Below are 142,996 nucleotides of genomic sequence, written 5' to 3'. Positions count from 1 at the left end.
GGGTATTACACGTGGAAGCTGCAACACTAAATAAATTTTAAATGGAGATAGACAGTTTCCTAGCAGATAAGGGAATTAGGGGTTACGGGGAGAGGGCAGGGAAGTGGACGTGAGTCTAGATTCGGATCAGCCATGATCCTATTGAATGGCGGAGCAGGCCCGAGGGGCCGTATGGTCTGCTGCTGCTCCTACTTCTTATGTAATTCCTTTGGTTTCCACCACTTTGGCAGACGTCACTAGAGCTTTCATCTCCTGTTGGGTTGCTCGTTTCGGGGTACCGGCGGACATCTCTTCTGATCGTGGGCCACAATTTTCCTCGGAGCTCTGGAACGCTGTAGCTCAGGGGCTCGACACCAAACTTCATCGCACCACCGCCTATCATCCACAGGCGAACGGCCTTTGCGAGCAATTCCACAGGTCATTTAAAGCCGCCCTACGGGCCAGTCTTCAAGGTGCGGGATGTGTGGACAGACTCCCATGGGTCCTTTTGGGTCTTCGTACGGCGCCCAAAGAAGACCTGCAATCATGCTCGGCCGAACTCGTTTATGGCCAGCTGCTCCGAGTACCAGGGGATTTCCTCCCTTCTCCCACAGAGCCATGGTCCGCCTCCCAGCAACTCGTCAGCCACCAGGAAGTGGCCAGATGCTTCACTCCGGTGCCTACATCAAATCACAGCTTACAGAGCTCCCACGTGCCAGCGGAGCTGAAGAACGCCGAGTACGTATTTATCCACCACGACGCTCACCGGGATCCGCTCAAGCCCTCTTACACTGGTCCTTTCCGCATCATCGAATCAGGAGACAAGTCCTTTTCGGTCGACATCGGAGGAATGCTGGATCACATTTTGGTGGACCGGTTGAAGCCGGCTCACCTGGACCTGGACAGCCCAGTCGTCGTCGCTCAACTGCCGAAACTTGGCCGACCGCCTGCAGCCGCTGTGCCAGATCAACCACAGCCGCCCGCCAGCTCGACCACACTCGACGCGCCAGCTCAACCACAACCGCCCGCCAGCTCAACCACCGTCCATCAGCTTCCTCTGCAGGGTTACCAAAGTTGCTCGGACAGACTTGTCAGGCCTCCTCGATGTCTTACTTTTGCTGTTAAAGACAATTCTGGGGGGGCGCATGTGGCGGAGCCACCAAAGGACTCAGATCGTTTGTATATAATTCCTTTAACAACATGTTAGCTACAGTCTGAGTCTGTGGGCTAAAAATTCGGTATCGCCGCGCCAGGTCTTTAGTGCCCGAAATTTTGCGCTCGCCCGGATTCCCGTAGCGCCCGCCTGAAATTCAGTTGCGCCGCCCCAAGATGGAGGCGGGCGCTATTGCAGGGTTTGGCCGCCTCGTTTGGGGCGATGAAAGTCAGTTTCAGGCGTCCAGCTGCCGCTGCGGCACCCGATGCGGTGCGGCAGGCTGGGGTACTGCAGGCCTCCTCCTTCTCTTAAGGAGGAGCTGCCTGCAGCCGTGAGATCGCCGCTGGATTCCCCCGGCAAATGAGCCCGGCACCACGGAGAAGTGCCGGGCTCGCGGGAGTCAGACACCAATGCCGCGGGGGGGTGGTGCAGGAGTCCGGGGAGGGAGGTGTGGCCAGGCGGCCACCGGGAAAGCGGCCGGCTGCTCCTCCACCTTTATGCGCCGGCCTCTCGGAGCTGCAAGGCACCGTTTTTCAAACGCTGTTTGCGGCCGCTACGGGCGAGGCGGCCGCAACTGAATTTGGCCATCGGCACGGAATAGCATTTGAACCGGGGCGCTGCGCACACCGATGGCGTCATCGGTGCCGGCGCAGCGCTACCGGCTAACGCTGATGTTAGGGACCAACTGAATTTCGGGCGCTAAAAAACTTCCGGCGCAAACCACTCTATAGCCAATAAGTGGGCGCAAACGCGACTGAATTTCTAGGCCCTCTTTATTTATGCTGTTTAACTGTACAGAGTGTGGTTACTTTAACAGCGCGGCTAAAACGTGATGACGTCACGCCGTTCATCACGTGATCCCCCACTGGCGGGAAAACGTGATGACGTGATGACGTCAGCCACGGGACTGCAGAGGCAGTCCTCGTGGAGCCTCCAGAGAGAGCAGACCTACATTCGATGTTATCCTGCAGTTTCTTGTTAAAGCCTGTTTGTTTCATTAAAGTTCGTTTTGTTTGATCGCCTGAGTAGAACTCAGTCTTTTAGTTAGGAACCCACATTCCTACACCACCACCATTCACGGCTGGATGTGGCAGAACTGCAGAGCTTTGATCTGATCCGTTGATTGTGGGATTGCTTAGCTCTGGCTATAACATGCTGCTTCTCCTGTTTAGCATGCATGTAGTCCTGTGTTGCAGCTTCACCAGTATTTTTAGGTATGCCTAGTGCTGCTCCTGGCATGCTCTTCTACACTCCTCATTGAACCATGGTTGGTCCCCTGGCTTGGTAATGGTAGAGTGAGGGATATGCCGGGCTATGAGGTTACAGATTGTGGTGGATTACAATCCTGCTGCTGCTGATGGCCCACAGTGTCTTGTGGATGCCCAGTTTTGAGCTGCTAGATCTGTTCTGAATCTATCCCATTTAGCATGGTGGTAGTGCCACACAACATGATGGAGGGTGTTCTCAGTGTGAAGATGGGATTTTGTCTCCACAATATGAACATAAGAACATAAGAAATAGGAGCAGGAGTAGGCCATTTGGCCCTTCGAGCCTGCTCCACCATTCAATAAGATCATGGCTGATCTTCTGCCTCATCTCCACTTTCCTGCACTATCCCCATATCCTTTGGTTCCCTTAATATCCAAAAATCTATCGATCTCTGTCTTGAATATACTCAACGACTGAGCCACCACTGCCCTCTCGGGTAGAGAATTCCAAAGATTCACCACCTTCAGAGTGAAGACGTTTCTCCTCATCTCAGTCAGCAGGAATAAAAACGGAGACTATTTCAGCTGCAGCACGGAACACTCTCGGCAGTATTGTAGAGAGCTTCTAATGTCAAGACTTACTTTGTGTTGTGGAGGCAGCAACTGTCCTTATTTCCTTTGGTCCCTCATTGCATCATTCCCTCTTTCCTCACACACCACTCACGGCTATTCGGCCATTTTAAGTGTCCCTGAGAAAAAGTAAAGTTGCATGTAACCTCAGTGCCAACGTCAAGTCTGACCACTTCCTGCCACTTTACTCCAATCAAAGGTTCCCATTATTCGCAACACTACCGGCTTTCTCCAAATCCTTGCTCTAGTTTGATGAGCCTTCTAGTGCAGACGTACACCAGACCCGAGCACTGCTCATCTATTCTGTAAACTCCCTGCTTGAATCCTTGCTGTTACCCTCCTTTCCCCCTCCATCCAGCTCCCTCCCTCTCCCCCTCTCACTCACTATCCTTCTCCCTCCCTCTCTCTCTCCCTCTCTCTCTCCCTCTCTCTCTCTCCCTCCCTCTCTCACCCACTCCTCTCCCTCCCTCCCTCTCCTACCATTCCTCTCTCTCCCAACCTCTCTCTCCCACTTACCCCTCCTTCCCTCCTCCTCCCTCTCTCTCCCCCTCCCTCCCTCTCTCTCTCCTTCTCCCGCCATCCCTCTCTCTCCCAACCTCTCTTTCCCAGCCTCTCTTTCCCTCCCTCGCTGTCTCCTTCTCTCACTTACCCCTCCTTCCTTCCTCTTCCCTCTCTCCCTGCCTGTCCTCTCTCTCTTACCCTCCCCACCCCTCTCTCTCTGCCTCCCTCTCTCCTCCTCTCCTCCTCTCCATCCCTACCTCCAACCCTCTCCTCCCCCTACCCATCTCCCCCACCCCCTCACTGTCTACCCTCCCCTCTCACTCCCTTTCTCCCTCTCCCCCTCCTCTCTCTCCCCTCCCTCTCCTCTCTCTACCCTCCCGCTCCTCTCTCTCCCCTTCCCTCTCCTCTCTCTCCCCCGCTCCTCTCTCTCTCCCCTTCCCTCTCCACTCCCTCTCCCTCACTCCCTCTCCTCCCCCTCCCTCCCTCTCTTGCCCCCCTCCCTCCCTCTCTTCCCCTCCTCCCCCTCCCTCCCTCTTTTCCCCCTCCCCCTCCCTCCCTCTTTTCCCCTACCCCTTCCCACTCTCGCCCTCCCTTACTCACTCCCCTTCCCTCTACCCTCTCCCCCTCCCTCTCCTCCCTCACTCACTCCCTCTCCTCCCTCACTCTCTCCCCCCTCACCCCACTCTCCTCTCCCCTCCCTCACTCACTCCCCCCTCCTCTTCCTCCTCCTCATTCTCTCCTGCCCCTCTCTCTCCCTCCCTCCCTCTCCTCCCTCACTCACTCCCCTCCTCCCTCACTCACTCCCCTCCTCCTCCTCACTCTCTCTCTCCCTCCCTCTCCCCCACCCTCTCCTCCTCACTCACTCCCCTCTCCCTCTCCTCTCCCTCTCCTCTCTCCCTCACTCACTCCCCCTCCTCCTCTCCCTCCACCTCACTCTCTCTCCCTCCCTCTCCCCCACCCTCTCCTCCTCACTCACTCCCCTCCCCCTCCATCTCCCTCTCCTCTCCCTCTCCTCTCTCCCTCACTCACTCCCCCTCCTCCTCTCCCTCCACCTCACTCTCTCTTCCTCTCCCCCTCCCGTTGGCACACGACCTTTACACCTCGCTGACCCGGGTTCGAGACTGGCCCTCCTTCCACAATTCCAATCCCATTAAGATTCTCTTTCCTTGGTACAATTCCCCTCCCATTTTTAGTTGCTTTATTCACTTCCTTTCTGGATCTGTTGACCCAGTTAAATATTAACTGCAGCTACTATCATTTGACATCAATCATGAAAAAAAAACCTCCTCGACTCTCGCAGAAGCAATGCTTTAATGTGCTGCAGTATTCTGCAGTCTGGAGCGATGAAACACCTTCCTGTAAACTGTGTAAGAAAGCATGGGGGCCCAGTATGAGTAATAATAGTAATAAAAGGGGCCATTGCATCACCGCCATACGCCTGTATCATCTGATAGATTCAAACAAAACCAACGCTCTTCTACAACCTTGATGTGCCACAGACAGCACGGTGATGTTATCACACAAGTGCTCGATGCCTCCATCACGCTAAATCTCTGTCTGCTATTTTAGTGCTGGTGTTAACCCATTTAAAATAACACCTCCATCAAAATTGCAGCTTGCGATCACAGCAAACCTTCCTACAATAACGTCATTCCTACCAGTGCACACACTGCAGCAACAAACCACAGTTAGAGGTCTTGCCATCCAGCTTCTTAACCGACTTGGTAGCACGAGGGGTCAGCAAGTCACAATCTAACCTCGGGGTCAAAGGGTCGTGGGTTCATGCCCAAACTCAAGTCACTTGAGCACATAATCCAGGCTGACGCTCTCAATGCCAGTACTGAGGGAGCACTGCACTGTTGGAGGGGCAGTACTGAGGGAGTGCAGCACTGTTGGAGGGGCAGTGCTGAGGGAGAGCTGCACTGCTGGAGGGGCGGTACTGAGGGAGTGCAGCACTGCTGGAGGGGCAGTACTGAGGGAGTGCAGCACTGTTGGAGGGGCAGTACTGAGGGAGTGCAGCACTGTTGGAGGGGCAGTACTGAAGGAGTGCTGCACTGCTGGAGGGGCAGTACTGAGGGAGTGCAGCACTGTTGGAGGGGCAGTACTGAGGGAGTGCAGCACTGTTGGAGGGGCAGTACTGAGGGAGTGCTGCACTGTTGGAGGGGCAGTACTGAAGGAGTGCTGCACTGTTGGAGGGGCAGTACTGAGGGAGTGCAGCACTGTTGGAGGGGCAGTACTGAAGGAGTGCTGCACTGCTGGAGGGGCAGTACTGAGGGAGAGCTGCACTGCTGGAGGGGCAGTACTGAGGGGGTGCAGCACTGCTGGAGGGGCAGTACTGAGGGAGTGCAGCACTGCTGGAGGGGCAGTACTGAGGGAGTGCAGCACTGCTGGAGGGGCAGTACTGAGGGAGTGCAGCACTGTTGGAGGGGCAGTACTGAGGAAGCGCTGCACTGCTGGAGGGGCAGTACTGAGGGAGTGCAGCACTGCTGGAGGGGCAGAACTGAGGGAGTGCAGCACTGTTGTAGGGGCAGTACTGAGGGTGCGCTGCACTGTTGGAGGGGCAGTACTGAGGGAGGGCTGCACTGTCAGAGGGGAAGTATTGAGGGAGCGCTGCACTGTCAGAGGAGCAGTACTGAGGGAGCACTGCACTGTCGGAGGGGCAGTACTGAGGGAGGGCTGCACTGTCGGAGGGGCAGTACTGAGGGAGGGCTGCACTAGCGGAGGGGCAGTACTGAAGGAGCGCTGCACTGCCGGAGGGGCCATACTAAGGGAGGGCTGCACTGTTGGAGGGATAGTAATGAAGGAGGGCAGCACTGTCAGAGGGGCAGTACTGAAGGAGCACTGCACTGGCAGATGGGCCGTACTAAGGGAGGGCTGCACTAAGGGAGGGCTGCACTGTCGGAGGGGAAGTATTGAGGGAACACTGCGCTGTCAGAGCAGCAGTACTGAGGGAGCGCTGCACTGTCAGAGGGGTAGTATTGAGGGAGGGCTTACTGTCAGAGGGGTAGTACTGCAGGAACGCCGCACTGTCGGAGGGGCAGTGCTGAGGGAGCACTGCGCTGTCGGAGGGGCAGTACTGAGGGAGCGCTGCACTGTCGGAGGGGCAGTACTGAGGGAGTGTTGCACTGTCGGAGGGGCAGTACTGAGGAAGCGCAGCACTGTCGGAGGGGCAGTACTGAAGGAGCACTGCACTGTCAGATGGGTAGTACTGAAGGAGATCTGCATTGTCGGAGGAGCAGTAACAAGAGGGAGCTCTGCACTGTTGGTGGGGCAGTACTAAGGGAGTGCTGCACTCTCGGAGGGGGAGTACTGAGGGAGGACAGCACTGTTGGAGGGGAGGTACTGAGGGAGTGCTGCGCAGTCGGAGTGGCAGTATTGAGTGAGCACTGCACTGTCGGAGGGGCAGTACTAAGGGAGTGCCGCACTGTCAAAGGGGCAGTACTGAAGGAGCGCTGCACTGTTGGAGAGGCAGTGCTGAGGGAGTGCTGCACTTTTGGAGGGGCAGTATTGAGGGAGCGCTGGACTGTTGGAGGGTCGGTACTGTGGGAGTGCTGCATTGTTGGAGGGGCAGTAGTGAGGGAAGGCTGCACTGTCAGAGGGGCAGTACTGAGGGAGCTGTACACTGTTGGAGGGGCAGTCCTGAGGGAGCGCAGCACTGTTGGAGGGGCTGTACTGAGGGAGGGCTGCACTGTCAGAGGGGCAGTACTGAGGGAGTGCTGCACTGTTGAAGGGTCAGAATGAGGGAGTGCCACACTTTCAGAGGGGCAGTCCTGAGGGAGCACAGCACTGTCAGATGGGCAATATTGAGGGAGCGCTGCACTGTCAGAGGATCAGTACTGAGGGAGTGCTGCACTGTTGGAGGGGCAGTACTGAAGGAGCGCTGCACTGTCGGGGGGGGGGCGGTGCTGAGGAAGCACTGTAGTGTCGGAGGTTCAGTCCTGAGGGAGCACTGCACTGTCGGAGAGGCCATACTGAGGGAGAGCTGCACTCTCGGAGAAGCAGTGCTGAGGGAACGCTGCACTGTTGGAGGGGCCATACTGAGGTGGCACTGCACTGTCAGAGGGGCAGAATGAGGGAGCGCTACACTGTTGTAGGGGCAGTATTGAGGGAGTGATTCATTGTCGGAGTGGCAGAACTGAGGGAGCGCTGCACTGTTGTAGGGGCATTAATGAGGGAGCACTGCACTGTTGGAGAAGCTGTAACATAGAAACATAGAAACATAGAGATAGGAACAGGAGTAGGCCATTCGGCCCTTCGAGCCTGCTCCGCCATTCAATGAGATCATGGCTGATCTTCGTCTGAGATCTTAGCTGATCTTATCAGTTCAGTACCCCGTCCCCGCCTTTTCTCCGTAACCCTTAATCCCCTTAGCCTTCAGAAATATATCCAATTCTCTCTTGAAAATATTTATTGAATTAGCCTTCACAGCCCTCTGTGGCAGGGAATTCCACAGGCTCACCACTCTTTGAGTGAAGAAATTCTTCCTCATCTCTGTTTTAAATGATTTGCCCGCTATTTTTAGACTGTGGCCCCTGGTTCTGTGCTCCCCTGCCATTGGAAACATTCTCTCTGAATTCAGCCTGTCCAGGCCTGCCATAATTTTATATGTTTCGATGAGATCCCCTCTCAATCTTCTAAACTCCAGTGAGTACAAGCCCAAACTATTCAATCTCTCCTCGTAGGTCATTCCCGCCATTCCAGGTATCAGCCTGGTGAATCGCCGCTGCACTCTTTCCATGGCAAGAACATCCTTCCGCAGATGGGGCGACCAAAACTGTACACAATACTCCAGATGCGGTCTCACCAGCACCTTGTACAGCTGTAGTAAGGTATCCCTATTCCTATACTCGAACCCCCTTGATATGAAGGCCAACATACCATTTGCCTTCTTAATCGCCTGTTGCACCTGCATGCTCTCCTTCAGTGACTGGTGCACAAGAACACCCAGGTCCCTCTGCACTTCCCCATCTCCCAATCTATTGCCATTTAGATAATAATCTACCCTCCTGTTTTTACCCCCAAAGTGGATAACCTCGCATTTATCCACATTATAGTGCATCTGCCACGTATCCGCCCATTCCCCCAACCTGTCCAAATCGCACTGTAGCCTCCTGACATCCTCATCAGAGCCCACCCCTCCTCCTAGTTTAGTGTCGTCAGCGAATTTGGAAATATTGCATCCAATTCCCTGATCCAGATCATTTATATATATTGTGAACAGCTGGGGTCCCAGGACAGATCCTTGCGGCACCCCGCTGGTCACTGCCTGCCACTCCGAAAATGAGCCGTTTATTCCAACTCTCTGTTTTCTATCCGCCAGCCAGTTCTCTATCCACGTTAATACTTTGCCCCCAATCCCATGAGCCTTAATTTTGCATGATAATCTTTTGTGTGGAACCTTATCGAAGGCTTTCTGGAAGTCAAGGTACACCACATCCACTGGCTCTCCCCCATCTATTTTACCAGTTACTTCCTCAAAAAATTCCAGCAGATTAGTCAAACACGATTTACCCTTTGTAAATCCATGTTGACTCTGTCCGATCCTTTCCCCATTTGTCAAGTGCTCCGCTATTTTATCCTTAATAATGGACTCTAGCATTTTGCCCACAACCGATGTAAGGCTTACTGGTCTATAATTCCCTGCTTTCTCTCTACCCCCCTTTTTAAATATTGGGGTAACATTAGCTACCCTCCAATCCACGGGTACTGTTCCCGAGTCAATGGAGTTCCGGAAGATGATCCTTAGAGCATCTGCTATCTCCAGGGCCACCTCCTTAAGTACCCTAGGATGTAGTTTATCAGGCCCCGGGGATTTGTCGGCCTTCAGTCCCCTCAACTTACCCAACACCATATCCCTAGAGATACTAATTTCTGTCAGCTCCTCCCTCTCATTAGTCCCTATGTTTGCCGATATTCCTGGGAGGTTATTTGTGTCCTCCTTTGTGAATACAGAACCAAAGTATGAGTTTAATTGGTCTGCCATTTCCTTATTCTCCATTATATATTCTCCCGAATCGGACTGCAAGGGACCGACTTGGGATTTTACCAGTCTTTTCCTCCTGATATACCGATAAAAGCTTTTGCAGTCTGTCTTTATGTTTGCTGCAAGTTTACTTTCGTATTCTATATTCCCCTTCCTGATTAATCCCTTTGTCCTCTTTTGCTGTATCCTGTACTGCCCCCAATCTTCCGGTCTGGTGCTTTTTTTTGCCAGTTGATATGCCCTTTTTTTTTATTTTATGCTGTCCCTAATTTCCCTCGTTATCCACGGTTGAGCCACCTTTTTAGGTTTATTTTTATGCCAAACCGGTATAAACATGTTCTGGAATTCTTCCATTCTATCTTTGAATGCTTGCCATTGTCTATCCACTGTCAATCCCCCCAGAAACACCACCCAATCAATCTTACCCAGTTCCCGTCTCATACCCTCGTAATTCCCTTTATTTAAGTTCTGGACCTTAGTCTCTGATTCAATTCCCTCACTCTCCATCTCGACTGAGAGCTCGATCATATTATGATCGCTCTGACCCAAGGGGCCTCGTACAAGAAGATTGTTGATAAGTCCCTTCTCATTGCACAATACACAGTCTAAAATGGCCTGATCTCGAGTCGGCTCCTCGACATATTGGTCCAGATAACCGTCCCGAAAACATTCCAGGAATTCCTCCTCCTCAGAATTTTTACTAATTTGGGTAGTCCAATCAATATGTAAATTAAAGTCACCCATGATGACAGCTGTGCTCTTATCGCACGCTTCTCTGAGGGAGCGTCGCACTGTTGGAGTGGCTGTACTGAGGGAGGGCTGCACTGTCAGAGGGGCAGTACTGAGGGAGCGCTGCACTGTCGGAGGGGCAGTACTGAGGGATTGCGCCGCTGTCAGAGGGGCAGTATTGAGGGAGTGCTGCACTGGCGGAGGGGCAGTACTGAGCGAGTGCTGCACTATTGGAGGAGCAGTATTGAGGAAACGCTGCACTGTCGGAGGGGCAGTAATAAAGGAGCACTACGCTGCCGGATGGGCAGTACTGAGGGAGGGCTGCACTGTCAGATTGGCAGTGTTGTGGTAGCGCTGCAATGTTGGAGTGTCAGAATGAGGGAGCACTGCACTGTTGGAGGGGCCGTACCGGGCGAGAGCCGCACTGTCAGAGGGGCAGTACTGAGGGAGCGCTGCACTGTCGGAGGGGCAGTACTGAAGGAGCGCTGCACTGTCAGATGGGTAGTACTGAGGGAGGGCTGCACAGTTGGAGTGGCAGTATTGACGGAGCACTGCACTGTCAGGGGGGAAGTACTGAGGGAAAGGTGCACTATCAGAGAGGCAGTACTGAAGGAGCGCTGCACTGCCAGAGGGGCCGTATTAAGGGAGTGCCGCACTGTCAGAGGCGCAGTACTGTAGGGGCGCTGTACTGTCGGAGGGGCCGTACTGTGGGATCACTGCACTGTCGGACGAGCAGTATGAAGGGAGCGCTGCACTGTTGGAGCGGCAGTGCCGAGGGAGCGCTGGACTGTTGGAGGGTCGGTAGTGTGGGGGTGCTGCACTGTAGGATGGGTAGTATTGAGGAAGCGCTGCACTGTCGCTGGAGCAGAGCTGAGGGATCGCTGCATTGTTGAAGGGGTATTACTGAGGGAGGGCTGCACTGTCAGAAGGGCAGTACCAAGGGAGCGTTACACTGTTGGAGGGGCAGCACTGAGGGGCAGCTGCACTGTCGGAGGGGCAGTACCAAGAGGGAGCTCTGCACTGCTGGTGGGGCAGTACTGAGGGACTGCTGCACTATCGGAGGGGGAGTACTGAGCGAGGGCTGCACTGTTGGAGGGGAGGTACTGAGGGAGTGCCGCACTGTCGGAGTGGCAGTACTGAGGGAGCGCCGCACTGTAGGAGGGGCAGTACTGAGGGAGCGCAGCACTGTCAGAAGGGCAGTACTGAGGACGCGCTGCTCTGTCGGAGGGGCAGTGCTGAGGGAGGGCTGCACTTTCGGAGGGGCAGTACCAAGAGGGAGCTGTGCACTGCTGGTGGAACAGTACTTAGGGAGGGCTGCACTGTTGTAGGGGCAGTAATGAGGGAGCACTACGCTGCGGAAGGGCTGTCGTGAAGGAGTGCTGCACTGCCGGAGGGGCCGTACTAAGGGAGTGCCGCACTGTCAGAGGGGCAGTACTGAAGGAGCGCTGCACTGTTGGAGGGGCAGTACTGAGGGAGCGCAGCACTGTCGGAAGGGCAGTACTGAGGATGCGCTGCTCTGTCGGAGGGGCAGTACTGAGGGAGGGCTGCACTGTCGGAGGGGCAGTACCAAGAGGGAGCTGTGCACTGCTGGTGGAGCAGTACTGAGGGAGGGCTGCACTGTTGGAGGGGCAGTAATGAGGGAGCACTACGCTGCGGAGGGGCAGTACTGAAGGAGCGCTGCACTGCCGGAGGGGCCGTACTAAGGGAGTGCCGCACTGTCAGAGGGGCAGTACTGAAGGAGCGCTGCACTGTTGGAGGGGCAGTATTGAGGGAGCGCTGGACTGTTGGAGGGTCGGTACTGTGGGAGTGCTGCACTGTAGGAGGGGCAGTATTGAAGGAGCAAAGCACTGTCAGAGGAGCAGTACCGAGGGAGGGCTGCACTGTCAGAGGGGCAGTACTGAGGGAGCTCTACACTGTTGGAGAGGCAGTCCTGAGGGAGCGCAGCACTGTCGGAGGGGCAGTACTGAGGGAGTGCTGTACTGGCGGAGCGGCAGTACTGTGCGAGTGCTGCACTATTGGAGGGGCAGTATTGAGGAAGCACTGCACTGTCCGAGGGGCAGTAATAAGGGAGCACTACGCTGCCGGAGGGGCAGTACTGAGGGAGGGCTGCACTGTCAGAGGTGCAGTGTTGTGGTAGCGCTGCACTGTTGGAGTGTCAGAATGAGAGAGCACTGCACTGTTGGAGGTGCCATACTGAGGGAGAGCCGCACTGTCGGGGGGGCAGTACTGAGGGAGGGCTGCACTTTCGGAGGAGCAGTGCTGAGGGAGCGCTGCACTGTCGGAGGGCAGTATTGAGGGAGTGCTGCACTGTCGGAGGGGCAGTACTGAGGGAGCTCTGCTCTATCGGAGGGGCAGTACTGAAGGAGGGCTACACTGTTGGAGGGGCAGTACTGAGGAAGCGCTGCAATGTCAGAGGGGCAGTAGTGAAGGAGCTCTGCATTGTTGGAGGGGCAGTACTGAGGGAGCGCTGCATTGTTGGAGGGGCAGTACTGAGGGAGCGCCACACTGTCGGATTGGCAATAGTGAGGGAGTGCTGCACTGTCAGAGGGGCAGTACTGAGGGAGCGCGACACCTTCGGAGTGGCAGTACTGAGGGAGCGCTGCACTGTCGGAGGGGCAGTCCAGAGGGACCGCTGCACTGTCAGAGGGGCAGTACTAAATGACGGCAGCACTGTTGGAGGGTCAGTACTGAGGCATCGCTGCACTGTTGGAGGGGCAGTATTGAGGGAGCACTACACTGTTGGAGGGGCAGTGCTGAGGAAGCGTGGCACTGTCGGAGGGGCAGTGCTTAGGGTTGCTGCTCTGTCAGAGGGGCAGTATTGCGAGAGTGCTGCACTGTCAGACGGGCAGTGCTGAGGGAACACTGCATTGTCGGAGGGGCAGTACTGAGGGAGCACTGCACTGTCGCAGTTTCGGTACTGAGGGAGCGCTGCACTATCGGAGGGACAGTACTGAGGGAGGGCTGCACTCTCGGAGGAGCAGTGCTGAGAGTGCGCTGCACAGTGGGAGGGGCAGTATTGAGGGAGTGCTGCACTGTCGGAGGGGCAGTACTGAGGGAGCGCTGCACTGTCGGAGGAGCAGTATTGAGGGAGCGTTGCACTGTCGGAGGGGCAGTAATGAGGGTGAACTGCACTGTCGGAAGGGCAGTAATAAGGGAGGGCTGCTCAGTCGGAGGGGCATTATTGAGGGAGCCCTGCACCATCGGATGTGCTGCACTGAGGGAGCTCTGCACTGTCAGAGTGGCAGTCCTGATGGAGGGCTGCACTGTTGGAGTGTCGGTACTGAGGGAGCTCTGCACTGTCGCAGGAGCAGCACTGAGGGAGCGCTGCACTGTTGGAGGGTCAGAATGAGGGAGCGCTGCACTGTTGGATGGGCAGTATTGAGGGAGCGACGCACTTTTGGAGGGGCATTGCTGAGGAAGTGCTGCACTTTTGGAGGGTCAGTAATGAGGGATCACTGCACTGTCAGAGGGGCAGCATTGAGGGTGCTCTGAACTGGCAGAGGAGCAGTGCTGAGGGATCGCAATACTGTCGGAGGGGCTGTACTGAGGGATGGCTGCTCTGTCAGATGGGCAGTGCTGAGGGAGCGCTGCACTGTCAGAAGGGCAGTACTGAAGGAGCGCTCCACTGTCGGAGGGGCCGTACTGGGGGGTGCCGCATTGTCGGAGGAGCAGTACTGAGGGAGCACAGCACTGTTAGAGGGACAGTACTGAGGGAGTGCAGCACTGTTGTAGGGGCAGTACTGAGGGTGCGCTGCACTGTTGGAGGGGCAGTACTGAGGGAGGGCTGCACTGTCAGAGGGGAAGTATTGAGGGAGCACTGCACTGTCAAAGGAGCAGTACTGAGGGAGTGCTGCACTGTCGGAGGGGCAGTACTGAGGGAGGGCTGCACTATCGGAGGGGCAGTACTGAAGGAGCGCTGCACTGCCGGAGGGGCCGTACTAAGGGAGTGCCACACTGTTGGAGGGATAGTATTGAAGGAGCGCAGCACTGTCGGAGGGGCAGTACTGAAGGAGCACTGCACTGGCAGAGGGGCCGTACTAAGGTAGGGCTGCACTTTCGGAGGGGAAGTATTGAGGGAGTGCTTACTGTCAGAGGGGCAGTACTGCGGGAACGCCGCACTGTTGGAGGGGCAGTTCTGAGGGAGCGCCGCACTATCATAGGGGCAGTGCTGAGGGAGCACTGTGCTGTCGGAGGGGCAGTACTGAGGAAGCGCAGCACTGTCAGAGGGGCAGTACTGAGGGAGCGCTGCACTGTCGGAGGGGCAGTACTGAAGGAGCGCTGCACTGTCAGATGGGTAGTACTGAGGGAGGTCTGCATTGTCGGAGGAGCAGTACCAAGAGGGAGCTCTGCACTGTTGGTTGGGCAGTACTGAGGGAGTGCTGCACTATCGGAGGGGGAGTACTGAGGGAGGACAGCACTGTTGGAGGGGAGGTACTGAGGGAGTGCTGCCCAGTCGGAGTGGCAGTATTGAGGGAGCACTGTGTAGTGTATGTACCTTTAAGAACCCCTGTGTACTGTAATACCGGTAGTGACCACTCGGGTATATAAGCCTGTATAGCGTCTTGTATCTTTTAGTTCACCTCCAGACTTTGTTCAGTAAACACCTGTTAAACCAACTCCTGCATTCCGTGTCTCCATTAACACACGGATACAACAGTGGTGACGAATTGGAAACGGACTTACCTGCAATTCGGCAGCACCTCAAGGAGAACGATTCCTCAGACGAAGGTCAAAGAAAAAAAACAACAAAAAAAACTGTGGTTTCACCAGCTAGCCGGGCTGATGGCAGATACTGCACTAATCCTTCCTGGGCGGCGGGCTGGGGCTCGATCGGGTGGCTCTGCAGCGGGGCCGAGCAGCGAGTCGGAAGGCGGAGGCAAACAGAGACGGAGGGTGGAGCACTCGGGAGACGGCCGGCGCTGCAAAGCAGGTCGGCATTCGGACCAAGCAGAGGGAGGGAAAAGTCCCAGAGAGTCCGGTGGGAACGAGTCTCCAACTATTAAAAATATCTGTGCAAATAAAAAACCGCGGAGAACAGCGTTGTCAGCAGCGGCAGTGGTGGGAAAGCGCGGGAGGCGCCATTTTTTCTCGGCAGGGAAGAAAGGAAAGCGCGGGAGGCGCCATTTTTGATTTTCAGGATGCCTAAGACTGGCAATATTACTGCTTTCGATAGTGATATAGAGGATTGGACCACATATGTGGAAAGAGTGGAGGTATATTGCACAGCGAATGAAGTAGAGGATGATAAAAAGGCATCGGTACTTCTAAATCTGATGGGCGCAAGGACATACGGGCTGTTACGAAACTTAATCACTCCAGCCAAACCGATGGACAAGAATTTTAATGAGATTGTTGATACCCTACAGGAGCACTTAAACCCAACACCGCTGCTGATAGCGGAATGATTCAAATTCTTCAGGAGGAATCAGCACAAGAATGAAAGTAACGCTGATTACCTCACCGAATTAAGAAAGCTGTCAAAGCACTGCCAATTCGGGGCAGGACTGGCAGATTCTCTGTGAGACAAATTCATCTGCGGTCTCCTAAGTGAAGGAACACAGAAAAGGCTACTTTCTGAGAAAGATTTGACACTGGACAAGGCTTTCAGTGTGGCTGTATCATACGAAGCAGCAGCAAGAGGAGCTGCAGAGATACAGCAAAAGCCACAGGACTTCGGCACCCATGAAATGACACAGGGTTTCGAGAGATGTTATCGCTGCGGCAGATCCACCCATGACCAGAGGGACTGCTGGTTCAAGGACAAAGCATGCAGGCAATGCGGAAAGATGGGACACATTGCACGTGTATGCCGATCTGGAAACAAAAAATCCACTGACAGAAAAAAAATCAATAAGGAAAAGTACAGAAAGATACAAATGATGACGGACAGTAGCTCCGAAGACCAGAAGAGCGATAGCGACTCCGTAAACAAGAGACTAAGCTGTCTCAAATTACATAATGTAATTGCCAAAGAAGATTACCAGACCATTTGGGTTACCCTCACGATAGCGGTGTCCCCAATTAAAATGGAGCTAGATACAGGATCAGCTCTGACCGTCATAAGTCGACGGGATTACGAGCGGCTATTTCCGCATATACCTTTGAAAGACACATCCATTATCTTGAAGACATATACGGGGCAGAAAGTATACCCCAGAGGGAAAATAAAGGTGCCTGTTGTATACAACGGCAAGGAAATACAGAAGTTGTATTTATACGTTCTGCAAGATGGTGGTCCACCGTTGTTGGGACGTGAATGGATCAGGAAGATACGTTTAGACTGGCACTCCATTCAGGCACTGACGGTGACCAGTAAGAAAAAAAATGATGATGATGTCATACCTGAACGATTAAAAGACATCTTGGCTAACGTCAAAGAAGTGTTTCAACAGGAACTAGGAACCTTGAAAGGCGTCACCGCCTCAATAAAAGTGGAAGATGCGGCAATTCCCAAGTTTTTTAAGGCAAGACCGGTGCCATACGCAATTCGTCCAGCAGTCGAGGCAGAGCTGGAGAATTTGGAAAAAGCAGGCGTGTTATCCAAGGTAGATTGGAGCGAGTGGGCAACACCCATCATCCCGGTCATGAAGAAAACGTTGAATAATGATAAATCTGAAGAACAGAGAAAAATTCGTATCTGTGGGGACTTCAAGGTGACTGTAAACCCGGTCCTTCACACAATACAGTATCCTCTTCCAAGGACAGAAGATATTTTCGCTCACTATCCGGAGGGAAACGTTTCACCAAAATTGACTTGGCACAGGCATATCTACAGATGGAGGTTGAGGAGGCCTCTAAAAAGTATCTCACGATAAACACACACAAAGGCCTGTACCAGTACAATCGACTGGTTTTCAGAGTAGCATCAGCTCCAGCTATCTGGCAAAGAGCTATGGAGCAAGTCCTGCAAGGGATTCCGGGGACTCAATGCTACCTAGACGACATCCTTGTAACAGGAGAAAACGTCAATGAGCACCTTGCCAATTTGGAGCAGGTGCTCACTAGGCTGAGAGAACGGGGCCTACGAGCAAATCGCCCCAAGTGTGAATTTTTCCAGAAACAAATATCATATTGTGGCCATATAATTAACGAAGAAGGCTTGCATAAATCACCTGAAAAAATTGAAGCGGTCATAAAAGCCCCAGCACCTGAAAATGTCTCACAATTAAGGTTGTTCCTGGGATTGATAAATTACTATCATAAATTTTTACCGAACTTGTCAACTGTTCTGCACCCTCTTAACGCACTGCTACAAACGGGAGTAATTTAGAAATGGAGCGAAGACTGTAAACGTGCCTTCCATAAATGCAAAGGCTTGATCACGTCCAAGGAAGTGTTGGCTCATTACAACCCATCACTGCCAATCAGACTGGCGTGCGATGCAGCCCCTTACGGCGTCGGAGCAGTATTATTGCATAGATTCCCTGATGGCTCGGAGAGGCCGATAGCTTTTGCGTCACGCTCATTGAACTCAACGTAATTGAGCGTAACTATGCCCAGATCGACAGGGAAGCACTCAGCCTGGTGTGGGGAGTGAAGAAATTCAACCATTACCTACACGGACAAAAATTTACCTTGTTGACTGACCATCAACCCCTCATCTCCATATTCAACCCTAAAAAGGGCGTTCCCATTATGACAGCGCAAAGGCTACAGAGGTGGTCCCTTTTCCTAGGGGCACACCAATATGACATAGAATACAAAGGATCAAAACAGCATGGGAATGCTGACGGTTTATCGCGCCTACCATTGCCAACGGTAGAAGAGGCATCTACAGTGGACCCAGTAGAGATGTTCCACTCAACCATGGTAGAATGTCTACCAGTAACAAATTCTACCATTGAAAAGGAAATGAGAAATGACCCGACTCTCTCAAGAGTCTACGATTTAACGGTGAAGGGATGGCCAGCACATGGCGAACCACTGTTGCCAGCATTCTTGCAAAGAAGAGAACAGCTGTCAGTGTGCCGAGGAACCTTGATGTGTGGATCCAGAGTGGTGATTCCACCCAAACTCCAGGATAAAGTGCTAAAGGAGCTTCACGAGGGGCATCTGGGTGGAGTGAAAATGAAGAACCTAGCCAGAGCGTTTGTGTGGTGGCCAGGTATCGATGGAGACATCGAAGAAATGACCAAGAGCTGTCTAGGATGCCAGAAGGTCCAAAACGCCCCACCACAAGCCCCTCTACATCCATGGGAGTGGCCCTCATCTCCATGGCAAAGGGTACATGTCGACTTTGCTGGTCCATTTATGGACTCAATGTTCTTAATCGCGGTTGATGCACACTCCAAGTGGCCGGAGGTAATAAAGATGTCCTCCACCACCACGGAAAAAACCATCACAGTATTAAGGACCATATTTGCCAGGAATGGGCTGCCTGAACAGATCTGTTCTGATAATGGACTGCAATTTGTGTCCGAAGAATTCAGGAAGTTCTTAAAAAACAATGGGGTTAAGCACTACACGTCCACCCCATACCATCCCGCCACCAATGGATTAGCTGAAAGGTTTGTCCAGACCTTCAAGAAGGCCATAAAGGCCATGGGTAATGAAGACATAAATCTACAACATAAGGTCGATAACTTCTTGTTTGCATACAGGAATGCAACACATGTGGTTACAAACCAAACTCCCGCCATGATGTTTTTCAATAGAAGACTAAGATGCCGGCTGGATTTGATCAAGCCAAACGTCAGAAGGGACGTAGAGAACCGGCAATTTCAAGGCATGAATGAAAGGTCAACTAGAACCTTCCAGATAGGTCAACAAGTTTTGGCCCGGGACTACCGTACCGAGAAATGGCAGCCTGGAACTATTTGCACACGACTAGGACCGCTGATGTATACCGTGGACATTGGTGAAAGCATAATAAGGCGCCATGCTGACCAGATCATAGAGTCATCCGAAAAGGGACAACCTACACCACAACTCTATACGCCTAATGATGAAGCAGAGATACCCATATTATCTACCTCCGATCCGGTGATACTGGAACCAGATGAACCCAACACTGGCATTCAAGCCGAATTGACCTTGCCAAAAGAACCTACAACACCACCGAAAACTACTACACCACCGAAACGTTATCCGGACCGAGTCAGGAAGCCTCCAGAGAGACTGACTTATAATTGATTAACTGCAGCAAATGTGTAGATTATTGTTCTTGTAAACATGTTAATTAATGATTACTTAAAATGTTATGTACTAATTATCTAAAAGGGGAGGAATTGTAGTGTATGTACATTTAAGAGCCCCTGTGTACTGTAATACCGGTAGTGGCCACTCGGGTATATAAGCCTGTATAGCGTCTTGTATCTTTTAGTTCACCTCCAGACTTTGTTCAGTAAACACCTGTTAAACCAACTCCTGCATTCCGTGTCTCCATTAACACACGGATACAACACACTGCACTGTCGGAGGGGCAGTACTGAGGGAAAGGTGCACTATCAGAGGGGCAGTACTGAAGGAGCGCTGCACTGCCAGAGGGGCCGTACTAAGGGAGTGCCGCACTGTCAGATGGGTAGTACTGAAGGGGCGCTGTACTGTCGGAGGGGCCGTACTGTGGGATCACCGCACTGTCGGACGAGCAGTATTAAGGGAGCGCTGCACTGTTGGAGAGGCAGTGCTGAGGGAGTGCTGCACTTTTGGAGGGGCAGTATTGAGAGAGTGCTGGACTGTTGGATGGTCGGTACTGTGGGAGTGCTGCATTGTTGGAGGGGCAGTACTGAGGGAGCGCTGCACTGTCGCTGGGGCAGAACTGAGGGAACGCTGCATTGTTGAAGAGGTATTACTGAGGGTGGGCTGCACTGTCAGAAAGGCAGTACTGAGGGAGCGTTGCACTGTCAGAAGGGGCAGTACTGAGGGGCAGCTGCACTGTCGGAGGGGCAGTACTGAGGGAGGGCTGCACTGTCGGAGGGGCAGTACCAAGAGGGAGCTCTGCACTGCTGGTGGGGCAGTACTGAGGGAGAGCTGCATTATCGGAGCGAGAGCACTGAGCGAGGGCTGCACTGTTGGAGGGGAGGTACTGAGGGAGCGCCGCACTGTCAGTGTGGCAGTACTGAGGGAGCGCCGCACTGTCGGAGGGGCAGTACTGAGGGAGCGCAGCACTGTCGGAGGGGCAGTACTGAAGGAGTGCTGCACTATCAGATGGGTAGTACTACGGGAGGGCTGTACTCTCGGAATAGCAGTACTGAGGGAGCGCTGCACTGTCGGAGGGCCAGTACTGAGGGAGAGCTGCACTGTCGGAGGGGCAGTACTGAAGGAGCGCTGCACTGTCAGATGGGTAATACTGCGGGAGGGCTGTACTCTCGGTATAGCAGTACTGTGGGGGTGCTGCACTGTCGGAGGGGCAGTACCAAGAGGAAGCTCTGCACTGCTGGTGGGGCAGTACTGAGGGAGTGCTGCACTATCGGAAGGGGAGTACTGAGGGAGTGCTGCGCAGTCGGAGTGGCATTATTGAGGGAGCACTGCACTGTCGGTGGTGCAGTACTGAGGGAGGCCTGCACTATCGGAGGGGAAGTACTGAGACTACTAAGGGACGGAGTGAATACACATGCTGAAGATGGGCTGCTGAGATTTTAGTGTTTTTAGTGTCTAAAGTGGGGAAAAAAAGTTTCATTTCATTTCAATTTTTAAAAAGGTTTTAAAATTAAATTTAGTTCGAGTTAAGTTAGTTTAGTTTAGTTTAGTTTAAGTTTAGATTAGTCTAGACAAAGTAGAGAAGGAAAAGACCGCCAGAAAGACTACCAAAGAAAAAAAAACCCAGAGGAAAGTAGAGGGAAAAAAAAAGCCAAAGCAAAAAAAAAAAAGCCAAAGCAAAAAAAAAAAGAAACAAGAGAAGAACTACACAAACCAGTGAACGGCAGCCACACGGGGCTTCAGCAGCGGTGGTTGAGTCAGCGGCATCGGGACCGAGTTCGAGGAGGCGAGGTGACTCGGGCCGCAGCCCAGCGGTCCAGCAACCGGCACAGCCGAGGGGACTCGGGCCGCATCCTAGAAATCGGAACGCAGCCCGGCAACGGGCACAGCGGAGAGGACTCGGGCCGCATCCCAGAAATCGGCACAGCCGAGGAGATCCGGAACGCAGCCCGGCAATCGGCACAGCGGAGAGGACTCGGGCCGCATCGCAGAAATCGGCACAGCCGAGGAGATTCGGAACGCAGCCCGGAAATCCAGCAATCGGCACAGCCGAGGGGACTCGGGCCACAGCCCAACAATCCAGCACGGGAAAGGCCCGAGGAGCCAGGCCAGCAGGCACAGAGACCTCTGAGGAGAAGGAGAGCAACCAGAAGGCTCGCAACCAAGACCGTGAGTACAGGGCCCAGGGAGGGAGGCCCAGGGAAAGGCCCGAGGAGCCAGGCCGAAACAGAGGCCCAGAGACCTCTGAGGGGGAGGGGAACAGCCCGAAGGCACCGGGAAACAGCGGCTCACAGACTCAGACCTGAGAAGGGTGAACCCAGGAGCCGAGGCCCAGGGACCACGGGGTCGGAGAGGGGGACCGGGAAAGTTCGCGAACAGGGAGAGGGTAACACCAAACCCGGGGCCCCAGAAAAGCTTATTCTAAGATCAACAATACTTTACCAAAAATGAGCGAATCAGAAGATCCACAACAGCCCCGCTTCCAGATTCCCCCCAACACCACAAAAAAAGCTATAAAAACGATCAAGCATGCTCAGATGAGAGAAAAACCAGAAACTCTCTTTACTGACCGTTACAACAATGGGACAAAAAGTAACCTCATATTCTACTCAGATCAGCCAGCGGCTTGGATCAGAGCAATAAAATCACACTATACCAGTGTTAAGCTAAAAAATACCGCAAATGGGTCCATAATGAAAATTAACACACCAGGAGACAGTTCAATCACGACTGTCAACGCGTACAATACCGGAACAATATTAGTGCAAGGCAACCTCGACAAATTTGCAACGGCCTTCAGGACACTGAAAAGATCAACTACGAGGGGAATGAACAGCCCCAGAGTGGCCCGCACTCCCCCCAACATTGACAACTTACCAGGAGAAAATCTGCATGGTCAAGGGATGAACGAGCCACACAGTTCAAACCAGACACTAACCCCGGGGAACCACAGCCACACGATACAACTGACAAACCCCAGCATAACTACCACGGAGGTAGCCACACATAGTTCCCCTACCATTCCCAGCCCACCAAGAGAAGAGCAGCATAGCCAGGAAGTGAGTGAGCCTTCCAGGGCCGACCAGCCTAGCCAGGAAGTGAGTGAGCCTTCCAGGGCCGACCAGACACATACCCCGGGATCACACAGCCAGATACAACCAAAAGATAAATTTAATCAATTAGAGATAGAGATGGTTAAACTTAGAGAGGAGGTCCTCAAATTGAATGACAAACAAAAGCAGGAGAGGGAGAGACACAAGAGAGAGCTGAATAGACTTGATAACCAGGTGAATCTACTTAAGAATCAGGTGAAAGAGCTGCAGGAAAAAGAAGAGAGCCATAGAGGAGAGAAAACACCATTAGACCAGCAACCAGAGACTAGAGATAAGACAAGACAGAGCCGGACGGAACGGCTGCACTCCCACACGGAACAAAAGCAACAGACACACAATACAAGGGGTGCCACACAGACCGACCAGCATGCTGACTCGCAATCTTCCCCCACCACCATGGAACCACAAGCGAGCCGCTCACAAGAGGTACGCACACACCAGACACCCCAGCCCAGCACACACACTATGAGTCCAGGCGAAAGCCACCAGACAGTAAACACAAACAAGGCTGACGTCGTAATACTCATAGACTCAAATGGGAAATTTCTATGGGAGAAAAAGCTCTTCCCTAGAAGTAAAGTAGAAAAGATTTGGTGCCCAACAACAGACAGAGCCATGGGATGGCTGACCAAAGCCAGATTAGGCTCCCCCCAACACATAATAATACACACGGGCACAAATGACCTAAAGACCAAACAGAAAGAGGTAGCAACATCGCTCAGAGCAATGATTAGGAAGGCAAGCAGTACATTTCCAAACACTAGAATCACTGTTTCCACAATATTGCCGCGAACAGACTTCAACAACAACACAATTCATGAGATAAATGCCAGCATAGCAACAGAATGCGAATCAAACCACAATGTACACCTGGCCCAACACCCCACCCTCGATGAAGAATGTCTTTACGACCACGTCCACATCCAAAGGCAAAAAATATCGATCTTTGCTAAAGCCCTGAAGGACGTCGCTTTTAACCGGGTCCATACCCAGACTCCAAGAGGACCCCCCCCCGACCACCAGAGATCAGCGGGGTACATATCAGGAACACTACAAAGACCACCACCACACCAACCGAGACCGGAGAGGATCCCCATGCAAAACAACATTATCAGACCTGCACCACTCCTGTCCCACAGGGGAATAGGACCGCTACCAGCCAGACAGAGGGAGAGATGCACAGGACGTACGCAATACCTCAGACAGAAACAATCCATTAAGAGACAATAAGCAGATGTGCAGCAGCATCTACTTCCACCTTATGGATCAAGGACTAATTAATAGAAAGAACTGTAACCAAATTGTATTAACTTTTGTAGACAACTGGGGTGATCTTTTTTTTTTCCCCACACTTAGACACGACAAACACGTACCACTCTTTAACCTATCATAGAAAAAGATAAAACTTAACATGAAATCCTTATATATTTCGACCTGGAATATCCAAGGTCTACGCTCTTCAGTGCGAGAAGTGAAGAGTAGGACCCCAGAGTTCATAGAGGAAACTAAAGATCTAGATATTATCATTTTACAGGAAACTTGGTATAAAGGAAAAGGGCACACCGGCTGTCCCCAAGGGTACACTGAGCTAGTGGTCCCCTCCAATAAATTACCAAGTGTAACCCAAGGCAGAGACTCCGGAGGCATACTGATCTGGTTTAAAACAGAACTTAAGAATTACATCAAATTTATAAAAAAGGGCGAAAACCATATGTGGCTCAAACTTGAGAGGGAGATTATCTCAAACACCCAAGATGTTTACATTTGCGCACTTTATATCCCTCCAATCGATTCCCCGTACTACAAAGAGGACACCTTCTCCAACATGGAGGGGGAAATTATCCAATACCAGGCCCAGGGGAACGTGTTGATCTGTGGGGACCTCAATTCAAGAACGGGTGAAGAACCAGACTTCACCAATAATCAGGGAAACAATTACGTATTCGGGAATAACCACTTTGACATCCCTTCCCTTCCATACAGGCATAACTGCGACAAGCAGTCAAATACCAACGGTAAGCAGCTACTACAGCTCTGTCGAAACCTGGGTCTGTACATTGTCAATGGTAGGTTCATAGGAGACCTCCTAGGAAGATCGACCTACTGCTCACCTCTTGGCTGCAGCACAGTAGACTATATGATTACAGACTTGGACCCATCCTCTTTCAGAGCATTCACAGTCAAACCACAAACAACACTGTCAGATCACAGCCAAATTACTATGTTTCTCAAAAAGACAGAAACAAACAACATAGAAACACAACCCAGTAAACTGTACAACACCAAAAAGTCGTACAGATGGGCCAAAAACGACACGGAAAAATACCAGAAAACAATTAGCAATGCATCAACTCAAGCTCTCTTAGACACCTTTCTGGATAACATATACACTCACAATAAAGAAGGCGTAAACCGGGCAGTTAGTAAACTAAACAATATTTTTGATAATTTGGCAACAAATGCAAACTTGAAAGCTCGCAAGAACAAACCCAAAACAAAAAACTATGAAAAATGGTTTGACCATGATTGCCATAACATGAGGAAAAAACTTAGAAAACTATCAAACCAAAAACACAGACATCCAGAAAACGAGGAATTACGCCTTACTTATTGTCAGACGCGAACACAATACAGAAACACACTCAGGACCAAAAAAGAGCAATTTATTAAGAATACACTCAGCTCCATGGAGGAATCCATTGAGTCGAATTGTTTCTGGGACAACTTGAAAACACTACACAAAAAACAACACGACGATTTGTCCATTCAAAATGGGGACACATGGGTAAACCACTTTGAAAAATTATACCAGAAAAACACACTAAGACCAGAGCAACACCAAATACGCAAAAAACTGGAAAAGCTTGAAATGGCCATAAAAGATAACCAAAACCCGCTAGACGCCATAATAACAGAAAAAGAACTTCTTGAAAAACTCAAGGACCTGCGACCAGGAAAAGCTTGCGGGACAGATGGCATACTAAACGAGATGATTAAACACGCAGACGACAAACTGAAACTGGCTATCCTAAAACTCTTCAACTTGGTTCTGAGTGTCGGTTATTTCCCTGACATCTGGAACAAAGGACTCATAACACCCATATACAAAAGTGGGGACAAAATCGACCCAAACAACTATCGAGGCATCTGTGTAAACAGTAACCTGGGGAAGGTATTCTGTAGCATCATAAACAAAAGACTTATAAACTTCCTTGAAGAGCACAATGTCTTGAGTAAAAGCCAAATTGGATTCCTGCCAAACTATAGAACATCCGATCACATCTTCACCCTACAGACCCTAATTGACAAACACGTTCACCATAACAAAAGCAAAATCTACGCATGCTTTGTAGATTTCCAGAAGGCTTTCGACTCCATCTGGCATGACGGTTTATTCCTGAAACTTATCGAAAGCGGGGTAGGAGGTAAAACATATGATGTAATTAAATCAATGTATACAAACAATAAATGTGCAGTTAAAATTGGAGACAAACAAACAAAATACTTCCCACAGGGGCGGGGGGTGACGCAGGGCTCGCCAATCTCACCGACACTCTTTAATATTTACATAAATGGATTGGCAAAACTACTTGAACAATCTACAGCACCCGGCCTCACCCTATATGAATCCAAGGTTAAATTCCTCCTCTATGCCGACGACCTGGTTCTGCTGTCACCAACTAAGGAGGGTCTACAGCAGAACCTGGACCTGCTGGAGTCGTACTGCCAGACTTGGGCCCTGACAATAAATCCCCAAAAAACCAAAGTCCTTGTGTTCCAGCAAAGATCCAAACAACATGGACCCACAATAAATTTCACAGTAGGAACAACCAAAATTGAACAAACCACTCACTACACATACTTGGGCTCAAAAATCAGTTCTACGGGAAACTTCAAACTGGCTGTGAATGAACTGAAAGAGAAAGCAAGAAGGGCTTTCTATGCCATCAAAAAATCAATCCAAATAGAAATCCCAATTAGCATTTGGCTCAAAATTTTCAAATCAGTAATTGAACCAATTACACTCTATGGCAGTGAGGTCTGGGGACCACTAACACAACAAGATTTTGCAAAATGGGACAAACACCCAATTGAGATCCTACATGCGGAATTCTGTAAAAGTATCCTCCGGACTCAAAGGAAAACAGTAAACAACGCATGCAGGGCGGAACTAGGCCAATACCCATTAATAATCACTATCCAAAAAAGAGCCACCAAATTTTGGAATCACCTACAAATGAGCAACCCCCAATGCTATCACTACGACGCCCTGAAATGCCAAGAGCTGACCATAAAGAAGAATACCCTCAGTCAACTAGTCCTGGGACTCAATAAAGTAACTAATAACAATACTAACAATAACCAGTCCCAGGACAGTGACAGGGTAACACAAAGAATTCGACCCAACACAATCGTCGCTAAGCAAAAGGAAAAATATCTGTCATATTGGGCAGAAACAACAAAAACCCAAAGCAAACTCAATTGCTACTTGGCCCTAAACAGACAATACAACATAGCTGATTACCTGACCATGGTAAAGGATAACAAACTGAGAAGAACCTTGACAAGGTACAGACTTAGCGAACATAGCCTAGCGATCGAAAAAGGCAGACACAGGCAGACCAGGCTGCCAAGAGAAGACAGGATATGCTCTCACTGCAGTCAGGGAGTAGTTGAGACAGAGATGCACTTCCTCACAGCCTGTGGAAAATATCAGGGCATCAGAGAGAATTTCTATCAAAAATTCTCACAAATATGCCCTGAATTCAGAAATCTGACTGACAACCAAAAACTCCCATTCCTACTGGGGGAGGAGAGAAGCTGTGTAACACTGGCGGCACACTATGTTACAGCTTGCCATGAACAGAGGGACAACCAGTAAACTAAGACAAGAGTATATATAAACAAGGCGAAAATATATTTATAAACTCAGGGATATACCTGTTTATACACTGTATGAATGGAACCGCGTTTATGTGTTCAACCATAAATGTATTTTGATGCTTTGGCAACATAAGATGTACCTTATCATGCCAATAAAGCGATTTGTATTGTATTGTATTGTACTGAGGGAGGGCTGCACTGTTGTAGGGGCACTAATGAGGGAACACTACGCTGTCGGAGGGGCAGTACTGAGGGAAAGGTGCACTATCGGAGGGGCAGTACTGAATGAGCGCTGCACTGCCAGATGGGCTGTACTAAGGGAGTGCCGCACTGTCAGAGGGGCAGTACTGAAGGAGCGCTGCACTGTTGGAGAGGCAGTGCTGAGGGAGTGCTGCACTTTTGGAGGGGCAGTGCTGAGGGAGTGCTGCACTTTTGGAGGGGCAGTATTGAGGGAGCGCTGGACTGTTGGAGGGTCGGTACTGTGGGAGTGCTGCACTGTAGGAGGGGCAGCATTGAAGGACCAAAGCACTGTCGTAGGACCAGTACAGAGGGAGGGCTGCACTGTCAGAGGGGCAGTACTGAGGGAGGGCTGCACTGTCAGAGGGGCAGTAGTGAGGGAAGGCTGCACTGTCAGAGGGGCAGTACTGAGGGAAGGCTGCACTGTCAGGGGGGCAGTACTGAGGGAGCTCTACACTGTTGGAGGGGCAGTCCTGAAGGAGCGCAGCACTGTTGGAGGGGCTGTACTGAGGGAGGGCTGCACTGTCAGAGGGGCAGTACTGAGGGAGTGCTGCACTGTTGAAGGGTCATAATGAGGGAGTGCCACACTTTCGGAGGGGCAGTCCTGAGGGAGCACAGCACTGTCAGATGGGCAATATTGAGGGAGCGCTGCACTGTCGGAGGATCAGTACTGAGGGAGTGCTGCACTGTTGGAGGGGCAGTACTGAAGGAGCGCTGCAATGTTGGAGGGGCGGTACTGAGGGAACGCTGTACTGTCGGTGGTTCAGTCCTGAGGGAGCACTGCACTGTCGGAGAGGCCATACTGAGGGAGAGCTGTGCTCTCGGAGAAGCAGTGCTGAGGGAACGCTGCACTGTTGGAGGGGCCATAATGAGGTGGCACTGCACTGTCGGAGGGGCAGAATGAGGGAGCGCTGCACTGTTGTAGGGGCAGTATTGAGGGAGTGATTCATTGTTGGAGTGGCAGAACTGAGGGAGCGCTGCACTGTTGTAGGGGCATTAATGAGGGAGCACTGCACTGTCGGAGGGTCAGAATGAGGGAGCGCTGCACTGTTGGAGAAGCTGTACTGAGGGAGCGCCGCACTATTGGAGTGGCTGTACTGAGGGAGCGCTGCACTGTTGGAGGGGTATTACTGAGGGAGGGCTGCACTGTCTGAGGGGCAGTACTGAGGGATTGCGGCACTGTTGGAGGGGTAGTATTGAGGGAGTGCTGCACTATTGGAGGGGCAGTATTGAGGAAACGCTGCACTGTAGGAGGGGCTGTAATAAGGGAGCACTGCGCTGCCGGAGGGGCAGTACTGAGGGAGGGCTGCACTGTCAGAGGGGCAGTGTTGTGGTAGCGCTGCACTGTTGGAGTGTCAGAATGAGGGAGCACTGCACTGTTGGAGGGGCCGTACTGAGGGAGAGCCGCACTGTCAGAGGGGCAGTACTGAGGGAGCGCTGCACTGTCGGAGGGGCAGTACTGAAGGAGCGCTGCACTGTCAGATGGGTAGTACTGAGGGAGGGCTGCACAGTCGGAGTGCAAGTATTGACGGAGCACTGCACTGGCAGAGGGGAAGTACTGAGGGAAAGGTGCACAATCAGAGGGGCAGTACTGAAGGGGTGTGTGGGATCACTGCACTGTCGGACGAGCAGTATGAAGGGAGCGCTGCACTGTTGGAGGGGCAGTATTGATGGAGCGCTGGACTGTTGGAGGGTTGGTACTGTGGGGGTGCTGCACTGTAGGATGGGCAGTATTGAGGAAGCGCTGCACTGTTGCTGGAACAGAACTGAGGGATCGCTACATTGTTGAAGGTGTGGCGACATGCCACCACTGGACATAATCCGCTCACGGCGGCACGGACAGTTTAAGCAGACGCCCCCAGCCGGGGGCCCTTTCCTCCAGCAACTTGTTTCCCGCAGGGACAGGCTGCCGGGAGCACTTCCTGTCTGGGAAGTATTTAAGTGGATGCGCGGGCTTTTCCAGTTCTTTGTGCCATGAGGTAGAATAAAAGCAGTTGTGTTTTACTAGCTCTGGTCTCGACTCCCACGTTTGCCGCGGTATCTCAACACTGGTGACCCCGACGCTCAGGACGAATCCTAAGCTAGCATGGCGGATACAAACACAGTCACGGTTAAATTACCAGACTTTTGGGAGAACCTGGCCGAAGCCTGGTTCGTTCAAGCTGAGTCCAGATTCCGGCTGAAACACATTACAGTCGACGCCACAAAGTATGACTACCTCGTCTCCGCTCTCACCTACGCCACAGTCCCCAAGCTTTGGGCAGCGCTGCAGAATCCACCACCGGACGGCAAGTACGAACATCTGAAGGCTGCGCTCCTTAAAAAATTTCAAACGTCCTCTTACCAGCGCCACTGCCAACTCCTTGACCTCCCCGGCCTTGGTGACGCTTCACCATCAGACCTGCTTTCCCACATGCTGTCCCTCTCGGACAACAAAAACCCCGGCGCCCTCTTTCGCACGCTTTTCATTCGGCAGCTCCCCGCCAGCATCCGCCCGCTCATTGTGGAGTCTGGCTCCACGGACCTGAATGACATAGCCGAAAAGGCCGACCGGCTGCTCTCTGCACATTCCGCTCGCGACGTCGCACCCGAACTCACGGCAACGACCACGCGGTCTTCCCGGCCCACTAGGCCCGACCGCCCTACCACTCCGGGTCACTGCTACTACCACACCCGTTTTGGCGCTAAGGCCCAATGCTGCACGCCACTGTGTACTTTCAAACCCCACCCCCGCACCGGCCCCCGCGATGGCCGCGGGGCAAAAGGGGCCTCTACTGTACGTCACCGACGACAGAACCAACCGCCGATTTCTGTGCGACACAGGGGCCCAGCACAGCATCACCCCCGCCTCCGCCCTCGAAATCCAACGCGGCACATGGGGTATCACGCTGGCCGCAGCCAATGGCTCTGACATCCGCACATATGGCACCCGCATGGTCACGCTCGACCTCGTGGGCCGCCGCTACCGCTGGGAGTTCCTCACAGCCAAGGTCCTCTGCCCACTCATCGGCGCAGACTTCCTACGCGCCCACGGCCTCCTTGTCGACATTCCGAGGCACCGCCTCATCGACATCAACACTCTGGCCCCCATCCCCGGCGAATTCACCCCGGCCCGTTTGGCCAGCCTGACGACCTACTGCCTCGCCAGAGCCACGGACGACTACTCGGCACTCCTAGCCGAGTTTCCCGCCCTCACTAACCCGACCTTTTCAGCCAAAGCCGCCAAACACGGTGTGGAGCACTATATCCCCACCACCGGCCCCCCAGTTTCTGCCCACGCCCGCAGACTCAACCCGGCCAAGCCCAACACGGGCTCATCCTCAGCCCGGCGAAGTGCCAATTTGGCCTAACCGAGATCGATTTTCTCGGTCACCACATCACCCCTGCTGGGGCCGTCCCCCTGCCCAACAAGGTGCAGGCCATCCAGCAATTCCCCCGCCCCACAACCATCAAGGGCCTCCAGGAGTTCCTCGGGATGGTGAACTTCTACAACAGGCTCATCCCCAGAGCGGCAGCCCTCATGAAGCCCCTATACGACTCCCTCCGAGGTAAATCCGGCAAGATGGACGTAGCCTGGACCACTGACACGTCAGCCGCCTTCGATGCCACCAAAAACGCGCTCGCCGACACCACCCTGCTCGTGCACCCGAGGGCCGATGCCTGGGTCGCGCTCACCACCGACGCCTCCGACCACGCGGTCGGCGCCGTGTTCGAGCAGTGGGTCAATGGCGCATGGCAGCCCCTTGCCTTCTATAGCCGCCAACTGCGCCACCCGGAGGTCAAATACTCCACTTTCGACCGCGAGCTTCTCGCGCTCGACCTGTCGGTCCGCCATTTCAGGTTCCTCCTGGAAGGCCGCCCCTTCACCACGTGCGTGGACCACAAGCCGCTCACATACGCGATGGCCAAGCACACCGAACCCTGGTCCGCTAGGCAGCAACGCCAGCTCGCGGCCATGTCCGAGTTTACTACGGACATCCAGCACGTCTCCGGTAGAGACAACATTGTCGCCGACTGCCTTTCCCGTCCCGCCATCTGCGCAAATCACCTCGCGGTCGACTACACGCAACTAGCAGCGGCCCAGCTCACGGACCCAGACCTCCTCTCGGCGGCTACCAGCCTGCCAGGGCTACGCCTAGTCAAGGTCGCGCACGGGCCCGAAGCCGCGGCAGTCACTTGCGATGTCTCACTCGGTCAACCCAGGCCGGTCGTCCCTGAAACCTGGCGCCGCCGCATCTTCGACGCGCTCCACGGGCTCTCCCACCCGGGTTCCCGCGCATCCGTCAAACTCCTCTCCCAGCATTTCATCTGGCGTGGCCTCAGCAGAGATGTTCGGACTTGGGCCACCTCCTGCCTCGCCTGCCAACAGGCTAAGGTACAGCTGCACACAAAAGCACCCCTGGGAGACTTCGAGGTACCCAGCCGCCGCTTCGACCACGTACACGTCGACATCGTCGGTCCCCTGCCGCCATCGCAAGTACAAACTTATCTCATCACGATGGTCGACCGCTACACACGCTGGCCTGAGGCAGTGCCGCTGACCTCCACCACCACAGCCAACATCGCCAGGGCGTTCATTAACACCTGGGTTGCGAGGTTCGGCGTACCGACCGACATAACCTCCGACAGAGGCGCCCAGTTCACCTCCGAACTCTGGACGGCCACAGCACGCAACCTCGGGGTGACGCTCCGCCGAACCACGGTGTACCACCCACAGGCCAACGGGCTTTGTGAACGCTTCCACAGGTCACTCAAGGCCTCACTCCGCGCCGGCCTGCAGGACAGTACCTGGACTGACCGCCTACCATGGGTGCTACTAGGCCTACGCACCGCGGTCAAGGAAGACCTCCAGTCCTCGGCAGCGGAGTTAGTCTACGGACAACCGCTGCGCGTCCCAGGCGAATTCCTTCCGGAGCCTACCAAGCCTTGGTCGGCCGAACAGCAGCGGCTCAACTCTTTCTCTTCCGCTCAGCAGTTCGCCCCACTTCTGGTCAACCGACACGGCGAACTCGCACCTCACGTCCCGCCAAATTTACAGCAGGCGCGCTTCGCCTTTGTGCGACACGGCGCGCACCACGGGCCCCTGCGACCCCCGTACGACGGACCGTACGAGGTGCTACAAACCGGGGACAAGGTCTTCAAGCTACGAATCGGCGACAGGGTCGACACAGTCTCCATCGACCGACTCAAACCAGCACACACGCAACCAGGGGAACAGGTCCCCGTGGCCCGACCTCCAACTAGAGGCCGTCCCGCCAGCAAGCCAGCACAGCCGGCGGCGAACCGCCCGGCCCCACCAACTAGACCAGCGACCACTCAGAGCCGCTGTGGCAGAACCATCAGACCACCGTCACGACTCGTCCACTCCTCCTAAGCGGATTCTGAGGGGAGCTCTGTGGCGACATGCCACCACTGGACATAATCCGCTCACGGCGGCACGGACAGTTTAAGCAGACGCCCCCAGCCGGGGGCCCTTTCATCCAGCAACTTGTTTCCCGCAGGGACAGGCTGCCGGGAGCACTTCCTGTCTGGGAAGTATTTAAGTGGATGCGCGGGCTTTTCCAGTTCTCTGTGCCATGAGGTAGAATAAAAGCAGTTGTGTTTTACTAGCTCTGGCCTCGACTCCCACGTTTGCCGCGGTATCTCAACAAAGGGGTATTACTGAGGGAGGGCTGCACTGTCAGAAGGGCAGTGCCGAGGGAGCGTTACACTATTGGAGGGGCAGCACTGAGGGGCAGCTGCACTGTCAGAGGGGCAGTACCAAGAGGGAGCTCTGCACTGCTGGTGGGGCAGTACTGAGGGAGTGCTGCACTATCGGAGGGGGAGTACTGAGTGAGGGCTGCACTGTTGGAGGGGAGGTACTGAGGGAGCGCCGCACTGTCGGAGTGGCAGTACTGAGGGAGCGCTGCACTGTAGGAGGGGCAGTACTGAGGGAGCGCAGCACTGTTGGAAGGGCAGTACTGAGGGAGCGCTGCTCTGTCGGAGGGACAGTACTGAGGAAGGGCTGCACTGCCGGAGGGGCAGTACCAAGAGGGAGCTGTGCACTGCTGGTGGAGCAGTACTGAGGGAGGGCTGCACTGTTGTAGGGGCAGTAATGAGGGAGCACTGTGCTGCGGAGGGGCAGTACTGAAGGAGCGCTGCACTGCCGGAGGGGCCGTACTAAGGGAGTGCCGCACTGTCAGAGGGGCAGTACTGAAGGAGCGCTGCACTGTTGGAGGGGCTGTATTGAGGGAGCGCTGGACTGTTGGAGGGTTGGTACTGTGGGAGTGCTGCACTGTAGGAGGGGCAGTATTGAAGGAGGAAAGCACTGTCAGAGGGGCAGTACCGAGGGAGGGCTGCACTGTCAGAGGGGCAGTACTAAGGGAGCTCTACACTGTTGGAGAGGCAGTCCTGAGGGAGTGCAGCACTGTCGGAGGGGCAGTACTGAGGGAGGGCTGCACTGTCGGAGGGGCAGCATTGAGGGATTGCGGCACTGTCGGAGGGGCAGTATTGAGGGAGTGCTGTACTGGTGGAGCGGCAGTACTGTGCGAGTGCTGCACTATTGGAGAGGCAGTATTGAGGAAGCGCTGCACTGTCGGAGGGGCAGTAATAAGGGAGCACTACGCTGCCGGAGGGGCAGTACTGAGGGAGGGCTGCACTGTCGGAGGTGCAGTGTTGTGGTAGCGCTGCACTGTTGGAGTGTCAGAATGAGAGAGTACTGCACTGTTGGAGGGGCCATACTGAGGGAGAGCCGCACTGTCGGGGGGGCAGTACTGAGGGATGGCTGCACTTTCAGAGGAGCAGTGCTGAGGGAGCGCTGCACTGTCGGAGGGGCAGTATTGAGGGAGTGCTGCACTGTCGGAGAGGCAGTACTGAGGGAGCTCTACACTATCGGAGGGGCAGCAGTGAGGGAGCTCTGCATTGTTGGAGGGGCAGTACTGAGGGAGCGCTGCATTGTTGGAGGGGCAGTACAGGGGGAGCGCCACACTGTCGGATTGGCAATACTGAGGGAGTGCTGCACTGTCAGAGGGGCACTACTGAGGGAGCGCGACACTGTCGGAGTGGTAGTACTGAGGGAGCGCTGCACTGTCGGAGGGGCAGTACTGAGGGAGCGCTGCACTGTCGGAGGGGCAGTACTGAGGGAGCGCTGCACTGTCGAGGGGCAGTACTGAGGAAGCGCTGCACTGTCGGAGGGGCAGTCCAGAGGGACCGCTGCACTGTCAGAGGGGCAGCACTAAATGACGGCAGCACTGTTGGAGGGTCAGTACTGAGGCATCGCTGCACTGTTGGAGGGGCAGTATTGAGGGAGCACTACACTGTTGGAGGGGCAGTGCTGAGGAAGCGCGGCACTTTCGGAGGGGCAGTGCTTAGGGTTGCTGCTCTGTCAGTGGGGCAGTATTGCGAGAGTGCTGCACTGTCAGACGGGCAGTACTGAGGGAACACTGCATTGTCGGAGGGGCAGTACTGAGGGAGCGCTGCACTGTCGCAGTTTTGGTACTGAGGGAGCGCTGCACTATCGGAGGGACAGTACTGAGGGAGCACTGCACTGTCGGTGGGACAGTACTGAGGGAGGGCTGCACTCTCGGAGGAGCAGTGCTGAGGGTGCGCTGCACAGTGGGAGGGGCAGTATTGAGGGAGTGCTGCACTGTTGGAGGGGCAGTACTGAGGGAGCGCTGCACTGTCGGAGAAGCTGTAATGAGGGAGCGTGCACTGTCAGAGGGGCAGTATTGAGGGAGCATTGCACTGGCGGAATGGCAGTACTGAGGGCATGCTGCACTGTTGGTCGGGCAGTATTGAGAGAGCGCTGGACTGTCGGAGGGGTAGTAATGAGGGTGAACTGCACTGTCGGAAGGGCAGTAATAAGGGAGGGCTGTTCAGTCGCAGGGGCATTACTGAGGGAGCCCTGCACCATCGGATGTGCTGCACTGAGGGTGCTCTGCACTGTCGGAGTGGCAGTCCTGATGGAGGGCTGCACTGTCGGAGTGTTTGTACTGAGGGAGCTCTGCACTGTCGCAGGAGCAGCACTGAGGGAGCGCTGCACTGTTGGAGGGTCAGAATGAGGGAGCGACGCACTTTTGGAGGGGCAGTATCGAGGGAGCGACGCACTTTTGGAGGGGCATTGCTGAGGAAGTGCTGCACTTTTGGAGGGTCAGTAATGAGGGATCACTGCACTGTCAGAGGGGCAGCATTGAGGGTGCTCTGAACTGGCAGAGGAGCAGTGCTGAGGGATCGTGATACTGTCGGAGGGGCAGTACTGAGGGATGGCTGCTCTGTTAGATGGGCAGTGCTGAGGGAGCGCTGCACTGTCAGAAGGGCAGTACTGAAGGAGCGCTCCACTGTCGGAGGGGCCGTACTGTGGGATGCCGCATTGTCGGAGGAGCAGTACTGAGGGAGCACAGCACTGTTAGAGGGACAGTACTGAGGGAGGGCTGCACTGTCAGAGGGTCAGTACTGAAGGATCGCTGCTCTGTCGGGGGGGCAGGATTGAGGGAGCGCTGTACTGGCGGAATGGCAGTACTGACGGTGTGCTGCATTGTTGGACGGACAGTATTGAGTGAGCGATGCATTGTTGGAGGGGCAGTGCTGAGGGAGTGCTGCACTTTTGGAGTGACAGTATTGATGGAGCGCTGCACTGTCGGAAGGGCAGTACTCTATGAGTGCTGCACTGTTGGAGGGTCAGTACTGAGGGAATCGCGATTCTGTCGGAGGGGCAGTACTGAGGGAGTGCTGCACTGTTGGAGGGTCAGTACTGAGGGAGCGCCGCTTTGTCGGAGGGGCAGTACTGAGGGAGTGCAACACTGTTGGCGGGGCAGTAATGAGGGAGGGCTGCACTGTCGGAGGGCAGTAATGAGGGAGCGCTGCACTGTTGGAGGGGCAGTACTGAGGGAGCGCTGCACTGTTGGAGGGGCAGTACTGAGGGAGCGCTGCACTGTTGGACGGGTGGTATCGAGGGAGCGCTGGACTGTTGGAGGGGCAGTGCTGAGGGAGTGCTGCACTGTCGGAGGGGCAGTAATCAGGGAGGACTACCTTGTCAGAGGGGCTGTACTGAGGGTGGGCTGCACTGTCGGAGGGGCAGTAATGAGGGAGCTCTGCACTGTTGGAGGGGCAGTACTGAGGGAAGGCGCCTCAGTCGGAGGGGCAGTACTGAGGGAGGGCAGCACTGTTGGAGGTTCAGTACTGAGCGATTGCGATACTGTCGGGGGGCAGAACTGAGGGAAGGCTGCTCTGCCAGAGGGGCAGTACTGAAGGAGCGCTCCACTGTCGGAGGGGCCGTACTGAGGGTGCGCCGTATTGTCGGAGGGGCAGTACTGAGGGAGGGCTGCACTGTCGGAGGGGCAGTACTGCAGAAGCGCAGAACTGTCGAAGGTTCGGTACTTTGGGAGGGTTGCACTTCCGGAGAGGCAGTACTGAGGGAGGGCTGCACTCTCGGAGGAGCAGTGCTGAGGGAGCACTGCACTGTTGGAGGGGCAGTATTGAGGAAGCACTGCACTGTCAGAGGGGCAGTAATGAGGGAGCACTGTACTGTTGGAGGGGCCGTACTGAGGGAGCGCCGCACTGTCGGAGGGGCAGTACTGAGGGGGCGCTGCACTGTTGGAGGGGTATTACTGAGGGAGGGCTGCACTGTGGGAGGGGCAGTACAGAGGGAGGGCTTCACTGCCAGAGGGGCAGTACTGAGGGAGCACTGCGCTGTTGGAGGGGCATTATTGAGGGAGCGCTGCACTGTTGGAGGGTCAGTACTAAATGAGTGCTGCACAGTTGGAGGGTCAGTACTGAGGGATCGCTGCACTGTTGGAGGGGCATTAATGAGGGAGCACTACAGTGTTGGAGGGGCAGTGTTGTGAAAGTGCGGCACTGTCGGAGGGGCAGTACTGAGGGTGGCTGCTCTGTCAGAGGGGCAGTATTGCGGGAGCGCTGCACTGTCAAATGGGCCATACTGAGGGAATGCTGCATTGTCGGAGGGGCAGTACTGAGGGGGCGCTGCACTGTCGGAGTTTTGGTACTGAGGGAGTGCTGCACTATCGGAGGGACAGTACTGAGGAAGCGCTGCACTGTCGGTGGGGCAATACTGAGGGAGGGCTATACTGTCGGAGGGGCAGTACTGAGGAAGCGCTGCAATGTCGGTGGGGCAGTGCTGAGGGATGGCTGCACTCTCGGCGGAGCAGTGCTGAGAGACTGCTGCACTCTGGGAGGGGCAGTATTGAGGGAGTGCTGCACTGTCGGAGGGGCCGTACTGAAGGAGCGCTGCATTGTCGGAGTGGCAGTACTGAGGGAGCGCTGCACTGTCGGAGGTGCAGTACTGAGGGTGTGCTGCACTGTTGGACGGGCAGTATTGAAAGAGCGCTGGACTGTCGGAGGGGCAGTACTGAGGGAGCGCTGCACTGGCGGTGGAGCACTACTGAGGGAGGGCTGCACTGTCAGAGTGTCGGTACTGAGGGAGCTCTGCACTGTCGCAGGAGCAGTACTGAGGGAGCGCTGCACTGTTGGAGGGTCAGAATGAGGGAGCGCTGCACTGTTGGACGGGCAGTATCGAGGGAGCGATGCACTTTTGGAGTGACAGTATTGAGGGAGCGCTGGACTGTTGGAATGCCGGTACTGAGGGAGGGCTGCACTACCAGAGGGGCAGTCCTGAGGGAGCGCTGCACTGTAAAAGGGACAGTATTGAACGAATGCTGCACGGTTGGAGGGTCAGTAATGAGGGATCACTGCACTGTCGGAGGGGCAGCATTGAGGGCGCTCTTAACTGGCGGAGGAGCAGTATTGAGGGAGCGATGCACTGTTGGAGGGGCAGTGCTGGGGGAGTGCTGCACTTTTGGAGTGGCAGTATTGAGGGAGCGCTGGACTGTCGGAGGGGCAGAATTGAGGGAGGGCTGCTCAGACGGAGGGGCAACCCTGATGGATGGCTGCACTGTCGGAGTGTCGGTACTGAGGGAGCTCTGCACTGTTGCAGGGGCAGTACTGAGGTAGTGCTGCACTGTTGGAAGGTCAGAATGAGGGAGCACTGCACTGTTGGAGGCGCAGTGCTGAGGGAGGGCTGCACTGCCGGAGGGGCAGTCCTGAGCTAGCGCTGCACTGTCGGAGGAGCAGCACTGAATGAGAGCTGCACTGTTGGAGGGTCAGTACTGAGGGAATCGCGATACTGTCGGAGGGGCAGTACTGAGGGATGGCAGCACTGTCAAAAGGGCAGTACTGAAGGGTTCTGCACTGTTGGAGGGGCCGTACTGAAGAAGCACCGCATTGTCGGAGTGGTAGTACTGAGGGAGCGCTGCACAGTCGGAGGTGCAGTACTGAGGGTGTACTGCACTGTTGGACGGGCAGTATTGAGAGAGCGCTGGACTGTCGGAGGGGCAGTACTGAGGGAGCGCTGCACTGTCGGTGGAGCACTACTGAGGGAGGGCTGCACTGTCGGAGTGTCGGTACTGAGGGGGCCCAGCACTGTCGCAGGAGCAGTACTGAGGGAGCGCTGCACTGTTGGAGGGTCAGAATGACGGAGCGCTGCACTGTTGGACGGGCAGTATCGAGGGAGCGATGCACTTTTGGAGGGGCATTGCTGAGGGAGTGCTGCACATTTGGAGTGGCAGTATTGAGGGAGCGCTGGACTGTTGGAAGGCCGGTACTGAGGGAGGGCTGCACTGCCAGAGGGGCAGTCCTGAGGGAGTGCTGCACTGTAAAAGGGGCAGTACTGAACGAATGCTGCACGGTTGGAGGGTCAGTAATGAGGGGTCACTGCACTGTCGGAGGGGCAGCATTGAGGGTGCTCTTAACTGGCGGAGGAGCAGTATTCAGGCAGCGATGCACTGTTGGAGGGGCAGTGCTGAGGGAATGCTGCAGTTTTGGAGTGGCAGTATTGAGGGAGCGCTGGACTGTCGGAGGGGCTGAATTGAGGGAGGGCTGCTCAGTCGGAGGGGCAATTCTGATGGATGGCTGCACTGTCGGAGTGTCGGTACTGAGGGAGATCTGCACTGTTGCAGGGGCAGTACTGAGGTAGCGCTGCACTGTTTGAATGGCAGAATGAGGGAGCACTGCACTGTTGGAGGCGCAGTACTGAGGGAGCGCCGCACTGTCGGTGTGGCAGTACTGAGGGAGCGCTGCACTCGCGGAATGGCAGTACTGAGGGTGTGCTGCACTGTTGGACAGGCAGTATTGAAAGAGCGATGGACTGTCAGAGGTGCAGTACTGAGGGAGCGCTGCACTGATGGAAGTGCAGTACAGAGGGAGCTCTGCACTGTCGGAGCGGCAGTACTGAGGGAGGGCTACACTGTCAAAGGAGCAGTACTGAGGAAGCACTGCAATGTCGGAGGGGTAGTAGTGAGGGAGCTCTGCACTGTCGGAGGGGCAGTACTGCGGGAGGGCTGCACTGTCGGTGGGGCAGTACTGAGGAAGGGCTGCTCTGTCGGAAAGGCAATACTGATGGAGCGTCGCACTGTCAGTGGCGCAGTACTGAGGGATGGCTGCACTCTTAGAGGAGCAGTGCTGAAGGAGCGCTGCACTGTTGGAGGGGCAGTATTGAGGGAGTGCTGCACTGTCGCAGGGGCAGTACTGAGGGAGCGCTGCACTGTCGGAGTGGCAGTACTGAGGGAGGGCTGCACTGCCAGAGGGTCAGTACTGAGGGATCGCGGCACTGTCGGAGGGGGGGTATTGAGGGAGCGCTGCAGTGGTGGAGGTGCAGTATTGAGGGAGTGCTGCACTGGCGGAGGGCAAGTACTGAGCGAGGGCTGCACTATTGGAGGGGCAGTATCGAGGGAGCGATGCACTGTCGGAGGGGCAGTGTTGAGGAAGCGCTGTAATGTTGGCGGGTCACAATGAGGGAGCACTGCATTGTTGAAGGGGCCACACTGAGGGAGTGCCACACAGTCGGTGGGGCAGTACTGAGGGGGTGCTGCACTGTTGGAGGGGTATTATTGAGGGAGGGCTGCACTGTCACAGGGGCAGTACTGAGGGAGCGCCGCACTGTCGGAGAGGCAATACTGAGAGAGGGCTACACTGCCAGAGGGGCAGAACTGAGGGAACGCTGCGCTGTCGGAGGGGCATTACTGAGGGAGGGCTGCACTGCCAGAGGGGCACTCCTGAGGGAGTGCTGCACTGTCGGAGGGGCAGTACTAAATGACTGCTGCACTGTTGGAGGGTCAGTACTGAGGGATCGCTGCACTGTTGGAGGGGCAGTAATGAGGGAGCACTACACTGTTGGAGGGGCAGTGCTGAGGAAGAGTGGCACTGTCGGAGGGGCAGTATTGAGGGAGCGCTGCACTGTCTAAGGCTCCGTACTGAGGGAACGCTGCATTGTCGGAGGGGCAGTACTGAGGGAGGGCTGCACTTTCGATGGGTCAGTACTGAGGGAGTGCTGCTCTGTCGGAGGGACAGTGCTGAGGGCACTCTGCACTGTCGGAGGGGCAGTACTGAGGGAGGGCTACACTGTCAGAGGGGCAGTATTTGAGGGAGTGCTGCACTGGCGGAATGGCAGTACTGAGGGCGTGCTGCACTGTTGGTCAGGCAGTCTTGAGAGAGCGCTGGACTGTCGGAGGGGCAGTAATGAGGGTGAACTGCACTGTCGGAGGGGCAGTAATAAGGGAGGGCTGCTCAGTCGGTGGGGCAGTACTGAGGGAGCCCTGCACCGTCAGATGTGCTGCACTGAGGGAGCTCTGCACTGTGGGGGGGCAGTCCTGATGGAGGGCTGCACTGTCGGAGTGTCGGTACTGAGGGAGCTCTGCACTGTTGCAGGAGCAGTACTGAGGGAGCGCGGCACTGTTGGAGGGTCAGAATGAGGGAGCGCTGCACTGTTGGACGGGCAGTATCGAGGGAGCGATGCACTTTTGGAGGTGCATTGCTGAGGGAGTGCTGCACTTTTGGAGTGGCAGCATTGAGGGAGCGCTGGACTGTTGAAGGGGCAGTACTGAGGGAGGACTGCACTGTCGGAGGGGCAGTAATGAGGGAGAACTGCACTGTCGGAGGGGCACTACTGAGGGAGCTCCGAACCGTCGAATGTGTCGCATTGAGGGAGCTCTGCACTGTCGGAGGGGAAGTCCTGATGGAGGGCTGCACTGTCGGAGTGTCGGTACTGAAGGAGCGCTACACTTTGGAGGGTCAGAATGAGGGAGCGCTACACTGTTGGACGGGAAGTATCGAGGAAGCGATGCACTTTTGGAGGGGCATTGCTGAGGGAGTGCTGCACTTTTGGAGTGGCAGCTTTGAGGGAGCGCTGGACTGTTGGAGGGGCAGTACTGTGGGAGGGCTGCACTGCCAGAGGGAGCGCTGCACTGTAGAAGGGGCAGTGCTGAATGAATGCTGCATGGTTGGAGGGTCAGTAATGAGGGATCACTGCACTGTCAGAGGGGCAGCATTGACGGCGCTCTGAACTGGCGGAGGAGCATTCCTGAGCGAGCGCCGCACTGTCGCAGGGGCAGTACTGAGGGATCGCGATACTGTCAGAGGGGCAGTACTGAGGGATGGCAGCACTGTCAAAAGGGTAGTACTGAAGGAGTTCTGCACTGTTGGAGGGGCCGTACTGAAGAAGCACCGCATTGTCGGAGTGGTAGTACTGAGGGAGCGCTGCACTGTCGGAGGTGCAGTACTGAGGGTGTGCTGCACTGTTGGACGGGCAGTATTGAGAGAGCGCTGGACTGTCGGAGGGGCAGTACTGAGGGAGGGCTGCACTGTCGATGGAGCACTACTGAGGGAGGGCTGCACTGTCGGAGTGTCGGTACTGAGGGAGCTCTGCACTGTCGCAGGAGCAGTAGTGAGGGAGCTCTGCACTGTTGGAGGGGCAGTACTGAAGAAGCGCAGAACCATCGGAGGTTCAGTACTTTGGGAGGGTTGCATTGTTGGAGAGGCAGTACTGTGGGAGCCCTGCACCATCGGAGGTGCTGCAGTGAGGGAGCTCTGCATTGTCGCAGGAGCAGTACTGAGGGAGCGCTGCACTGTTGGAGGGTCAGAATGAGGGAGCGCTGCACTGTTGGAGGGGCAGTGCTGAGGGAATGCTGCACTGTTGGAGGGTCAGAATGAGGGAGCGCTGCACTGTTGGAGGGGCAGTGCTGAGGGAGTGCTGCACTTTTGGAGTGGCAATATTGAGGGAGCGCTGGACTGTCGGAGGGGCAGTATTGAGGGAGGGCTGCTCAGTCGGAGGAGCAGTACTGAGGGAGCTCTGCACTGTTGGAGGGGCAGTACTGAAGAAGCGCAGAACCATCGGAGGTTCAGTACTTTGGGAGGGTTGCATTGTTGGAGAGGCAGTACTGTGGGAGCCCTGCACCATCGGAGGTGCTGCAGTGAGGGAGCTCTGCATTGTCGCAGGAGCAGTACTGAGGGAGCGCTGCACTGTTGGAGGGTCAGAATGAGGGAGCGCTGCACTGTTGGAGGGGCAGTGCTGAGGGAATGCTGCACTGTTGGAGGGTCAGAATGAGGGAGCGCTGCACTGTTGGAGGGGCAGTGCTGAGGGAGTGCTGCACTTTTGGAGTGGCAATATTGAGGGAGCGCTGGACTGTCGGAGGGGCAGTATTGAGGGAGGGCTGCTCAGTCGGAGGAGCAGTACTGAGGGAGCCCTGAACCGTCGGTTGTGCCGTATTGAGGGAGCTCTGCACTGTCGGAGGGGCAGTACTGAGGGAGCGCTGCACTGTCAGAGGGGCAGTACTGAGGGAGCGCTGCACTGTCGGAGGGGCAGTACTGTGGGAGGGCTGCTCCGTCGGAGGAGCAGTACTGAGGGAGCCCTGAACCATCGGATGTGCCGTATTGAGGGAGCTCTGCACTGTCAGAGGGGCTGTACTGAGGGAGCGCTGCACTGTCAGAGGGGCAGTACAGAGGGAGCGCCGCACTGTCGGAGTGGCAGTACTGAGGGAGCGCTGCACTCGCGGAATGGCAGTGCTGAGGGTCTGCTGCACTGTTGGACGGGCAGTATTGAAAGAGCGATGGACTGTCGGAGGTGCAGTACTGAGGGAGCGCTGCACTGATGGAAGTGCAGTACAGAGGGAGCTCTGCACTGTCGGAGCGGCAGTACTGAGGGAGGGCTACACTGTCGCAGGGGCAGTACTGAGGGAGCGCTGCAATGTCGGAGGGGTAGTAGTGAGGGAGCTCTGCACTGTCGGAGGGGCAGTACTGAGGGAGGGCTGCACTGTCGGTGGGGCAGTACTGAGGGAGGGCTGCTCTGTCAGAAAGGTAATACTGATGGAGCGTCGCACTGTCAGTGGGGCAGTACTGAGGGAGCGCTGCACTGTCGGAGTGGCAGTACTGAGGGAGGGCTGCACTGCCAGAGGGTCAGTACTGAGGGATCGCGGCACTGTCGGAGGGGGGGTATTGAGGGAGCGCTGCAGTGGTGGAGGTGCAGTATTGAGGGAGTGCTGCACTGGCGGAGGGCAAGTACTGAGCGAGGGCTGCACTATTGGAGGGGCAGTATCGAGGGAGCGATGCACTGTCGGAGGGGCAGTGTTGAGGAAGCGCTGCATTGTTGGTGGGTCACAATGAGGGAGCACTGCATTGTTGAAGGGGCCACACTGAGTGAGTGCCACACAGTCGGTGGGGCAGTACTGAGGGGGTGCTGCACTGTTGGAGGGGTATTATTGAGGGAGGGCTGCACTGTCACAGGGGCAGTACTGAGGGAGTGCCGCACTGTCGGAGAGGCAATACTGAGAGAGGGCTGCACTGTTGGAGGGGCAGTGCTGAGGAAGCGTGGCACTGTCGGAGGGGCAGTATTGAGGGAGCGCTGCACTGTCTAAGGCTCCGTACTGAGGGAACGCTGCATTGTCGGAGGGGCAGTACTGAGGGAGGGCTGCATTTTCGATGGGTCAGTACTGAGGGAGTGCTGCTCTGTCGGAGGGACAGTACTGAGGGCGCTCTGCACTGTCGGAGGGGCAGTACTGAGGGAGGGCTACACTGTCAGAGGGGCAGTATTTGAGGGAGCGCTGCACTGGCGGAATGGCAGTACTGAGGGCGTGCTGCACTGTTGGTCGGGCAGTCTTGAGAGAGCGCTGGACTGTCGGAGAGGCAGTAATGAGGGTGAACTGCACTGTCGGAGGGGCAGTAATAAGGGAGGGCTGCTCAGTCGATGGGGCTGTACTGAGGGAGCCCTGCACCGTCAGATGTGCTGCACTGAGGGAGCTCTGCACTGTGGGGGGGCAGTCCAGATGGAGGGCTGCACTGTCGGAGTGTCGGTACTGAGGGAGCTCTGCACTGTTGCAGGAGCAGCACTGAGGGAGCGTGGCACTGTTGGAGGGTCAGAATGAGGGAGCGATGCACTGTTGGACGGGCAGTATCGAGGGAGCGATGCACTTTTGGAGGTGCATTGCTGAGGGAGTGCTGCACTTTTGGAGTGGCAGCATTGAGGGAGCGCTGGACTGTTGGAGGGGCAGTACTGAGGGAGGGCTGCACTGTCAGAGGGGCAGTAATGAGGGAGAACTGCACTGTCGGAGGGGCACTACTGAGGGAGCTCCGAAGCGTCGAATGTGTCGCATTGAGGGAGCTCTGCACTGTCGGAGGGGAAGTCCTGATGGAGGGCTGCACTGTCGGAGTGTCGGTACTGAGGGAGCTCTGCACTGTCGCAGGAGCAGTACTGAGGGAGCACTGGACTGTCGGAGTGGCAGAAATGAGGGTGAACTGCACTGTTGGAGGGACCGTAATAAGGGAGGGCTGCTCAGTCGGAGGGGCAGTACTAAGGGAGCCCTGCACCGTCGGATGTGCTGTACTGAGGGAGCTCTGCACTTTCGGAGGGGCAGTCCTGATGGAGGGCTGCACTGTCGGAGTGTCGGTACTGAGGGAGCGCTACACTGTTGGAGGGTCAGAATGAGGGAGCGCTACACTGTTGGACGGGAAGTATCGAGGAAGCGATGCACTTTTGGCAGGGCATTGCTGAGGGAGTGCTGCACTTTTGGAGTGGCAGCTTTGAGGGAGCGCTGGACTGTTGGATGGGCAGTACTGTGGGAGGGCTGCACTGCCAGAGGGAGCGCTGCACTGTAGATGGGGCAGTACTGAATGAATGCTGCACGGTTGGAGGGTCAGTAATGAGGGATCACTGCACTGTCAGAGGGGCAGCATTGACGGCGCTCTGAACTGGCGGAGGAGCATTCCTGAGCGAGCGCCGCACTGTCGCAGTGGCAGTACTGAGGGATCGCGATACTGTCAGAGGGGCAGTACTGAGGGATGGCTGTTCTGTCAGAAGTGCAGTACTGAAGGAGCGCTCCACTGTCAGAGGGGCCGTACTGAGGGGGTGCCGCATTGTCAGAGGAGCAGTACTGAGGGAGCACAGCACTGTTGGAGGGACAGTACTGAGGGAGGGCTGCACTGTCGGAGGGGCATTACTAAATGAGCACTGCACTGTTGGAGGGTCAGTACTGAAGGATCGTTGCACTGTTGGAGGGGCAGTACTGAGGGAGGGCTGCACTGCCAGATGGGCAGTCCTGAGGGAGTGATGCACTGTCGGATGGGCAGTACTGAATGAGTGCTGCACTGTTGGAGGGTCAGTACTGAGGGATCGCGATACTGTCGGAGGGGCCGTACTGAGGGAGCGCCGCTTTGTCGGAGGGGCAGTACTGAGGGAGTGCAGCACTGTTGGATGGGCAGTATTGAGGGAGCGATGCACTTTTGGAGGTGCATTGCTGAGGGAGTGCTGCACTTTTGGAGGGGCAGTACTGAGGGAGAACTGCACTGTCGGAGCGTCGGTACAGAGGGAGCTCTGCACTGTTGGAGGGGCAGTACTGAGGGAGGGCTGAAGAGTCGGTGGGGCAGTACTCAGGGAGTGCTTTACTGTCGATGGGGCAGTACTGAAGGAACACTGCACTGTTGGAGGGGTATTACTGAGGGATCCCTGCACTGTCGGAGGGGCAGTACTGAGGGAGCGCTGCACTGTCGGTGGGGCAGTACTGAATGAGCACTGCATTGTTGGAAGGTCAGTACTTAGGGATCGCTGCACCATTGGACTGGCAGTATTGAGGGAGCAATGCAGTTTTGGAGGGGCTGTGCTGAGGGAGTGCTGTGCTGTTGGAGTGGCAGTATTGAGGGAGCGCTGGACTGTCGGAGGGGCAGTAATAAGGGAGCATTGCACTGTCGGAGTATCGGCACTGAGGGAGCTCTGCAATGTAGGAGGTGCAGTAATGAGGGAGCCCTGCACCGTCGGATGTGTCACACTGAGGGAGCTCTGCAACGTCAGAGGACAGTACCGAGGGAGTGCTGCACTGTCAGAAGGGCAGTACTGAGGGAGTGCTGCACTGTCAGAGGGGCAGTACTTAGGGAGCGATGCACTGTTGGAGCGGTAGTGCTGAGGGAGTGCTGGCCTGTTGGAGGGGCAGTGCTGAGGGAGGGCTGCACTGTCAGAGGGGCAGTAATGAGGAAAAGGCTACACTGTCAGTTGGGCAGTACTGAGGGAGGGCTGCACTGTCAGAGGGCACGCTGCACTGTTGGAGAGGCTGTGCTGAGGTCGCGCCGCACCATCGGATGGGCAGTACTGAGGGAGCGCTGCACTGTTGGAGGGGTATTACTGAGGGAGGGCTGCACTGTCAGAGGTCCAGTACTGAGGGATCGCTGCACCATTGGAATGGCAGTATTGAGGGAGAAATGCAGATTTAGAGGGGCAGTGCTGAGGGAGTGCTGCGCTGTTGGAGTGGCAATATTGAGGGAGCGCTGGACTGTCGGAGGGGCAGTACTGAGGGAGAGCTGCACTGTTGGTGGGTCAGTACTGAGGGAGGGCTACACTGTTGGTGGGGCAGTATCGAGGGAGCGATGCACTGTTGGAGGGGCAGTGCTGAGGGAGTGCTGCACTGTCGGAGGAGCAGTATTGAGGGAGCGCAGGACTGTCGGAGGAGAAGTAATGAGGGAGCACTGCACTGTCGGATGGGCAGTACTGAGGGAGGGCTGCACTGTCAGAGGGGCAGTACTGAATGAGCGCTGCACTGTTGGAGGGGCAGTAATAAGGGAGGGCTGCTCAGTCGGTGGGGCAGTACTGAGGGAGCCCTGCACCGTCAGATGTGCTGCACTGAGGGAGCTCTGCACTGTGGGGGGGCAGTCCTGATGGAGGGCTGCACTGTCGGAGTGTCGGTACTGAGGGAGCTCTGCACTGTTGCAGGAGCAGTACTGAGGGAGCGCGGCACTGTTGGAGGGTCAGAATGAGGGAGCGCTGCACTGTTGGACGGGCAGTATCGAGGGAGCGATGCACTTTTGGAGGTGCATTGCTGAGGGAGTGCTGCACTTTTGGAGTGGCAGCATTGAGAGAGCGCTGGACTGTTGAAGGGGCAGTACTGAGGGAGGACTGCACTGTCGGAGGGGCAGTAATGAGGGAGAACTGCACTGTCGGAGGGGCACTACTGAGGGAGCTCCGAACTGTAGAATGTTTCGCATTGAGGGAGCTCTGCACTGTCGGAGGGGAAGTCCTGATGGAGGGCTGCACTGTCGGAGTGTCGGTACTGAAGGAGCGCTACACTGTTGGAGGGTCAGAATGAGGGAGCGCTACACTGTTGGACGGGAAGTATCGAGGAAGCGATGCACTTTTGGAGGGGCATTGCTGAGGGAGTGCTGCACTTTTGGAGTGGCAGCTTTGAGGGAGCGCTGGACTGTTGGAGGGGCAGTACTGTGGGAGGGCTGCACTGCCAGAGGGAGCGCTGCACTGTAGAAGGGGCAGTGCTGAATGAATGCTGCATGGTTGGAGGGTCAGTAATGAGGGATCACTGCACTGTCAGAGGGGCAGCATTGACGGCGCTCTGAACTGGCGGAGGAGCATTCCTGAGCGAGCGCCGCACTGTCGCAGGGGCAGTACTGAGGGATCGCGATACTGTCAGAGGGGCAGTACTGAGGGATGGCAGCACTGTCAAAAGGGCAGTACTGAAGGAGTTCTGCACTGTTGGAGGGGCCGTACTGAAGAAGCACCGCATTGTCGGAGTGGTAGTACTGAGGGAGCGCTGCACTGTCGGAGGTGCAGTACTGAGGGTGTGCTGCACTGTTGGACAGGCAGTATTGAGAGAGCGCTGGACTGTCGGAGGGGCAGTACTGAGGGAGGGCTGCACTGTCGATGGAGCACTACTGAGGGAGGGCTGCACTGTCGGAGTGTCGGTACTGAGGGAGCTCTGCACTGTCGCAGGAGCAGTAGTGAGGGAGCGCTGCACTGTTGGAGGGGCAGTACTGAAGAAGCGCAGAACCATCGGAGGTTCAGTACTTTGGGAGGGTTGCATTGTTGGAGAGGCAGTACTGTGGGAGCCCTGCACCATCGGAGGTGCTGCAGTGAGGGAGCTCTGCATTGTCGCAGGAGCAGTACTGAGGGAGCGCTGCACTGTTGGAGGGTCAGAATGAGGGAGCGCTGCACTGTTGGAGGGGCAGTGCTGAGGGAATGCTGCACTGTTGGAGGGTCAGAATAAGGGAGCGCTGCACTGTTGGAGGGGCAGTGCTGAGGGAGTGCTGCACTTTTGGAGTGGCAATATTGAGGGAGCGCTGGACTGTCGGAGGGGCAGTATTGAGGGAGGGCTGCTCAGTCGGAGGAGCAGTACTGAGGGAGCCCTGAACCGTCGGTTGTGCCGTATTGAGGGAGCTCTGCACTGTCGGAGGGGCAGTACTGAGGGAGCGCTGCACTGTCAGAGGGGCAGTACTGAGGGAGCGCTGCACTGTCGGAGGGGCAGTACTGAGGGAGGGCTGCTCCGTCGGAGGAGCAGTACTGAGGGAGCCCTGAACCATCGGATGTGCCGTATTGAGGGAGCTCTGCACTGTCAGAGGGGCTGTACTGAGGGAGCACTGCACTGTCAGAGGGGCAGTACAGAGGGAGCGCCGCACTGTCGGAGTGGCAGTACTGAGGGAGCGCTGCACTCGCGGAATGGCAGTGCTGAGGGTCTGCTGCACTGTTGGACGGGCAGTATTGAAAGAGCGATGGACTGTCGGAGGTGCAGTACTGAGGGAGCGCTGCACTGATGGAAGTGCAGTACAGAGGGAGCTCTGCACTGTCGGAGCGGCAGTACTGAGGGAGGGCTACACTGTCGCAGGGGCAGTACTGAGGGAGCGCTGCAATGTCGGAGGGGTAGTAGTGAGGGAGCTCTGCACTGTCGGAGGGGCAGTACTGAGGGAGGGCTGCACTGTCGGTGGGGCAGTACTGAGGGAGGGCTGCACTGTCAGAAAGGTAATACTGATGGAGCGTCGCACTGTCAGTGGGGCAGTACTGAGGGAGCGCTGCACTGTCGGAGTGGCAGTACTGAGGGAGGGCTGCACTGCCAGAGGGTCAGTACTGAGGGATCGCGGCACTGTCGGAGGGGGGGTATTGAGGGAGCGCTGCAGTGGTGGAGGTGCAGTATTGAGGGAGTGCTGCACTGGCGGAGGGCAAGTACTGAGCGAGGGCTGCACTATTGGAGGGGCAGTATCGAGGGAGCGATGCACTGTCGGAGGGGCAGTGTTGAGGAAGCGCTGCATTGTTGGTGGGTCACAATGAGGGAGCACTGCATTGTTGAAGGGGCCACACTGAGGGAGTGCCACACAGTCGGTGGGGCAGTACTGAGGGGGTGCTGCACTGTTGGAGGGGTATTATTGAGGGAGGGCTGCACTGTCACAGGGGCAGTACTGAGGGAGTGCCGCACTGTCGGAGAGGCAATACTGAGAGAGGGCTGCACTGTTGGAGGGTCAGTACTGAGGGATCGCTGCACTGTTGGAGGGGCAGTAATGAGGGAGCACTACACTGTTGGAGGGGCAGTGCTGAGGAAGCGTGGCACTGTCGGAGGGGCAGTATTGAGGGAGCGCTGCACTGTCTAAGGCTCCGTACTGAGGGAACGCTGCATTGTCGGAGGGGCAGTACTGAGGGAGGGCTGCATTTTCGATGGGTCAGTACTGAGGGAGTGCTGCTCTGTCGGAGGGACAGTACTGAGGGCGCTCTGCACTGTCGGAGGGGCAGTACTGAGGGAGGGCTACACTGTCAGAGGGGCAGTATTTGAGGGAGCGCTGCACTGGCGGAATGGCAGTACTGAGGGCGTGCTGCACTGTTGGTCGGGCAGTCTTGAGAGAGCGCTGGACTGTCGGAGAGGCAGTAATGAGGGTGAACTGCACTGTCGGAGGGGCAGTAATAAGGGAGGGCTGCTCAGTCGATGGGGCTGTACTGAGGGAGCCCTGCACCGTCAGATGTGCTGCACTGAGGGAGCTCTGCACTGTGGGGGGGCAGTCCAGATGGAGGGCTGCACTGTCGGAGTGTCGGTACTGAGGGAGCTCTGCACTGTTGCAGGAGCAGCACTGAGGGAGCGTGGCACTGTTGGAGGGTCAGAATGAGGGAGCGATGCACTGTTGGACGGGCAGTATCGAGGGAGCGATGCACTTTTGGAGGTGCATTGCTGAGGGAGTGCTGCACTTTTGGAGTGGCAGCATTGAGGGAGCGCTGGACTGTTGGAGGGGCAGTACTGAGGGAGGGCTGCACTGTCAGAGGGGCAGTAATGAGGGAGAACTGCACTGTCGGAGGGGCACTACTGAGGGAGCTCCGAAGCGTCGAATGTGTCGCATTGAGGGAGCTCTGCACTGTCGGAGGGGAAGTCCTGATGGAGGGCTGCACTGTCGGAGTGTCGGTACTGAGGGAGCTCTGCACTGTCGCAGGAGCAGTACTGAGGGAGCACTGGACTGTCGGAGTGGCAGAAATGAGGGTGAACTGCACTGTTGGAGGGACCGTAATAAGGGAGGGCTGCTCAGTCGGAGGGGCAGTACTAAGGGAGCCCTGCACCGTCGGATGTGCTGTACTGAGGGAGCTCTGCACTTTCGGAGGGGCAGTCCTGATGGAGGGCTGCACTGTCGGAGTGTCGGTACTGAGGGAGCGCTACACTGTTGGAGGGTCAGAATGAGGGAGCGCTACACTGTTGGACGGGAAGTATCGAGGAAGCGATGCACTTTTGGCAGGGCATTGCTGAGGGAGTGCTGCACTTTTGGAGTGGCAGCTTTGAGGGAGCGCTGGACTGTTGGATGGGCAGTACTGTGGGAGGGCTGCACTGCCAGAGGGAGCGCTGCACTGTAGATGGGGCAGTACTGAATGAATGCTGCACGATTGGAGGGTCAGTAATGAGGGATCACTGCACTGTCAGAGGGGCAGCATTGACGGCGCTCTGAACTGGCGGAGGAGCATTCCTGAGCGAGCGCCGCACTGTCGCAGTGGCAGTACTGAGGGATCGCGATACTGTCAGAGGGGCAGTACTGAGGGATGGCTGTTCTGTCAGAAGTGCAGTACTGAAGGAGCGCTCCACTGTCAGAGGGGCCGTACTGAGGGGGTGCCGCATTGTCAGAGGAGCAGTACTGAGGGAGCACAGCACTGTTGGAGGGACAGTACTGAGGGAGGGCTGCACTGTCGGAGGGGCATTACTAAATGAGCACTGCACTGTTGGAGGGTCAGTACTGAAGGATCGTTGCACTGTTGGAGGGGCAGTACTGAGGGAGGGCTGCACTGCCAGATGGGCAGTCCTGAGGGAGTGATGCACTGTCGGATGGGCAGTACTGAATGAGTGCTGCACTGTTGGAGGGTCAGTACTGAGGGATCGCGATACTGTCGGAGGGGCCGTACTGAGGGAGCGCCGCTTTGTCGGAGGGGCAGTACTGAGGGAGTGCAGCACTGTTGGATGGGCAGTATTGAGGGAGCGATGCACTTTTGGAGGTGCATTGCTGAGGGAGTGCTGCACTTTTGGAGTGGCAGTATTGAGGGAGTGCAGCACTGTTGGAGGGGCAGTACTGAGGGAGAACTGCACTGTCGGAGCGTCGGTACAGAGGGAGCTCTGCACTGTTGGAGGGGCAGTACTGAGGGAGGGCTGAAGAGTCGGTGGGGCAGTACTCAGGGAGTGCTTTACTGTCGATGGGGCAGTACTGAAGGAACACTGCACTGTTGGAGGGGTATTACTGAGGGATCCCTGCACTGTCGGAGGGGCAGTACTGAGGGAGCGCTGCACTGTCGGTGGGGCAGTACTGAATGAGCACTGCATTGTTGGAAGGTCAGTACTTAGGGATCGCTGCACCATTGGACTGGCAGTATTGAGGGAGCAATGCAGTTTTGGAGGGGCTGTGCTGAGGGAGTGCTGTGCTGTTGGAGTGGCAGTATTGAGGGAGCGCTGGACTGTCGGAGGGGCAGTAATAAGGGAGCATTGCACTGTCGGAGTATCGGCACTGAGGGAGCTCTGCAATGTAGGAGGTGCAGTAATGAGGGAGCCCTGCACCGTCGGATGTGTCACACTGAGGGAGCTCTGCAACGTCAGAGGACAGTACCGAGGGAGTGCTGCACTGTCAGAAGGGCAGTACTGAGGGAGTGCTGCACTGTCAGAGGGGCAGTACTTAGGGAGCGATGCACTGTTGGAGCGGTAGTGCTGAGGGAGTGCTGGCCTGTTGGAGGGGCAGTGCTGAGGGAGGGCTGCACTGTCAGAGGGGCAGTAATGAGGAAAAGGCTACACTGTCAGTTGGGCAGTACTGAGGGAGGGCTGCACTGTCAGAGGGCGCGCTGCACTGTTGGAGAGGCTGTGCTGAGGTCGCGCCGCACCATCGGATGGGCAGTACTGAGGGAGCGCTGCACTGTTGGAGGGGTATTACTGAGGGAGGGCTGCACTGTCAGAGGTCCAGTACTGAGGGATCGCTGCACCATTGGAATGGCAGTATTGAGGGAGAAATGCAGATTTAGAGGGGCAGTGCTGAGGGAGTGCTGCGCTGTTGGAGTGGCAATATTGAGGGAGCGCTGGACTGTCGGAGGGGCAGTACTGAGGGAGAGCTGCACTGTTGGTGGGTCAGTACTGAGGGAGGGCTACACTGTTGGTGGGGCAGTATCGAGGGAGCGATGCACTGTTGGAGGGGCAGTGCTGAGGGAGTGCTGCACTGTCGGAGGAGCAGTATTGAGGGAGCGCAGGACTGTCGGAGGAGAAGTAATGAGGGAGCACTGCACTGTCGGATGGGCAGTACTGAGGGAGGGCTGCACTGTCAGAGGGGCAGTACTGAATGAGCGCTGCACTGTTGGAGGGGCAGTAATAAGGGAGGGCTGCTCAGTCGGTGGGGCAGTACTGAGGGAGCCCTGCACCGTCAGATGTGCTGCACTGAGGGAGCTCTGCACTGTGGGGGGGCAGTCCTGATGGAGGGCTGCACTGTCGGAGTGTCGGTACTGAGGGAGCTCTGCACTGTTGCAGGAGCAGTACTGAGGGAGCGCGGCACTGTTGGAGGGTCAGAATGAGGGAGCGCTGCACTGTTGGACGGGCAGTATCGAGGGAGCGATGCACTTTTGGAGGTGCATTGCTGAGGGAGTGCTGCACTTTTGGAGTGGCAGCATTGAGAGAGCGCTGGACTGTTGAAGGGGCAGTACTGAGGGAGGACTGCACTGCCGGAGGGGCAGTAATGAGGGAGAACTGCACTGTCGGAGGGGCACTACTGAGGGAGCTCCGAACTGTAGAATGTTTCGCATTGAGGGAGCTCTGCACTGTCGGAGGGGAAGTCCTGATGGAGGGCTGCACTGTCGGAGTGTCGGTACTGAAGGAGCGCTACACTGTTGGAGGGTCAGAATGAGGGAGCGCTACACTGTTGGACGGGAAGTATCGAGGAAGCGATGCACTTTTGGAGGGGCATTGCTGAGGGAGTGCTGCACTTTTGGAGTGGCAGCTTTGAGGGAGCGCTGGACTGTTGGAGGGGCAGTACTGTGGGAGGGCTGCACTGCCAGAGGGAGCGCTGCACTGTAGAAGGGGCAGTGCTGAATGAATGCTGCATGGTTGGAGGGTCAGTAATGAGGGATCACTGCACTGTCAGAGGGGCAGCATTGACGGCGCTCTGAACTGGCGGAGGAGCATTCCTGAGCGAGCGCCGCACTGTCGCAGGGGCAGTACTGAGGGATCGCGATACTGTCAGAGGGGCAGTACTGAGGGATGGCAGCACTGTCAAAAGGGCAGTACTGAAGGAGTTCTGCACTGTTGGAGGGGCCGTACTGAAGAAGCACCGCATTGTCGGAGTGGTAGTACTGAGGGAGCGCTGCACTGTCGGAGGTGCAGTACTGAGGGTGTGCTGCACTGTTGGACAGGCAGTATTGAGAGAGCGCTGGACTGTCGGAGGGGCAGTACTGAGGGAGGGCTGCACTGTCGATGGAGCACTACTGAGGGAGGGCTGCACTGTCGGAGTGTCGGTACTGAGGGAGCTCTGCACTGTCGCAGGAGCAGTAGTGAGGGAGCGCTGCACTGTTGGAGGGGCAGTACTGAAGAAGCGCAGAACCATCGGAGGTTCAGTACTTTGGGAGGGTTGCATTGTTGGAGAGGCAGTACTGTGGGAGCCCTGCACCATCGGAGGTGCTGCAGTGAGGGAGCTCTGCATTGTCGCAGGAGCAGTACTGAGGGAGCGCTGCACTGTTGGAGGGTCAGAATGAGGGAGCGCTGCACTGTTGGAGGGGCAGTGCTGAGGGAATGCTGCACTGTTGGAGGGTCAGAATAAGGGAGCGCTGCACTGTTGGAGGGGCAGTGCTGAGGGAGTGCTGCACTTTTGGAGTGGCAATATTGAGGGAGCGCTGGACTGTCGGAGGGGCAGTATTGAGGGAGGGCTGCTCAGTCGGAGGAGCAGTACTGAGGGAGCCCTGAACCGTCGGTTGTGCCGTATTGAGGGAGCTCTGCACTGTCGGAGGGGCAGTACTGAGGGAGCGCTGCACTGTCAGAGGGGCAGTACTGAGGGAGCGCTGCACTGTCGGAGGGGCAGTACTGAGGGAGGGCTGCTCCGTCGGAGGAGCAGTACTGAGGGAGCCCTGAACCATCGGATGTGCCGTATTGAGGGAGCTCTGCACTGTCAGAGGGGCTGTACTGAGGGAGCACTGCACTGTCAGAGGGGCAGTACAGAGGGAGCGCCGCACTGTCGGAGTGGCAGTACTGAGGGAGCGCTGCACTCGCGGAATGGCAGTGCTGAGGGTCTGCTGCACTGTTGGACGGGCAGTATTGAAAGAGCGATGGACTGTCGGAGGTGCAGTACTGAGGGAGCGCTGCACTGATGGAAGTGCAGTACAGAGGGAGCTCTGCACTGTCGGAGCGGCAGTACTGAGGGAGGGCTACACTGTCGCAGGGGCAGTACTGAGGGAGCGCTGCAATGTCGGAGGGGTAGTAGTGAGGGAGCTCTGCACTGTCGGAGGGGCAGTACTGAGGGAGGGCTGCACTGTCGGTGGGGCAGTACTGAGGGAGGGCTGCACTGTCAGAAAGGTAATACTGATGGAGCGTCGCACTGTCAGTGGGGCAGTACTGAGGGAGCGCTGCACTGTCGGAGTGGCAGTACTGAGGGAGGGCTGCACTGCCAGAGGGTCAGTACTGAGGGATCGCGGCACTGTCGGAGGGGGGGTATTGAGGGAGCGCTGCAGTGGTGGAGGTGCAGTATTGAGGGAGTGCTGCACTGGCGGAGGGCAAGTACTGAGCGAGGGCTGCACTATTGGAGGGGCAGTATCGAGGGAGCGATGCACTGTCGGAGGGGCAGTGTTGAGGAAGCGCTGCATTGTTGGTGGGTCACAATGAGGGAGCACTGCATTGTTGAAGGGGCCACACTGAGGGAGTGCCACACAGTCGGTGGGGCAGTACTGAGGGGGTGCTGCACTGTTGGAGGGGTATTATTGAGGGAGGGCTGCACTGTCACAGGGGCAGTACTGAGGGAGTGCCGCACTGTCGGAGAGGCAATACTGAGAGAGGGCTGCACTGTTGGAGGGTCAGTACTGAGGGATCGCTGCACTGTTGGAGGGGCAGTAATGAGGGAGCACTACACTGTTGGAGGGGCAGTGCTGAGGAAGCGTGGCACTGTCGGAGGGGCAGTATTGAGGGAGCGCTGCACTGTCTAAGGCTCCGTACTGAGGGAACGCTGCATTGTCGGAGGGGCAGTACTGAGGGAGGGCTGCATTTTCGATGGGTCAGTACTGAGGGAGTGCTGCTCTGTCGGAGGGACAGTACTGAGGGCGCTCTGCACTGTCGGAGGGGCAGTAGTGAGGGAGGGCTACACTGTCAGAGGGGCAGTATTTGAGGGAGCGCTGCACTGGCGGAATGGCAGTACTGAGGGCGTGCTGCACTGTTGGTCGGGCAGTCTTGAGAGAGCGCTGGACTGTCGGAGGGGCAGTAATGAGGGAGAACTGCACTGTCGGAGGGGCAGTAATAAGGGAGGGCTGCTCAGTCGATGGGGCTGTACTGAGGGAGCCCTGCACCGTCAGATGTGCTGCACTGAGGGAGCTCTGCACTGTGGGGGGGCAGTCCAGATGGAGGGCTGCACTGTCGGAGTGTCGGTACTGAGGGAGCTCTGCACTGTTGCAGGAGCAGCACTGAGGGAGCGTGGCACTGTTGGAGGGTCAGAATGAGGGAGCGATGCACTGTTGGACGGGCAGTATCGAGGGAGCGATGCACTTTTGGAGGTGCATTGCCGAGGGAGTGCTGCACGTTTGGAGTGGCAGCATTGAGGGAGCGCTGGACTGTTGGAGGGGCAGTACTGAGGGAGGACTGCACTGTCAGAGGGGCAGTAATGAGGGAGAACTGCACTGTCGGAGGGGCACTACTGAGGGAGCTCCGAAGCGTCGAATGTGTCGCATTGAGGGAGCTCTGCACTGTCGGAGGGGAAGTCCTGATGGAGGGCTGCACTGTCGGAGTGTCGGTACTGAGGGAGCTCTGCACTGACGCAGGAGCAGTACTGAGGGAGCACTGGACTGTCGGAGAGGCAGAAATGAGGGTGAACTGCACTGTTGGAGGGACCGTAATAAGGGAGGGCTGCTCAGTCGGAGGGGCAGTACTAAGGGAGCCCTGCACCGTTGGATGTGCTGTACTGAGGGAGCTCTGCACTTTCGGAGGGGCAGTCCTGATGGAGGGCTGCACTGTCGGAGTGTCGGTACTGAGGGAGCGCTACACTGTTGGAGGGTCAGAATGAGGGATCGCTACACTGTTGGACGGGAAGTATCGAGGAAGCGATGCACTTTTGGCGGGGCATTGCTGAGGGAATGCTGCACTTTTGGAGTGGCAGCTTTGAGGGAGCGCTGGACTGTTGGATGGGCAGTACTGTGGGAGGGCTGCACTGCCAGAGGGAGCGCTGCACTGTAGATGGGGCAGTACTGAATGAATGCTGCACGGTTGGAGGGTCAGTAATGAGGGATCACTGCACTGTCAGAGGGGCAGCATTGACGGCGCTCTGAACTGGCGGAGGAGCATTCCTGAGCGAGCGCCGCACTGTCGCAGTGGCAGTACTGAGGGATCACGATACTGTCGGAGGGGCAGTACTGGGAGATGGCTGTTCTGTCAGAAGTGCAGTACTGAAGGAGCGCTCCACTGTCGGAGGGGCCGTACTGAGGGGGTGCCGCATTGTCAGAGGAGCAGTACTGAGGGAGCACAGCACTGTTGGAGGGACAGTACTGAGGGAGTGCTGCACTGTCGGAGGGGCATTGCTAAATGAGCACTGCACTGTTGGAGGGTCAGTACTGAAGGATCGTTGCACTGTTGGAGGGGCAGTACTGAGGGAGGGCTGCACTGCCAGATGGGCAGTCCTGAGGGAGTGCTGCACTGTCGGAGGGGCAGTACTGAATGAGTGCTGCACTGTTGGAGGGTCAGTACTGAGGGATCGCGATACTGTCGGAGGGGCCGTACTGAGGGAGCGCCGCTTTGTCGGAGGGGCAGTACTGAGGGAGTGCAGCACTGTTGGATGGGCAGTATTGAGGGAACGATGCACTTTTGGAGGTGCATTGCTGAGGGAGTGCTGCACTTTTGGAGTGGCAGTATTGAGGGAGTGCAGCACTGTTGGAGGGGCAGTACTGAGGGAGACCTGCACTGTCAGAGCGTCGGTACAGAGGGAGCTCTGCACTGTTGGAGGGGCAGTACTGAGGGAGGGCTGAAGAGTCGGTGGGGCAGTACTCAGGGAGCGCTTTACTGTCGATGGGGCAGTACTGAAGGAACACTGCACTGTTGGAGGGGTATTACTGAGGGATCCCTGCACTGTCGGAGGGGCAGTACTGAGGGAGCGCTGCACTGTCGGTGGGGCAGTACTGAATGAGCACTGCATTGTTGGAAGGTCAGTACTTAGGGATCGCTGCACCATTGGACTGGCAGTATTGAGGGAGCAATGCAGTTTTGGAGGGGCTGTGCTGAGGGAGTGCTGTGCTGTTGGAGTGGCAGTATTGAGGGAGCGCTGGACTGTCGGAGGGGCAGTAATAAGGGAGCATTGCACTGTCGGAGTATCGGCACTGAGGGAGCTCTGCAATGTAGGAGGTGCAGTAATGAGGGAGCCCTGCACCGTCGGATGTGTCACACTGAGAGAGCTCTGCAACGTCAGAGGGGCAGTACCGAGGGAGTGCTGCACTGTCAGAAGGGCAGTACTGAGGGAGTGCTGCACTGTCAGAGGGGCAGTACTTAGGGAGCGATGCACTGTTGGAGCGGTAGTGCTGAGGGAGTGCTGGCCTGTTGGAGGGGCAGTGCTGAGGGAGGGCTGCACTGTCAGAGGGGCAGTAATGAGGAAAAGGCTACACTGTCAGTTGGGCAGTACTGAGGGAGGGCTGCACTGTCAGAGGGCGTGCTGCACTGTTGGAGAGGCTGTGCTGAGGTCACGCCGCACCATCGGATGGGCAGTACTGAGGGAGCGCTGCACTGTTGGAGGGGTATTACTGAGGGAGGGCTGCACTGTCAGAGGTCCAGTACTGAGGGATCGCTGCACCATTGGACTGGCAGTATTGAGGGAGAAATGCAGATTTAGAGGGGCAGTGCTGAGGGAGTGCTGCGCTGTTGGAGTGGCAATATTGAGGGAGCGCTGGACTGTCGGAGGGGCAGTACTGAGGGAGAGCTGCACTGTCGGTGGGTCAGTACTGAGGGAGGGCTACACTGTCAGTGGGGCAGTACTGAGGGAATGCTGCACTGTTGGATGGGCAGTATCGAGGGAGCGATGCACTGTTGGAGGGGCAGTGCTGAGGGAGTGCTGCACTGTCGGAGGAGCAGTATTGAGGGAGCGCTGGACTGTCGGAGGAGAAGTAATGAGGGAGCACTGCACTGTCGGAGGGGCAGTACTGAGGGAGGGATGCACTGTCAGAGGGGCAGTACTGAATGAGCGCTGCACTGTTGGAGGGGCAGTACTGAGGTCGCGCCCCACTGTCGGAGGGGCAGTAATGAGGGAGTACTGCACTGTCAGAGGGGCAGTACTGAGGGAGAGCTGCACTTTTAGAGTGGCTGTACTTACGGAACGCCGCACTGTTGGAGGGGCAGTACTAAGGGAGCGCTGTGCTGTCGGATGGGCAGTATTGAATGAGCGCTGCACTGGCGGAGGAGCAGTACTGAGGGAGTGCTGCTTTGTTGGACGGGCAGTATCAAGGGAGCGATGCACTGTTGGAGGGGCAGTGCTGAGGGAGTGCTACATTTTTGGAGTGGCAGTATTGAGGGAGCGCAGGTCTATTGGAGTGACAGTGCTGAGGGAGCGCTGCACTGTCGGAGGGACAGTAATGAGGAATGGCTACACTGTCGGTGGGGCAGTACTGAGGAAGGTGTGCACTGTCGGAGGGGCAGTACTGAGGGAGCACTGCACTGTCGGATGGGCAATAATGAGGGAGGGCAACACTGTCGGTGGCACAGTACTGAGGGATGGCTGCACTGCCAGAGGGGCAGTACAGAGGGAGCGCTGCATTGTCGTAGCAGCAGTATTGAGGGAGCACTGCACTGGTGGAGGAGCAGTACTGAGGGAGTGCTGATCTTTTGGAGTGGCAGTGTTGAGGGAGCACTGGACTGTTGGAGGGTCAGTACTGAAGGATCGTTGCACTGTTGGAGGGGCAGTACTGAGGGAGGGCTGCACTGCCAGATGGGCAGTCCTGAGGGAGCGCTGCACTGTCGGAGGGGCAGTACTGAATGAGTGCTGCACTGTTGGAGGGTCAGTACTGAGGGATCGCGATACTGTCGGAGGGGCCGTACTGAGGGAGCACCGCTTTGTCGGAGGGGCAGTACTGAGGGAGTGCAGCACTGTTGGATGGGCAGTATTGAGGGAGCGATGCACTTTTGGAGGTGCATTGCTGAGGGAGTGCTGCACTTTTGGAGTGGCAGTATTGAGGGAGTGCAGCACTGTTGGAGGGGCAGTACTGAGGGAGAACTGCACTGTCCGAGCGTCGGTACAGAGGGAGCTCTGCACTGTTGGAGGGGCAGTACTGAGGGAGGGCTGAAGAGTCGGTGGGGCAGTACTCAGGGAGTGCTTTACTGTCGATGGGGCAGTACTGAAGGAACACTGCACTGTTGGAGGGGTATTACTGAGGGATCCCTGCACTTTCGGAGGGGCAGTACTGAGGGAGCGCTGCACTGTCGGTGGGGCAGTACTGAATGAGCACTGCATTGTTGGAAGGTCAGTACTGAGGGATCGCTGCACCATTGGACTGGCAGTATTGAGGGAGCAATGCAGTTTTGGAGGGGCTGTGCTGAGGGAGTGCTGTGCTGTTGGAGTGGCAGTATTGAGGGAGCGCTGGACTGTCGGAGGGGCAGTAATAAGGGAGCATTGCACTGTCGGAGTATCGGCACTGAGGGAGCTCTGCAATGTAGGAGGTGCAGTAATGAGGGAGCCCTGCACCGTCGGATGTGTCACACTGAGGGAGCTCTGCAACGTCAGAGGGGCAGTACCGAGGGAGTGCTGCACTGTCAGAAGGGCAGTACTGAGGGAGTGCTGCACTGTCAGAGGGGCAGTACTTAGGGAGCGATGCACTGTTGGAGCGGTAGTGCTGAGGGAGTGCTGGCCTGTTGGAGGGGCAGTGCTGAGGGAGGGCTGCACTGTCAGAGGGGCAGTAATGAGGAAAAGGCTACACTGTCAGTTGGGCAGTACTGAGGGAGGGCTGCACTGTCAGAGGGCGCGCTGCACTGTTGGAGAGGCTGTACTGAGGTCGCGCCGCACCATCGGATGGGCAGTACTGAGGGAGCGCTGCACTGTTGGAGGGGTATTACTGAGGGAGGGCTGCACTGTCAGAGGTCCAGTACTGAGGGATCGCTGCACCATTGGACTGGCAGTATTGAGGGAGAAATGCAGATTTAGAGGGGCAGTGCTGAGGGAGTGCTGCGCTGTTGGAGTGGCAATATTGAGGGAGCGCTGGACTGTCGGAGGGGCAGTACTGAGGGAGAGCTGCACTGTCGGTGGGTCAGTACTGAGGGAGGGCTACACTGTCGGTGGGGCTGTACTGAGGGAGTGCTGCACTGTTGGATGGGCAGTATCGAGGGAGCGATGCACTGTTGGAGGGGCAGTGCTGAGGGAGTGCTGCACTGTCGGAGGAGCAGTATTGAGGGAGCGCTGGACTGTCGGAGGAGAAGTAATGAGGGAGCACTGCACTGTCGGAGGGGCAGTACTGAGGGAGGGCTGCACTGTCAGAGGGGCAGTACTGAATGAGCGCTGCACTGTTGGAGGGGCAGTACTGAGGTTGCGCCCCACTGTCGGAGGGGCAGTAATGAGGGAGTACTGCACTGTCAGAGGGGCAGTACTGAGGGAGAGCTGCACTTTTAGAGGGGCTGTACTTAGGGAACGCCGCACTGTCGGAGGGGCAGTACTAAGGGAGCGCTGTGCTGTCGGATGGGCAGTATTGAATGAGCGCTGCACTGGCGGAGGAGCAGTACTGAGGGAGTGCTGCTTTGTTGGACGGGCAGTATCAAGGGAGCGATGCACTGTTGGAGGGGCAGTGCTGAGGGAGTGCTACATTTTTGGAGTGGCAGTATTGAGGGAGCGCAGGCCTATTGGAGTGACAGTGCTGAGGGAGCGCTGCACTGTCGGAGGGACAGTAATGAGGAATGGCTACACTGTCGGTGGGGCAGTACTGAGGAAGGTGTGCACTGTCGGAGGGGCAGTACTGAGGGCGCACTGCACTGTCGGATGGGCAATAATGAGGGAGGGCAACACTGTCGGTGGCACAGTACTGAGGGATGGCTGCACTGCCAGAGGGGCAGTACTGAGGGAGCGCTGCATTGTCGTAGCGGCAGTATTGAGGGAGCACTGCACTGGTGGAGGAGCAGTACTGAGGGAGTGCTGATCTTTTGGAGTGGCAGTGTTGAGGGAGCACTGGACTGTCGGAGGGGCAGTACTAAGGGAGCACTGCACTGTCGGATGGGCAATAATGAGGGAGGGCTACACTGTCGGTGGCGCAGTACTAAGGGAGGGCTGCATTAGCAGAGGGGACGTATTGAATGAGCGCTGCACTATTGGAGGGTCAGTACTGACGGTGGGGTACACTGTTGGTGGGGCAGCACTGAGGGAGGGCTGCTCAGTCGGAGGGGCAGTACTGAGTGAGCATTGCACTATCGGAGGGACAGTACTGAGGTCGTGCTGCACTATCGGAGGAGCAGTGCTGAGGGAGCGCCGCACTGTCGGAGGGGCACTACTGAGGGAGCGCCGCACTGTCGGAGGGGCAGTACTGAGGGAGCGCTGCACTGTTGGAGGGGCAGTGCTGAGGGAGGGTTACACTGTCAGTGAGGCAGTATGGAAGGAGGGCTGTTCTGTTGGAGGGGCAGTACTTAGGGAGCCCTGCACCGTCGGAGGTGACCTACTGAGGGCGTGCTGCACTGTTGGCCGGGCAGTCTTGAGAGAGCGCTGGACTGTCGGAGGGGCAGTAATGAGGGAGAACTGCACTGTCGGAGGGGCAGTAATAAGGGAGGGCTGCTCAGTCGATGGGGCTGTACTGAGGGAGGCCTGCACCGTCAGATGTGCTGCACTGAGGGAGCTCTGCACTGTGGGGGGGCAGGCCTGATGGAGGGCTGCACTGTCGGAGTGTCGGTACTGAGGGAGCTCTGCACTGTTGCAGGAGCAGTACTGAGGGAGCGCGGCACTGTTGGAGGGTCAGAATGAGGGAGCGCTGCACTGTTGGACGGGCAGTATCGAGGGAGCGATGCACTTTTGGAGGTGCATTGCTGAGGGAGTGCTGCACTTTTGGAGTGGCAGCATTGAGGGAGCGCTTGACTGTTGGAGGGGCAGTACTGAGGGAGGACTGCACTGTCGGAGGGGCAGTAATGAGGGAGAACTGCACTGTCGGAGGGGCACTACTGAGGGAGCTCCGAACCGTCGAATGTGTCGCATTGAGGGAGCTCTGCACTGTCTGAGGGGAAGTCCTGATGGAGGGCTGCACTGTCGGAGTGTCAGTACTGAGGGAGCTCTGCACTGACGCAGGAGCAGTACTGAGGGAGCACTGGACTGTCGGAGGGGCAGTAATGAGGGTGAACTGCACTGTTGGAGGGGCAGTAATAAGGGAGGGCTGCTCAGTCGGAGGGGCAGTACTAAGGGAGCCCTGCACCGTCGGATGTGCTGTACTGAGGGAGCTCTGCACTGTCGGAGGGGCAGTCCTGATGGAGGGCTGCACTGTCGGAGTGTCGGTATTGAGGGAGCGCTACACTGTTGGAGGGTCAGAATGAGGGAGCGCTACACTGTTGGACGGGAAGTATCGAGGAAGCGATGCACTTTTGGAGGGGCATTGCTGAGGGAGTGCTGCACTTTTGGAGTGGCAGCTTTGAGGGAGCGCCGGACTGTTGGAGGGGCAGTACTGTGGGAGGGCTGCACTGCCGAGGGAGCGCTGCACTGTAGAAGGGGCAGAACTGAATGAATGCTGCACGGTTGGAGGGTCAGTAATGAGGGATCACTGCACTGTCAGAGGGGCAGCATTGACGGCGCTCTGAACTGGCGGAGGAGCATTCCTGAACGAGCGCCGCACTGTCGCAGGGGCAGTACTGAGGGATCGCGATACTGTCAGAGGGGCAGTACTGGGAGATGGCTGTTCTGTCAGAAGTGCAGTACTGAAGGAGCGCTCCACTGTCGGAGGGGCCGTACTGAGGGGGTGCCGCATTGTCAGAGGAGCAGCACTGAGGCAGCACAGCACTGTTGGAGGGACAGTACTGAGGGAGGGCTGCACTGTCGGAGGGGCATTACTAAATGAGCGCTGCACTGTTGGAGGGTCAGTACTGAAGGATCGTTGCACTGTTGGAGGGGCAGTACTGAGGGAGGGCTGCACTGCCAGATGGGCAGTCCTGAGGGAGCGCTGCACTGTCGGAGGGGCAGTACTGAATGAGTGCTGCACTGTTGGAGGGTCAGTACTGAGGGATCGCGATACTGTCGGAGGGGCCGTACTGAGGGAGCACTGCTTTGTCGGAGGGGCAGTACTGAGGGAGTGCAGCACTGTTGGATGGGCAGTATTGAGGGAGCGATGCACTTTTGGAGGTGCATTGCTGAGGGAGTGCTGCACTTTTGGAGTGGCAGTATTGAGGGAGTGCAGCACTGTTGGAGGGGCAGTACTGAGGGAGAACTGCACTGTCGGAGCGTCGGTACAGAGGGAGCTCTGCACTGTTGGAGGGGCAGTACTGAGGGAGGGCTGAAGTGTCGGTGGGGCAGTACTCAGGGAGTGTTTACTGTCGATGGGGCAGTACTGAAGGAACACTGCACTGTTGGAGGGGTATTACTGAGGGATCCCTGCACTGTCGGAGGGGCAGTACTGAGGGAGCGCTGCACTGTCGGTGGGGCAGTACTGAATGAGCGCTGCATTGTTGGAAGGTCAGTACTGAGGGATCGCTGCACCATTGGACTGGCAGTATTGAGGGAGCAATGCAGTTTTGGAGGGGCTGTGCTGAGGTAGTGCTGTGCTGTTGGAGTGGCAGTATTGAGGGAGCGCTGGACTGTCGGAGGGGCAGTAATAAGGGAGCATTGCACTGTCGGAGTATCGGCACTGAGGGAGCTCTGCAATGTAGGAGGCGCAGTAATGAGGGAGCCCTGCACCGTCGGATGTGTCACACTGAGAGAGCTCTGCAACGTCAGAGGGGCAGTACCGAGGGAGTGCTGCACTGTCAGAAGGGCAGTACTGAGGGAGTGCTGCACTGTCAGAGGGGCAGTACTTAGGGAGCGATGCACTGTTGGAGCGGTAGTGCTGAGGGAGTGCTGGCCTGTTGGAGGGGCACTGCTGAGGGAGGGCTGAACTGTCAGAGGGGCAGTAATGAGGAAAAGGCTACACTGTCAGTGGGGCAGTACTGAGGGAGGGCTGCACTGTCAGAGGGCGCGCTGCACTGTTGGAGAGGCTGTACTGAGGTCGCGCCGCACCATCGGATGGGCAGTACTGAGGGAGCGCTGCACTGTTGGAGGGGTATTACTGAGGGAGGGCTGTACTGTCAGAGGGACAGTACTGAGGGATCGCTGCACCATTGGACTGGCAGTATTGAGGGAGAAATGCAGATTTAGAGGGGCAGTGCTGAGGGAGTGCTGCGCTGTTGGAGTGGCAATATTGAGGGAGCGCTGGACTGTCGGAGGGGCAGTACTGAGGGAGTGCTGCACTGTCAGAGGGGCAGTACTTAGGGAGAGCTGCACTGTTGGATGGGCAGTATCGAGGGAGCGATGCACTGTTGGAGGGGCAGTGCTGAGGGAGTGCTGCACTGTCGGAGGGGCAGTACTGAGGGAGGGCTGCACTGTCAGAGGGGCAGTACTGAATGAGCGCTGCACTTTTGGAGGGGCAGTACTGAGGTCGCGCCCCACTGTCGGAGGGGCATTAATGAGGGAGTACTGCACTGTCAGAGGGGCAGTACTGAGGGAGAGCTGCACTTTTAGAGGGGCTGTACTTAGGGAACGCCGCACTAAGGGAGCGCTGTGCTGTCGGATGGGCAGTATTGAATGAGCGCTGCACTGGCGGAGGAGCAGTACTGAGGGAGTGCTGCTTTGTTGGACAGGCAGTATCAAGGGAGCGATGCACTGTTGGAGGGGCAGTGCTGAGGGAGTGCTACATTTTTGGAGTGGCAGTATTGAGGGAGCGCAGGCCTATTGGAGTGACAGTGCTGAGGGAGCGCTGCACTGTCGGAGGGACAGTAATGAGGAATGGCTACACTGTCGGTGGGGCAGTACTGAGGAAGGTGTGCACTGTCGGAGGGGCAGTACTGAGGGAGCACTGCACTGTCGGATGGGCAATAATGAGGGAGGGCAACACTGTCGGTGGCACAGTACTGAGGGATGGCTGCACTGCCAGAGGGGCAGTACTGAGGGAGCGCTGCATTGTCGTAGCGGCAGTATTGAGGGAGCACTGCACTGGTGGAGGAGCAGTAATGAGGGAGTGCTGATCTTTTGGAGTGGCAGTGTTGAGGGAGTGCAGCACTGTTGGAGGGGCAGTACTGAGGGAGAACTGCACTGTCGGAGCGTCGGTACAGAGGGAGCTCTGCACTGTTGGAGGGGCAGTACTGAGGGAGGGCTGAAGAGTCGGAGGTGACCTACTGAGGGTGTGCTGCACTATCAGAGGTACAGTCCTGATGGAGCGCTGCACTGTCTAAGGTATGGTACTGAGGCAGCGCTGCACTGTCGGAGGCTCAGTACTGTGGGAGTGCTGCACTGTAGGAGTGGCAGTACTGAGGGAGTGCTGCACTTTTGGAGTATCGGTGCTGAGGAAGCACTGCATTGCCGGTGGGGCAGTACTGAGGGAGTGCTGCACTTTTGGAGGGGCAGTGCCGAGGGAGCGCTGCACTGTCGGAGGGGCAGCAATGAGGGAGTGCTACACTGTCGGAGGGGCAGAACTGAGGGAGGGCTGCTCTGTTGGTAGGGCAGTACTGAGGAAGTGCTGCATTGTCGGAGGGTCAGTATCGAGGGAGCGATGCAATGTTGGAGAGTCAGTACTGAGGGAGTGCTACTCTGTCGGTGGTGCAGTACTGAGGAAGCGCTGCACTGTCGGAGGGGCAGTATCGACGAAGCGCACTGTCGGAGTGGCAACAATGAGGGAGGGCTATACTGTCAGTGGGGCAGTACTGAGGGAGGGCTGCACTATTGGAGGGGCTGTACTAAATGAGCGCTGCAATGTTGGAGGGTCAGTACTTGTATTGATTTCTTTGTGGGTTCAATGACGAGACATTTATGAAAGAGAATGTCTTTTAATCTAAAGTCTGTTCAACTCTTTTTAACAGCATTTACAGGAGACACAATGCTTGAGATTCATCTAAAATGAAACTGAAACTAAACTCAACTGCTTGTCTCTCACATGACCTCTGCTGGTCAGGCATAAGTAATCAATACATGCAACTATGCTGGTAAGGCATGATAATCAAGCAGGCAAATAACATCACTATTTGCTGATATCATTACATCTCCCTTTCTTAAAACAAAAGTATTTTACTTTTAACTAACAACATGTTTTCTTTGTATTAATCTGCATTTTAACTGTAACACTTAATGAACTTACATTATCATCATCATGATCAAGGTTTTTTAACCTTGCTTTGTGTGTTCACATGAAATATGTAAATACACTAGAACTTGAAGAAAGAATAAGATAACATTACTTCCTTCTATAACAATAGTCCTTAAATTTGCTCAATGAGTCTCTCAGGAGGCTTCACGTGTCTTGAGGATTTTCTGATTGATTGTCCTTGAACCTGAGTTGTTGCCTCAGATGATTGGTTCTCAGCTGTGTGATCAGGTTGTTCAACAGTATCAGTCTCTTGACCTGCTGTGGCTGGTCCCATGAGAAGATCTCGACGATTTCTTCTCAGAACAGCACCCTCATCTGTCTGAATGGTGTATGATCTTGGTTGAACTTCACTCAGGACAGTTCCCTTCTGAGTCCATGTGTTTGTTTTGTCTTTGAACCTTACTTGGTCACCAGTGTGGAGTTCAGGTAGGTTTTGTGTTCCTCTGTCATAGTAGTACTTTTGCTTTTCTTTCTGTTGCTCTTTGAACTTCCTCACTTTCTCCCCCTCTTTTGTTTTCAGGAGGTTCTCCGGAATGGGTAGGTTTGACCTTAGCCGACGTCCCATCAGGAGTTGGGCTGGTGACTTACCACACTCGAGCGGCGTTGTGCGGTATACAAGCATGCTTTGGTAGAAGTCAGTTCCACTGTCTTTTGCCTTGTAACATCAGTCTTTTCACTGTCTGGACCGATTTTTCCACTAGTCCATTGGACTGTGGATAGTGAGGACTTGACGTTGTGTGGACAAAGTCCCACTCTTTGGCAAAGTGTCGGAAACTTGCATTGTAAAACTGGGGTCCGTTGTCTGTGAAGACCTCGCTTGCCACGCCATGCCTGGAGAATATGGCTTTCATACATGTTATCACAGCATCTGCAGTGGTGGTGTGCAGTCTACAAACCTCTGGATACAGGGAGTAATCGTCTGTGACTATAAGATAGTCCTTCCCTTGACATACAAATAGGTCAGCGCCTACCTTCTGGTAAGGTCTGTCTGGTGCTGGGTGTGGCTTTAGTGGTTCTACCGGATTGCTTGCTCGATATTTCAGGCATATTGTGCAGTTTGACACCTCATTTGTCACATCTTGGTTGATTCATGGCCAATACATCACCCCTTGTGCTCTTTTCTTACACTTTTCGATTCCCAGATGTCCGTCATGGATCTTTTTTAACATCTCTTTTCTCAGACTCTTTGGGATAACTATTTTACTTCCTTTGTAGATGATGTCTTCGACCACTGATAGTTCCACCCTGCAGTTCCAGTACTCTGCCATGTCAGGTGAGCAGTCTTGCTTCATGTTGGGCCATCCATCCAAGATGCTTTTTCTCAGTCGTTTCATTGTTTCATCTTTGTTTGTCTCAGTCTTTATGAGCTCCATTTTTGCATCTGCTATGGGCAGTGCACTTGTGATCATGTCCATGTAGGCATTCACTTTTTCATCCATTGTGGTGTTTGCGGGCTCACTTGGGTCAACAGCTCTGGACAACGTGTCTGCTGTATACATCAGTTTACCCGGTGTGTACGCAACATTCAGTGTATAGCGTTGCAGCCTGATCATCATTCTTTGTATACTAAGCAGACAGCTATTTAGTGGCTTTTGGAACAATGCAATCAAGGGCTTATGGTCAGTCTCTACACTGATTGCTTGTCCTGACACAAACTGGTGAAATCTTTCACAGGCGTATGTGATGCTGAGCAGCTCCTTTTCTATTTGAGCATATCACGTCTCCGCGTCTGTCATTGAGCGCGATGCATATGCAATAGGTTGCCAGTAGTCATATTTTTGCAGAAAAACGGCACCGAGCCCACTCTGTGATGCATCTGATGATATCTTGATGGGTCTCGCTGGGTCATAAAACCTCAGAACTGGTTCCTCTGTGAGCAGTTTCTTTAGATCGCTCCATGACTTCTCATGCTCATGATTCCATTCCCATTCTATGTTCTTTTCAGTTAGTCTTCTCAGTGGCGCCATCTTTTCTGAGAGGTTGGATATGAATTTCCCCATGTAGTTGATCATTCCATTAAACCTCTGCACATCCTTTTTGCATTGTGGCTTTGGCATATTCTCAATGGCGGACACCTTTCTGGGATCTGGTCTGATGCCCTCACTGCTAAGGATATCTCCCACGAATGTCAGTTCTGTCACCCCGAGCTGGCATTTCTCTTTATTCAGCTTCAGGTTTGTTTTCCTTGTTGCTTCCAGCACTTTTTTCAGTCTCTCATCATGCCCAGTTCTCGTGGTTCCCCATACTATGATGTCATCCATTGATGTATCAACTCCCTCCAGGTGCTCATAGATCATATGGATAGTCTTGTGATACACTTCAGGAGCTGAGGCAATGCCAAATGGTAACCTTAGGAATCTGTATCTGCCAAATGGACTGTTGAACGTGCACAGTCTTGAACTTGCTTCGTCCAGCTTCATCTGTCAAAATCCTGATGATGCATCTAACTTGCTGAAATACTTTGCATTTGCAAACTGTGCCATGATTTCCTCACGTGTAGGAAGCTTGAAGTGCTCTCTCTTTATTGCTCTGTTTAGATCTCTTGGATCCAGGCAAATTCTGAGCTTTCCATTCTTTTTGTCCACTACGACGAGGGAACTCACCCACTCAGTTGGCTCATCTATCTTCTGAATCACGTTCAGGCTTTCCATCCTGTCCTACTCTGCCTTCAGTTGCTTTTGAAGAGCAAACGGAACTTTTCTGCATGGATGTATGACCGGTGTCATACTTTCATCTACTCTGATCGTGTGTTCTCCTGGAATGCAGCCTAGACCCTTAAATAGGTCTTTGTACTCTTTCATGAGTTCATCATAGACTGTCTCTCCTTTGCTTTCCACAATGAGGACTCTCTTTACCAGGTTCAGTCTCTCACAGGCTTTTAAACCTAGTATGGCTTGCACATCCTTTGGCACCACGGTTAATGCTAAAGTGTGCTCTCTGTCCTTGTGTGTCACTTTGACAATGCATCTTCCTTTCACTGGTATTTCAGTACCTGAGTATCCTGTCACTTTCACTTTGATTCCATGTATCTTTGGTCTGGGTCTAATTTTCTTAAAATCAGTCTCTGATATCACATTAACCTGTGCTCCAGTATCCAATTTAAATGGAATGTGTATGTCATTCACTTTTAGTGTCAACATCCAGTCTCTTTCTTCTTGTTTGTTTTCAGACACTACATCTACATAGAACTCCTCTATGTCGCTTTCATCTACTGCATGGACCTTGCTTTGTTGCACTTGGTTCTTGCAGCAACGGGCATAATGGTTGTTTTTGTTGCAACTATTGCATTTTTTACCATATGCTGGACACTTTTTTGGTGGATGCTGTGTACCGCATCGACTACATGACTTTCGATTGTACCTTTCATTTTCGTTCGCTGGCCACGCCTCTTTTTTCACATTGGCGCTCTTTTTGCTAAATGGTTTGTATCCGTTCTTTCTCACTGCATCCAAGTTGCAGCTACTCTCACCGAACAGCTCCTTTGCCTGCCACTTCACAGTCTCTGTAGCCCTACACAGTGCTATGGCTTTTCCCAGGTCTCGATCTTGCTCTCTTAGCAGTCTTTCCCTTAGACCATTATCTGGAATACCACACACCAGTCTGTCTTTTATCAGCGAGTCTGTCAGTCCCCCAAATTCACACGATTTGCTTCTGTTTCTCAGTTCAGTCACATACTGATCAATAGTCTCTCCCGTTTTCTGTACACATGTGAAAAATCTGTGCCTCTCAAACATCACGTTACGTTTAGGTATGCAGTAGGCCTCAAACTGTTCCATTATTTTATCTAGCTTCATTTTGTCTCCATTAGCAGTGAATGTGAAGTTATTATACACCTCCAGCGCTTCATCACCCACGACATGTAAGAACAGTGACGATTTCTTTTTATTACTTTTCTCGTCAGCTCCGATTGCTGATAAATACAACCCCAAACGTTGTTTGTATCTCCTCCAATTTTCAGCCACTTTACCTGTCATCTGAAGCGTCGCCGGTGGGTGTAAACCTTCCATTTTTTCACTTCGTTAGCTATTCTCCAATGGTAAGCAACGATGTTCTCTTTTGGCTTGCTAATTTGTGGAGAGCTGATTTAACTTCAGATTTTTTCTCTTCATCTCTTTCAGCCACTTCTGACACCATGTATTGATTTCTTTGTGGGTTCAATGACAAGACATTTATGAAAGAGAATGTCTTTTAATCTAAAGTCTGTTCAACTCTTATTAACAGCATTTACAGGAGACACAATGCTTGAGATTCATCTAAAATGAAACTGAAACTAAACTCAACTGCTTCTCTCTCACGTGACCTCTGCTGGTCAGGCATAAGTAATCAATACATGCAACTATGCTGGTAAGGCATGATAATCAAACAGGCAAACAACATCACTATTTGCTGATATCATTACAGTACTGAGGAGGGCTACACTGTCGGTGGGGCAGTTCTGAGGGAGGGCTGCTCAGTCGGAGGGGCAGTTCATAGAAACATAGAAACATAGAAGATAGGAGCAGGAGTAGGCCATTCGGCCCCTTGAGCATGCTCCGCCATTCCATGAGATCATGGCTGATCATCCAAATTCAGTACCCTGTTCCTGCCTTCTCCCCATATCACTTGATCCCTTTAGCCTTAAGAAATATATCCAACTCCTTCTTGAATATATTTAATGAATTGGCCTCTGCTGCCTTCTTTGGCAGAGAATTCCACAGATTCACCACTCTCTGGGTGAAGAAATTCCTCCTCATTTCTGTCCTAAATGGCTTACCCCTTATCCTAAGACTGTGACCCCTGGTTCTGGACTCCCCAACCATCGGGAACATCCTTCCAGCATCTAGTCTGTCTAGTCCCGTTAGAATTTTATAAGTTTCGATGAGATCCCCTCTCACCACCATCTTCTCAAGGGCAATTAGGGATGGGCATTAAATGCAGGCCTAGCCAGCGAGTGACGCCCACATCGCATCAATGAATAATTTTTTTTATTTTAATTCTTCTGAACTCCAGCGAGTACAAGCCCAATTGACCCAATGTCTCCTCATACGTCATTACTGCCATCCCAGTTATCAGCCTAGTGAATCTTCGCTGCAATCCCTCCATGGCTAGAACATCCTTCCTCAGATAAGGTGACCAAAACTGCACACAATACTCAAGATGTGGCCTCACCAAGGCCCTGTACAACTGCAGCAAGCCATCCTTGTTCCTATACTCAAACCCTCTCGCTACGAAGGCCAACATACCATTTGCCTTCTTAACCGCCTGCTGCACCTGCATGCTTACTTTCAGCGACTGTTGCACAAGGACGCCCAGGTCTCGTTGCACTTCCCCTTCTCCCAATCTATTGCTGTTTAGATAATAATCTACCTTTCTGTTTTTGACACCAAAGTGGATAACCTCGCATTTATCCACGTTATATTGCATCTGCCATGCTTCTGCCCAATCACCCAACCTGTCCAAATCATCCTGTAGTTTCTTGGCATCCTCCTCACAGCACACACGCCCACCCAGCTTTGTGTCGTCTGCAAACTTGGAGATATTACATCTAGTTCCCTCGTCCAGATCATTAATACATATTGTGATAGCTGGGGTCCAAGGACCGATCCCTGCGGCACCCCACTAGTCACTGCCTGCCACTCGGAAAAAGAGCCGTTTATTCCAACTCTTTGCTTTCTGTCTGCCAACCAGTTCTCTATCCAAGTCAATACCTTATCCCCAATCCCATGTGCCTTAATTTTACACGTTAATCTCTTATGCGGGACCTTATCAAAAGCCTTTTGAAAATCCAAATACACCACATCCACTGGTTCTTCCTTATCTATTTTACCAGTTACATCCTCAAAAAATTCCAGTAGATTAGTCAAGCATGATTTACCTTTTGTAAAGCCATGTTGACTTTGTCCGATCCGGTCACTTTTTTCCAAGTGCTCTGCTATTAAATCCTTTATAATGGACTCTAGCATTTTCCCCACTACCGATGTCAGGCTTACCGGTCTGTAATTCCCTGTTTTCTCTCTAACACCCTTTTTGAACAGTGGGGTAACATTAGCTACCCACCAATCCATGGGTACTGTTCCAGAGTCTATCGAATTTTGGAAGATGACCAGCAATGCATCTATTATTTCTAGGGCCACTTCCTTAAGTCCCTAGGATGTAGATTATCAGGCCCTGGGGATTTATCGGCCCTCAATCCCATCAATTTCCCTAACACCATTTCCCTACAAATACTGATTTCTATCAGTTCCTCCCTTTCATTAGACCCTATGTTCCCCGACATCTTTGGGAGGTTATTTGTGTCCTCCTTTGTGAAGACAGAACCAAAGTATGTATTTAATTGGTCTGCCATTTCTTTGTTCCCCATTATAAATTCCCCTGATTCTGACTGCAAGGGACCTACGCTTGACTTCACCAATCTTTTTCTCTTCACATATCTATAAAAGCTTTTACAATCAGTTTTTATGTTCCCTGAAAGCTTACTCTCATACGCTATTTCCCCCCTCTTAATTAATCCCTTTGTCCTCCTTTGTTGGATCCTAAACTGCTCCCAATCCTCTGGTTTACTGCTTTTTCTGGCCAATTTATATGTCCTCTCCTTGGATCTTATGCTATCCCTAATTTCCCTTGTTAGCCATGGCTGAGGCAACTTTTTTGTTTTATTTTTGTGCCAAACTGGGATGAACAAATTCTGTAGTTCAACCATGTGAGCTATGAATGTTTGCCATTGCCCATCCACCGTCAACCCTTTGAGTGACATTCCCCAATCAATCCTACCCAACTCGCACCTCATACCATCGTAGTCTCCTTTATTTAAATTCAGGACCCTAGTCTCTGAGTCAACTATTTCACTTTCCATCTTAATGAAGAATTCTATCATATTATGATCGCTCTGTTCCAAGGGGCCTCGCACAACAAGATTGCTAATTAATCCTTTCTCATTACATAATACCCAGTCTAAGATGGCCTGATCTCTAGTTGGTTCCTCGACATATTGGTTCAGGAAACCATCCCATATACACTCCAGGAATTCCTCCTCCACAGTACTGTTACTAATTTGGTTAGCCCAATCTATATGTAGATTAAGGTCACCCATGATAACTGCTGTGCCCTTATTGCACGCTTCTCTAATTTCCCGTTTAATGCCATCCCCGACCTCCACATTACTGTTTGGAGGTCTACATACCACTCCCACTAATGCTTTCTGCCCCTTGGTATTTCTCAGTTCTACCCATACAGATTCCACATCATCAGAGCTAGTATCCTTCCTTTCAATTGTGTTAATCCCCTCTTTAACCAGCAATGCTACCCCACCTCCTTTTCCTTTCTGCCTATCTTTCCTGAATATTGAATACCCCTGGATGTTGAGTTCCCAGCCTTGGCCACCCTGGAGCCATGTTTCCGTAATCCCAATCATATCATATTCGTTTACCTCTATTTGCACAGCTACTTCATCCACCTTATTACGAATGCTCCTCACATTAAGACACAAAGGGAGGGAGTGCTGCATTATTGGACGGACAGTACTGAGGGCGTGCTACACTATCGGAGGAGCAGTGCTGAGGGAGCGCGCACTGTCAGAGGGGCAGTACTGAGGGAGTGCTGCACTGTTGGACGGTCAGAATGAGGGAGTGCTGCACTGTTGGACGGGCAGTATCAAGGGAGCGATGCACTGTTGGAAGGGCAATGCTGAGGGAGTGCTGCACTTTTGGAGTGGCAGTATTGAGGTACCGCTGGACTGTTGGAAGGGCTGTGCTGAGGGAGCACTGCACTGTCAGAGAGGCAGTACTGAGGGAGGGCTGCTCTGTCGGAGGGACAGTACTGAGGGACCCCTGTACCGTCGGAGGTGACCTACTGAGGCAGCACTGCACTATCGGAGGCTCAGTACTGTGGGAGTGGTGCACTGTAGGAGGGGCAGTACTGAGGGAGCGCTGCACTGTTGGAGTATCGGTACTGAGGGAGCACTGCACTGTCGGTGAGGCAGTACGGAGGGACTGCTGCATTTTTGGAGCGGCAGTATTGAGGTAGCGCAGGACTGTTGGAGGGGCAGTGCCGAGGGAGCACTGCACTGTCGGAGTGGCAGTAATGAGGGCGTGCTACACTGTTGGAGGGGCAGTACTGAGGGAGAACTGCACTGTCGCAGGGGCCGTACTGAGGAGGCGCTGCACGTTTGGAGGGGCAGTGCTGAGGGAGCACCGCACTGTCAGAGGGGCAGTACTAAGGGAGCTCGGCACTGTTGGAGGGGCAGTACTGAGGGATGGCTGCATTCAGAGGGGCAGTACTGCAGTAGCGCTGCACTGTCAGAGGGGCATTACTGAAGGAGCGCTCCACTGTCGGAGGGGCCGTACTGAGGGAGCGCCGCGTTGTCGGAGGGGCAGTACTGATGGAGTGCTGCACTGTTGGAGGGGCAGTATCGAGGGAGTGATACGCTGTTGGAGGGGCAGTGCTGAGGGAGTGCTGCACTTCTCAAGGGGCACTATTGAGGGAGCACTAGACTGTTGGAGGGGTAGTGCTGAGAGAGCGCTGCACTGTCGGAGCGGCAGTAATGAGAGAGCTCGGCACTGTCTGAGGGTCAATACTGAGGGAGGGCTGCACTGTCGGAGGGGCAGTACTGAGGGAGGGCTACACTGTCGGTGGTGCCGGACAGGGGGCGCGCTGCACTATCGGAGGAGCAGTACTTAATGGACGCTGCACTGTTGGAGGATCAGTACTGAGGGAGTGCTGCACTATCGGAGGGGCAGTACTGAATGGGACCTGCACTGTTGGAGGGTCAGTACTGAGGGAACGCTGCACTGTCGGAGTGAAAGTACTGAGGGAGCACTGCACTGTCAGAGGCTCAGTATTGTGGGAGTGCTGCACAGTAGGAGGGGCAGTACTGATGGCGCGCTGCACCGTCGGGGGGCCGTACTCAGGGAGGCCTGCACTCTCGGAGAAGCAGTGCTGAGGTAGCACTGCACTGTCGGAGGAGCTGTATTGAGGGAATGCTGTACTGTCAGAGGCTCAGTACTGAGGGAGCGCTGCACTGTAGGAGGGGCAGTACTGAGGGAACGCTGCACTGTCGGGTAGTCAATATTGAGGGAGCGCTGCACTGTTGGACGGGCAATACTGAGGGAGCTCTGCACCATCCGTGGGGCAGTACTGAGGGAGGGCTGCACTCTCGGAAGGGCAGTGCTGAGAGAGCACTGCACTGTCGGAAGGGCTTAATTGAGGGAGTGCTGCACTGTCGGAGGGGCAGAACTGAGGGAGCGCTGTACTGTCAGAGGGGTATTACTGCGGGAAGGCTGCACTGTCAGAGGGGCAGTACTGATGGAGCTCTGCACTGTCGGAGGGGCAGTACTGAAGGAGCGCTGCACTGTCGGAGGGGCAGTAATGAAGGAGCGCTGCATTGTCGGAGGGGTAGTACTGAGGGAGGGCTGCACTGTCGGAGGGGCGGTACTGAGGGAGTGCTGCACTGTCAGAGGGGCAGTACTGACGGAGCGCTGCACTGTCGGATGGTTGGTACTGAGGGAGCGCTGCTCAGTCAGAGGGGCAGTACTGCGGGCGTGCTGCACTGTCAGAAGTGCAGCACTGAAGGAACGCTAAACTGTCGGAGGGGCCGTACTGAGGGAACGCCACATTGTCGGAGAGGCAGTACTGAGGGAGGGCTGCACTCTCGGAGGAGCAGTGCTGAGGGTGTGCGGCACTGTCGGAGGGGCAGGACTGAGGGAGTTATGCACTGTCGGAGGGGAAGTACTGAGGGAGGGCTGCACTGTCGATGGGGCAGTACTTAGGGAGTGCTACACTGTCGGAGGTGCAGTACTGAGAGGGGCTGCACTGTCGGTGCGGTAGTACTTAGGGAGTGCTACACTGTCGGTGGGGCAGTACTGAGGAAGCTCTAAGCTGTCAGAGGGGCAGTACTGAGAAAACGCTGCACTGTCGCAGGGGCAGTATTGAGGGAGTGCTGCACTGTCGGAGGGGCAGTACTGAGGGAGCGCTGCACTGTCAGAGGGCTTTTACTGAGGGAGGGCTGCACTGTCAGAGGTGTTGGATCCGTGATTCTTAAAGTATGATATTTTCCCAATAGCTGGACGGAGGCTGTAACTTAACAATCAACAAGTGTTTACTGGAGGAGGGTAGTCTAAAGACTAACAGTACAGAGGCATGTTCAAGGCTTATATACAGGTGTGGTCACTGCCGGTACTACAGTATACAGGAGCTGTAAAAGTAGTTCTCTCTTAAAGGTACATACACTACAATTCCTCCCCTTTTAGATTAACAGTACCCATAACATTCAAATAACAGTTAACACTTTAACATGCACATTAAACTGAAATAGTCCATTTATAGATTCAGTCATTGGGGCGGCTTCCTGATCCTTTCTGGATAGCGCCTTTCCTGAGGTTCTTGTTCTTGGTGCGGAGGCGATTCTGGCCCCCTTTCGTCGGTTAGTTCATCAGTTTCCGCTGCTACTGTTTCTGAGGTAGATGCTACCGTTATGTCGGGTTCATCCCCAGGGACGCGAGACATGGGGTTGACTCGTTCCTGTGACGCTAGGATCTGGTCGACGTGGCATCACACAATGTTCTCCCTGACATCCACTGTGTACATTAATGGCCCCTGCCGTGTGCATATCGTTCCGGGTTGCCATTTCTCTGTTCGGTAGTCGCGGGCCAAGACTGGTTGTCCTACATTGAAGCTCCTTGTTGGCTTCTCATTGATGTGATGGAATTGCTTATCCTCAACATTTCTTCGCACATTTGGTCTGAGCAAATCCAGACGAGTTCTCAACCTTCGGTTAAAGAACATCTTGGCCGGGGTCTGGTTGGTAACTGCATGTGTAGCACTTCTGTAGGCTAACAGGAAATTGTCCACCTTATGCTGTAGTGGAATTTCATCATCGCACATGACCCTTATCGCCTTTTTAAAGGTTTGTACGAACCTCTCAGCCAATCCATTTGTGGCTGGATGATACGGGGCAGATGTGTAATGCCGTACCCCATTCCTTCTCATAAATTTCCGAAACTCTTTGGACACAAACTGTGGTCCGTTATCAGAGCAAATCTGCTCTGGCAAGCCGTTCCTGGCAAATATGATCCGTAGGACTGCAATAGTTTTCTCCGTAGTGGTTGAGGACATTTTGATCACCTCAGGCCATTTCGAGTGCGCATCCACTGCTATTAAGAACATTGAGTCCATGAATGGACCAGCAAAGTCAATATGCACCCGTTGCCATGGAGAGGAGGGCCACTCCCATGGGTGTAGAGGGGCATGTGGTGGTGCATTTTGGACCTTCTGGCATCTTGAGCAGCTCTTTGTTACGTCCTCGATTTGTTGATCGATTCCCGGCCACCACAAGTAAGCCCTAGCAAGGCTTTTCATTTTCACCCCTCCCAGATGACCTTCGTGAAGCTCATTGAGCACTCTCTCCCTTAACTTGGGTGGAATTACCACTCGGGATCCACACATACTGACTGTCCCCTGGCATACTGACAGCTGTTCTCTTCTGGATGAGAATGCTGGCAACAGTGAGTCGCCATGTGTTGGCCATCCCTTCACCGTCAAATCATATACCCGAGACAGTGTCGGATCATTGCGGGTCTCCTTCTCTATATCCGCGTTAGTTACTGGCAATCGTTCAATTATCGACGAATAAAATATTTCGAAAGGGTCCACTGCTGGTGCTTCCTCCACCGTAGGCAGTGGCAGGCGTGATAGCCCATCAGCGTTTCCATGCTGTTTCGTGCCCTTATACTCTATTTCATATTGGTTCGCCCCTAGAAAAAGTGACCATCTTTGTAGCCGTTGTGCAGTCATCACCGGAACACCCTTCTTTGGATTAAAGATGGAGACAAGTGGTTGGTGGTCAGTCAGCAAGGTGAACTTCTGCCCATGCAGATAGTGGTTGAATTTTTTTAACTCCCCATACTAGGCTGAGGGCCTCCCTGTCTATCTGGGCGTAGTTGCGCTCGGCTGAGGTTAGTGACAGAGATGCAAAGGCTACTGGGTTCTCCAACCCATCTGGGAATTTGTGCGACAGCACCGCTCCAACACCATAGGGTGATGCATCACATGCCAACCGAATTGGTAGTGCTGGGTTGAAATGGGCCAACACCTCTTTTGATGTGATCAATTCTTTGCACTTCTGGAAAGCTCGTTTACATTCGTCATTCCACTTCCATGGTACCCCTGTTTGCAGTAGGGTGTTCAGTGGGTGTAATACTGTAGACAAATTTGGTAAGAACTTATGGTAGTAGTTCACCAGCCCGAGGAACGACCTCAGTTGTGACACATTTTCCGGTGCTGGAGCCTTGACTATTGCCTCAATCTTTTCAGGGGACTTATGTAACCCCTCTTCATCAATGACGTGGCCACAATACAAGATCTGCTTCTGGAAAAACTCGCACTTGTGGCGATTAGCTCATAGCCCATATTCCTTTAATCTAGTGAGCACCTTCTCCAGGTTGGCGAGGTGATCACTGTCATTTTCGCCCGTGACCAGGATGTCGTCCAAATAACACTGGGTCCCTGGAATCCCTTGCAGGACTTGATCCATTGCCCTTTGCCAAATAGCCAGAGCCGATGCTACCCCGAACACCAGCCGGTTGTATTGGTAGAGACCTTTATGAGTGTTGATCGTGAGGTATTGTTTCGAGGCTTCTGCTACCTCCATTTGCAAGTACGCCTGGGCCAGATCAATTTTGGTGAAGTGTTTACCTCCAGATAGCGAGGCGAAAATATCCTCAATCCGTGGAAGCGGATATTGTACCGTGTGAAGGACTGGGTTCACTGTCACCTTAAAATCACGACAGATGCAGACCTTCTTTGGTTCCCCAGGCGTATTACTCAACGACCTCTTCATTACAGGAACGATGGGTGTAGCCCACTCGCTCCAGTCTACTTTGGACAGTACTCCTGAACATTCCAACCCTTCCAGCTCTGCTTCAACGGCTGGTCGGATCGCATAAGGCGATAAAAAACTTTGGGCTTGCATTTTCCTCTATTTTAATCGTCACTGTTATGCCTTTTAGTGTTCCGAGTCCATCCTGGAACACTTATTGTGCGTCAGTTAGCATTTTTGACAGTCGTCCAGGTGTGACGTTATCATCCTTTTTGGCCTCAACCTTCAGTGCCTGTATGGAATGCCAATCTAATTGTATCTTCCAGATCCATTCACGTCCTAGTAGTGGTGGTCCTCCATCTGGCAATACATATAGGTCCATTTTAGGTATTTCCTGGCCTTTGTATATCACTTTCACCCTTATTTTTCCTTTGGGGTAGACTTTTTGCTCCATGTATATCTTCAAGACAATCTCTGTAGCTTTCAAGGGTATATGTGAAAATAGCCACTTGTAGTCCCTTTGGTTTATGACTGTTAGGGCTGACCCTGTGTCCAATTCCATTTTCACTTGGACTCCGTCTATCTTGAGCGTGACCCAGATAGTCTGGTGATCCTCCATTTTGATTACCTTATGTAGTTTCAGACAACCCAGCTCCTTGCTTCCAGTGTCTGTATCACTTTTCTGTTCGTCTGAACTACTGTCCATCACCTTGTGTACCTTTTTGTACTTCTCCTGTGGAGATTTCTTGCTGCTGGTTTTCTTCCCTGACCTGCAGACTCTTGCTATGTGTCCTGCTTTTCCACACTGTCTGCACACTTGGTCCTTGGACCAACAATCCTTCTGGTTGTGTGTTGTTCTGCCGCAGCGATAACACTTCCCTGCTCCATATGATATTTCATTGGTGCCATATACTTGCGGTCTCCATTGTATCTCTGCAGCGCCCTGTGCGGCTGCTTCGTGTGATACTGCTATGCTGAAAGCCTTGTCCAGCGTAAGATCCTTTTCTGATAGAAGCCGTTTCTGGGTTCCTTCACTTTGAAGCCCACACACAAACTTGTCCCTTAATGTATCTGCTAGCCCCAATCCAAACTGGCAGTGTTTCGATAGCTTGTGCAGTTCCGTTAAGTACTCAGCATTACTTTCGTCTTTATGCTGGTTCCTTTTGTGGAACTTAAATCTTTCTGCTATCAGCAGCGGTGTGGGTTTAAGTGGTCCTGTAGGATTTCCACTATGCTTTCGAAATTCTTATCCACTGGCTTCTCTGGGGTTATTAGGTTTCGCAGTAAGCCATAAGTTTTTGCACCCATGGAATTCAACAAAACCAGTGCTTTCCTAGCATCTGGCACTTCATTCGCCTTGCAGTACACCTCAATGCGTTCCACATATTTCGCCCAATCTTCGACTTCATTGTCGAACGCAGTGATACTGCCACTCTTCGGCATCCCTGGGTATGATTAAACTGTCTAAAATGGTGTCTCCCGCGCTCTCCCTTCTTCTCCGCTGGCACAAAATGGCGTCTCCCGCGCTTTCCTTTCTTCCCGTGCTCGCCCTTCTTCTCCGCTGCGGCTTCTAAAATTGCGTCTCCCGCGCTCTCCCTTCTTCTCCGTGGCTCAATGGCGTCTCCCGCACTTCCTTTCTTTCCCCCACGGACGCTGTTCAGCCCTTGAGCTCTGGCTGTGCTCTGTGCGTTCTCCTGTGCGCCTCTCCCATTGCCGCCGCTCGGTCCTGAACCCGGCTGCTGCTTTACCCTCTCTCTCTTTTTTTTGTTTTTCCTCGACGCCGCTCGGTTTTCAACCCCCGGCTGCGCCCTGTGCGCTTCACCCTCTCTCTTACCCCGTCGACGCTGCTCGGCCTTTTCTGCACCATCGGTCGGCTCCAGCCGCCGCTGTCCGGGAAGGGTCTGCGCTGTACCTGTTGCCAGTCTGTTGCTGGATCGTCGTGGCTGGAGAACCAAGCCCGGCTCTCAACAGCCTCCCCTGCGATGTTCACTCTCTGCCGGATGACTGGGCGGTTGCTCGTGGTCGACGCCCGTGCTTCTGGCCTCGACTTTTTTCCACCACCCTCCCGGAGCGAATCGTTGAAAGGAAATGCAGAGTTGCAGGTAGATTCGAATCGACCTCATCGCCACTGTTGGCTCTGTTATTCTTAAAGTATGATGTTTTCCCAATAACTAGGCGGAGGCTGTAACTTAACAATCAACAGGTGTTTACTGGAGGAGGGTAGTCTAAAGACTAAGGCCTAGAAATTCAGTATAGCCACTTTTGGGGTGGTAAAGTCGGGCGGCCGCTAAATTGTGCGCCCAGCGCAAAGTCGCGCCCCCTTCGCCGATATTCAGTCGCATCACCCCAAGAGGTTGCTGCTGCGCTAAAACAGGCGATGCACGACTATCTTTAGGCGCTAAGCCAGCGGTCCGGGGCGATACCCCCGAGGCCGGGCGCAGCGCAGGTGCGGCGAGTTCTTGATTGACGGCAGACACTCTGGCGCCGGTCATCTCTTAAAGTGGGAGGGTGGATTTGTTTGCCTGCAACGCCCTGCATACTGCAGCCCTCAACCTAGGCCTGACCACTTCAGCTTCACCTGTACAACGCCCAGGACTATGGAGAAGGCCAGGGAGAGAGCGCAGCGCTTCAGCGACGGAGACCTGAGGGTGCTGGTTGGCGGAGTGGAGCGCAGGCGCCATGTTTTGTTCCCAGAAGGTGGCAAGAGGCCGCTGCCCAGCGCCTACCGGAAAGCCTGGAGGGAGGTGTCCAACAGGGTGTCTTCCAACAGCGTGGTTGCCAGGACTCCTGTGCAATGCCGGAAGAAGTTCAACGACCTCACTCGGGTTGTCAGGGTGAGTACCCTTTCCAGTGTCCTCCTCATCCTTGCATGTGCACCTCACATTATGGCCAAAGGGACCTGAAAGCCCTAATGGCCAGCCCTCATCCAGCAGCTATGGGACTATCATGAAAATCGCTTGCACATTCAGCACTTTACACACTGTCCAAGCTATTCGACCATGGGAGGCATTGCAGACAAGATCAGGGCTACACACTGTCCAAGCTATTCGATCATGGGAGGCATTGCAGACAAGATCAGGGCTACACACTGTCCAAGCTATTCGACCATGGGAGGCATTGCAGACAAGATCAGGGCTACACACTGTCCAAGCTATTCGACCATGGGAGGCAGTGCAGACAAGATCAGGGCTACACACTGTACAAGCTATTCGACCATGGGAGGCAGTGCAGACAAGATCAGGGCTACACACTGTACTTAGAGGCCGTCCTTTCTCTTGCAGGCCAAGGTTGCGCACAACCGGCGCAACCGCACTGACACTGGCGGAGGCCATCCTGACCTCAAAGAGCTCTCCGACCTCGACCAGCGTGTGGAGCGCATTATGGGAGGCTGGCTGATTGGCCCCATTGCCAGTGGAGATGCCAACCCTGTTCTGGGCACCAATGGTAAGGGCATCACCTTTTGGACCTCTCTCGTTCCACTTGCGCATCAGATCAGCATCCTTTGCCACTGTCCGACCAATGCGGTGAATGGCACCACTCATGCCTCCCTCGCTGCCGCCCTGTCCTCACTCTAAAGCTACTCTTGTGCCTTCCTGCTTTCAGATGGTGAATCGCCAGGTGAGGAGGCGGGCCCTCAAGCTGCCACTGTCAGCCCTTCGGAAGACGAGGAGGAGGAAGAGGAAGCCGGCCCATCAGTGCCACCCTCAGCCGTGCCAGGCCATGGCGATGTAGGGGACACGTCTTCCCTGGAGGGGAGCTGGGGGGAAGGGTCGGAGGAGAGTGAAGCTCCGGGGCCCAGCGGCCTGCAGCAACGCGGGAGGGGTGGGGAAGCTCGGTGGACTTCTCCCCAGAGGGTGAGTGCGGCCTCCAGTCCTGCGACGGTCAGCGCAGAGGAGGTGCGCCTCCTCAAGGAAATGGCCGTCCAGGCTGAACGCAGGCACACTGAGCTCATGGCTGCAGTGGCAAAGATGCCTGACTCCATAGAGTCACTGGCAAGGAGTGTGCAGGAATTCGGGGCAGCACAGGCCAGGAGTCTGCAACAATTCAGTGCAGCACAGGCCAGGAGTCTGGAACAATTCAATGCAGCACAGGCCAGGAGTCTGCAGGACATCGCGGCAGCACAGGCCAGGAGTCTGCAGGACTTCGCGGCAGCACAGTCGGCTTCTAGCCAAGTGCTCAGTCGTGCCGTCCATTCACTGGCTGGTGTCATGCGGACACAGACCAGGGCCACACGGGCACTAACTGCTGCCACCCTCGCTGGATCAGCCAGGCATCGCCAGGGCACTCGCCGCGCAGCAGCAGCCCAGCAGTCTGTTCTTCAGCTGTTTGCTGCGCATGCTGCAGTGCTGGCCCGTGCGAGTGCCAATGTGTCAGGCGACCAGCGAGCACCTGCGATCTGCCAGGTTGCCACCATTCCTGCAGCCGACACTGCCACTCCGCCATTGCAGCTGCCACGAGCTGCTGGACAGACTGCTGCCGCCCAGCCAGAGTTGGAGCAGTCAGCAGCCGGCCACTCCAAGGCCAGAGCTGGTGCAGGCCGACCCCCAAGGGCATCTGCCGTCTCGCCATCTGCCCCTCAGCAGCCTTCCCCCAGCCTTGCTGCAGCCACTGGCTTCCCATTGAGGAGGAGCAGCAGGGCGGGCAGGGGCCAGGCAAGGATGCGCAAGGCATCGCCCTCGCAGGGCAAAAAGTAGGGGTATGCACACATGCCTGGTGCTTGTTGTAAGGCCGACACTGGTGCAGTTGTTTTTGTGTAAGGCCGAGACTGGTGTCTTTATTTCTTTATGTAAGGTCGAGACTGGTGTCTTCATTTCTTTTTGTAAGGCCGAGACTGGTGTCTTTATTTCTTTATGTAAGGCCGAGACTGGAGTCTTTATTTCTTTTTGTAAGGCCGAGACTGGTGTCTTTCTTTCTTTTTGTAAGGCCGAGACTGGTAGTTTTGTGTTTTTGAGGGGGGCTTCTCCACATGAGCATGTAATGTGGGAAGGGCAGAGGTTTTCAATAAATTATTGTTGTTAAATTGCAGTGTGCATGCTTTTTTGGTTAAGTCCTGGTTGCCCTGCTCGGCTGAGGGCTTGTGGAGCGGCTACATTCATCGGCTGACATTGGCACATGCCATTCCCTGAGAGGGGGCCTAGAACCGACGTTCAATAAGCCAGCGACGGGCGGCCCTTGCACTTTGTGCCTCCCTCCTGTGCTGGTCCTCCTCCTCCTCCTCCTCCTCCTCAGGTGGTCCTCCAATCTGTGGTGGCAGTGGCTGAGTCCTGCGGATAGCCAGGTTGTGCAGCATGCAGCAAACGACCACGAAATGGGAGACTCGCTCCGGCGAATACTGTAGGGCTCCACCAGAACGATCCAGACAGCGGAACCGTTGCTTCAGGACGCCAATTGTTTGTTCGATGATATTGCTGGTCGCTTGATGGCTCTCGTTGTATCTCTCTTCAGCAGGGGTACTGGGCGCACGGAGCGGGGTCATCAGCCAGGTACACAAAGGATAGCCTTTGCCCCGATAAGCCATCCGCATGGGTGAGGCTGGGCCTGGAACATGTCTGCCACAGAAGTCTGTCGCAGGATGAAGGCATCGTGGCTGCTGCCTGGAAAGCGGGCATTGACAGCTAGGATGAGCTGCCTGTGGTCACACACCAGCTGTACGTTCAGCGAATGGTAGCCCTTCCGGTTGCGGTAATCCTCGGCATTCTCCAGAGGTGCCCGCAAAGCCACATGCGTGCAGTCAATGGCGCCCTGCACCATGGGGAAGCCCGCGAATGCTGCAAAGCCCATTGCATGCTGTTGCTGCTTGACAAGGGCCATGGAGAAGGAGATGAACTGACGTCTCCTTTGGAAAAGGGCATTGGTCACCTGGCGGATGCAGCAATGCACGGCGAACTGGGAGATGTTGGCAATGTCCCCAGTAGCGGCTTGGAAGGAGCCGGTGGCATAGAAGTTGAGAGCCACCGTCACCTTGACTGCCACCGACAGAGACGTCCTGCTCCTCAGCTGTGGCTGCAGATCACCGCCAAGCAGCTGGCAGATCTCTGTGACCACGTCCCTTCTGAATCGCAGCCTCCGAACACACTGCTCCTCAGACATGTTGAGATAGGAGAACTGCTGGCGGTATACCCTGGGTGGGTAAGGCCTCCTTTGCCGACGCCTGTTGCCCCCTCTCCGTCTAGCCAGGGCTGCCACACTCTCTCACGGCGTCTGTGAGCCCTTTGGATGTAATTGAGAAAGCCTGCGTTGACACCCATTGCAGCCCCCATAATATGCTGGCAAACAATGAGATGTCAATGAAGGCAAAGACTAGTGGAAATCTGTGGCCTGAAGCCAGAAGTACCTGTCCGAGTGTTGGGCCAAAGCAGAAAGCTATCTACCTTGGTCTCTCTCCAAAGATCCGTTTCGCAAGAGGGAGTGCTGCGAAATGGCAGCCTTTTATATTGCAGGAGGAGTGCCCTTTAATTTGCGCCCCCCGCGCCCCGCATCGGCTGAGCACCGTTCCACTTAACAGTCGCTAGGGGCGTCAGGTGCACAATGGGGCGTTGCCACTGAAGTTCCGGTTGGGGGCGCACAAAGGGCGTTGCACGAGGAAATGACGTCATGATCTGTGCGCGCGGCTGAGCGCGCGCAAAGACTTTGCGCCGGCGCTAAATCTCGAGTGAAGTTGGGGCGAGGCGCAGTTCTCGCTGCGCCCGGGCGCTACCCGCCTAGCGCCCGACATCTACTCCTCCTAAGGCGCTAACGGCTGGCGCAACCAACTGAATTTCTAGGCCTAACAGTACAGAGGCATGCTCAAGGCTTATATACAGGTGTGGTCACTGCCGGTACTACAGTATACAGGAGCTGTAAAAGTAGTTCTCTCTTAAAGGTACATACACTACAAGAGGGGCTGTAGTGAGGGAGTGCTGCACTGTTGGAGGGAGGAACTGAAATAAATCAGTATTTGTAGGGAAATGGTGTTAAGAAAATTGATGGGACTGAAGGCCGATAAATCCCCAGGGCCTGATGGTCTACATCCCAGGGTACTTAAGGAAGTGGCCCTAGAGATAGTAGATGCATTGCTGGTCATCTTCCAGAACTCGATAGACTCTGGAACGGTACCCATGGATTGGAGGGTAGCTAATGTTACCCCACTATTCAAAAAAGGTGGTAGAGAAAAAGCGGGGAATTATAGACCGGTAAGCCTGACATCGGTAGTGGGGAAAATGCTGGAGTCTATTATAAAAGATGTAATAGCAGAGCACTTGGAAAGCAGTGACAGGATCGGACAAAGTCAACATGGATTTACAAAAGGTAAATCATGCTTGACTAATCTACTGGAATTTTTTGAGGATGTAACTGGTAAAATAGATAAGGGAGAACCAGTGGATGTGGTGTATTTGGACTTTCAGAAGGCTTTCGATAAGGTCCCACATAAGAGATTAGCGTGCAAAATTAAGGCACATGGGATTGGGGGCAAGGTATTGACTTGGATAGAAAACTGGTTGGCGGACAGAAAGCAAAGAGTTGGAATAAACGGGTCGTTTTCCGAGTGGCAGGCAGTGACTACTGGGGTACCGCAAGGATCGGTCCTAGGACCCCAGCTGTTCACAATATATATTAATGATCTGGACGAGGGAATTGGATGTAATATCTCCAAATTTGCAGACGACGCAAAGCTGGGTGGGAGGGTAAGCTGTGAGGAGGTTGTCGTGAAACTCCAGTACGATTTGGACAGGTTGGGTGATTGGGCAGAAACATGGCAAATGCACTATAATGTGGATAAATGTGAGGTCATCCACTTTGGTGGCAAAAACAGAAAGGCAGATTATTATTTGAATGGCAATAGATTGGGAGAAGGGGAAGTGCAAAGAGACCTGGGTGTTCTTGTGCACCAGTCGCTGAAGGTAAGCATGCAGGTGCAGCAGGCGGTTAAGAAGGCAAATTGTATGTTGGCCTTCGTAGCAAGCGGGTTTGAGTACAGGAACAAGGATGTCTTGCTACAGTTGTACAGGGCCTTGGTGAGACCGCACCTTGAGTATTGTGTGCAGTTTTGGTCACCTTACCTGAGGAAGGACGTTCTTGCCATGGAGGGAGTGCAGCGAAGATTCACCAGGCTGATTCCTGGGATGGCAGGAATGACGTATGAGGAGAGATTGTGTCGATTGGGCTTATACTCACTGGAGTTTAGAAGATTGAGAGGGGATCTCATCGAAACCTATAAAATTCTGTCAGGTCTGGACAGACTAGATGCAGGAAGGATGTTTATGATGGCTGGGGAGTCCAGAACCAGGGGTCATAGTCTAAGGATAAGTGGTAAGCCATTTAGGACTGAAATGAGGAGGAACTTCTTCACCCAGAGAGTGGTGAACCTGTGGAATTCTCTGCCACAGAGGGTAGTGGAGGCCAGTTCATTAACTATATTCAAGAAAGAGTTGGATATATTTCTTTAGGCTAAAGGGATCAAGGGATATGGGAAGAAGGCAGGGACAGGGTACTGAATTTGGATGATCAGTCATGATCTCATTGAATGGCGGAGCAGGCTCGAAGGGCCGAATGGCCTACTCCTGCTCCTATCTTCTATGTTTCTATGTTTCTATGTCAGTACTGAGGGAGCGCTGCACTGTTGGAGGGTCAGTACTGAGGGAGCGCTGCACTGTTGAAGTGGCAGTGCTGAGGGAGTGCTGCACTTTTGGAGTGGCAGTATTGAGGGAGCGCTGGACTGTCGGAGGGGAAGTAATGAGGGAGCACTGCACTGTCGGAGGGCAGCACTGAGGGAGTGCTGCACTGTCAGAGGGGCAGTACTGAGGGAGCGCTGCACTGTTGGAGGGTCAGAATGATGGAGCACTGCCCTGTTGGACGGACAGTGTCGAGGGAGCGATGCACTGTTGGAGGGGCAGTGCTGAGGGAGTGCTGCACTGTTGGAGGGGCAGTAATGGTTGAGCAGTGCACTGTCAAGATGGGCAGTACTCAGGAAGGGCAACACTGGCAGTGGGGTATAATATAGAAACTTAGAAACATAGAAGATAGGAGCAGGAGTAGGCCATTCGGCCCCTCGAGCCTGCTCCGCCATTCAATGCGATCATGGCTGATCATCCAAATTCAGTACCCGGTCCCTGCTTTCTCCCCATACCCCTTGATCCCTTTAACCTTAAGAAATAGATCCAACTCCTTCTTGAATATATTTAATGAACTGGCCTCTACCGCCTTCTGTGGTAGAGAGTTCCACAGGTTCACCACTCTCTGGGTGAAGAAATTCCTCCTCATTTCTGTCCTAAATGGCCTACCCCTTATCCTTAGACTATGACCCCTGGTTCTGGACTCCCCGACCATCGGGAACATCCTTCCTGCATCTAGTCTGTCCAGTCCTGTCAGAACTTTATAAGTTTCAATGAGATCACCGCTCATTCTTCTAAACTCCAGCGAGTACAAGCCCAATCGACCCAATCTCTCCTCATACATCATTCCTGCCATCCCAGGTATCAGCCTGGTGAATCTTCGCTGAACTCTTTCCATGGCAAGAACATCCTTCCTCAGCTAAGGCAACCAAAACTGCACACAATACTCAAGATGTGGTCTCACCAAGGCCCTGTACAACTGCAGCAAGACATCCTTGTTGCTGTACTGAAACCCTCTCGCTACGAAGGCCAACATACCACTTGCCTTCTTAACCGCCTGCTGCACCTGCAGTACTGAGGGAGGGCTACACTGTCGGTGGGGCAGTACTGAGGGAGCGTTGCACTGTCAGAGGGGCAGTACTGAGGGAGCGCTGCACTGTTGGAGGGGCAGTGCTGAGGGAACACTGCACTGTCATAGGGGCAGTACTGAGGGAGCGCTGCCCTGTCGGAGGGGCAGCACAGAGGGAGCGCTGCATTGTCGGAGGGGCAGTACTGAAAGAGCGTTGCACTGGCGGAGGAGAAGCACTGAGGGAATGCTGCACTGTTGGACGGGCAGTATCGAGGGAGCGATGCACTGTTGGAGGGGCAGTGCTGAGGGAGTGCTGCACTTTTGGAGTGGCATTATTGAGGGAGCGCTGACCTGTTGGAGGGGCAGTGCTGAGGGAGCGCTGCACCGTCGGTGGGGCAGTAATGAGAGAGGGCTACACTGTCAGTGGGGCAGTACTGAGGGAGAGCTACACTGTCGGAGGGGCCCTACTTAGGGAACGCCACACTGTCGGAGGGACATTACTAAGGGAGCACTGCACTGTCAGAGGGGAAGTACTGAGGGACGGCTGCACTGTTGGAGGGGCAGTACTTAGGGAGGGCTATACTGCCAGAGGAGCAATACTGCGGAAGCGCTGCACTGTCGGAGGGGCAGTACTGAGGGATCGCTGCACTGTCGTAGGGGCAGTTTTGAGTGAGCGCTGCACTGGCAGAGGAGCAGTACTGAGGGAGTGCTGCACTGTTGGACGGGCAGTATCGAGGGAGTGATGCACTGTTGGAGGGGCAGTGCTGAGGGAGTGCTGTACTGTCGGAGGGGCAATAATGAGCACTGCACTGTCGTTGGGGCTCTACTGAGGGAGGGCTGCTCTGTCGGAGGGGTAGTACTGAATTAGTGCTGCACTGTTGGAGGGTCAGTACTGATTGAGTTCTACACTGTCGGTGGGTCAGTATTGAGGGAGGGCTACACTATGGGTGGGGCAGTACTGAGGGAGGGCTGCTCATTCAGAGGGGCAGTGCTGAGGGAGCGCTGCACTATCGGAGGGACAGTACTGAGGGGCACTGCACTGTTGGTGTGGCAGTACTGAGGGAGGGCTACTCAGTCGGAGGGGCAGTACTGGGGGAGCGGTCTACTATCAGAGGAGCAGTGCTGAGGGTGCGCCGCTCTGTCGGAGGGGCAGGACAGAGGGAGCGCTGCGCTGTCGGAGGTGCAGTACTGAGGGAGCGCTGCAATGTCAGAGGGGCAGTACTGAGGGAGCACTGCACTGTCAGAGGGGCAGTATTGAGGGAGCGCTGGACTGTCGGAGGGGAAGAAATGAGGGAGCGCTGCACTGTCGGAGGGGCAGTACTGAGGGAGCGCTGCGCTGTCGGAGGGGCAGTACTGAAGAAGCGCTGCACTGTCGGAGGGGCAGCACTGAGGGAGCGCTGCACTGTCGGAGGGGCAGTACTGAATGAGTGCTGCGCTGTCGGAGGGGCAGTACTGAGGGAGCGCTGCACTGTCGGAGGGGCAGCACTGAGGATGCGCTGCACTGTCGGAGGGGCAGCACTGAGGGAGCGCTGCACTGTCGGAGGGGCCGTACTTAGGGAACGCCGCACTGTCGTTGGGACAGTACTAAGGGAGCACTGCACTGTCAGAGGGGCAGTACTGCAGGATGTCTGTACTGTCAGAGAGGCAGTACTGAGGGAGCACTGCACTGTTGGAGGGGCAATAATGAGGGAGCGCTGCTCATTCGGAGGGGCAGTATTGAGGGAGCGCTGCACTATCAGAGGGACAGTACTAAGGGGGCTCTGCACTGCCGGTGTGGCAGTACTGAGGGAGGGCTGCTCAGTCAGAGGGGCAGTACTGAGGGAGCGCTGCTCTATCGGAGGAGCGATGGGGAGGGAGCGCTGTACTGTCGGAAGGGGCTGTATTGAGGGAATGCTGTAATGTCAGAGGCTCAGTACTGAGGGAGCACTGCACTATCGGAGGAGCGATGGTGAGGGAGCGCCGCACTGACGGAGGGGCAGTACTGAGGGAGCGCTGCACTGTCAGAGGGGCAGTACTGAGGTACCGCTGGACTGTTGGAGGGGCTGTGCTGAGGGAGCACTGCACTGTCGGAGGTACATTCCTGATGGAGCGCTGCACTGTCTACGGTTCGGTACAGAGGCAGCACTGCACTGTCGGAGGTTCAGTACTGTGGGAGTGCTGCACTGTAGGAGGGGCAGTACTGAGGGTGCGCTGCACTGTTGGAGTGTTGGTACTGAGGGAGCACTGCACGGTCGGTGGGGCAGTACTGAGGGAGTGCTGCACTTTTGGAGTGGCCGCATTAAGGGAGCACTGGACTGTTGGAGGGTCAGTACTGAGGGAGGGCTACACTGTCGGAGGGGCAGGACTGAGGGAGGGCTGCACTGAAGGAGGGGCAGCACAGAGGGAGGGCTGCACTGTCAGAGGTGCATTACTGAGGGAGCGCTGCACTGTCAGAGGGGCAGTACTGAGGGTGGGCTGCACTGTCGGAGGGGCAGGACTGAGGGAGCGCTGCACTGTCAGAGGGGCAGTACTGAGGGAATTCTGCACTGTCGGAGGGGCAGTACTGAGAGAGGGCTGCGCTGTCAGAAGGGCAGTACTGAGGGACAGCTGCACTGTCAGAGAGGCACTACTGAGGGAGCACTGCACTGCCAGAGGGGCAGCACTGAGGAAGCGCTGCATTGTCGGAGGCGCAGTACTGAGGGATCGCTGCACTGTCATAGGGGCAGTATTGAGTGAGCGCTGCACTTACAGAGGAGCAGTACTGAGGGAGTGCTGCACTGTTGGACGGGCAGTATTGAGGGAGGGCTGCTCTGTTGGAGGGGCAGTAGTGAATGAGCGCTGCACTTTTGAAGGGTCAGTACTGAGTGAGTGCTACACTCTCAGTGGGGCAGTACTGAATGAGCGCTGCACTGTTGGAGGGTCAGTACTGAGTGAGTGCTACACTGTCGGTGGGGCAGTACTGAGGGAGGGCTACACTGTCGGAGGGGCACTTCTGAGGGAGGGCTGCTCAGTCGGAGGGGCACTACTGAGGGTGCGCTGCATTATCGGAGGGACAGTACTGAGGGGGCACTGCACTGTCGGTGTGGCAGTACTGAGGGAGGGCTGCTCAGTTGGAGGGGCAGGACTGAGGGAGCGCTGCACTATCGGAGGAGCGATGGTGAGGGAGCGCCGCACTGGCGGAGTGGCAGTACTGAGGGAGCGCTGCACTGTCAGAGGGGCAGTATTGAGGTACCACTGGACTGTTGGAGGGGCTGTGCTGAGGGAGCACTGCACTGTCGGTGTGGCAGTACTAAGGGAGGGCTGCGCTGTCGGAGGGACATTACTGAGGGAGGGCTGCAAAGCCACAGGGGCAGTACTGAGGGATCGCTGCACTGATGGAGGGGCAGTACTGAGGGAGGGCTGCACTGTCGGCGGGGCAGCACTGAGGGAGCGCTGCACTGTCAGAGGGGCAGCTCTGAAAGAGCGCTGCACTGGCGGAGGAGCAGTACTGAGGGAATGCTGCACTGTTGGACGGGCAGTATCGACGGAGCGATGCAGTGTTGGAGAGGCAGTGCTGAGGGAGTGCTGCACTTTGGAGTGGCAGTATTGAGGGAGCGCTGACCTGTTGGAGGGGCAGTGCTGAGCGAACGCTGCACTGTCGGTGGGGCAGTACTGAGGGAGGGCTGCTCTGTCGGAGGGGCAGTACTGAGGGAGGGCTGCTCAGTCGGAGGTGCATTACTGAGGGAGTGCTGCACTGTCGGAGGGGCAGTACTGAGGGAGGGCTGCACTGTCGGAGGGGCAGGACTGAGGGAGCGCTGCACTGTTGGAGGGGCAGTACTCAGGGAATTCTGCACTGTCAGAGGGGCAGCACTGAGGGAGCGCTGCACTGTCAGAGGGGCTGTACTGAGGGAGCGCCGCACTGTCGGAGGGGAAGTACTGAGGGAGCACTGCACTATTGGAGGAGCGATGGTGAGGGAGCGCAGCACTGGCGGAGGGGCAGTACTGAGGGAATTCTGCACTGTCGGAGGGGAAGTACTGAGGGAGCGCTGCACTGTCGGAGATGCAGCACTGAGGGAGCGCTGCACTGTCGGAGGGGCAGTAATGAGGCAGCACTGCACTATCGGAGGAGCAATGGTGAGGGAGCGCCGCACTGGCAGAGGGGCAGTACTGAGGGAGCACTGCACTGTCAGAGGGGCAGTATGAGGTACCGCTGGACTGTTGGAGGGGCTGTGCTGAGGGAGCACTGCACTGTCGGAGAGGCAGTACCGAGGAAGGGCTAAACTTTTGGTGGGGCAGTAGGGAGGGAGGGCTGCTCTGTCGGAGGGGCAGTACTGAGGGAGTGCTGCACTGTTGGGGTGTTGGTACTGAGGGAGCACTGCACGGTCGGTGGGGCAGTACTGAGGGAGAGCTGCACTTTTTGAGTGGCCGCATTAAGGAAGCACTGGACTGTTGGAGGGTCACTACTGAGGGTGGGCTACCCTGTCGGAGGGGCAGGACTGGGGGAGGGCTGCACTGAAGGAGGGGCAGCACAGCGGGAGGGCTGCACTGTCAGAGGTGCATTACTGAGGGAGCGCTGCACTGTCGGAGGGGCAGTACTGAGGGTGGGCTGCACTGTCGGAGGGGCAGGACTGAGGGAGCGCTGCACTGTCAGAGGGGCAGTACTGAGGGAATTCTGCACTGTCAGAGGGGCAGTACTGAGGGAGTGCTGCACTGTCGGTGGGGCAGTACTGAGGGAGGGCTGCACTGTCGGAGGGGCAGTTCTGATTTGTATGTGGGTTCAATGACAACACATTCATGAAAGAGAATGTCTTTTTATCTAAAGCTTGTTCATCTAAGTTATGCAGCATTACAGGAGACACCATGTTAGAGATCCATCTAAAACAAAACTAAAACTAAACTCTCTCTCTCACATGCCCTCTGCTGGTAAGGCATAAATAATCAAACAGGCAAATATGCTGGTAAGGCATAATAATCAAACAGGCAAATACCATCACTATTTGCTGATATCATTACATCTCCCTTTCTTAAAACAAAAGTATTTTACTTTTATCTAACAACATGTTTTCTTTGTATTACTCTGCATTTTAACTGTAACACTTAATGAACTTACATTATCATTATCAAGGTTTTTTAACCTTGTTTTGTGTGTTCACATGAAATATGTAAATACACTAGAACTTGAAGAGAGAATAAGATAACATTACTTCCTTCTATAACAAGAGTCCTTAAACTTGCTCAATGAGTCTCTCAGGAGGCTTCACGTGCCTTGAGGATTTTCTGATTGATTGTCCTTGAATCTGAGTTGTTGCCTCAGATGATGATTTCTCAGGTGTGTGATCAGGTTGTTCAAAAGTATCAGTCTTTTGACCTGCTGTGTGATCAGGTTGTTCAACAGTATCAGTCTTTTGACCTGCTGTGGCTGGTCCCATGAGAAGATCCCGACGATTTCTTCACAGAACAGCACCCTCATCTGTCTGAATGGTGTATGATCTTGGTTGAACTTCACTCAGGACAGTTCCCTTCTGAGTCCATATGTTTGTTTTGTCTTTGAACCTTACTTGGTCACTAGTGTGGAGTTCAGGTAGGTTTAGTGTTCCTCTGTCATAGTAGTACTTTTGCTTTTCCTTCTGTTGTTCTTTGAACTTCCTCACTTTCTCCCCCTCTTTTGTTTTCAGGAGGTTCTCCGGGATGGGTAGGTTTGACCTTAGCAGATGTCCCATAAGGAGTTGGGCTGGTGACATACCACACTCGAGCAGCGTTGTGCGGTATACAAGCATGCTCTGGTATAAGTCAGTTCCACCGTCTCTTGCCTTGTACTTCAGTCTTTTCACTGTCTGGACCGATTTTTCCACTAGTCCATTGGACTGTGGAAAGTGAGGACTTGACGTTGTGTGGACAAAGTCCCACTCTTTGGCAAAGTGTCGGAAACTTGCATTGTAAAACTGGGGTCCGTTGTCTGTGAAGACCTCGCTTGCCACGCCATGTCTGGAGAATATGGCTTTCATACATGTTATCACAGCATCTGCAGTGGTGGTGTACAGTCTACAAACCTCTGGATACAGGGAGTAATAGTCTGTGACTACAAGATAGTCCTTCCCTTGACATACGAATAGGTCAGCGCCTACCTTCTGGTAAGGTCTGTCTGGCGCTGGGTGTGGCTTTAGTGGTTCTACCGGATTGCTTGCTCAATATTTCAGGCATACTGTGCAGTTTGACACCTCATTTGTCACATCTTGATTGATTCGTGGCCAGTACATCACCTCTCGTGCTCTTTTCTTACACTTTTCGATTCCCAGATGTCCTCCATGGATCCTTTTTCGCATCTCTTTTCTCAGACTCTTTGGGATAACTATTTTACTTCCTTTGTAGATGATGTCTTCGACCACTGGTAGTTCCGCCCTGCAGTTCCAGTACTCTGCCATGTCAGGTGAGCAGTCTTGCTTCATGTTGGGCCATCCATCCAAGATGCTTTTCCTCAGTCGTCTCAGTGTTTCATCTTTGTTTGTCTCAGTCTTTATGAGCTCCATTTTTGCATCTGCTATGGGCAGTGCACTTGTGATCATGTCCACGTAGGCGTTCACTTTTTCATCCATTGTGGTGTTTGCGGGCTCACTTGGGTCAACAGCTCTGGACAACGTGTCTGCTGTATACATCAGCTTACCCGGTGTGTACGCAACATTCAGTGTATAGCGTTGCAGCCTGATCATCATTCTTTGTATTCTAAGCGGACAGCTATTTAGTGGTTTTTGGAACAATGCAATCAAGGGCTTATGGTCAGTCTCTACACTGATTGCTTGTCCTGACACAAACTGGTGAAATCTTTCACAGGCGTATGTGATGCTGAGCAGCTCCTTTTCTATTTGAGCATATCGCGTCTCCGCGTCTGTCATTGAGCGCGATGCATATGCAATAGGTTGCCAGTAGTCATATTTTTGCAGAAGAACGGCACCGAGCCCACTCTGTGATGCATCTGATGATATCTTGATGGGTCTCGCTGGGTCATAAAACCTCAGAACTGGTTCCTCTGTGAGCAGTTTCTTTAGATCGCTCCATGACTTCTCATGCTCATGATTCCATTCCCATTCTATATTCTTTTCAGTTAGTCTTCTCAGTGGCGCCATCTTTTCTGAGAGGTTGGATATGAATTTACCCATGTAGTTGATCATTCCATTAAACCTCTGCACGTCCTTTTTGCATTGTGGCTTTGGCATATTCTCAATGGCAGACACCTTTCTGGGATCTGGTCTGATGCCCTCACTGCTAAGGATATCTCCCACGAATGTCAGTTCTGTCACCCCGAGCTGGCATTTCTCTCTATTCAGCTTCAGGTTTGTTTTCCTTGTTGCTTCCAGCACTTTTTTCAGTCTCTCGTCATGCTCAGTTCTCATGGTTCCCATACTATGATGTCATCCATTGATGTATCAACTCCCTTCAGGTGCTCATAGATCATATGGATAGTTTTGTGATACACTTCAGGAGCTGAGGCAATGCCAAATGGTAACCTTAGGAATCTGTACCTGCCAAATGGACTGTTGAACATGCACAGTCTTGAACTTGCCCCGTCCAGTTTCATCTGCCAAAATCCTGATGATGCATCTAACTTGCTGAAATACTTTGCATTTGCAAACTGTGACATGATTTCCTCACATGTAGGACGCTTGAAGTGCTCTCTCTTTATTGCTCTGTTTAGATCTCTTGGATCCAGGCAAATTCTGAGCTTTCCATTCTTTTGTCCACAACGACGAGGGAACTCACCCACTCAGTTGGCTCATCTATCTTCTGAATCACGTTCAGGCTTCCATCCTGTCCAATTCTGCCTTCAGTTGCTTTTGAAGAGCAAACGGAACTTTTCTGCATGGATGTATGACCGTTGGCATACTTTTATCTACTCTGATCGTGTGTTTTCCTGGAAGGCAGTCTAGACCCTGAAATAGGTCTTTGTACTCTTTCATGAGTTCATCATAGACTGTCTCTCCTTCGCTTTCCACTACGAGGACTCTCTTTACCAGGTTCAGTCTCTCACAGGCTTTTAAACCTAGTATGGCTTGCACATCCTTTGGCACCATGATTAATGCTAGCGTGTGCTCTCTGTCCTTGTGTGTCACTTTGACAATGCATCTTCCTTTCACTGGTATATCAGTACCTGAGTATCCTGTCACTTTCACTTTTATTCCATACATCTTTGGTCTGGGTCTAATTTTCTTAAAATCAGTCTCTGATATCACATTAACTTGTGCTCCAGTATCCAATTTAAATGGAATGTGTATGTCATTCACTTTTAGTGTCAACATCCAGTCTCTTTTTTCTTCTTTGTTTTCAGACACAACATCCACATAGAACTCCTCTATCTCGCTTTCATCTACTGCATGGACCTTGCTTTGTTGCGCTTGGTTCTTACAGCAACAGGCATAATGGTTGTTTTTTTGCAACTATTGCATGTTTTACCATATGCTGGACACTTTTTTGGTGGATGCTGTGTACCGCATCGATTACATGACTTTTGATTGCCCCTTTCATTTGTGTTCGCTGGCCACGCCTCTTTTTTCACATTGGCGCTCTTTTTGTTAAACGGTTTGTGTCCGTTCTTTATCACTGCATCCACGTTGCAGCTACTGTCACTGAACAGCTACTTTGCCTGCGACTTCACAGTCTCTGTAGCCCTACACAGTGCTATGGCTTTTCCCAGGTCTAGATTTTGCTCTCTTCGCAGTCTTTCCCTTAGACCATTATCTGGAATACCACATGATATACCTATCAATTCATCCAATGAAAAGCGATGAGTTAAGATAGTAACTATAGGTTTTTATTGGCTAAATAACAGAGCCCACCCTCGTGGGTGATCGGGTCCAACAAGGAGGAATACCAGCCAGTCGACCACCTTTATACCTGGGCAAGCAGGCGGAGTCTTGGGCGGAGTCAGCTGTGGTCAGCCCAGGTATAACAGCGTGACAAGAGGTGACCTTGTGTAGTGATACAACAGTGTAAACAGTGATAACCATAGTGTAACGATATAAACAGTGATAACCATAGTGTAACGATCGTGAACGATAAAAGTGGTTTACCACATTCACCCCTTGTTTAGATTTGAGTCCGGCGGGGTGAAGTGTGCTACCAGTTCGGGTATGTCAGTCTGTCCGGAGGCCTCGTAAGTCTCTCTGATCGCCGCAGCAGCGGCGGCGGTGATGCAATATCCGATGTTAATGCTGGTGTCTGCGTGGTCGGCGAAGGCTCGTGGGGTTGCGGCATGCCGTCTACCTGGGGTGGATTTGGGGGGGTGGTGGGGGGTAACGGTGGTGTCTCAGGGGTGCCCGAGGGTGCAAGGTCTCGTAAGGAGACTGTGTCCTCCCGCCCGTCTGGGTATGCCACATAGGCGTACTGGGGGTTGGCGTGCAGGAGGTCCACCCTCTCGACCAGGGGGTCCATTTTATGGGCCCTCACGTGCTTTCGCAGCAAGACGGGCCCCGGAGAAGTCAGCCATGTTGGTAGCGAGGTTCCCGTAGTCAACTTCCTGGGGAAAACAAACATTCGTTCATGGGGGGTGGCTTTAATGGCCGTGCAAAGCAGTGACCGGATGGAATGCAGCGCTGCCGGGAGGACTTCCTGCCAGTGAGAGGTTGGCAGGCCCTTAGACTTTAAGGCTAAGAGAACGGCCTTCCAGACAGTCGCGTTCTCTCTTTCCACCTGGCCGTTCCCTCGGGGGTTGTAGCTGGTGGTCCTGCTTGCAGCAATGCCTCTCGCTAGTAGGAACTGGCGAAGTTCCTCGCTCATGAAGGATGAGCCCCGGTCGCTATGTATATAGTTCGGGAACCCGAACAAGGCGAAGAGGTCATACAGGCATTTGATGACCGTGGTACTGGTCATGTCTGGGCAGGGGAAGGCAAAGGGGAAATGGGAGTACTCATCAATGATGTTGAGGAAGTACACATTACGGTCAGAGGACGGGAGGGGCCCCTTAAAATCGATGCTCAAGTGCTCGAAGGGGCGGGTGGCCTTGATCAGGCTTGCTCTGTCTGGCCTAAAGAAATGCGGTTTGCATTCGGCACAGGTTTGGCAGTTCCTGGTCATGGTCCTGACCTCCTCGATGGAGTAGGGCAGGTTGCGGGCCTTAATGAAGTGGTAAAGCCTGGTGACCCCGGGGTGGCAGAGGTCGTTGTGGAGGGACTGCAGTCTATCAATTTGCGCGTTGGCGCATGTACTGACGAGAAAAGTGATAAAATGAAAGCGTCAGTGTTCTTACATGTCGTGGGTGATGAAGCGCTGGAGGTGTATAATAACTTCACATTCGCTGTTGATGGAGACAAAATGAAGTTGGATAAAATAATGGAACAGTTTGAGGCCTACTGCATACCTAAACGTAACGTGACGTTTGAGAGGCACAGATTTTTCACATGTGTACAGAAAACGGGAGAGACTATTGATCAGTATGTGATTGAACTGAGAAACCGAAGCAAAACATGTGAATTTGGGGGACTGACAGACTCGCTGATAAAAGACAGACTGGTGTGTGGTGTGGTAAACCACTTTTATCGTTCACTATCGTTACACTATGGTTATCACTGTTTATATCGTTACACTATGGTTATCACTGTTTACACTGTTGTATCACTACACAAGGTCACCTCTTGTCACGCTGTTATACCTGGGCTGACCACAGCTGACTCCGCCCATGACTCCGCCTGCTTGCCCAGGTATAAAGGTGGTCGACTGGCTGGTATTCCTCCTTGTTGGACCCAATCACCCACGAGGGTGGGCTCTGTTATTTAGCCAATAAAAACCTATAGTTACTATCTTAACTCGTCGCTTTTCATTGGATGAATTGATAGGTATATCAATTTTATTGGCTAAATTTTGAAATGAGTGGATCGGAGCAGCCAAACGACCAGCCAAACGGCCAGCTACAACAGCCACAGCAGCCGGCCTGGCTGCGAGCCCTCCGACCGCCGTACCTGGATCTAAACCCACAGGCAGCGAACTCAGCCCTCGACTTCAAACACTGGCTGAGCTGTTTCGAATCCTACCTGGGAGAATCCGGCGTGCCTCCGGGATCCAAACTAAGAGTTCTGACCGCCCAAGTGAGCCCTAAAGTATTTGCAATCATCCAGGACCTTACTACATACGAGGACGCCCTCAACCTGCTGAAAGAGCAGTACCGGAGCCCGGTAAACTCTATGTATGCCAGACATCTCCTAAGATCCCGCTCGCAATACCCCTCGCACCGCCGCCTCTGGGACCTACCTCAGCGTCGGCGTCCCAGAACCGTCCGGGACCGCCACCCCCGGTACCGGCTGCAACATCGGAGCCCCGCGATCGGGCCGCCGGCTGCTTCTTCTGTGGCCAGGCGAAATACCCAAGGACGCGCTGCCCTGCAAGAAACGCGACTTGCTCCGATTGCCACAAGAAAGGCCACTTCGCTAAGGCCTGCAGGGGGACAGCCACAGACGCCAGCAGTGCCTCATGCGAGTTGTGGGGGCGGCCATCTTTCATCAAGGCCACAGATGCCAGTATCCCCTCGTGTGAGTCGTGGGGGCGGCCATCTTTGATCAAGGCCACCGACACCAGCAGTGCCTCATGTGAGTTGTGGGGGCGGCCATCTTCTCCGCCATTTTATTCAACCTCGTGGGCGCCGCCATTTTGTCCACCACACTCGACCGCCACCTTGCCTCCAGACCCGACCACCGCCTCACCCGCAGACTACAGCAGCTCGCTCAGCCATACACTAGCCTCCGTCACACTGGACCAAGCTCGCCCGCATCACCTGTCCAAGTCCATGCTGGACATCAAAGTAAACGGCCACGCCACGACCTGCCTGTTCGACAGCGGAAGCACGGAGAGTTTCATCCATCCAGACACGGTGAGCCACTACTCCCTCACTGTCCGGCCAACGCGCAACCGGATCTCGATGGCGTCGAGGTCCCATTCTACAGACATCAGCGGCTACTGTTTTGTGACCCTGTGGGTTAGGGGCACGGAGTATAAAAATTTTAAACTCCTCGTCCTGCCCCAGCTCTGCGCTGCCGTCCTACTAGGGCTGGACTTCCAATCCCACCTTCAAAGTGTCACTTTGGCATACGGTGGACCCCTCCCCCCACTCACAGTCGACAACCAGCAGCCTTTAAACCGCCCACCGCATACCACCTGCGGCCTATCCACCCTCAAGGTCCCGCCTCCCTCCCTGTTCGCTAACCTCACCCGCGACTGTAAACCCGTCGCCACCAAGAGCAGGCGGTACAGCGCCGGGGACAGAGCTTTTATTAGCTCTGAGGTGCAGCGTCTCCTGAAGGAGGGCATCATCGAGAGGAGCAACAGCCCCTGGCGTGCCCAGGTCGTAGTCGTTAAGACCGGCAATAAAAACCACCTGGTCATCGACTACAACCAAACCATAAACCGGTACACCCAGCTGGACGCATACCCCCTTCCCCGCATATCTGATATGGTCAATCAGATTGCACAGTACCGGGTATTCTCCACCATCGACCTTAAGTCAGCCTATCACCAACTCCCTATCCGCCCTGAGGACCGCCAGTATACTGCCTTCGAGGCGAATGGCCGCCTCTACCACTTCCTTAGGGTTCCCTTCGGCGTCACCAACGGGGTTTCGGTCTTCCAAAGGGAGATGGACCGGATGGTTGATCAGAACAGGCTGCAGGCCACATTCCCTTATCTAGATAACGTCACCATCTGCGGTCGCGACCGGCAGGACCACGATGTTAATCTGGAGAAATTCCTCCGTACGGCCGAACGGCTGAACCTCACTTACAAGAAGGAGAAATGTGTGTTTAACACCTCGCGTCTCGCCATCCTCGGCTGCGTAGTAGAGAACGGGGTCATCGGCCCCGACCCCGAAAGAATGCGCCCCCTCATGGAGCTACCCCTCCCCCACTGTCCAAAGGCGCTGAAGAGAACCCTGGGGCTCTTCGCCTACTATGCCCAATGGGTGCCGAATTATGCGGACAAAGCCAGACCCCTCATGAAGTCCACCTCCTTCCCCCTGACGGCAGAAGCATGCGCAGCCTTCTCCCTCATAAAGGGAGACATTGCTAAGGCCACAATGCACGCGGTGGATGAGTCTATCCCTTTCCAAGTGGAGAGCGATGCATCCGACTTCGCCCTAGCAGCAACCCTCAATGACTGTGAGTGGGGGGAGGGGTCCACCATATGCCAAAGTGACACTTTGAAGGTGGGATTGGAAGTCCAGCCCTAGTAGGACGGTAGCGCAGAGCTGGGGCAGGACGAGGAGTTTAAAACTTTTATACTCCGTGCCCCTAACCGACAGGGTCACAACACAGTAGCCGCTGATGTCTGTAGAATGGGATCTCGACGCCATCGAGATCCGGTTGCGCGTTGGCCGGACAGTGAGGGAGTAGTGGCTCACCGTGTCTGGATGGATGAAACTCTCCGTGCTTCCGCTGTCGAACAGGCAGGTCATGGCGTGGCCGTTTACTTTGATGTCCATCATGGACTTGGACAGGTGATGCGGGCGAGCTTGGTCCAGTGTGACGGAGGCTAGTGTATGGCTGAGCGAGCTGCTGTAGCCTGCGGGTGAGGCGGTGGTCGGGTCTGGAGGCAAGGTGGCGGTCGAGTGTGGTGGACAAAATGGCGGCGCCCACGAGGTTGAATAAAATGGCGGAGAAGATGGCCGCCCCCACAACTCACATGAGGCACTGCTGGTGTCGGTGGCCTTGATCAAAGATGGCCGCCCCCACGACTCACACGAGGGGATACTGGCATCTGTGGCCTTGATGAAAGATGGCCGCCCCCACAACTCGCATGAGGCACTGCTGGCATCTGTGGCTCTCCCCCTGCAGGCCTTAGCGAAGTGGCCTTTCTTGTGGCAATCGGAGCAAGTCGCGTTTCTTGCAGGGCAGCGCGTCCTCGGGTGTTTTGCCTGGCCACAGAAGAAGCAGCCGACGGCCCGATCGCGGGGCTCCGATGTTGCAGCCGGTACCGGGGGTGGCGGTCCCGGTTGATTCTGGGACGCCGACGCTGAGGTAGGTCCCAGAGGCGGCGGTGCGAGGGGTATTGCGGCCGGGGTCGGGCCGGAGTCCCAGGGTTGCGCAGCACAGTACCTGGAATACGCCTCGAGGTCCCGATGGGCCACTTCCAGAGAGCGAGCGAGGGCTGCAGTTGTATTCCGGTCGAGGTCCTTTGATTCGAGCAGTCTTTGCCGTGAGTAGTCGGACCGAATGCCTTTCACGAAGGCATCGCGGATATTCCCTTCAGTATTTTCTGCAGCCGTTACAGCTTTAAAGTCACAGGGCTAGATTTTCAGTACAGACAGTTTTGGGGCGCTAACCTTAGCGCCCGCCTGAAGTTAGCGCCCGCCCCAAAGTCGCGCCCCGTTGCCGGAAATTCAGTGGCTTCGCCCTAAGAGAGTGCTGGAGCGCTAAAAGAGGCGTTGCACTCCTACCTTTAGGCGCTAAGCCGGCGGTCCAGAGGGATAGCGCCCAGGCGGGGCGCAGCACGGGTGCGGTCATTTTTGCACTGACAGCAGACCCCGTGGTGCCGACCAGCTCTTAAAGGGGGAAGGGACGAATTGGTCTGCTGCCACGCCCTGCACACTGCAGCCTTGCAAAGAGGCCTCAACACTACTGCTCAGCCCCAGGGAGTCATGGCAACGCCAGAGAAGGCCCGTCAGCGTGCCCTGCGCTTCTCAGAGGGTGATCTGGACATAATGGTCACAGCTCTGGAGGTGAGGCGCAAGATCTTGTTTCCAGAGAGTGGGAGGAATCCAACCCACCACGACTACACCAAAGCCTGGAAGCAGATCGCCCAGAGGGTGACGTTCACCGGCGAGGCCCCCAGGACCCACAAACAATGCCGTAAGAAATACAACGATCTGACCAGGATTGTGAGGGTGAGTAGCCTTTCCAGTCTCCTCCTCATTCTTGCATGTACACCTGACATGATGGGCAAAGGGACCTGAAAGTCCTATTGGCCAGCCCTCAGCCAGCAGCATTGGGACAGTCATGAGCATCAAATGGCCATTCGGCACTACACTTTGGCCAAGCTATTCCACCATGGGAGGCAGTGGACAGTACATCAGGGCTTCACTCTGTCCAAGCTATTCCACCATGGGAGGCAGTGCACAGTACATCAGGGCTTCACTCTGTCCAAGCTATTCCACCATGGGAAGCAGTGCACACTACATCAGGGCTTCACTCTGTCCAAGCTATTCCACCATGGGAGGCAGTGCACAGTACATCAGGGCTTCACTCTGTCCAAGCTATTCCACCATGGGAGGCAGTGCACACTACATCAGGGCTTCACTCTGTCCAAGCTATTCCACCATGGGAGGCAGTGCACACTACATCAGGGCTTCACTGCGCACTTACAGCCCGTCCTTTCTCTTGCAGGCTAAAGTAGCGTTTAATCGCCAGGCCCGTGCCAGGGGTGGCCGCGCCAAGCTGCAGAAGCTCACTCGGCTGGAGGAGCGCGTGTGTGTGCTCATGGGAGCCCGTGTGATTGTCCCCACAGCGTGCGGTGTATCCGACCCTCCACTGCCCGGCAATGGTAAGGACCTCGCCTTTTGGCCCTCTCGCGTCGCACTGGCCCATCCGAGCTACCTCCTTTGCCACTGTCCCAGCAATGCGCTGAATCCCACCAGTCCTAACTCCCTCGCTGACGCCGTCTCCTCACTCTGAAGCTACTCTTGTGCATTCCTGCTTTCAGCTGGTGACGACCAGGACCCTGAGGCTGCCAGTGACAGCACCTCCGACCAGGAGGAGGAGGAGGAGCAAGCCGGACCTTCGGGGGAACAGTCACGTCCCGCAGGAGAGGAGGAAATGCTTGACACCTCCTCACTGGACGAGTGCCTGGAGGAACTGTCGCAGGGCAATGCAGCTTCTGGGACCAGTGGCGTCCAGCCACCCAGCAGCCGTGCGCGTGGCCCGCGGCCTTCCCCCCAAAGGGGGGAAGGATCAGAGGGGAGTGCTGCTGCTCGGCACACTCGCCGTCACCAACGCGGCAAGGGTCCCCTAGTTCGGCCCCCTCCTCCCCAGCGGGAGAGTCGCGACTCCAGTCCGGACACCTTCACTTCGGAGGAGGTGCGGAAGCTGGATCAGATGGCCGACGACTCGGACCGGCGCCACACGGAGCTCATGAGCGTGGTGGGGCGCATGCCTGAGGCCATCGAGTCGCTGGCGACCAGTGTGCGCGAGTTCGGGGCAGCAACTGCCGCGACTGGCCGCATGCTGACTGATGCCGTCAAGACCCTGGCGGATGTGATGCGCGCGCACACCAGGACCACAGGGCCACTCACTGCTGCCACACGCGCTGTCTCAGGCAGGCATCGCCAGGGCAGGCGCCGCGCTGGACCATCCCAGCAAGCCGCCCGTCGGCTGATTGCTGCGGATCCTGCAGTGCGGGCCCGGCCGAGTGCCACCGCGCCACAGCACCAGCCAGCGCATCCCAGACGACAGCTGGCCCACATTGCGCCATCCGTCGCCGCCATTCCCCCTCTGGGGCGTCGACGGCAAGCGGCTGCAGCTGATGGTGGCCAGGCTCAGGTGCGCCACTCAGCAGACGGCCCCTCGAGGCCCAAACGCCGTGTAGGCCGCCCCCCAGCGGCATCTGGCGGAACGGCATCTGAGCCTCAGGCGCCTTCCCCCAGCCTCGCAGCAGCCACTGGGCAGAGCTTGCGAAGGAGCAGCAGGCAGGGCAGGGGAGGCAAAATGCTGGCCAAGGTCTCGCCCTCGCGGGCCACTCAGTAGAGGGTGTGGCCAGCTTTCCTTTAATATGGCGGTGGCCATCTTTATTTTGCCCATGGTTGTGCTTTTGGAGGGCTTATTTTTTGCGTTAGGCCGACGTTGAGGCCCGGTTTCAATAAAGGTGGAGTGGCTCCTCCCCAGTTTGTGCGAGTGAGTCGTTTGTTGGGCTTTTTGTGGGGCCCGTTTATTGTTTTTGGAGATTCATGTGGGAAGGGCTTTTCATTTTTGTGCAATAAAAAATTATCTTTATTCATGCAGTCTCCATGGTTGTTCTTCTTAGTGTTTGTTGGCTTCGCCGGCTGAGGGCTTGCGGAGCGGCTGCATTCATCTTCCCTCATGGCCCCTGGCCATTCCCTGACAGGGGGCTTAGAAGTACCGTGTAATAAGGTGGCGTCGTGCGGCCCTTGGCCCTGGTCGCTCCCTCCTGGGAACGTACTCCTGCTCCTCCTCCTCCTCCTCATGCTCCTCCTGCTCCTCCTCCTGAGGTGCTGGTCCAACGTCAGGTGGCAGTGCCTGAGTCCTGCGGATAGCCAGGTTGTGTAGCATGCAGCAAACCACCACAAATTGGGAGACCCGGTCCGGCGAATACTGGAGAGCTCCTCCGGAGCGATCAAGGCAGCGGAACCGCTGCTTGAGGACCCCAATAGTTAGCTCGATGATGTTGCGGGTGGTTTGATGGCTCTCGTTGTAGGCCTCTTCAGCAGCGGTCCTGGGCGCGCGAAGCGGGGTCATGAGCCAGGTGCACAAAGGATAGCCTTTGTCCCCGATGAGCCATCCTCTTGGGGAAGGCTGTGCCTGGAACATGTCATGCACAGTACTCTGCCGCAGGATAAAGGCATCGTGGCTGCTGCCTGGGAAGCTGGCATTGACTGCCATGATGCGCTGCTTGTGGTCACATACCAGCTGCACATTCAGAGAATGGTAGCCCTTCCTGTTGCGATACTGCTCGCCATGCTCCAGAGGGGCCCGCAAAGCCACATGCGTACAGTCAATGGCGCCCTGCACCAAGGGGAATTCCCCGAGTCTGGCAAATCCCAATGCGCGCTGATGCTGGCTCTCGAGGGCCATGGGGAAGGAGATGAATTGGCTTCTCCTTCTGAACAGTGCTTCGGTCACGTGGCGGATGCAGCGATGCGCGCCATACTGGGAGATGTTTGCTATGTCCCCAGCAGCGTATTGGAAGGAGCCGGTGGCATAGAAGTTCAATGCCACCGTCACCTTCACTTCCACCGACAGAGACGTCCTGCACCTGAGCTTTGGCCGCAGATCTCGGCGAAGCAGGTGGCAGATCTCTGCAATCACCTCCTTTCGGAATCGGAGCCTTCTAACACATCGCGCGGCACTCATGTTTAGGTAGGAGCGCTGCTGGCGGTATAGCCTGACTGGGTAAGGCCTACGTGGCCGACGCCTGTAGACCCCTCTGCCTCTAGCCAGGGCTGCCCCTCTCACAATGCGTCTGCGAGCCCTACGGATATGGCGCTGCAGCTGCGCGTTGGCACCCCATGCAGCCCCCATCAAATCCTGGCAAACAGTCTAATTTCCAAATGGCCACTTGCAGCGCTATTGCCTGAGTCCAAAAATACCTGCCTCTTGCTGCTTGAAACCAGTTAGCTATCCTCCTTGTTGTGTCTCCAGAAATGCGTTGCACAAGACTGTTTTCTGAAAAAAGGATGGCCTTTATACTGGAGAGGACGTTCCCTTTAATTAGCGCCCCCCGGGGCCCGCGCTGGTTGTGTTGCGTTCCTTTTTCCAAACGCTCCGGCCGCCCGCCGCACAATGGGGCGGTCCGACTGAAGTTTGCAATCGGGGCGGCCAAAGGGCGTTGCACGAGGATGTGACGTCATTTTCTGCGCGCGCATCCGGGCGGGCGCTAAACTTTGCGCCGGCGCTAACGGGCAACTTAATTTGGGGCGGAGCGCAAACTGCGCTGCGCCCGGGCGCTACACGCATAGCGCCCGGAAATCACTTCTCTTAAGGCGCTAACTGCTGGCGCAAGCTACTGAAAATCTAGGCCACAGTCCCTGCCGAGTGTTTGTAGCGCCCGTAAAAATTCACCTACAGACTCTCCTGGCTGTTGCGAGCGGGATCTTAGGAGATGTCTGGCATACATAGAGTTTACCGGGCTCCGGTACTGCTCTTTCAGCAGGTTGAGGGCGTCCTCGTATGTAGTAAGGTCCTGGATGATTGCAAATACTTTAGGGCTCACTTGGGCGGTCAGAACTCTTAGTTTGGATCCCGGAGGCACGCCGGATTCTCCCAGGTAGGATTCGAAACAGCTCAGCCAGTGTTTGAAGTCGAGGGCTGAGTTCGCTGCCTGTGGGTTTAGATCCAGGTACGGCGGTCGGAGGGCTCGCAGCCAGGCCGGCTGCTGTGGCTTTTGTAGCTGGCCGTTTGGCTGGTCGTTTGGCTGCTCCGATCCACTCATTTCAAAATTTAGCCAATAAAATTGATATACCTATCAATTCATCCAATGAAAAGCGACGAGTTAAGATAGTAACTATAGGTTTTTATTGGCTAAATAACAGAGCCCACCCTCGTGGGTGATTGGGTCCAACAAGGAGGAATACCAGCCAGTCGACCACCTTTATACCTGGGCAAGCAGGCGGAGTCATGGGCGGAGTCAGCTGTGGTCAGCCCAGGTATAACAGCGTGACAAGAGGTGACCTTGTGTAGTGATACAACAGTGTAAACAGTGATAACCATAGTGTAACAATATAAACAGTGATAACCATAGTGTAACGATAGTGAACGATAAAAGTGGTTTACCACACCACACGCCAGTCTGTCTTTTATCAGCGAGTCTGTCAGTCCCCCAAATTCACATGTTTTGCTTCGGTTTCTCAGTTCAATCACATACTGATCAATAGTCTCTCCCGTTTTCTGTACACATGTGAAAAATCTGTGCCTCTCAAATGTCACATTACGTTTAGGTATGCAGTAGGCCTCAAACTGTTCCATTATTTTATCCAACTTCATTTTGTCTCCATCAACAGTGAATGTGAAGTTATTATACACCTCCAGCGCTTCATCACCCACGACATGTAAGAACACTGACGCTTTCATTTTATCACTTTTCTCGTCAGCTCCGATTGCTGATAAATACAACTCCAAACGTTGTTTGAACCTCCTCCAATTTTCAGCCACATTACCTGTCAACTGAAGCTTTGCCGGTGGGTGTAAACCTTCCATTTTTTCACTTCGTTAGCTATTCTCCAATGGTAAGTAACGATGTTCTCTTTTGGCTTGCTAATATGTGGAGAGCTGATTTAACTTCAGATTTTTCCTCTTCATCTCTTTCAATCACTTCTGACACCATGTATTGATTTGTATGTGGGTTCAATGACGACGCATTCATGAAAGAGAATGGCCTAGAAATTGGGTTTTGGCGCAGCGACGGCTTTAGCGCCGGATGTTAGTGCCGGAGCTAAGTCGCGCTGGGCGGGCCAAAAATTCACTAGTTCTGCGCCCAAACGGCTGCCGGCGCTGCTGAAAGCTGTTTGCGCCTGAAAACTGGCGCTATGCGCTGAATTGCGGCGCTATTCCGGCGCTGCGGCGCCCGCTGCGGTGCGGCAGGTTCGGGAAGTGCAGGCCTCCTCCTTCCCTTAAGGAGGAGCTGCCTGCACCCGGCCGCGGCCCGCGAAAATCATTGTAAAAATGAGCCCGGCACCTCGGACAAGTGCCGGGCTTGCATCTGTCCCGGTGGGGGGGGGGGAGAAGTCCGGGGAGGGAGCTGCGGCCAGGCGGCCGGCGGGAAAGCGGCCGGCCGCCGCGGGGCCTTTAATGCGCCGGCGCAAAGTCCAGTAAGGCACCTCTGCCAGAACGTTGCTTGCGGCTGCCACGGGCGAGGCGGCCGCAAGTCAATTTTGGAGTTTGGGCGGGTTACCATGGCAACCGGGACGCTGCGCACACCGATGATGTCATCGGTGCTGGCGCAGCGCTAACAGCCTAACGCCGATTTAGGGACCCACTCAATTTCCAAACTGGCCATAACTCCGGCGCTAGGCCCTCTAGCGCCTCAAAAGCGGCGCTAAGCCTACCGAATTTCTAGGCCAATGTCTTTTTATCTAAAGCTTGTTCATCTAAGTTAACAGCATTACAGGAGACACCCGGCTGAAAATTCAGTAGCCTTAGCGCCTCATTTGAGGCGCTAGAGGGCCTTGCGCCGGAGTTATGGCCAGTAGTGAAATTCCCTGGGGCCCTAAATCGGCGTTGCTCCGGTAGCGCTGCGCCGGCACCGATGACGTCATCGGTGTGCGCAGCGTCCCGGTTGCCGTGGTAACCCGCCCGAACTCCGAAATTGAGTTGCGGCCGCCTCGCCCGTGGCAGCCGCAACCAGCATTTTGTCAGAGGTGCCTTACTGCAGTTAGCGCCGGCGCATTAAAGGCCCCGCGGCGGCCGGCCGCTTTCCCGCCGGCCGCCTGCCCGCAGCTCCCTCCCCGGACTTCTCTCCCCTCCCCCCCCCGGAACAGATGCAAGCCCGGCACTTGTCCGAGGTGCCGGGCTCATTTTTAAGCAGATTTGCGCGGGCCGCGGCCGGGTGCAGGCAGCTCCTCCTTAATGGAAGGAGGAAGCCTGCACGTCCCCAGCCTGCCGCACCGCATCGGGTGCCGCAGCGCCGGAATTGCGGCGCGAAACGGCAGTTAGCGCCCTTTTCCAGGCGCTAAGACCCTTCAGTAGCGCCGGCAGCCGTTTGGGCGCGGCGCCACTGAATTTTTGGCGCGCGCAGGGGACTTAGCGCCGGCACTAATTTCCGGCGCTAAAGCCCTGGCTAAACCAAAACCCAATTTCTAGGCCACCATGTTAGAGATCCATCTAAAACAAAACTAAAACTAAACTCTCTCTCTCACATGCCCTCTGCTGGTAAGGCATAAATAATCAAACAGGCAAATATGCTGGTAAGGCATAATAATCAAACAGGCAAATACCATCACTATTTGCTGATATCATTACAAGCGCTGCACTGTCAGAGGGGCAGTACTTAGGGAATGCCGCACTGTCGGTGGGACAGTACTAAGGGAGCACTGCACTGTCAGAGGGGCAGTACTGAGGGAGCGCTGCACTGTTGGAGGGGCAGTACTTAGGGAGGGCTGCACTGCCTGAGGGGCAGTACTGACGAAGCACTGCACTGTCAGAGGGGCAGTACTGCGGGATCGCTGCACTGTCATAGGGGCAGTATTGGGTGAGCGCTGCACTGGCAGAGGAGCAGTACTGAGGGAGTGCTGCACTGTTGGACGGGCAGTATCGAGGGAGCGATGCACTGTTGGAGGGGCAGTGCTGAGGGAGTGCTGCACTGCCGGAGGGGCTATAATGAGGGGGCACTGCACTGTCGGAGCGGCAATAATGAGGGAGCGCTGCACTGTTGGAGGGTCAGTACTGACTGAGGGCTACACTGTCGGAGGGGCAGTACTGAGGGAGGGCTGCTCAGTCGAAGGGGAAGTACTGAGGGAGCGCTGCACTATCAGAGGTGCGATGGTGAGGGAGGGCCGCACTGTTGGATGGGCAGTACTGAGGGAGTGCTGCACTGTCGGAGAGGCAGTACCAAGGGAGGGCAACAGTTTTTGTGGGGCAGTAGGGAGGGATGGCTGTTCTGTCGGAGGGGCGGTACTGAGGGAGCCATGCACCATCGGAGGTGAAGTGCTGAGGGCGCGCTGCACTATCAGTGGTACAGTCCTGATGGAGTGCTGCACTGTCTACGGTTCGGTAATGAGGCAGAGTTGCACTGTCGGAGGTTCAGTACTGTGGGAGCGCTGCACTGTCGGTGGGGCAGTACTGAGGGAGTGCTGCACTTTTTGAGTGGCCGCATTGAGGGAGCGCTGGACTGTTGGAGGGTCCGTACTGAGGGAGGGCTACACTGTTGGAGGTGCAGTACTGAGGGAGCGCTGCACTGTCGGAGGGGCAGTACTGAGGGAGGGCTGCACTGTCGGAGGGGCAGTACTGAGGGAGCACTGCACTGTTGGAGGGGCAGTACTGAGGGAATTCTGCACTGTCAGAGGGGCAGTCCTGTGGGAGGGCTTCACTGTCGGAGGGGCAGTAAGTACTGAGGGAGCGCTGCACTGTTGGAGGGGCAGTACTGAGGGAATTCTGTACTGTCAGAGGGGCAGTACTGAGGGAGGGCTTCACTGTTGGTGGGACAGTACTGAGGGTGGGCCGCACTGTCGGAGGGGAAGTACTGAGGGAGTGATGTGCCAAATAACTGCCCGAATCTGAAGTTAAAGCTTAAGACTGAAGGCTTTTATTAAATAAGAATCATGGCAGAGTTGACAGAGTCCATCATCGACCGAGCCCTTGGTAGAACATACCAGAAGAGGGGCGGGGCCAGGGAGGAGCATTAGTGGTTCCCCCTAATGGAACATTCCAGACATTACAAGTGCAAGTACAAATATCAGAACACAGTTATTTCATCACATTCACCCCCTGCTATAGATTCAGTCTGTCAGGAGGTCTGATAATCCTCTGGGAACGACGTAACTCTTGCTGAGGCTCCTCCCGGAGTACTAACTCCGGTTCATTCGAATTCCCAGAATCATTAGTATTTTCCACACTGAGGGTTTGTGTCTCTGAAGGTCCAATACCACGATTGAAAACTCTACTCTCAGAGTCGAACTCTTTTCGAGCTCCAGCAGGTGCAAGATCTTTAATAGAGACCGTATCCTCTCGCCCATCCGAATATTGAATATACGCATACTGGGAATTAGCATGGAGGAGTTGTACTTCCTCCACCAGTGGATCAGTCTTGTGGCCTCTCACATGTCTGCGCAACAACACAGGGCCCGTGGTCGTCAACCATGTGGGTAACGATACTCCATTAGTAGCTTTTCTTGGAAAACTAAACATCCTTTCATGAGGGGTGGCATTCGTCGCTGTACACAAAAGAGACCTTATGGAATGCAGCACGTCTGGCAGGACATCCTGCCAGCGAGAGGTCGGCAGGCCTCGTGACTTCAGAGACAGTACGATAGCCTTCCACACTGTCGCATTTTCTTTCTCAACCTGCCCGTTACCACGAGGGTTATAGCTGGTAGTTCTACTCGTTGCAATCCCCTTCGATAGCAAAAACTGTCGTAATTCTTCGCTCATAAAGGAAGAACCCCTATCACTATGTATATAGTTAGGCATGCCGAACAAGGAAAACAGTTGGCAGAGGCATTTAATTACAACAGCACTAGTCACATCCGGACAGGGGATAACAAAAGGGAACCGAGAGTACTCGTCTATAATATTAAGAAAATAGACATTACGGTCGCTCGATGGAAGGGAACCTTTAAAATCGAGACTCAAACGCTCAAATGGTCGAGTTGCTTTAATAAGATGAGCTGGCTCGGACGGCGTATAGAAGCGGGGTTTGCATTCAGCACAAACATGACAGGTTCTGGTCATTGTCCGGACCACCTCAATAGAGTAGGGTAGATTGTGGGACTTAATGAAGTGGTTCATTCTGGTAACCCTAGGGTGGCAGAGTGTGTCGTGGAGACTTTGAAGCTTATCTGTACCTAGACTAGCACATACTCCTCGTGACAAAGCATCCGATGGCTCATTAAATACTCCAGGCCTGTACTGAATATCATAGTCATATGTTGACAGTTCTATTCGCCATCTTAAAATCTTATCATTTTTGATCTTGCCTCTCTGCTTAGTGTTGAACATAAAGGCCACAGATCGCTGGTCAGTAATGAGCATAAAACGTTGGCCAGCGAGATAATGTCTCCAATACCTGACTGCTTCAATAATTGCCTGTGCCTCCTTTTCCACTGAAGAATGTCGAACTTCTGGTCCTTGCAATGTACGAGAGAAGAAGGCTACTGGTCTACCAGCTTGGTTAAGAGTTGCTGCCAACGCAAAATCAGATGCATCACTTTCCACTTGAAATGGGATCTTCTCATCCACGGCACATACCATGGCCTTCTCAATGTCCCGTTTGATATTAAGGAAAGCCTCCTGAGCTTCCGCTGATAGCGGAAAAGACGTCGACTTAATAAGAGGTCGGACTTTATCTGAGTAGCTAGCCACCCACTGGGCATAGTACGAGAAGAATACCAGACACCTTCTTAAGGCTTTTACAGTGTGAGGTAAAGGTAATTCCTTAAGTGGGCGTAATCTTTCAGGGTCTGGCCCAATTACCCCATTCTCCACAACGCAACCAAGAATACATAAACGTGTAGTATTGAAGGTACACTTGTTTTCGTTGTAGGTCAGGTTTAACCTCTTTGCAGTCTCTAGGAACTTCGCGAGATTTTGATCATGCTCCCGTTGGTCACGCCCACAGATGGTAACATTGTCCAGGTACAGGAATGTTGCTTCCAATGCGTATTCATCCACCATACGATCCATCCCCCGTTGGAAGACGGATACCCCATTCGTCACTCCAAAGGGCACCCGAAGGAGTTGGAACAGGCGCCCATTAGCTTCGAAGGCCGTATAAGGTCGGTCTTCTATTTTGATGGGGAGTTGATGGTAGGCAGACTTTAAATCAATGGTGGAGAACACGCGGTACTGAGCTATCTGGTTCACCATCTCAGAAATACGAGGCAAAGGATAGGCGTCTAATTGGGTATACAAGTTTATAGTCTGGCTATAATCGACCACAAGTCTTTTCTTCTCATTACTTTTAACCACCACCACCTGGGCACGCCACGGGCTACCACTGTGTTCGATGATTCCCTCCCGTTGAAGCCTTTCCACTTCCTCTTTTATAAATGTTTTATCTTCTGAACTATACCGTCGACTCTTAGTCGCTATAGGTCTACAATTAGGAGCAAGGTTCGCAAACAAAGAAGGCGGGCTTACGTTTAAAGTAGAAAGGCCGCAGACTGTGAGCGGAGGCTGGGATCCACCATACTTAAGGGTAACGCTCTCATGCTGACACTGGAAGTCCAAGCCTAATATTAAGTTCACACACAACTGAGGTAATATGAGGCGTTTAAAATCCTTATACTCCGTATCCTTAACGGTCAATGTGACTTTACAATATCCAGTTACCTCCGAAGTAAGGGATTTGGACGCCATCACAATTTCACTTCGAGTAGGATACACCTTCAATGAACAGGAGTTAAAAAGGCTAGGGTGTATAAAACTTTCAGTACTGCCACAGTCTATCAAACACCCAGTAGGACGACCATTAATCTTAATGTCCATCATAGATTTTGACAAGGAACACGGTATGGTCTGGTCAACCGTAGCCGAGGCTAGAGTAAAATGATAGGCGGCAGCAGAGAAGACATCGGGTACAGGATTACCCTTACACACTTTAGTAAAATGTCCCCGTTTCTTACATTTAAAACAGGTAGCCTCTCTGGCTGGGCAACTTTGCCTGGGGTGTTTAGATTGGCCACAAAAATAACACTTAGACCCATGGGGCACAGCCGCAACAATAGGATTAAGTGGGGGCTCCATTGGTGTTATGGATGCCTCCATACGCGGAACACACGAGGCTGAGAGAGATGCATGGGCTGATGCATACACTTCTGAATTCTTCTGGGCTACATCTAACGATCGAGCAGCAGCGACGACCGTTTCTAAAACTAACGAGTCGTTCTCGTGGAGTCTCTGTCTAATATAATTAGATCGGAGACCAGATATGAAAGAATCGCGGATGGCTTCTTCCTGATACACTATGGCAGAGACAGCCTTGTAGTTGCAACCCTTAGCCAAAGCCTTAAGGTCCTGCAGGAAATCGTCCAGAGATTCCTCGGGTAATTGCCTGCGAGTAGACAGGAGATACCTGGCGTATACTTCGTTAACCGACTTAAGGTACTGGGCTTTAAGAGCTGCGAGGGCCTCTTCATATGTCGTAATATCTTCAATTATAGAGTAAGTTTGATGACTTACCAAGTTGGTTAGAAGACCCAACTTGTTAACCGTCGGATCGGTCGATGATGCGATGAAGTGTTCAAAACATCGGAGCCAATGCGTAAATTTCTTCGACGCATCTGCCGAATGGGGATCGATATCCAGACGCTCTGGTTTCAAAAATCGATCCATCTTCCAAAGGTAGTTATTTAATAAAATTGATGCGCCAAATAACTGCCTGAATCCAAAGTTAAAGCTTAAGACTGAAGCCTTTTATTAAATAAGAATCATGGCAGAGTTAACAGAGTTCATCATCGACCGAGCCCTTGGTAGAACATACCAGAAGAGGGGCGGGCCAGGGAGGAGCATTAGTGGTTCCCCCCGGTGGAACACTCCAGACATTACAAGTGCAAGTACAAATATCAGAACACAGTTATTTCATCACAGGGAGCACTGCGCTGTCGGAGGGACATTACTGAGGGAGGGCTGCACTGCCACAGGGGCAGTACAGAGGGATCGCTGCACTGTCAGAGGGGCAGTACTGAGGGAGCACTGCACTGTTGGATGGGCAGTATCGAAGGAGCGATGCACTGTTGGAGGGGCAGTGCTGAGGGAGTGCTGCACTTTTGGGGTGGCAGTATTGAGGCAGCGCTGACCTGTTGGAGGGGCAGTGCTGAGGGAGCGCTGCACTGTCGGTGGGGCAGTACTGAGGGAGGGCTGCACTGTCGGAGGGGTAGTACTGACGGAGCGCTGCACTGTCGGAGGGGAAGTACTGAGGGAGCGCTGCACTGTCAGAGAGACTGTACTGAGGGAGCGCTGCAATGTCAGAGGGGCAGTACTGAGGGAGCACTGCACTGTCAGAGGGGCAGTATTGAGGGAGTGCTGCACTGTCGGAGGGGAAGTACTGAGGGAGCGCAGCACTGTCAGAGGGGTATTACTGAGGGAGCGCTGCACTGTCAGAGGGGCTGGAGTGAGGGAGTGCTGCACTGTTGGAGGGTCAGTACTGAGGGAGCGCTGCACTGTCGGAGGGGCAGTACTGAATGAGCGCTGCACTGGTGGAGGAGCAGTACTGAGGGAGCGCTGCACTGTCGGTGGGGCAGTATTGAGGGAGTGCTGCACTGTCACAAGGGCTGTACTGAGGGAGCGCCGCACTGTCGGAGGGGCAGTACTGAGGGAGCGCTGCACTGTCGGAGGGGCAGTACTGAGGGAGTGCTGCTCTGTCAGAGGGGAAGTACTAAGGGAGCGCTGCACTGTCGGAGGGGCAGTACTGAGGGAGCGCTGCACTGTTGGGGGGGCAGTACTGAATGAGCGCTGCACTGGCGGAGGAGCAGTACTGAGGTAATGCTGCACTGTTGGACAGGCAGTATTGAGGGAGTGCTGGACTATCAGAGGGCAGTAATGAGGGAGCATTAAATTGTCGGAAAGGCAGCACTGAGGGAGCACTGCACTGTCGGTGGGGCAATATTGAGGGAGCGCTGCCCTGTTGGACCAGCAGTATCGAAGGAGCGAGGAACTGTTGGAGGGGCAGTGCTGAGGGAGTGCTGCAATGTCAGAGGGGCAGTAATGGTTGAACAGTGCACTGTCGGATGGGCAGTATTGAGGGAGGGCTACACTGTCAGAGGGGCTGTATTGAGGGAGCGCCGCACTGTCAGAGGGGAAGTACTGAGGAAGCGCTGCGCTGTCGGAGGGACATTACTGAGGGAGGGCTGCACTGCCACAGGGGCAGTACTGAGAGAGCGCTGCACTGTCAGAGGGGCAGTTCTGAGGGAGTGCTGCACTGTCGGTGGGGCAGTACTGAGGGAGTGCTGCACTGTCGGAGGGGCAGTACTGAGGGAGCGCTGCACTGTCAGAGGGGCTGTACTGAGGGAGCACCGCACTGTCGGAGGGGAAGTACTGAGGAAGCGCTGCGCTGTCGGAGGGACATCACTGAGGGAGGGCTGCACTGCCACAGGGGCAGTACTGAGAGAGCGCTGCACTGTCAGAGGGGCATTTCTGAGGGAGCGCTGCACTGTCGGAGGGGCAGCACTGAGGGAGTGCTGCACTGTCGGAGGGTCAGTGCTAAAAGAGCGCTGGCGGAGGAGCAGTACTAAGGGAATGCTGCACTGTTGGACGGGCAGTATCGAGGGAGCGATGCACTGTTGGAGGGGCAGTGCTGAGGGAGTGCTGCACCACCGGTGGGGCAGTAATGAGGGAGGGCTACACTCTCAGTGGGGCAGTACTGAGGGAGCGCTGCACTGTCGGAGGGACATTACTGAGGGAGGGCTGCACTGCCACATATTGAGGGAGTGCTGACCTGTTAGAGCGGCAGTGCTAAGGGAGCGCTGCACCGTCGGTTTGGGAAGTAATGAGGGCGGGCTACACTCTCAGTGGGGCAGTCCTGAGGGAGGGCTGCACTGTCGGAGGGGCATTCCTGAGGGAGAGCTGCACTGTCGGAAGCGCCGTACTTAGGGAACGCCGCACTGTCGGTGGGACAGTACTGTCAGAAGGGCAGTACTGAGGGAGCACTGCACTGTTGGAGGGGCAGTACTTAGGGAGGGCTGCACTGCCAGAGGGACAGCACTGAGGAATCGCTGCACTGTCGGAGGGGCAGTACTGAGGGAGCCCTGCACTGTCGGAGGGGTATTACTGCGGGCAGGCTGCACTGTCAGAGGGGCAGTACTGAGGGAGGGCTGCACTGTTGGACGGGCAGTATCGAGGGAGCGATGCACTGTTGGAGGGTCAGTACTGAGTGAGTGCTACACTGTCGGTGGGGCAGTACTGAGGGAGTGCTACACTGTCGGAGGGGCAGTACTGAGGGAGGGCTGCTCAGTCGGAGGGGCATTACTGAGGGAGCGCTGCACTATCGGAGGGACAGTACTGAGGGGGCACTGCACTGTCGGTGTGGCAGTACTGAGGGAGGGCTGCTCTGTTGGAGGGGCAGTACTGAGGGAGCCCTGCACCATCAGAGGTGAACTACTGAGGGCGCACTGCACTATCGCAGGTATATTCCTGATGGAGCGCTGCACTGTCTACGGTTCGGTACAGTGGCAGCGCTGCACTGTCGGAGGTTCAGCACTGTGGGAGTGCTGCACTGTAGGAGGGGCAGTACTGAGGGAGCGCTGCACTGTTGGAGTGTTGGTACTGAGGGAGCACTGCACGGTCGGAAGGGCAGCACTGAGGAGCGCTGCACTGTCGGTGGGGCAGTATTGATGGAGTGCTGCACTGTCAGAGGGGCAGTATTGAGGGAGCGCTGCACTGTTGGAGGGTCAGAATGAGGGAGCATTGCCCTGTTGGACGGGCAGTATCGAGGGAGCGATGCACTGTTGGAGGGGCAGTGCTGAGGGAGTGCTGCACCACCGGTGGGGCAGTAATGAGGGAGGGCTACACTCTCAGTGGGGCAGTACTGAGGGAGCGCTGCACTGTCGGAGGGACATTACTGAGGGAGGGCTGCACTGCCACATATTGAGGGAGTGCTGACCTGTTAGAGCGGCAGTGCTAAGGGAGCGCTGCACCGTCGGTTTGGGAAGTAATGAGGGCGGGCTACACTCTCAGTGGGGCAGTCCTGAGGGAGGGCTGCACTGTCGGAGGGGCATTCCTGAGGGAGAGCTGCACTGTCGGAAGCGCCGTACTTAGGGAACGCCGCACTGTCGGTGGGACAGTACTGTCAGAAGGGCAGTACTGAGGGAGCACTGCACTGTTGGAGGGGCAGTACTTAGGGAGGGCTGCACTGCCAGAGGGACAGCACTGAGGAATCGCTGCACTGTCGGAGGGGCAGTACTGAGGGAGCCCTGCACTGTCGGAGGGGTATTACTGCGGGCAGGCTGCACTGTCAGAGGGGCAGTACTGAGGGAGGGCTGCACTGTTGGACGGGCAGTATCGAGGGAGCGATGCACTGTTGGAGGGTCAGTACTGAGTGAGTGCTACACTGTCGGTGGGGCAGTACTGAGGGAGTGCTACACTGTCGGAGGGGCAGTACTGAGGGAGGGCTGCTCAGTCGGAGGGGCATTACTGAGGGAGCGCTGCACTATCGGAGGGACAGTACTGAGGGGGCACTGCACTGTCGGTGTGGCAGTACTGAGGGAGGGCTGCTCTGTTGGAGGGGCAGTACTGAGGGAGCCCTGCACCATCAGAGGTGAACTACTGAGGGCGCACTGCACTATCGCAGGTATATTCCTGATGGAGCGCTGCACTGTCTACGGTTCGGTACAGTGGCAGCGCTGCACTGTCGGAGGTTCAGCACTGTGGGAGTGCTGCACTGTAGGAGGGGCAGTACTGAGGGAGCGCTGCACTGTTGGAGTGTTGGTACTGAGGGAGCACTGCACGGTCGGAAGGGCAGCACTGAGGAGCGCTGCACTGTCGGTGGGGCAGTATTGATGGAGTGCTGCACTGTCAGAGGGGCAGTATTGAGGGAGCGCTGCACTGTTGGAGGGTCAGAATGAGGGAGCATTGCCCTGTTGGACGGGCAGTATCGAGGGAGCGATGCACTGTTGGAGGGGCAGTGCTGAGGGAGTGCTGCACTGTCGGAGGGGCAGTAATGGTTGAACAGTGCACTGTTGGATGGGCAGTACTAAGGGAGGGCAACACTGGCAGTGGGGCAGTACTGAGGGCGGGCCACACTGTCGGTGGGGCAGTACTGAGGGAGGGCTGCGCTGTTGGAGGGGCAGTACTGAGGGAATGCTGCACTGTCAGAAGGGCTGTACTGAGGGAGGGCTACACTGTTGGAGGGGCTGTACTGAGGGAGGGCTGCTCATTCAGAGGGGCAGTACTGAGGGAGCGCTGCACTATCGGAGGGACAGTACTGAGGGGGCTCTGCACTGTTGGTGTGACAGTACTGAGGGAGGGCTGCTCAGTCGGAGGGGCAGTACTGAGGGAGCGCTGCTTTATCGGAGGAGCGACGGTGAGGGAGTGCCGTACTGTCGGAAGGGGCTGTATTGAGGAAATGCTGTACTGTCAGAGGCTCAGTACTGAGGGAGCGCTGCACTACAGGAGTGGCCGTACTGAGGGAGCTCTGCAACGTCCGTGGGGCAGTACTGAGGGAGGGCTGCACTCTCGGAACGGCAGTGCTGAGAGAGCTGTGCACTGTCAGAAGGGCTTAATTGAGGGAGTGCTGCACTGTCGGAGGGGCAGTACTGAGGGAGCCCTGCACTGTCGGAGGGGTATTACTGCGGGCAGGCTGCACTGTCAGAGGGGCAGTACTGAGGGAGGGCTGCACTCTCGGAGGGGCAGTACTGAGTGAGTGCTGCACTGTCGGAGGGGCAGTACTGAAGAAGCGTTGTACTGTCGGAGGGTTGGTACTGAGGGAGCACTGCTCTGTCAGAGGGGCAGTACTGCGGGCGCGCTGCACTGTCAGAAGTGCAGCACTGAAAGAGCGCTCCACTATTGGAGGGGCGGTACTGAGGGAGCGCCGCATTGTCGGAGGGGCAGTACTGAGGGAGGGCTGCGCTTTCGGAGGTGTAGTACTGAAGAAGCGCAGAACTGTCGGAGGTTCGGTACTGTGGGAGGGTTGCACTGGTGAAGGAACAGTACTGAGTGAACACTGCACCATCGGAGGGGCAGTACTGAGGGAGGGCTGCTCAGTCGGGGGGCAGTACTGAGGGAGCGCTGCACTATCGGAGGAGCGATGGTGAGGGAGCACCGACTGGCGGAGGGGCAGTACTGAGGGAACGCTGCACTGTCAGAGGGGCAGTACTGAGGGAGCGCTGCACTGTCAGAGGGGCAGTATCGAGGGAGGGCTGCACTTTTGGTGGGGCAGTAGGGAGGGAGGGCTGCTCTGTTGGAGGGGCAGTACTGAGGGAGCCCTGCAACATTGGAGGTGAACTACTGAGGGCGCGCTGCACTATCGGAGGTGCATTCCTGATGGAGCGCTGCACTGTCTACGGTTCGGTACAGAGGCAGCGCTGCACTGTCGGAGGTTCAGTACTGTGGGAGTGCTGCACTGTAGGAGGGGCAGTACTGAGGGAGCGCTGCACTGTTGGAGTGTTGGTACTGAGGGAGCACTGCACGGTCGGTGGGGCAGTACTGAGGGAGTGCTGCACTTTTGGAGTGGCCGCATTGAGGGAGTGCTGGACTGTTGGAGGGTCAGTACTGAGGGCGAGCTACACTGTCGGAGGGGCAGGACTGAGGGAGGGCTGCACTGAAGGAGGGGCAGTACAGAGGGAGGGCTGTACTGTCGGAGGTGCATTACAGAGGGAGGGCTGCACTGTCGGAGGGGCAGGACTGAGGGAGCGCTGCACTGTTGGAGGGGCAGTACTGAGGGAATTCTGCACTGTCAGAGGGGCAGTACTGAGGGAGGTCTACACTGTCGGTGTGGCAGTACAGAGGGAGCGCTGCACTGTCAGAGGGGAAGTACTGAGGGCACGCTGCACTGTCAGAGGGGCTGTACTGAGGGAGCGCCGCACTGTCGGAGGGGAAGTACTGAGGGAGCGCTGCGCTATCGGAGGGGCAGTACTGAGGGAGCGCTGCACTGTCGGAGGGGCAGCACTGAAAGTGCGCTGCACTGGCGGAGGAGCAGTACTGAGGGAATGCTGCACTGTTGGACGGGCAGTATCGAAGGAGCGATGCACTGTTGGAGGGGCAGTGCAGAGGGAGTGCTGCACTTTTGGAGTGGCAGTATTGAGTGAGCGCTGACCTGTTGAAGGGGCAGTGCTGAGGGAGCGCTGCACTGTCGGTGGGGCAGTACTGAGGGAGGGCTGCACGGTCGGAGCGGCAGTACTGAATGAGCGCAACACTGTCAGAGGGGCAGTACTGAGGAAGCGCTGCACTGTCGGAGGGGCAGTACTGAGGGATCCCTGCACTGTCATAGGGGCAGTATTGAGTGAGCGCTGCACTGGCAGAGGAGCAGTACTGAGGGAGTGCTGCACTGTTGGACGGGCATTATCGAGGGAGCGATGCACTGTTGGAGGGGCAGTGCTGAGGGAGTGCTGTACTGTCGGAGGGGCAATAATGAGGGAGCGCTGCACTGTCGGAGCGGCAATAAGGAGGGAGCGCTGCACTGTCGGTGGGGCAGTACTGAGGGAGGGCTGCTCTGTCGGAGGGGCAGTACTGAGGGAGGGCTGCTCAGTCAAAGGGCAGTACTGAGGGAGCGCTGCACTATCAGAGGGACAGTACTGAGGGGGCACTGCACTGTCGGTGTGGTAGTACTGAGGGAGGGCTGCTCAGTCAGAGGGGCAGTACTGAGGGAGTGCTGCACTATCGGAGGAGCGATGGTGAGGGAGCGCTGCACTGTCAGAGGGCAGTACTGAGGGAGTGCTGCTCCGTCAGAGGGGCAGTATTGAGGTACCGCTGGACTGTCGGAGGGGCTGTGCTGAGGGAGCACTGCACTGTCGGAGAGGCAATACTGCAGGAGTGCTACACTTTTGGTGGGGCAGTAGGGAGGGAGGGCTGCTCTGTCGGAGGGGCAGTAATGAGGGAGACCTGCACCATTGGAGGTGAACTACTGAGGGCGCGCTGCACTATCGGAGGTACATTCCTGATGGAGCGCTGCACTGTCTACGGCTCGGTACAAAGACAGCGCTGATATGTTGGAGGTGCAGTACTGTGGCAGTGCTGCACTGTAGCAGGGGCAGTACTGAGGGAGCGCTGCACTTTCGGAGTGGCCACATTGAGGGAGCACTGGACTGTTGGAGGGTCAGTACAGAGGGAGGGCTACACTGTCGGAGGGGCAGGACAGAGGGAGGGCTACACTGTCGGAGGGGCAGTACTGGGGGAGGTCTGCACTTTCAGAGGGGCAGTACTGAGGGAGCGCTACACTGTAGGATTGGCAGTATCGAGGGCGTGCTGCACTATCGGAGCGGCAGTACTGAGGAAGCGCTGCACTGTCAGAGATGCCAGCTTTCGGAATAGACATTAAACCAAGATCCCAATCTACATGAACCCATAGCAGTACATACCCACTTAAATTGGGCAGATAGCGCTAACCAGTATTGTCAATAACAAAGTCACCCCTTACGTGTCCTGGCTATTGTTGACAGGTGTTCGGTGAGCAGTTGGCACCTGGTTACAGTGGAGTTACCTTGTATATACTTCATCACCTCAAACCAGTGTTGGGTTCAATAAGTAAATAGTATCTTGTTATGGTGCAAAGTACTATGAAGTTGGCAATAACCTCCACAGGAACCTCACTTCCAATCCACTGGATCCCGACTGGTTTCCTCATTTAAAATTTTCCAAGGGCATTGAACTTTCTTCTGAAATTTTTGATTAATCCTATGGGACTGGGCGTTGCAGATGGAGGGGGAAAACCATCCAACAAATGTAGCAAGCAAATTGCGTTTGCACTAACAAACCCGCGATATGCGGTGGGGGTTGCAGTTAAAAAAACGAGCAGGTAGCTGTCCTGGCCTTAAAGGTAGCAGGAAAGAAAGGAAGGAAAAGGAAATGTTCGCTGACCTACATTGGCTCCCGGTCCAGCAACACCTCCATTTAAAAATTCTCATCCTTGTGTTCAAATCCCTCCATGGCCTCGCCTCTCCCTCTCTCTGTTACCTCCTCCAGCCCTACAACCCTCCGAGATTTTAATCACGCCACTATTGGTGGCCGTGCCTTCAGCTGCCTAGGCCCTAAGCGCTGGAATTCCCTCCCTAAACCTCTCCACCTCTGTACCTTGGATACTAAGGGAACCAAGGGATATACTGATAGGGCAGGAAGGTAGAGTTGAGGTAGAAGATCAGCCATGATCTTACTGAATGGCAGAACAGGCTTGAAGGTCCGAATGGCCTACTCCTGCTCCTATTTCTTATGTTCTTACCTCTCTTTCCTCCTTTAAGACGTTCCTTAAAACCTACCTCTATCCTAATATCTCCTTAAGTGGCTCGGTGTAAAAATGTTTTTGATTACGCCCCTGTAAAGCGCTTTGGAACGTTTTACTACATTAAAGGCGCAATATAAATGCAAGTTGTTGTTGTTGGAAAGGAAAGGAAAGAAGGAAGAAAAACTTTACATTAATACATTACAACAATGCCTACAAAAGTACTTCATTGGCTGTAAAGCGCTTTGGGATGTCCGGAGATTGTGAAAGGTGCTATAGAAATGCAAGTTCTTTCTTTATGTAATAGAGGGTGATCAGTAATGTAGATATATGGCGTTCTAACTCATCGAACTCCCAGAACTTTTCCTAGATGAAGTTGAGTGCCCGCAAGCTTGTGGTGTGTTTATTGCAGTGTTCTGTGCTTTACAGCAATTCCAGTATCTAATATTAGACAGCAGCCTTACTTCAGTCAGCTTGCTGGCTGTAATATATCTGATAAATGACCTTAAATTGGTATCATCTCGAATTTGCAGTGCTGGGAGGTAAACACTACTCTGGGCCAGATCCTCTTTCAGTTCCAAATTTATTTCCCCAAGGTGATTCATGCCCACAATCATTCAACATGTGACTAGAGGTGCCTAACTATGGTTCATGAGATGGGCCAATCTGCAAGGGTCAACTTTTGGAAGGAATAGGTGAACAAAGAAAATAATTTGTAGATATTAAAATTTTGGAAAAAAAAATCAGATTAAACTGGGAAAAGGTAGCGAGATATTTTGCTATTTAAAAAAATTAATTCTCAGTATGTGGGCATCGCTGGCAAGGCCGGGATTTATTGCCCATCCCTAGTCGCCCTTGGGAAGGTGGTGGTGAGCCACCTTCTTGAACCAGTCCATGTGGTGAAGGTACTCCCATAGTGCTGTTAGGGAGGCAGTTCCAGGATTTTGACCCAGCGATGATGAAGGAACGGTGATATATTCCCAAGTCAGGATGATGTATGACTTGGAGAGGAACTTGTAGGTGATGGTGTTCCCATGCACCTGCTGCCCTTGTCCTTCTAGGTGGTGGAGGTCACGGATTTGGGAGGTGCTGCTGTGCCTCCTGTGGATAGAATACACTGCAGCCATGGTACTTCGGTTGTGAAATGCTCTGGTTAATTTTCCTGGATGGGGCTATTGTCCTATGAATGAATTGGAGCAATTTTCAGCAGTTGACCCTAACCACTGTGGACCCCATCTCTTTGATATACATAAGAGACATATTCGGAAAATAAAAGCACATGGCATTAAAGGGACAGTGGTAACTTGGGTACGTAATTGGCTATGGGATAGGAGGCAGAGAGCAGTTGTGAATGGATGTTTTTCTGGCTGGAGAGAAACATACAGTGGGGTCACCCATATTTGGATCACTGCTTTTCTTGTTATATATTGATGACCTGGATTTGCGTATAGGGAGTACAATTTCAAAGTTTGCAGATGATACAAAACTTGGCAACATAGTACAGTAAATAGAGAGGAGGATAGTAGCAGACTTCAGGAGGACAGACAGGCTGGTGAAATGGGCAGACACATGGCAGATGCAATTTAATGCAGCTAAGTGTGAAGTGATGCACTGGGAGAAACAACATGGAGAGGCAGTATACTTTAAATGGCTCTATTTTGAGGGGGTGCAAGAGCAGAGGGACCTGGGGATGAATATTCACAAATCTTTGAAGGAGATAGGGCAAGATTATAAGGTGGTTAAGAAAGCATAGGGGATAATTGGCTTTGTAAAGGGGGCATTGAATACAAAAAACAAGGAATCATGCTAAAGCATTACAAATTTCTGGAGTATTGTGTACAATTCTGGGCACCACGCTTTAGAAAGGATATCAAAGCCTTGGAGAAGTTACAGAGGAGGTTTACCAGGATGATACCAGGGATTTCAGTTATGTAGAGAGATCAGAGAAGCTGGGATTGTTCTCCCTGGAGCAGAGAAGGTTAAGGGGAGACCTAATAAAGGTATTCAAAATTATGAGTGGTTTTGATAGGGCAAGTTGGGAGAAACTCTTTCCTGTGGCAAGTGGGTCGGTAACCAGAGGTCATAGATTTAAAATAATTGGCAAAAGAGCTAGAGGGGAAATGAGGAGAAATTATTTCACACAGGGGGTTAAGATTTGGAACGCACTACCTGAAAGGGTGGTGGAAGCAGGTTCCATAGGAAGTTTGTAAAGGCAACTGGACCTGTACTTGAAGAGGACTAATTTGCAGGATTATGGGGAGAAAGCTGGAGATTGGGACTAATTGGACAGCTCTTTCAAAGATGGCACAGGCACGACGAGCCGAATGGTCTCTTTCTGTGCTGTAAGATTCGATGATTCATGGGTGTTGACTCATAAGAGCACCAAACTTCTTTGGTCCACAAACAAGACCTTTGGATTTAAGAGTGTACAAACTGCACCTGGATATTGCTATTTAACTATCAGATGTACCTTGATCTGTGGCACTCCGGCCTCATGTGGAGAACATAGGTGACAGATTCCAAACCCAAATGAATTGAGATATTGTTCTAAAGGGACCAGCTCCATCAACAGATCCACTGTTTACCTGTTATTATTGAACTTTCAGGCTAAAGGACCAATCTGGAAAACAAATATGCAACATCACAAATCCTTAACAAAGGCATTTGTTCTCTTGAGCCATACTATGGCCCAAAATATCCCTTGGAGTTCTGCGATTGAAAAAAAAAGCCTGGATGATCTGTTGGACTGGATAAGACTAGATGTATTGGTCAAACTAATGTCTCAGAACCAGATTAACCCAAGCCAAAGTTGAGACAAGTCAGAAGGTCGTGGGTTCAAGCCCCACTGCAGAGACCTGAGCCCATAGTCCAGGCTGACACTCCAGTGAAGTACTGAAGGAGTGCCGCACTGTTGGAGATGCCACATTTTGGATGAGAGGTTAAACGGAGGCCCTGTCAGATGGACTTATGAAATCCCATGACACTATTTTGAAGAAAAGCGGGGGGGATTCTCCCTGGTGTCCGCACCAATATTTATCTCTCAACCAATACTATCAGAAGCAGATTAATAAGAACATAAGAAATAGGAACAGGAATAGGCCCCTTGAGCCTGCTCCGCCATTCAATAAGATCATGGCTGATCTTGGGCTCAAAGCCACTTCTCTGCCCGCTCCCCAGAACCCTTCACTCCCTTATCTTGTAAAAATCTGTATCTCCACCTTAAATGTATTTAATGACCCAGCCTCCACAGCTCTCTGGGGCAGAGAATTCCAGATTTACGACCCTCTGAGAGAAGAAATTCCTCCTCATCTCAGTTCTAAAAGGGTGACCATTTATTCTGAAACTATGCCCCCGAGTTCTAGATTTCCCCACGAAGGGAAACATCTTCTCTGCATCTACCTTGTCGAGCCCCCTCAGTATCTTATATGTTTCAATAAGATCACCTCTCATTCTTCTAAACTCCAATGAGTATAGACCCAACCTGCTCAACCTTTCCTCATAAGTCAACCCCCTCATCTCAGGAATCAACCGTGTGAATCGTCTCTGAACTGCCTCCAATGCAAGTATATCCTTCCTTAAATAAGGAGACCAAAACTGTACGCAGTAATCAAGGTGTGATCTCACCAATACCCTGTACAGTTGTAGCAGGACTTCCCTGCTTTTATACTCCAACCCCTTTGAAATAAAGGCCAAAATTCCATTTGCCTTTTTGATTACTTGCTGCACCTGCATGCTAACTTTTTGTGTTTCATGCACAAGGACCCCCAGGTCCCTCTGAACTGTAGCATTTTGTAATCTCTCTCCATTTAAATAATAATTTGCTTTTTTATTTTTCCTGCCAAAGTGGATAAACTCGCACTTTCCCACATTATACTCCATCTGCCAAATGTTTGCCTACTCACTTAGCGTGTCTATATCCCTTTGCAGGTTCTTTGGGTCCTCTGCACAACTTGCTTTCCCACCCATCTTTGTATCATCCGCAAACTTAGCTACATTACACTCGGTCCCTTCATCCAAGTCATTAATGTAGATTGTAAATAGTTGAGGTCCCAGAACCGATCCCTGTGGCACCCCAATAGTTATCGTTTGCCAACTGGAAAATTACCCATTTATCCCGACTTTCTGCTTTCTGTTTGTTAACCAATTCTCTATCCATGTTAATATATTACCCCCAATTCCATGAGCTCTTATCTTATGCAGCAACGTTTTATGTGGCACCTTATCGAATGCCTTCTGGAAATCCAAATACACCACAACCACTGGCTCACCCTTATCCACACTGTTCATTACATCCTCAAAGAACTCCAGCAAATTTGTTAAACATGATATCCCTTTCGTAAAACTATGCTGACTCTGCTTGACTGCATTATGATTTTCCAAATGCCCTGCTATTGCTTCCTTAATGAAGGACTCCAGCATTTTCCCAACGACAGATGTTAGGCTAATTGCTCTATAGTTTCCTGCTTTCTCTCTCCCTCCTTTCTTAAATAGGGGTGTTACATTTGTGGTTTTTCAATCCGCTGGGACCTCTCCAGAGTCCAGGAAATTTTGGTATATTGCAACCAGTGCAACCACTATCTCTGCAGCCACTTCTTTTAAGACCCTGGGATGCAGGCCATCTGATCCAGGGGACTTGTCGTCTTTTAATCCCATTATTTTACCAGGTACTTTTTCCTTAGTGACAATGATTGTTTTTAGTTCCACCCTCCCTGTGGCCCCTTGATTGTCCATTATTGGGATGTTGTTAGTGTCCTCTACCGTGAAGACAGATACAAAATATTTGTTCAGAGTCTCTGCCATTTCCCCATTATTAATTCCCCATTCTCAACCTCTAAGGGACCAACGATTGACTTAGCTACTCTCTTCCTTTTTGTATACCTGTAGAAGCTCTTACTTTCTGTTTTAATATTTCTTGCCAGTTTACTCTCATAATTCATCTTCTCTCTCTTTATTATTTTTTTAGTCATCCTTTGCTGGTTTTTAAAAATTTCCCAATCCTCTGGCCTCCCACCAATCTTGGCAACATTGTATGCCTTCGTTTTCAATTTGATACCATCCTTTACTTCCTTAGTTAGCCACGGATAGTGCTCCCTTCTCTTAAAATCTTTCTTTCTCACTGGAATATATTTTTGTTGAGAGTTATAAAATATCTCCTTAAATGTCCGCCACTGCATTTCAACCGTCTTACCTTTTAATTTATTTTTCCAGTCCATTTTAGCCAGTTCTGCCCTCATGCCATTGTAATTGCCTTTGTTTAAGATCAGGACACTGGTTTGAGATACAACTTTCTCACCCTCCAACGGAATTTGAAATTCAACCATGTTATGATCATTCTTTCCTAGAGGATCCTTTATGATGAGATCATTTATTAATTCTGTCTCATTACACAGTACCAGATCCAAGATAGCCTGCTCCCTGGTTGGTTCCATTACATACTGTTCTAGGGAACCATCCCAGATACACACTATGAACTCCTCCCCAAGGCTACCATGGCCAATTTGATTTGTCCAATCAATATGGAGATTAAAATCACCCATGATTATTACCATACCTTTTTTACAGGCCTCCATTATTTGTTGATTTATACTCTGTCCAACTGTATTGCTATTGTTCGGGGGCCTGTAGACTACGCCCACCAGAGACTTTTTCCCCATATTAATTTTTATCTCCACCCAAACCAATTCTACATCTTGATCTTCTGAGGCAATATCACTTCTCACCACTGCACTGATCCCATCCTTTACCAACAAAGCCACCCCACCTCCCTTTCCTTTCTGTCTATCCTTCCGAATTGTCAAATACCCTGGAATATTCAGTTCCCAGCCCTGATCACCTTGCAACCACGTCTCTGTAATGGTGATCAGATCATACCCATTTGTATTTATTTGAGCCGTCAACTCATCTATCTTGTTATGAATGTTGCATGCAATCAGATATAGAGCTTTTAACTTTGTCTTTTTATCATTTCTCCTTGTTTTGGCCCCATTTTCTGTTGCACTCTTATTTTTAAACATTCTGGGGGAAAAATTCGGTATCGCCCCATTTGGTGTGCCATTATCGGCCATACGCAAAGTTTAGCGCCTGGTGCTAATTATCGCCTCCGACAGCAAACTTGGCTTTTATCGCTCCTGGAGGTGATTGGAGTGCTAAATCAGGCACTTCACACCTGTCTTAAGGCGCAAAGGCCGAGGAGCGAGGCGTTACCTCAGAGCGCTGGCGAAGCAAGGAAGGGCAAATCAAAATAAACCTGCAAAGTGCTGCTCAGTACTCAAAACTCCTTCACACAGCGTTGAATCTCTCCAGAAGTCTCTCTCTCTCTCCCTCTCTCAGAATGCGTGGTGCAAAAATGACACCGACAAAAAAAGGCAGGAAGCGGTCGCCTTTAAATAGTGCTCCCCTAGTCCCTTTCTGACAGTATAACGCTCCCCTCAACCTGTCGTTGCTAGCGGCAGGTGGCAAGGCACGGGGTGCCACTCAATATCTGGTCCAGGGCGCTAACGGGGCGTTGCGCACTCGACTGACGTCACAATACATGGAGTAGTTGAGGCAAATAGTATAGATACATTTAATGGGAAGCCAAATAAGTACATGCGGAAGAAAGGAATAGAAGGGTAGCTGATAGGGTGAGATGAAGTAGGGTGGGAGGAGGCTCGTGTGGAGCGTAAACACCAGTACAGACCTGCTGGGCCGAATGGCCTGTTTCTGTGCTGTACATTCAATGTAATTCTATGTAGATGCGTGCAAATATACAAAAATAATGGAAGGGTGGAGAATGGGAAATGAGGAATCTAGTTGAGGGGTTAGTGTGAATGGGAACTGTAAAATCTCCTAGCAACCAAGGAGCCCTGACTGCAGTGACATCACAATGCTCTTTATGCCTTTATCCTTCATGGCTCCCAATTTATGGTGGCTGTTATATCAGACTGAGATTGGAACTGCTGTGGATTTCAAACTCTTTAGTTTCAAGCCTCCCCAGGCACTGAAAAGAAACATTCGTTCTCCACCAACTCTGCCTCTTTATTTTCGAATCACACGGTCGTGATGACAGGCCCGTGACACTGACTGTTCTCAGTTGACATTTATTAGCATATACTGGGCTAAACCTTGCTGGAGTGGGGCATCTCATGGTGTGCCCCATTAGTTAGACTTTTTCCCTCACCCTTCAGCTCGAAATTCATTTGCACTGTAACTTGCTGGAAGTGTGAGCTGATAACGGTGTGGCGAGGGCAATGGGGCATCTGGGACCTTGGTGAACGACGGGACCAACAGTCTATCTCCTTAACCAATGAGATTAAAGGACTAAGAAAGAAACAAGAGGAATGACGGAGAAGGAAATTGGTTGAATTAGAGTCAAATTAGGTACAGAGAAAGAAATAAAGCGGGAAAGAAAGATTGGATTAAGAGAGCGAGAGAAGAAAGGGAGACAAAGTAAAAAAAAAAATTTAAATTTTAAATTTTAAATTTTAAATCTCGAAGAAGAATTCGCTACCTGCAGGAATGAGATTCCACTGTTTAAATTGTTCCCTTTCTGGGCCAGAGCACCATGGGACGTTTTACTATGTTAAAAGTGCTATATAAATGCAAGTTGTTGTTGTTGATTGGCATTGCATTAACAATTAACACATCGGGTACTCATGCTGTTCAATTCCATGCCGTAACTTTATTGGTGAGTTTAACGGGCAATTAATGTGCAAATCCAGCAAGTTCTTAAAAATATCGGGGAGGGTGAGGGCGAGATGCCTTTTGTGCGAATCAGATGGTGGAGCAGCGTAAATCGAGCAACAAATTCTGCAGATTCACAACTCACGGCGTATCTCTTAATCCCCTGAACTTGCTGGCTGATTTGCAGATTAATAACGGCGTGCTTCGTTAACACACCGTTATTTTTCCAGGAAAGTTCGGCCCAATATTTTTGGTTGTCTATCCGTTGCATGTTCTCCGGGCAGAGATTCCAGCGGGCCTGTGTGTCCCCATGACAGGATAGTTGATGGGGCATGTGCGATCACACTGTGTGGTGTATGAGGCTGCAGATTTTGAACGGTGAGTATTTGAGAACAACCTCTGACAGTTGCCTCAGTTGTGTCGTCAAATGCACAGCCCTTGTGAATTTGATTGCAGGTCTGCCATTTGCTGCTCGTATTCTTCTGAAATGTTGCACACAGTGAGCAGATGAACGTATAGTAAGGAGGGCTTCAGACTTGTGACAGCCTCCCCTTCTCCCTGCAATTTCTAGCAATGTCTACAATTCCTGGAATCTTGCTGTCACAATTCCTTTTCTAAATGCACCAGGACCAATAAAGAAAGAAAGACTTGCATCTTTAACTATCTCAGGATGTCCCAAAGCGCTTTACAGCCATTTCTCAGGAACGGTAGCATAGTGGTTATGTTACTGGACTTAATAATCCAGAGGCCCGGACTAATGATCCGGAGACGTGAGTTTAAATCCCACCACAGCAGCTGGAAATTTAAATTCAGTTAATTAAATAAATCTGGAATAAAATGCTAGTATCAGTAATGGTGACCATGAAACTACTGGATTGTCGTAAAAACCCATCTGGTCACTAATGTCCTTTTGTTGGTGAAAAATAAATTCACTCGAGTCTGTCTTAAAGTAAAAGTAAAAGTACACAGTTTATTAACAGAACGTTCTGGGAGAAGGTCATAGACCCCACGGTCTAGTGACACCCTTCTCGTTCTCTCTTGGTTGGTACAGCTTTTTATTCTATTTTCATCCACTCACATTGTATTACAATAATCACCTGATCACATTGTATTACAATAATCACCTGATCACATATGGCTTATTTATTCTTTTCAGTATTAGTAAAGGTTAATTACATCTTACTATGCCTTTGGTCACAGGTCAAATTCCCATGACCCCTATATTCTGCTGTGTCTACAATTTTTAGCTAAAGCAGCATATTCCTTATCGCTTACGCAAAACACACATATTCTGTCTTGTCCCACAACTGCGTCTTATCTTGGTTTTGTGAAGCTTCTCACACTGTTCTTTGTTTAGTTTTGCCTTTTTACGTAAGTCAATTTTTATTGTGATATTTCTTATCTCAACCTGGTTTCTTTTACTTCTTGTTCACTTTCACTTGACCCCACTCCTTTGTTCTGATTTTAATTTTGCTGACATCACTTAAGTAGTGGCCACCTCAGCTGTCTGAATTCTGAGCGGGTTCATTTTAACCCCTTCAGTCCTTTAGGGAAGGAAATCTGCCATCCTTACCGGGTCTGGCCTATATGTGACTCCAGACCCACAGCAATGTGGTTGACTCTTAATTGCCCTCTGAAATGGCCTAGCAAGACACTCAGTGACACCTTACCACTACAAAGAAGCATGGACAATCACCACCACCTTCTCAAGGGCAATTAGGGATGGTCTTGCCAGCGACGCCCACATCACATGAATGAAAATAGACATTTTTTGAATTGTAGTCGCTGTTGTAATGTAGGAAATGCAGCAGTCAATTTGCACACAGCAAGCTCCCACAAACAGCAATGTGATAATGACCACAATTTTTTAGTGATTTTGATTGAGGGATAAATATTGGTCAGGACACTGGGTATAACTCCCCTGTTCTTCTTCGAATAGTGCCATGGGATCTTTTACATCCACCTGAGAGAGCAGATGGGGCCTCGGTTTAACATTTCATTTGAAAGACGGCACCCCTGACAGTGCAGCACTCCCTCAGTACTGCACTGGAGTGTCAGCCTAGATTTTTGTGCTCAAGTCTCTGGAGTAGGACTTGAACTCACAACCTTCTGACTCAGAGGCAGGAGTGCTGCCAACTCCCATACTTCTGTTTTTGATAATGAGGCAAAGTGAGTGATCGCAACTTCGTTTAGAAGTTGAATAAAAACAGAATCGTCTGGTGCCTTAATACTTGCTGAGCTGAGCTCTCCTTGATCAGCAGGGGAAGGGTTAACTCCATCTCAACAGTTGCTTGGCCAGCAAGCCCCAGGTGTTGGCAGCGAGGATACACGAGCGGGCCTGTGTGTCCCCATGCCATGATGGTTGATGATGCAGCCGGACACCATGAGTCAGCACCTTGGATTGCAAAAGAAAAGAAAAAGCAGGAAGGAGTGCAACGGGTAATAATGAGCTTGAACATCTTCAGCCCTTTAAGTGGCAAGATTCCTCTGACTCCCCACCTCCCTGATCGGCAACTTGCACCGCTTCAGCAATCACACATGTGCCTTAAAGAGCTGAGGCAAATAGGGCATCATCACAAAGGAGTTTATGGGCATTAGGTCATGTTTGGGGCTTTGGGAGAGGGGAGGAGAGAAGAACTTCGGGTCGCAACCTCCCGCTCCCGGCTCTCCCTCCTCAATGACCCTAATCTCCCAGCCCTAGACGCAGGGGTGACTATCGATTGAGGGTGGGGGAATGTGGGCTGGGGGCTTCCTCACGTCAGATGGTAGGGGTTGCTAACCCTCCAGGATTGTCCAGGAGCCTCCAGGAATTACAGATCAATCACCAGGACAACTGCTGCCAGCAAGAAACCCCAGAGAAAAATCATAGGGGGCATTTGTGAGTTATAAAAATGTTGGCGATGGAAACAAAAAAGGCTGCTTAACTGACAGACGAGCATCGTCCAATTGGCAATGAAGAGTCTGTTTGCCTTCCAATGGTGGTGGGAAGGCGAGGCGTCATGAGGATGTGTAGGATGACCAATGGCGGGAGTGTGGGGGCGGGGCAGTGGAGCTGGGATATCATGTGATGAAACCTCCAGGAATACGTCCAACCAGAGATGGCGACCCTATCAGACCCTATCCTTTCCCATTCCCACGCAGTTTCTTTGGGATCTTGGGTCCTGCTGTTCGCCAGCAGAATCCAGGAGGCCCTGAGGCTGCAGCTCAGGCCTGCAGCTAGGGCTGCCAACTCATGCTGGGCATATTCGCGTGTCCGCCAGCCTCCAACTGCCCCGTGCTCCCGCCATTGGTCACCCGGCACGTCCATCACCACCTTCCTGCGGCCAATTGGAAAGTAGACTCTTAGTTACCCGGTTGGCACCTTCATCACACGGACTGCAGTTGTTCAAGAAGATGGCCCACCACCACCTTCTCAAGGGGCAACTAGGGATGGGCAATAAATGCCGGCTTTGCCAGCGACGCCCACATCATGAGAATGAATTAAAAATAAACAGCCGTTGTTATGTTCTACATATGGCAGACGCTGAGGCTTTACTTAGAGACTGGTGAGAATGTGGAACTCGCTACCACAGGGAGTGGTTGAAGCGAAGAGCATTGATGCATTTAAGGGGAAGCTAGATAAACACATGAGGGTGAAAGGAATAGACAGAGATGTTGATAAGGTGAGATGAAGAGTGGTGGGAGGAGGCTCGTGTGTAGCAGAAACACCGGCATGGACCAGTTGGGCCGAATGGCCTGCTTCTGTGCTGTATATTCAATGTAATTCTGACAGACATTCCGTCATTACGTGATCTACTTCATAACACTACAGTAAATGTGTGGAGTTTACTGACATTCGCTGGGCCAGCATTTAAAGGGTTACACTGTTGTTCTATACACACTCATAGGTTTTGGAACTGGTCCAATCAGCATGTTTGAAGGAATTCAGTGAAATTGTACCCGAAGCTGGTAGAGATACAGCAGCATGAGTTGATACTTGTTGTGACTCATTAATGATCTGGAATAAAGACTGCCAGAAAACCATCTGCTCCAGTACTGTTTACCTCTTCACCACCGATGCATTTTTATTAGTCAGGCTGTCTAAGTCGTACTTTTAACTGCTCTTTGTGTGCCAGACTCTCCCAGTTCTTTAACCCCGCACTTGATGCGGTTCCATTCTGATGCTACCTGCGAGCAGCATGTTAGAACTGAACTGCCCGTGTTTCCAAAAGACAGCTCTCTAATATTGGGTTAACCACCACCCTCGGATAGGTTGGTAACACTCAGAGATTCTTACTCAGGAAAGATTGGATAGGCTGGGGTTGTTTTCTTTGGAAGAGAGGAGGCTGAGGGGAGATTTAATTAAGGTGTATAAAATTATGAGGGGCCTAGATAGTGGATAGGAAGGACCTATTTCCCTTAGCAGAGAGGTCAATAACCAGGGGGCATTGATTTAAAGTAACTGGTAGAAGCATTAGAGGGGAGTTGAGGAGAAATCTTTTCACCCAGAGGGTGGTGGGGGTCTGGAACTCACTGCCTGAAAGGGTTGTAGAGGCAGAGACCCTCATCACATTTAAAAAGTACTTGGATATGCACATGAAGTACCATAACCTATAGGTTACAGACCAAGAGCTGGAAAGTGGGATTAGGCAGGATAGCTCTTTTTCAGAGCACAGACACGATGGGCCAAATGGCCTCTTTCTGTGCCGTAAACTTCCACGATTCTATGATTCATCACAGCCCCCAACCCACCGGCCATGAAAATTACCAAAGAGTTGAAAGGCAATATCCTTCAAGCCAGGCCAGTTTGGCGGTGGAGTGAACCATTGCGCTACAGGAAGACATGACACAGATTGGTAACTACTCCCCACCTGAGGACTACTTGACCTCAGCCGCAACACCAAGTTACAACAACAATGAGAACTTGCTTACAGATTCGTTCCGTCCGAACTGGGCCATCCTAAGTGACCAGCTTGCCTCCACCTGTAAAACATACTCCACAGGGTCCGACCCTAATTTGTTGCCCTTACCCCATCCCCCGCCTCCGAGGGTTGCCAACCCTCCAGGATAGCCCTGGAGTTTCCAGGAACAACAACAACAACTTGTATTTATATAGCTCCTTTAACGTAGTAAAACGTCCAAAGGCGCTTCACAGGAGTGATTACCAAACAAAATTTGACTCCGAGCCACAGAAGAAGATATTAGGGCAGGTGAGCAAAAGCTAGGTCAAAAAGGTAGGTTTTAAGGAGCATCTTAAAGGAGGAAAGAGAGGTAGAGAGATGGAGAGGTTTAGGGAGGGAATTCCAGAGCAGCTGAAGCCACGGCCGGTAATGGTGGCGCGAAGGAAATCATGGATGTGCAAGAGGCCAGAATTAGAGGAGCGAAGATATCTCGGGGGGTTGTGGGGCTGGAGGAGGTTACAGGGATAGGGAGGGGCGAGGCCATGGAGGGATTTGAAAACAAGGATGAGAATTTTGAAATCGAGGCTTGCTGGACCAGAAGCCAATGTAGGTCAGCAAGCACAGGGGTGATGGGTGAATGGGACTGGGTGCGAGTTAAGACATGGCAGCAGAGTTCTGGACAAGTTTGGGACCAACAAGGCTCCATAGTCAGAAGATCACCTTCATTGTCTGACCTGTTTTCCGTTCTGAGATATTTTGCTGATTGGCGTAGTACTGAACCCGGGTTCTCAAGTTTCAATAAATCAGGCAGGTTTCTGCAATAGTTGCTCATATTTTGAGTTATTCCCCTCTTACCTCACACATCACACCCAGGTAGCATGTCGATACCAGCTTGGAGTAGCTGCAGGGCAGGGAGTCGTGCTTACTCTTCCTGTTGGGGAGAGCCTTACCTTTCTGCAGAACAAGCCTCTGTAACCTCCTCCAGCCCTACAACCCTCCCCATCTCTGTAACCTCCTCCAGCCCTACAACCCTCCCTCTCTCTGTAACCTCCTCCAGCTCTACAACCCTCCCTCTCTCTGTAACCTCCTCCAGCCCTACAACCCTCCCCATCTCTGTAACCTCCTCCAGCCCTACAACCCTCCCTCTCTTTGTAACCTCCTCCAGCCCTAAAACCCTCCCGCTCTCTGTAACCTCCTCCAGCCCTATAGCCCTCCCTCTCTCTGTAACCTCCTCCAGCCCATCAGCCCTCCCTCACTCTGTAACCTCATCCAGCCCTACAACCCTCCCAATCTCTGTAACCACCTCCAGCCCTACAATCCTCCCTCTCTTTGAAACCACCTCCAGCCCTACAACCCTCCCTCGCTCTGTAACCTCCTCCAGCCCTACAACCCTCCCTATCTCTGTAACCTCCTCCAGCCCTACAACCCTCCCTCTCTCTGTAACCTCCTCCAGCCCTACAACCTTCCCTCTCTCTGTAATCTCCTCCAGCCCTACAACCCTCCCCATCTCTGTAACCCCCTCCAGCCTTACAACCCTCCCTCTCTCTGTAACCTCCTCCAGCCCTACAACCCTCCCTCTCTCTGTAACCTCCTCCAGCCCTATAGCCCTCCCTCTCTCTGTAACCTCCTCCAGCCCATCAGCCCTCCCTCACTCTGTAACCTCATCCAGCCCTACAACCCTCCCAATCTCTGTAACCACCTCCAGCCCTACAATCCTCCCTCTCTTTGAAACCACCTCCAGCCCTACAACCCTCCCTCGCTCTGTAACCTCCGCCAGCCCTACAACCCTCCCTAGCTCTGTAACCTCCTCCAGCCCTACAACCCTCCCTCTCTCTGTAACCTCCTCCAGCCCTACAACCTTCCCTCTCTCTGTAATCTCCTCCAGCCCTACAACCCTCCCCATCTCTGTAACCCCCTCCAGCCCTACAACCCCCCTCTCTCTGTAACCTCCTCCAGCCCTACAACCCTCCCTCTCTTTGAAACCACCTCCAGCCCTACAACCCTCCCTCGCTCTGTAACCTCCTCCAGCCCTACAACCCTCCCTATCTCTGTAACCTCCTCCAGCCCTACAACCCTCCCTCTCTCTGTAACCTCCTCCAGCCCTACAACCCCCCTCTCTCTGTAACCTCCTCCAGCCCTATAGCCCTCCCTCTCTCTGTAACCTCCTCCAGCCCATCAGCCCTCCCTCTCTCTGTAACCTCATCCAGCCCTACAACCCTCCCAATCTCTGTAGCCACCTCCAGCCCTACAATCCTCCATCTCTTTGAAACCACCTCCAGCCCTACAACCCTCCCTCTCTCTGTAACCTCCTCCAGCCCTACAACCCTCCCTATCTCTGTAACTTCATCCAGCCCTACAACCCTCACAATCTGTGTAACCACCTCCAGCCCTGCAATCCTCCCTCCCTCTGTAACCTCATCCAGCCCGACAACCCTCACAATCTCTGTAACCTCTTCCAGCCTTACAATCCTCCCTCACTCTGTAACCTCCTCCAGCCCTAAAACCCTCCGAGATCTCTGCATTCCTCCAATTCTGGCCTCTTGTGCACCCCCCTCCTTCCCTTCGCTCCACCATCGGCGGCCATGCCTTCAACTGCCTGGGCCCTAAGCTCTGGATTTCCCTCCCTAAACCCCCCCTCCACTCTCTCCTCTATTAAGGCACTCCTTAAAGCCCACCTCTTTGCCCAAGCTTTTGGTCACCAGTACTAATAAATCCCCCTTTGGCACAGCTTCTATTTCTGTCTGCCTGTTGCTCTGTGAAGCGCCTTGGGATGTTTTTCTACGTTATATAAAGGCAAGTTGTTGTTATTGTTGTTGTCTAATGAAGATGGAACATTCTAGCTCCCGAGGGGAAGTTCTTCAAGCTGCTAGCTTCTGGCTGAGACAAAAGACATCCAGCTTCCGCTATTAATTGAATGACATTCAACAAGAACATCCGAGACTGGCATATCTCTAATTCTCATAGACTCCTTAACATGGATCCATTTCATTACTCTACAATTCTAGATATAGCAGCATGGTTCAGTTTGTAGCCCTCCTATCTCGGAGTCAGATGGCGGTGGGTTCAAGTCCCACTCCAGAGACTTCAGCCCATAATCCAGGCTGACATTCCAGTGCAGTACTGAGGAAGCGCTGCACTCTCGGAGATGCTGTCTTCCAGAGGAGACGTGAAACCAGAGTTGATCATGTTGGGCTATAATAAATACGGAGGCCAAAACCATTACCCATAATGCAGAACTTAATCCCTTCAATGAGGACATTCTGCAGCTTGCTACATGTTTGATTGACCTCCTTTGGAGGTTCATCGTAAGAAAGACTTGCATTTCCAAAACGCCTTCAATGACACCAGGATGTCCTAACGTGCTTCACAGCCAATGAAGTACTTTTGAAGTGTAGTCACTATTGTAATGTAGGAAATGCAGCAGCCAATTTGCGCACAGCAAGCTCCCACAAACAGCAATGTGATAATTGCCAGATAATCTGTTTTAATGATGATGGTTGAGGGATAAATATTGGCGGCACCTCTGACAGTGCAGCACTCCCTCAGTACTGGGCCTGGATTATGTGCTCAAGACTCTGGAGTGGGGCTTGAACCCATGACTTCCTGACTCAGAGGTGACAGTGCAACCCACTGAGCCACGGCTGACACATTTGCTCGGACCGTAGCGCTGCTCCACTGGAGCAATCACTAAATGCTGGAGAGGATCGGAAAGCAAATTCTGCACCACCGCCCCCGCCGCCCCCCCCGCCACATTGAAAACTGCAGCCAGGGGCAATTTTCTACATTGACGCGAGTTTCGCCGTCACTTGTGGGAATGGCATTTCAGAAAGGCACTGGGTAATTGGGCTCAATAAATACGGGGTGATCACTATATACTGACAACTGTGGTTGAAATATCCGGGTATTAAATCAGATGTAGAAACAAGTTACAATGCATAAAAAGTATCATGAAACAAAAACAGAAAATGCTGGAAATACTCAGCAGATCAGGCAGCATCTGTGGAGAGAGAAACAGAGTTAATGTTTCAGGTCAATGACCCTTCGTCAGAACTGGAAAAAGCTAAAGATGGAACAGGTTTTTAAGCAAGTGTATGGCAATGGCAGAATGATCGACAGCTGCCATGTGAGAGAGAGAAAAAAATGAAAAAAGAGATAGGGGCAGAGGTTATGGTCTGAAATTGTTGAACTCGATGTTGAGTCCAGAAGGCCGTAAAAGGCCTAATCGAAAGATGAGGTGCTGTTCCTCGAGCTTCCATGAAGAAGTATCTAGAAACATTTGGATATTGGGACAACTCTGCTTCTCAAACGCCAATTTCCAAAATAGACAACTGAAGAAATTTGACAACACTGAAGAAGCTCGACACCATCCACGACAAAGCAGCCCACTTGATCGGCACCCCATCCGCCACCTTAAACATTCACTCCCTCCACCACCGGTGTACCGTGGCTGCAGTGTGTTCCATCTACAAGATGCACTGCAGTAACTCGCCAAGGCTTCTTCGGCAGCACCTCCCAAACCCGCGACCTCTACCACCTAGAAGGACAAGGGCAGCAGGCGCATGGGAACACCACCACCTCCAAGTTCCCCTCCAAGTCACACACCATCCTGACTTAGAAGTATATTGCCGATCCTTCATCATCACTGGGTCAAAATCCTGGAACTCCCTCCCTAACAGCACTGTGGGAGTACCTTCACCAATCAGACTGCAGCGGTTCAAGAAGGCGGCTCACCACCACCTTCTCAAGGGCAATTAGGGATGAGCAATAAATGCTGGCCTTGCCAGCGACACCCAGATCCCAAGAATGAATCTTTAAAATTGTTAACATGCCCTGCATCAAATGTTGCATAGCAACACTATGCGCTTCTTGCAATGACAATATAGTGTATACATAATCTAAAAGTACAAGAATTATACAGTCTCTGTGGGCAGTTTATAAAAGTGATGAATTGCTTTATTCAGACAATAGCCAATCAAATCACCGTGAGCTTTGGGATTGGCTCATAATCACTATCAGGTACGGAATTAATCTCGGAATTACCATTAGAGATGGTGAGCCAATGGCAGGAAGGTAGAGTTAAATTCTAATGATGCTCGTGGTTTGGCCACGATCATTGAGGATTTGTGACTTAACAATAACGTCCTGGAGGTAAGTGTAGAGGTAGTTTGTAAGAAATTACAAGGCAGTTTGATATGTGTTAAGTTGCAGTTTTGTTTCATTTAATAAACAGTGACTGGATCGCCTTTGAGCAGGTTCCTATATACA

The 142,996-nt window shown here is 53.7% G+C and overlaps 1 protein-coding gene across 1 annotated transcript; it reads left to right on the top strand.

The window, feature by feature from the left end:
- Positions 1–37,040: 37,040 nt before the first annotated feature.
- On the top strand, positions 37,041–125,821 carry LOC147112447 (uncharacterized). Its single transcript, XM_085998179.1, has 5 exons — positions 37,041–37,301; positions 37,445–37,839; positions 117,326–117,802; positions 118,231–118,354; positions 125,723–125,821. The coding sequence occupies exons 1-5, from the start codon at positions 37,041–37,043 to the stop codon at positions 125,819–125,821; spliced, it is 1,356 nt and encodes a 451-aa protein (XP_085854305.1).
- The last annotated feature ends 17,175 nt before the right edge of the window (positions 125,822–142,996 follow it).

This window comes from Somniosus microcephalus, chromosome 9 (genome assembly GCF_052327205.1).
Source record: "Somniosus microcephalus isolate GS21.2 chromosome 9, FLI_Smic_1.0, whole genome shotgun sequence".
In the NCBI taxonomy this organism is placed as follows: Eukaryota; Metazoa; Chordata; class Chondrichthyes; order Squaliformes; family Somniosidae; genus Somniosus; species Somniosus microcephalus.
This window is presented reverse-complemented; position numbering and strand designations above follow the sequence as displayed.

What these genes read in the sequence shown, in the direction of transcription:
- LOC147112447 (XM_085998179.1), top strand. Translation starts at nt 37,041, where the DNA reads ATGAGGGAGCACTGTACTGTTGGAGGGGCCGTACTGAGGGAGCGCCGC. An exon ending in GGCGGAGGAGCAGTACTGAG is followed by an intron (nt 117,803 to 118,230) that starts GTAATGCTGCAC and finishes GGCAGTTCTGAG; the next exon opens with GGAGTGCTGCACTGTCGGTG. An exon ending in ACCGCACTGTCGGAGGGGAA is followed by an intron (nt 118,355 to 125,722) that starts GTACTGAGGAAG and finishes TCGAATTTGCAG; the next exon opens with TGCTGGGAGGTAAACACTAC.